The 121,896-nt window shown below is 42.7% G+C and overlaps 3 protein-coding genes and 1 non-coding gene across 7 annotated transcripts; 3 read left to right on the top strand and 1 right to left on the bottom strand.

Annotated features, from left to right (window-relative positions):
• Positions 1 to 16,378: 16,378 nt before the first annotated feature.
• On the top strand, positions 16,379 to 46,066 carry LOC124034362 (angiopoietin-related protein 2-like). Of its 4 annotated transcripts, none has more exons than XM_046347466.1 (6): positions 16,379 to 16,690; positions 16,919 to 16,991; positions 27,450 to 28,376; positions 43,025 to 43,218; positions 44,276 to 44,546; positions 44,719 to 46,066. In XM_046347466.1, the coding sequence occupies exons 3-6, from the start codon at positions 27,482 to 27,484 to the stop codon at positions 44,916 to 44,918; spliced, it is 1,560 nt and encodes a 519-aa protein (XP_046203422.1). In that variant the 5' UTR covers positions 16,379 to 16,690; positions 16,919 to 16,991; positions 27,450 to 27,481; the 3' UTR covers positions 44,919 to 46,066. The 4 variants fall into 4 exon arrangements, with proteins under 4 accessions (XP_046203422.1, XP_046203420.1, XP_046203419.1 ...); XM_046347464.1 differs by having other exon boundaries at positions 16,838 to 16,991; XM_046347463.1 differs by having other exon boundaries at positions 16,827 to 16,991.
• On the top strand, positions 30,046 to 30,099 carry LOC124034757. Its single transcript, XR_006838643.1, has one exon. It is a non-coding gene; the product is annotated as a U7 small nuclear RNA (small nuclear RNA).
• Positions 46,067 to 67,105: 21,039 nt separating the features above from the next.
• si:dkey-191c17.2 (uncharacterized protein LOC100005628 homolog) lies at positions 67,106 to 68,959 on the top strand. Its single transcript, XM_046345331.1, has 2 exons — positions 67,106 to 67,300; positions 67,514 to 68,959. The coding sequence occupies exon 2, from the start codon at positions 67,514 to 67,516 to the stop codon at positions 68,300 to 68,302; it is 789 nt and encodes a 262-aa protein (XP_046201287.1). The 5' UTR covers positions 67,106 to 67,300; the 3' UTR covers positions 68,303 to 68,959.
• Positions 68,960 to 72,794: 3,835 nt separating this feature from the next.
• Positions 72,795 to 88,455, bottom strand: LOC124034361 (zinc finger and BTB domain-containing protein 34-like). Its single transcript, XM_046347462.1, has 2 exons — positions 88,116 to 88,455; positions 72,795 to 78,727 (listed from the first exon to the last, which is right to left on the bottom strand). Exon 2 carries the CDS (start codon positions 78,692 to 78,694, stop codon positions 77,174 to 77,176), a length of 1,521 nt encoding a protein of 506 aa, XP_046203418.1. The 5' UTR covers positions 78,695 to 78,727; positions 88,116 to 88,455; the 3' UTR covers positions 72,795 to 77,173.
• Between the last annotated feature and the right edge of the window lie 33,441 nt (positions 88,456 to 121,896).

Below are 121,896 nucleotides of genomic sequence, written 5' to 3'. Positions count from 1 at the left end.
AGGAGGGGAGGGCTACATAGATTATATCTAAAAATGGTTATATAGAGCAATATAACACTGTCCAGCTGAGAGGATTGGACCTGGTCAGGTTAAAGGTCACCAGTGTTTCTGGTTGTCAAGGTCTCTCAATAGGAGATGTTGAAATCAGTCATCAGCGTCTCTGCTCTTTGGATGCATCTCTGCACAAGGCGACTGGGCTTCTGTGACCACAGAAAGTTGTGTGTTTCTTGGCAGGAACACACAAATACAGATGCTATTCTCAAACATTGGGGAGGAAAACACCACACTTTAGTGACTTTGGCCAAATAAACTGGACAGAGTGTACGCCCAGGTGTTTAGGGTCACTGTCTGTGGCTTGGAAATATACTCATTAAGCAGTAATTGATCTGAATAAAATGATGGATGGCTAGCAGACTAATGTGAAATGGAGAACAGTGAGTGAAGACACATCAGACATACAGTACATCATTAAAGAAAGTCTCCTGGCTTCAAGTTCTGTCAGATATTTGGCGGCTAAGCATAACCACAGTCGTTTCAACTTCTTCCACTTTCATTCCAATCAAGAAGAAAAAGGAATCCCCTCACTAAGTGCTGTATGAGTACTGACTTTTAGATTACTGTACATGCATTAACCAATTTTGTATATCATTGATCGTGACAGAAGGTAGAACATAGCTTAAATAGGAGACATGGCTAACAGGACAGTGCATAAATAAAGCAATAGCCCAGCTAGCACAGTGGATCTGGGCTGAATCCCGCTGAGAGTCCGGGCACTCAGCGGGATTATTATTCGGCAGTATTACTTATGGCTAGGATGCGAGGATTGAGCTCGGGCCGATTCCGGTGTGAGTTATCTGGCCCAAATATATTACTTGTGGCTCGGTCCAATTTGGGCTACTCTCTGGCAGACGAATGCATGGGCTGTCTTATAGAATTAACATTTAATTATTTATTTATCCATATTTTCTCATTGTTTCTGTGATAAAACAAATACAATTAACATTGAAATTAAATGTATATAAGAGTCCTGTTTAAGTAGTATTTGAGTATTTTGATACTTTGTGCAAGGCAATTGATAAGCATAAAAAACTTTCTGGATAGAATCTCCCGAGTGGTGCAGTGGTCTAAGACACTGAATTGCAGTGCAAACTGCTTTGTTACAGATGCTGGTTCGAGACCCATGACTTTTGCAGCCGGGAAACCTGTGGTGACACACAATTGGCCCAGCGCCGTCTGAGTTTGGCCAGCCGGAATGTCCTTGTCCCATCGCGCTGTAGTGACTCCTGTGGTCGCGCCAGGCGTGTGCACGCTGACACGGTCACCAGTTGTATGGTGTTTCCTCCAACACAAAATGTTTTTGTATGTATAACGATAATATTTAAAATGACTATATCGGGTACTTTTGTGTTCTTTCATTTAAATTTGCATTAGGCCGCTTCTGGGCCGATTCCTCATTGCTCGCTGGGAGAGCTGCTTAGGTATGTGGTCTCAGTCCTTAGAGTATGGTAGATCTATCAGAATCTCCTAATAATCACCCAGTTTAGTTTGCTCCAGAATCTCTGGGCTCTATCAGGTAACTGAAAACTACTTCAGACTGCTTACAGATTTAGCGTTGCTGCTGGGGTTTATTAGATCTACATCAAACTTTTTGACTACAACATGCAAAATAAAACACTTTGGCGACATTGTTATTACTGATATTCTGCCTAACCCTGCTACCTGTAACTCTTCAGCTGGAACTCTTTGGCTATTTTTAAGCAGTGAAGCCTACTGGAGAGTTAAAGTTTTGGCTCAGAATGGTACCACACTTCAGTAGGGATTGGAGCTCTGCTCACCAAGGTACATAAACACGGTGGAAATTGGGTATGGATGGATCAGGACAGGAGTCCCCACTGATCACTAGGCTGTCCCCACTGATCACTAGGCTGTCCCCACTGATCACTAGGCTGTCCCCCCTGTCCCCACTGATCACTAGGCTGTCCCCACTGATCACTAGGCTGTCCCCACCGCTGTCCCCACTGATCACTAGGCTGTCCCCACTGATCACTAGGCTGTCCCCACTGATCACTAGGCTGTCCCCACTGATCACTAGGCTGTCCCCACTGATCACTAGGCTGTCCCCACTGATCACTAGGCTGTCCCCACTGATCACTAGGCTGTCCCCAGGATATCAGCCATTAAAGTCAGCAGACCTGAACCTAAATACACACCAGCAGAGCACATCTTGTCCTCCACAGTCAAGCAGTCGAGGCAGCACTGAACATGGGATTCATGTTAACACCACTACAAGCAACACTTGGCATGAAGACCAGCTTGTTCAAAACCGCTTTCAAAATGATGTTGTTCTCCTCATAAAGGTTGCGTAACATTACCGACTACAGGAATTTGAGGTGTAAAACATAATTATTCAAGAGGCTGTAAAACGGAGCTGTCACATGGGCGTGTTGTTTTAAGATTTGAGAAGCGGGGTACTGTTTTGCCTTACTAAGTGTAACTAATAAACTGGAGGTAGTATTATTCTTCACTCCTCTACAAACTAAGACAGAACAGTCCACTGGAATGATCTAAGTAAAGGCATTTACCATTTATCGTGTTTATTAACTGTTAACTATATACATGTCATTTTATCATTAGAGAAAAGTTAAGATTTTCTACATCCACTTCAATCAAGCTGGTATTTCAACAACTAAAGAAAATATGGGGGGGTCAAATATTCTGATACTATTCAATGAAGTAATTGACAGCATAATTTTGTGGTGTGAGATGAAGACCTGACAGCTAAGCTGGAAGCTGTAGTGTTTATCATGACCACTCCTGTTGAAAGAAACTCTCCCGCATTACCAGGCCTTCCTCACGAGGTCCCATGCCATCAGGTATGTGATAGGGGAATCCCTTCACTTTAATATTTATTTGGTCCAGCTGCCATTGCCTTTTCATCTCCTCGTTTAGTTTATCCATCATTATCGGTTTAGGTGAGGCAGTCAAGAGATATGGCACGTCCTTCTATTTGTTGTTATTATGTTCTGAAACGGTGTCAATGTTTCCTGACATGGAGCACCTGCTAACATCTTTACCGAACTCTGTTTTCTTGGATTTCCTTCCCAGTAATGTACAGAAGTCAGTCATAAAATACATGACTCGAAACCATAAGGTATGGCTTTAGAAGCCTTTAAGGCCTACCGATATAGGATTTTAATTTGAGACAGTTTGCTACAGAAGGAAAATAATCCTGCAGCAACATGAAATGTTATTCCTGTAGGGGTTGATATGTTTTTCTTGAGGGAAAATCAAATCTGAAAGTGGACATTACAAACTTTTTTAAACCTGAAATATACTACAGGTTTTACATTTGCTCCAGCAACAGGGTGATCAAATTAAGATCCTACATCTGTACAAATGTAACCTTGAACTTGAAATGGCATGGCTTTTAGATTTGGAATACATCGTATGTTGTCAAATGTAATACATTTAGAGGACAGATGTACTGAGTTAGATGAGCTTGCTCCTCTGTAATCCTGGAGGATTGCAGAAGGGTGACTATTCTCCCTATATCTAGTCAAGATTTCTGTCAAGCTGAATGGCTGTTAAAATCTGCTGTAATTGAATAACAGCACAGGGTTAGGATGTAGTTCAGGGAAACCAGGTTGCTAGATCCCTGAAATGTGACATTTGCAGCTTCAATACTTGTGGTGATGAATCAATAAATCATACAAGCTGGGATTTATGGGCAGGTAATGTGAAGACTAGGCCACACAGGCCTACATTCCTATAGCCACTCACACTTTCAACTTCAGACTCATAAAGTTGAAATTAAATCCCATTCCTCTGAATTCTCACACGTTCCACATTTGGTGGTTTCATTCTGAGGCTTTTAACAGTCAGTGTGATTCTGACAGAATCCTGAGCCAGACACATTTTTTCCACATCAGACCAGGTTCCAGCTTAACAATCACATCCGGCACAGCATTTAGTCCTTCCCAACTGACATGCAATGGCTGGAACCATACTATGTAAAGATAGGCAGGTCAGTTTTCCCCTGCATCACTGAGAAAGTCCAAAGTGGGATTACTCATATGATTAATGTTAAATGACCTGATAACAAAAAACACATAAAACAACAGCATGTGAACATCTAAATGTATCATGAAAGAATAGTCGTATGCCGTGTGATGGTGTACAAACAGTGAGATCATTGACCTCCCCGCCCTCTTCTTCAAAAAGCAAATCCTGTGACTCACTTAGAGATGTGACCTGCGTCCGAGTCAGTCTTAACCCAGAACACTCCATCTTCCCAGCAACTCCAGCTGTCTTTACAGCTCCACAACAGCAGACATCCTCAGGCACATCACCAGATGCACAGCCAATAGATCCATCCATTTCATAAAAATAAAAAAAACATCACAAAGTTGAAAAGTACATGAGAGGATGGAAAATGACTCAAGTGTTACACGGAAAAGGCCCCAGTCTTGGTGAGCAACTAGGGGGAGGATACAAGAGACTGTAGTTACAGAGTGCCTGTTCTGCGTCTCAGAACAGGTGAAACAGATATCAATAATTCTATCAGACTGTAATTCTCTTCATGATGCATGATAGTTGAAACTGAGTGATGATGAGGTGTTCATCTGACTGTTTACTTTAGCTCTGGGGCTTGTGTGTGAGGAGTGGAACAGTCTGTACAGTAAGTGCACTGTACTGTAAATTGTAAGTAAACAAGTCACCCAGAAATAAATATAATTTCCAGACAGAAATTCACCCACCCAATACTTCATCCAGAGGGAATAAGCATGCTCTGATGCTAAGATTCCACACAAAAAGAAACCTATATTTCTCTTCTGGTCCGAGAGCTGTCAGTCAACGTGGGCTTCCAAACAGTGAGTAACAGTTGAGAGCAGCCCAGGGGTGACTAGGTCGCTAGGGTTACCATGGAACAATCCATCATGGCCAGGGAGACGGGGGCACACTCTGGCCTTGTGGTGCAGCAGAACCATGTTTATCCTGCAGGGGCTGAGCAGCATGCATACCACACTATGTGTGTGTGTGTGGTGATCTGACACAGTAGGGCACACATCAGGCACACACTGTTCAGCTAAATCACAGAGATGTCTGCCTCATCTCTATTCCATCTCTTTGATTTGTGTAAGATTATGTTTTCTCTCTTTCCTAAATATATTGTACCTATTGTCCTATGAATACACCAGGTGACTCTGACGTTATATCTATGCTACAGTACTGCATGTCATGACTCTGCAGTTGGAATAAGGTCACTGCTGCTCATTGACAGTACATACAGCCACATCGACAGTAACTGGGAGCTTATACTCATGAACACCGGAAAGCCAGTTAATCCATCTGTATTAGCCACGATTAACTGATCACAGTGATATGAATAAAAACAATGTTGTGTGTCACAGTGTCTCTGTAAAATGGAAGCTTGGATTTCTGCTGTTTTCTTATTTCTGTTTACTCTTGTTTATCTTCCCATGGCCTATTGCTTACTGCTTGATGCTACAGTACATCCCTCAACTAAGAGAGGGATAAAGACAGATAGGAACTTCAAGTTGTTGAACTTCAGCCCTGGGCATCAGACAGAATTCAGAACTTCATGTCACAGTTACCAGGATGCAGTGCCGATTAGCACAACATACAGTACATTTTCTCAAATTCACTCCCCGTATTGATCAAAGAAAAGGCTGCAACTTGATTCTTGCCATAGTAAAAATCCATACCAAAATCCTTCGGGATTCTTTTGGGCAGTTCTGATACTTATACAGACATGATTTAGGATGAAGCTTTACTTATGATAAAGGGCCTGAGGCATTTAGAGTAACAGCAAGACAACACAAAGTTGATATGGGCATAGGCTATGTCGCCTAAAACCAAGAGGCAACACATCAAATCATCTGCTTATCCATTACCATTGCCTGTATTCAGACATAGATTCCTTCACTTTCCACCACAAACTCTCTTAAGTTTAATGTGGAACACAATAACTTTGCACAATGTGTTCTGTATGAGATGCTCTTCCATCCCTAAATAGATACTGCTACATTTTAGCAAGGGAGTCTTTGATGGGCTGTGACAAGTCACTGAGCCTGTCTCCCATCATGTGGCGATGATGTGAGCTGTATGTGAATGATCTGCAGTGCAGACCTCTTTTTCTTTGTATAGGCCTCTCATTACCATGATTTTCTGTGGATAGGGAAGGCGGCTCATTGCATTGTCCCCTCTTAACGACCATCCTTTCACCTTTTAACGTTTAGCCTAAACCCTAAATCTCATAATATGTGCATTTGCTTTCATACTGTATGTGACAAAACACATTTGAGAAAAAAAGAACAATGCATGCTTAGCACATAATTAGATGAGTGGGAGAAAAAAGGTTTAGTGTATACCTAGTTTACATCAACACAGCATGCATAACAACCATTATGGCATTGAATCAATCAGTCCAATGTTGTCACAAAGTGCTTTAAAAAAAGGGCTGACACAGAAGCCCAGGCTAAAACCCCAACTAGCAAGCAAGATGTAGAAGCACGGTGGCTAGGAAAAGCTCCATAGAAAGCCAGGAACCTAGGCAGAAGCCTAAAGAGGAACCAGGCTCTGAGGGGTGATCAGTCCTCTTCTGACTGTGCCGGGTGGAGAATATACGACTACATGGCCATTAAGACCAGTTCTTAAAGATTAGAGAGGGAAAGAGATGGTTGAAACAGCAGGTCTGGGACAAGGTAGCATGTTTGGTGAACAGGTCAGGGTTCCACAGCTGCAGGCAGAACAGCAGAAACTGGATCAGCAGCACAACAAGGTGGACTGAGGACGAGGACAGACAGAAGTCATCAGGCCAGGTAGTCCTGATGCATGGTTCTAGGGCTCAGGTCCTCTGGGAGGGGAGAGATAGAGATTGGAGAATTAGAGGGAGCATACCTAATATCACACAGAACCCCAAATAAGACTGGAGAATTATACCAGACTGACCCGAACACCCCAGCACATAGACAATTGCAGCATAGAGTGCGTTCAGAAAGTATTCTGAACCCTTGACTTTTTCCTCACTTTGTTATGTTACAGCCTTATTCTAAAATGGATGAAATTGTTTTTTCCCTCATCAGTCTACACACAATAGCCCATGACAGAGCAAAAACAGGTCTTTAGAAATTTTTGCAAATGTATAAAAATAAAAAAAATGAAATATTACATTTACATAGGTTATTCAGACCCTTAACTCAGCACTTTGTTGAAGCACCTGCCATGATCGCCGTTGGAAGCATACTCGGACCAATGTGCAGCGTGATCTGGGTTCCACAACAAAACAATAAAGAAACGAAACGTGACTACGTGGTGCACATGCACAAAACACAAAATAAGATCCCACAAACACAGGTGGGAAAAATGCTGCCTAAATATGATCCCCAATTAGAGACAACGATTACCAACTGCCTCTAATTGGGAATCATACAAATCACCAACATAGAAAAATTAAACTAGAACTCCACATAGAAATATTAAACTAGACTACCCCCTAGTCACGCCCTGACCTACTCCACCATAGAGAAACAAGGGCTCTCTATGGTCAGGACGTGACAGTATCCCCCCCCCCCCAAAAGTTACCTGAAACAAAATGGGAGGGCTAGGGGGGGTGACTAGTGTCGGTGGCGGCTCCGGTGCGGGTCATAGCCCCCACCCAGACCTCGGATCTGGCCATCGCGCCTGGCTGAACGCATTGCCTGGACTGGGCATCGGTGCAGAGGAGGGCTCCTGCCATGGACTGGCACTGAACACTGTGCCTGGACTGGGCATCGGCGCAGGGGAAGGCTCCGGCCATGGAGTTGGACTGGATGCCGTGCCTGAACTGTGCATCGGTGCAGGAGAATGCTCTGGCCATGGAGCTGGACTAGTCACCGTGCCTGGACTGGGCACCGGCGCAGAGGAAGGCTCCAGCCTCGGAGCTGGACTGGACACCATGCCTGGACTGGCCACCGGCGCAGAGGAAAGCACCTGCCCTGGAGCTGGTCTGGACGCCTTGCCTGGAAGCTCCTGACCGTTGACCCTCGCTGGAGGTTCCGGACCGTGGACTGTAGCAGGTTCCAGACTGGGGACCGTCGCAGGAGGTTCTGGACTGGGGACCATCGCCGGAAGCTCTGGACTGTGAATACGCACTGGAGGCCTAGTGCATGGAGCCGGTACAGGTGGCACCGGACTGGTGACACACACTTCAGGGCGAGTGCGTGGAGCTGGCACAGGACGTACCTGACTGTGGAGGCGCACTGGAGACCTGATGCCTGGAGTCGGCACAGGTGGTACCGGACTGGTGACACGCACATCAGGGTGAGTGCGGGGAGCAGGCGCAGGACGTACTGGGCTGCGGATGCGTACTGGAGACCTGGTGCGTGGAGCTGGCACAGGACGTACTGGGCTGTGGAGGCGCACTGGAGACCTGGTGCATAGAACTGTCAGAAATTGTACCGGAACGATGACACACCTCGCACGGCGAGTGCGGGGAGCTGGCACAGGAAGTACTGGACTGTGGAGGTGCACTGGAGATCTGGTGCGTAAAGTCTGACACGCTCCTCAAGGCGAGTGTGGAGAGCTGGCACAGGACTTACTGGGCTGTGGATGCGTACTGGATACCTGGTGCGTGGAGCCGGCACAGATTTCACCAGACTAATAGCACGCTCCTCAGGACGAGTACGGGGAGCTGATTCAGGAGGCATTAAACTGATAACATGCTCCTTAGGGCAAATGTCGTGCATCTTCCAAAAACTCAACAACTCTCTCCGTTCTTTCTCCTCCAATATCTCCATCCACTCACTGACAGTTTCTGACTCTCTCCGTTCACTCTCCTCCAGTTTCTCCCTCTTCTCCCAGACTGGCTCTGGTTCACTCCTCGGCTCCGCCGACCACCCCTTGTTCCCCCTCCCAAAACATTTGGGCTGTTTCTTGGGCTTTCCATGTGGCCGCGAACCCCGGCGTCGTCACCTCCCTTCTCTACAGACCATTCGACCTCACGGCTTGATTTTTGCTCTGACATGCACTGTCAACTGTGGGACCTTATATATTTCCAAATCAAGTCCAATCAATAGAATTTACCACAGGTGGTAAATCAAGTTGTAGAAACATCTCAAGGATGATGGAAACAGGATGCACCTGGGCTCAATTTCAAGTCTCATAGCAAAGGGTCTGAATACTTATGTAAATAAGGTATTTCTGTTTTTTATTTTTAAGACATTTGCAAAAAAAATGTTTTCGCATTGTCATTATGGGTTATTATGTTTCGATTGCTGAGAAAATAAAATATATTTAATCTATTTTAGAATACGGCTGTAATGTAACATCATGTGGAAAAAGTCAAAAGGTCTGAATACTTTCCATAGGCACTGTAAGTACAGTACACACCATTCTCACAAAGGAAATATTTTGGGGATGACAAATTCTGGAACGATGAAGAGCATGCATTGGCAATCATGAGTTAAGTTACTGTATGGGCACAAAATAACATTCACCAGGACTTGCATATTAATCACATTAATCCTTTGACCTCATGGCTTGGTTTTTGCTCTGACATGCACTTTCAACTGTGGGACCTTATATAGACAGGTGTCAGCCTTTCCAAATCAAGTCCAATCAATTGAATTTACCATAGGTCAATTACAATCAAGTTGTAGAAACATCTCAGTGAAGATCCATGGAAACAGGATGCACCTGAGCTCAATTTCAAGTCTCATATTAAAGGGTCTGAAATACTTATTTAAATAAGGGTTTTCTGTATTTAAAAAAATATATAACTGTTTTCACTTTGTCATTATGGGGTATTGTATGTAGTCTGATGAGGAATACGTTTGTAACACACTTTTTTTTTTAAAGGCAAGGGGTCTGAATACTTACCGAATGCACTGTAGATACAGGAGGGTGGGGAGGAGGGCGACGACACTGTAGCCCCATCCAAAATGACCTCCCGATAGGGCCAACCAGGCAGGATATAAACCCACCCACTTTTACCAAAGCACATCTCCCACTCCACCAAAGGGATATCATCGTAGCACCCTGAGAAAAGGCAGAGTATAGCCCATTCACATTTGGCGGACAGAGAAGAGTCATTCATGGAAGGGACATTCATGGAAGTGATCAATAATGATGAACACACAGTCCGTCCAGTAAAAGCACCTGCTCTGGCTCAGTGAAGGATGGCTCTTGGAGCTATAAAGACAATTCATTGGGTAGAGGGATCTCATGCAGTCTTCAAGTGAGTGAGAAGAAACCCTCTCAAAGTAGTCGCTAGTTGCAAGCTCCACCAAATACCTAACTGCTACTTTATATTAACGGCTTCGAGATATTGTCGTTCAGTGGGTTTGTTTTCAATACCTTTGAATCCACAATATGCATTTACTTTTATAAAGTCAACAATTTTCCAGGAATTGCTCAGCTCAGTAAAGCTCATGCCAAGAAGAACACCTGAGCACTCTCTTCACCTTTTCCAAACTACGGTATTTTTTTCATATTTAACCTTTATTTAACAACAATATATTGTTTTGAATGTTTGTTTTAGGACTGGTGCCCAACTGAGCGTTCTACTCAAAACAGTCTTTTTAATTTTTTTAACCTCTAGGCAAGTCAGTTAAGAACAAATTCTTATATAAAATGACGGCCTACTCCGGACAAACCCAGACAACACTGGGCCAATTGTGCACCGACCTATGGGACTCTAAATCAGGACTGGTTGTGATAGAGCCTAGATTCAAACCAGGGTGTCTGTAGTGATGCCTCTAGCACTGAGATGCAGTGCCTTATACCGCTGAACCAATCGAGAGCCCTTTTCTGTATAGAAATGAGAACTCAAGGTTTCATTTGCAAATAATACAAACGTGTTTCTGGTTAGAAATGCATAAATGCAAACTGTCTTTCATTCATAAATGCTCATTGATGTCGGCCTACTGCATTTTAACAGTTAAGTAGCAAATCAGTAGAATCTCAATAAAGGCAGGCTGCTAAATTATGAACTTCAGTGTTTTAAGAGTTGGTGTCATGATGTGAAAGCAAAATGCCTACTCTAAATAGAAAAATGTGGTCAGCTATGGCAATAAACATTATGTTTTAGCTATTTTCATCTATATTTCAGGTTGCAGTTAAGTTAAAGCCTGGCATTTCAGTGTTGTAAGTATCACATTCCCTCTGACTCATAACAATGTTTTATGTGTTTAAACATTGGAGGATTATAAACGTAAATCTTATATTTGACTATTTGGCCGACAAGAGGTTAGGGCTTGCCTGATGGACGGGAGGCTAAATAGCCTATAGGTCTCATGTTTATACCTATAGCAGTGAGAGGCAACATCTGAATCACATTAGAATGTATGTAGCTCAAGGGAAAAGCCAGACATCCTGTACATTGTAAAAACCCACAGTTTCACTTAATGATTCTATTTTACACCAAGCTCCAATAAAAGCAGAGAAATAACATGCTTACATAACAGTGTAGCATTTATAATACGGTAACATGTAACATGCTGTTTCAGCCGACCAATATTTCTCTTCAGTCAGCTTTGATCAAGTATCACAAACCAACAGTCTGAGCAAGAATGATGGCAACTGCTAATATTTTGTTATTATTACATACTCACTATTGGAAAACAAGTAACTATATTTATATTTAACTGTCTTAGTACCCTTACAAAATGTTATTTGTTGCTGCAAATTTCCTGTACATTTGTGGCAAATTTGCTGCAAACTAAATAGAGTGCCACAAAATGTTGCCAGAAGTATGCAAATGTTTGCCACTAGTGATGAATTTGCAGGAAAACTTTCAACAATTATATTTATTGGCCGCTAATGGAGGCATAATCACTCATCAAGGCAAACAATTATCTCTAAATTCTATTTCAATCTGTGGCAAAACCTTTGGCAATGTGTTGCCAGTGGCAATCAGTTTACTAGAAGTTGTTTCTGGTGAACACATGTTCATAACCAAGTGGGAAGGTGGTATTTACCGAATAAAACTGGGAAATATCCACTTGAACGCCCCTGCAACTGGTAATTAGTAGTGGGAAGCTAGTCTATCATCCTTGTGCTCTGACTTCTCCCACATGCTGACTTCAATAACAGCATTTCCGGCAACTAAATAGGAAGACAAAACATTATTTATAAAAAGCAATCTATAAATATGCTTTTGGAACACCATCATTTGTTTGCGAGCATTATAGTTGTACTTTTAGTTTATTATTTGTCATTAGACAATCAGTGTTTCTCAAGGAGTTCTAAGCACATTAATGCATCCAACTCGTTTTTACTACTTCACAAGTGGAAATGACCACATTCCCACTTGGTTATAAACACAGCATGTGTCCCAGTTTATAATATAGCGTTTATATAAGGCAGATTGTTTCCTTGCTGAACAAATACAGTGCCTTGCGAAAGTATTCGGCCCCCTTGAACTTTGCGACCTTTTGCCACATTTCAGGCTTCAAACATAAGGATATAAAACTGTATTTTTTTGTGAAGAATCAACAACAATGGGACACAATCATGAAGTGGAACGACATTTATTGGATATTTCAAACTTTTTTAACAAATCAAAAACTGAAAAATTTGGCATGCAAAATTATTCAGCCCCCTTAAGTTAATACTTTGTAGCGCCACCTTTTGCTGCGATTACAGCTGTAAGTCGCTTGGGGTATGTCTCTATCAGTTTTGCACATCGAGAGACTGACATTTTTTCCCATTCCTCCTTGCAAAACAGCTCGAGCTCAGTGAGGTTGGATGGAGAGCATTTGTGAACAGCAGTTTTCAGTTGTTTCCACAGATTCTCAATTGGATTCAGGTCTGGACTTTAACTTGGCCATTCTAACACCTGGATATGTTTAGTTTTGAACCATTCCATTGTAGATTTTGCTTTATGTTTTGGATCATTGTCTTGTTGGAAGACAAATCTCCGTCCCAGTCTCAGGTCTTTTGCAGACTCCATCAGGTTTTCTTCCAGAATGGTCCTGTATCTGACTCCATCCATCTTCCCATCAATTTTAACCATCTTCACTGTCCCTGCTGAAGAAAAGCAGGCCCAAACCATGATGCTGCCACCACCATGTTTGACAGTGGGGATGGTGTGTTCAGGGTGATGGGCTGTGTTGCTTTTACGCCAAACATAACGTTTTGCATTGTTGCCAAAAAGTTCAATTTTGGTTTCATCTGACCAGAGCACCTTCTTCCACATGTTTGGTGTGTCTCCCAGGTGGCTTGTGGCAAACTTTAAACAACACTTTTTATGGATATCTTTAAGAAATGGCTTTCTTCTTGCCACTCTTCCATAAAGGCCAGATTTGTGCAATATACAACTGATTGTTGTCCTATGGACAGAGTCTCCCACCTCAGCTGTAGATCTCTGCAGTTCATCCAGAGTGATCATGGGCCTCTTGGCTGCATCTCTGATCAGTCTTCTCCTTGTATGAGCTGAAAGTTTAGAGGGACGGCCAGGTCTTGGTAGATTTGCAGTGGTCTGATACTCCTTCTATTTCAATATTATCGCTTGCACAGTGCTCCTTGGGATGTTTAAAGCTTGGGAAATCTTTTTGTGTCCAAATCCGGCTTTAAACTTCTTTACAACAGTATCTCGGACCTGCCTGGTGTGTTCCTTGTTCTTCATGATGCTCTCTGCGCTTTTAACGGACCTCTGAGACTATCACAGTGCAGGTGCATTTATACGGAGACTTGATTACACACAGGTGGATTGTATTTATCATCATTAGTCATTTAGGTCAACATTGGATCATTCAGAGATCCTCACTAAACTTCTGGAGAGAGTTTGCTGCACTGAAAGTAAAGGGCCTGAATAATTTTGCACGCCCAATTTTTCAGTTTTTGTTTGTTAAAAAAGTTTGAAATATCCAATAAATGTCATTCCACTTCATGATTGTGTCCCACTTGTTGTTGATTCTTCACAAAAAAATACAGTTTTATATCTTTATGTTTGAAGCCTGAAATGTGGCAAAAGGTCGCAAAGTTCAAGGGGGCCGAATACTTTCGCAAGGCACTGTATATAGAATGCCAGTATCAGTGAGAAGCATAGCAACATCAAGGCAACTTTGTAACAGAAACCCGCTTTTCTAATGCCAAACCTGCACATTAGCTGCTGAGTCAAAATGTTAAGATGCCAAAATATAAAATGTGTTCAGTTATTGTTTTTAGTAGGTCTATCTTAATGTTGTTTTTGATTGTTTTAGTGTATGTATTCAACAAGCTTTGGTCAAAGGACTTCTAGAGGGCTGCCATCTCCAAAGTTCACTCAAAAAAGTAAATAGTTCTGAACTGGGTATGATTTTGTATTTCTTGTGGATTTAATTATTTCATTTTGTTCATACTCCTTAAAAATTCCAATGGTTGAAAGCTCATTGCTCATTTATCACTTAGCTAATGTACATTCTGACATTGTCTCTTTAAACATCCTAAGGTTAACATCCCCATAGTGTTCACATTTTCTCATGTAAATGTTGTGGCTACCCAAAAATAATACATTTAAAAAAAGATAAAATGAACAGTTTAAAGAGGAAATATTCAGTCTGCTTCTTTCTTTATTCACATTCACATTCAAGGTTAATATTGTAGCACTCTGCATAATGTTGTTTTCATTGTGAGATAGATAAGAAAGTTATATTGGATACATTTTGCAAGACACTTAATACATGCTGTTTAGTATTTTTAGTACATTTAGTATGTTTAGTTTAGTTTCCTCTGTGAGTAGCAAATTCATTTAAAGTTATATGTGATTTGTTTTTTTAAATAAGACATTTCAACACTGTTTGCTAGGACAGCATATTAGCTAGCTCTCAGTCTAATTAACCACCAAACATTGCTAATGCTAGCTAGCTCCTTAATATAACTTGTTTTCTCAAAATGTATGCTAGCTAAGGTAGCAGTTTAATGAATACAACTCCCATCTGCTGTTGACATCAGAATATAATTTGAGAGCACTAATTTGCTTCAAATGTTGTTATTGGTTTGACTGTATGCTGACTGTGAATTCAGAGCCATTCAGCTACACTTAAAAATATAACTTGACAAGGGTGCCATGAAGCAATTGTAATCATAGTCCATCACAAAAAAAACAAGAGTTTCCTGATTTGTTTAGTTTTATTGTGTATTCAAATTTGAGATCATTATGAAGGGGTTTCGCAAGTGGTTGAATGGGGAATTGGGCTTCCCGGGAAAATGTTGCAACAGTAACCAAGTGGGGCGGGGTTTAGTGAAGGGTGAATTGTTTGCAACATTTTCCCGGGAAGCCCAAATTTGCAGCAAATTTGCAGAAAGTTTGCCACAACTGTTTGCCAGAAACCTGTTTTTTTTGGTAAGGGTAAGGTTAATTTAAATGTCTACATATAATTATCATCCTAGGTTGCTAATCATCCTGGTTCAGACAGTATTCTAAATAAACACGTCATGTAAATAAAGAATTAAAGTGGAATCCGGAAACCTAGTAACAAGACTATTACCTTAAGAAATAAACAATTCAGTCCTTATGCAAAATGAGAGAACAACACAACCTATTTGAGTATAGCCAGTTGAAGACTGTCACAGCCAATTCTCTGCATGACTGCTTTTCTCAGCTTTGGCAAGCTTGTCTACACACTAACACATCATGAACACGCCTTGGCTCTGTCCATACTGAGCAAATTGTTCCCAATCACTCTAACAAATTCCAGGCATCTTCTTCAAACAACAAGAACAAAACAAACACACAAACTCAATAATGCAAAGAACCCCAACAATAACAAAAACAACACTGGGTAGAGAAGGATGAGGAGATAATAAATAAATGAACCGTTTAAATCATCCTCATCACCCCCTCCAGCCCAATCTGGTGCCCTCTGTAGAGCGGCTTTTCACAACCAAGAGAGCCTGCCCATTAGCTCTGGTCTAGGGACAACTTTCTCTCATCCAAAGATGAACTACTATTAGCTCAAACCAAAACTGCCATTGGACTAATGCTGGGTTTATTTTCTCCATATCTCTATAAGCTGCTTCCTTCCTCCTACAGTGGCTCATATACATGCCCAATAAGGCTCTGATTACTGTGTCATCACCACTCCTTGCTCTTACAACCAACAACCAATGCCAGAAATAGTGGTGGTGGACCAAGAGGGGGATGGGAAACTGGAGTGAACTGTGTATGTGTGTGGGAATGAGAGAGGGGAGGTGTGTGTAGCCAGAGCTTGTATCTCATGCTTGTGGGTGTCTTTGTGCCAAGGGGAGGAGAAAGGAGAAAAGGGGAGGGCCTGTGCTAAATTTGTCAGCTTACTGAAACGTTGTGTCAGAGCATTTTTCATCATGTAAATGCACTGAGAGAGGAAGAGAGAGAGAGAGAGAGAGAGAGAGAGAGAGAGAGAGAGAGAGAGAGAGAGAGAGAGAGAGAGAGAGAGAGAGAGAGAGAGAGCGCAAAAGAGAGACAAGGAAAGTGAGAGACATGGGAGAGAGAGAGAAAGGAGAGAAAGAAAAGGGGAGTTATTAAGGGGGGCAGCAGAAAAATATTGTCTCAGAGTCGTCAGCAGAAGTGATGGACTCAGCACATAGAAAGTGATAGTCTTCTCCTACCGGGCTACAGAGAGCACACTGACCAGACAATGCTGGCCTCTCACTGCCTGCTGCTCTCTCACTGCCTCTGAGGAAACTACCCATTACATCTAACACATTTGGATGTATTCTCTTTTAATTGGTAAGTGTCTAAAATCTTATGAGGTTAATTGTTTTATCCTTGCCCAGTGCCTACAGTACAAAGGACTTATTCCCAGCAAGTGCAGCTCCTGGTTGTAATAACATGATTCAAACCACAGTCAACTATTGAGTGACAGGGTTTACTCAGGTGCCAAAGAGCAAGTGATCCAGAGAGAGAGGGACAGCCCCAAGCAGCTTTTACACAGACTGGTGATGACTTTCTTCAAAGGGACACGTCAATCAGTGTTGCCGGGAGGGCAAGGGAACTGAAGGGAAAACCAGCTACAGTCTACAATTATCTGGTAAGGATTCAGTGGCATTTGACTTTCCCTGTATATTTCACTGTCTTTATTGAATGTGTACATGCAAACATCTAGCATGGCTTGCTCATAGTTCTTTAAGTGTGGCTAGTCTTATCTGTTGATAATCTAGTACATTTGTAGAAATTGATCGCTAAGCTGCACAGTGACAGAAAGGCTTTGGCCACCCCGTGTTGAGTTAGCCAGAGATTCCTGCTGAGCAGTTTGAAGATTAGCCCTTCAGTGGTATCTCTATGGAGATACATGGAGAGGTTTGTTGCCCGGGGCAATTCCCCTGTCTGATTCCTTTAAGTTGTTTAACAAGGCAGCTGGCTCTGATATAGACACAGCATAGAGGGATTGACACAAAAGCAGAGATAATGAAGTAGTGAGCTTTCCAGAACAAGGGCTTGATAACCACGGATAAACACTCAGCTTGTCATCCTTCCAGAGACATACTCGAACAACAAAGATAGGCTGCCAGTGAAAAGTGTCAATAGTAGGAGCTTGGTCTGTTTACCAGGAGCATCTCTGGGGCATTCATGATTGTAAGCAGTGCCATAAAAAGCTATGCCCTCATCTTGTGATGTGGTTCACACTAGTAGGAGTTCCTTATTTGAGGTTGTTTTATTATTCAGAAAAATAACAGAAATTCACATCACAAAATGCCAAATTTCAGATACATTTTAGTCTAAATGAGTTTGCTGTCATTTGTACATGAATGGATAAAGCTTATGAATATTTACAGTTTTTAAAAAATAAAATCCTGCACAAAGTACTGGGTACAACTTTCTGCTGCCTCATGATATACCTCCATGCTGAAGTGGACACGAACAAAAAGGGCTGTTCTGTTGAATCTCTGCTTTGTCTCTGCTGCCAGGGCTGTGGATAAGAGTGCTTCGATGGTGCAATTAGGAACGTATCAAAACGATTTCTGAAACCCCCTGCCTGACAGCAGGTCCAAAACACACCACAACACACAATCCTGAAAGAGTAAAAGAAAGAAACCTTATTAAATGTGCTAAACTATCATCAGAACTATTATCTGCCGTGGAAAGCCATAACAATGGCTGCTTTCCATCAGTGTCAGACTCAGAGCAGACTGAGCAGGTAGCGGAGGTTGGGGCTGAGGCTGGGCTGAGGTTAATTATGTCTACAGTGTCATGTTATGGGCAAACCAGGATTACATGCGTAAGGAAAGAATGGTGTCACCTTAGATAATGAATTACTCAGATTACCATTTCAAACGGAACTTAATTCTGATCCAAGACATACTGAATGTTTTACAACCAGCACTGTCAATTGGTCCTAATTTGAGCATATAACTCATTTTGCACAGTCCTCCAGTGCTGTAAATTGGGAGGTGTTGAATTCATATGTTATGACTAGTAATTAACTGTGAAGAATTATGTGCATTTGTATTAGTTTGTGGTAGTTGAGATAACAGAGCTGCTGGTGTATGTATGACAGCTGTGGTGTGGTAGAACAGAAGGCAGAACTGACTTGTAGGTACAGCAGAGCTGGAGCAGAGAGGAGGCGTCTCTCTCTGTCGTTCTCTCTCTTCACAACTACCAGCGTGTCTGTCTGTCTGTCTGTCTGTCTGTCTGTCTGTCTGTCTGTCTGTCTGTCTGTCTGTCTGTCTGTCTGTCTGTCTGTCTGTCTGTCTGTCTGTCTGTCTGTCTGTCTGTCTGTCTGTCTGTCTGTCTGTCTGTCTGTCTGTCTGTCTGTCTGTCTGTCTGTCTGTCTGTCTGTCTGTCTGTCTGTCTGTCTGTCTGTCTGTCTGTCTGTGGCAGCTCACTCTAAAGAGTGGCTAAGAATGTGAGGAATGCCACACTCACTCTGAAATGAGAGGGGCTAGGGCGAGAGACATCAGCCAGGCCCGCCAGGCCGCTCTGCTCACCTACTAATTATTATGGGCTGCGCATGAACAAAAACACTGGAGCACGCTGCTGCTCACAGCCACACTGACCCACACAAAGCACTGCCTGTCACACACTATTAGATACGGAAAAAACAGGGAGATGATTTGATAAAGTCATTACCAAGCTGTGAATTTGACAGACAATCTAATGAGCAAAACAGCCCTAATTAGACAATCCTAATAAGGAACACTGTTTACCTCAAGTGCACTGTCATCCATAAAGCTACTGTAGTTATTTGTCTATAGTAACACCGTCCTCTTTTTATGTCACGACAATAACAAGGCCAGTTAGTCAGCTGTCTTTGTATAACTACGGAGGAGAAGAGGGCATGGGGCCTGCTGTTGTTGCCTCAGGTGCTAGGTAACGGAGGGGTTAATAATAGATTGACTGTCTTGGGGCAAATAGAACTAACTCTGGTCCCTGGGAGCCCTGGGAGCCCTGGGAGCCCTGGGAGCCCTGGGAGCCCTGGGAGCCTGCGTCTGGCATGTTGTGTTATCTGAACACACACACCCCCACTGCCAGCTCAGGCATTTTCCTCCAGCTTTGAGGTGGTGGGAAGCCTGGCTGGGAGACTAATTGGAGACTCCTGGCTGACCGCGTAGTACTATGGGGCTTTTCTGTGGCATGGAGTGACATGGAGTGGCCGGAGCATAGCTTCTCCCAGACACAGAGCTAATGTTCCAGAGAGGGAAACCACATCAATCCCAGGCCATTAACATAAGGGAGACAGTGACTGTTCCATTAGACCAGATCATTATCATGTGTTGTTGTCCTCTTTGTCCCACTGAGGAATTCATTTTTTCCCCCTGTTGTACATCCCACAACGTGGTCTTATATTACTGAAGGCCATCACTGTCTCTTTCGTTCAGAACCTTAATAAGGTCTTCTATGTATGTTTGGATAATGTAGCTTGATCCAACCTTTACTATCGTCTCTTAGTCAATCAGCATCTACTTTGATGACGCCACACCGCATCATACAACAGGGCTTTGTGGGAATTGATTAATTCCATAAAAACTAAAAGACTAAAACTGAAACCAAAACTTAACCACGGCTTCTTCTGAGCTTTTACTCGTGGGCAGATGCTTTGTGAGAATAACATATGGGCATTCAGTAACAATATATATTTAAATGTGTTAAAGACATGTTTTCACAATTAATGGGAGACAAAAATGTAGGCTAGGCTTATAGTAATATATATACTGTATATATATATATATATAAATATATATATATATACATATAATAGTATAATAATATAGTAAAGATATCAAAACTATGAAATAACACATGGAATCATGTAGTAATCCAAAAAGTGTTAAATCAGAATAGATTTGAGATTCTTCAAAATTGCCTTGTTGACAGCTTTGCACACTCTAGGCATTCTCTCAGCCAGCTTCATGAGGAATGCTTTTTCAACAGTCTTGAAGGAGTTCCCACATATTCTGTGCACTTGTTGGCTGCTTTTCCTTCACTCTGCGGTCCAACTCATCCCAAACCATCTCAATTGGGTTGAGGTTGGGTTATTGTGGAGGCCAGGTCATCTGATGCAGCACTCCATCACTCTCCTTCTTAGTCAAATAGCCCTTACACAGCCTGGAGGTGTGTTGGGTCATTGTTCTGTTGAAAAACAAATGTTAGACCCATTAAGCGCAAACCAGATGGGATGGTGAATCGCTACAGAATGCTGTGGTAGCCAATGCTGGTTAAGTATGCCTTGAATTCCAAATAAATCACACACAGTGTCACCGGCAAAGCATCCCCACACCATCACACCTCCTCCATGCTTCGCAGTGGGAACCACACATGTGGAGATTATCCGTTCACCTACTCTGCGGCGCACAAAGACACAGTGGTTGGAGAAAAAAAAAATCACACACTTGGACTCATCAGACCAAAGGACAAATTTCCACCGGTCTAATGTCCGTTGCTCGTGTTTCTTGGCCCAAGCAAGTCTCTTCTTCTTATTGGTGTTCTTTGGTAGTGGTTTCCTTGCAACAAGTTGACCATGAAGGCCTGATTCACGTAGTCTCCTCTGAACAGTTGATGTTGAGATGTGTTTTATACTTGGGCTGCAATTTTTGGGCTGCAATTTCTTAGTCTGGTAACTCTAATGAACTTATCCTCTGCAGCACAGGTAACTCTGGGTCTTCCTTTCCTGTGGCGGTCCTCATGAGAGCCAGATTCATCATATTGTTTAATGGTTTTTGTAACTGCACTTGAAGAAACATTCAAAGTTCTTGAAATGTTCCTCATTAACTGACCTTAATGTCTTAAAGTAATGATGGACTGTCTTTTCTCTTTGCTTACTTGAGTTGTTCTTGCCATACTATGGACTTGGTCTTTTACCAAATAGGGCTATCTTCTGTGTACCACCCCTACCTTGTCACAACACAACTGATTGGCTCAAATGCATGAAGAAGGAAAGAAATTCCACTAACAAACTATTAACAAGGCAGACCTGTTGATTGAAATGCATTCCAGGTGACTACCTCATGGAGCTGGTTGAGAGAATGCCAAGTGTGCAAAGCTGTCATCAAGGCAAAGGGTGGCTACTTTGAAGAATCAAAAATATATTTTGATTTGTTTAACCCTTTTTTTGGTTACTACATGATTCCATATGTGTTATTTCATAATTTTGATATCTTTACTATTTTAAAAACCCTGGAATGTGTAGGTGTATCCAAACCTTTGACTGATATTGTATATATATTTTTTTACCTTTATTTAACTAGTTAAGAACACATTTTTATTTACAATGATGGCCTACCAAAAGGCAAAAGGTCTCCTGCGGGGATGGGTTCTGTGATAAAAAATAAATACAACGGGGCAAAAAAGTATTTAGTCAGCCACCAATTGTGCAAGTTCTCCCACTTAAAAACATGAGAGAGGCCTGTAATTTTCATCATAGGTACACTTCAACTATGACAGACAAAATGAGAAAAAAAATCAAGAAAATCACATTGTGGGATTGTTAATGAATTTATTTGCAAATTATGGTAGAAAATAAGTATTTGGTCAATAACAAAAGTTTATCTCAATACTTTGTTATATACCCTTTGTTGGCAATGACAGAGGTCAAACGTTTTCTGTATGTCTTCACAAGGTTTTCACAATGTTGCTGGTATTTTGGCCCATTCCTCCATGCAGATCTCCTCTAGAGCAGTGATGTTTTGTGGGCTGTTGCTGGGCAACACAGACTTTCAACTCCCTCCAAGGATTTTCTATGGGGTTGAGATCTGGGGACTGGCTAGGCCACTCCAGAACCTTGAAATGCTTCTTACGAAGCCACTACTTCGTTGCCCGGGCGGTGTGTTTGGGATCATTGTCATGCTGAAAGACCCAGCTACGTTTCATATTCAATGCCCTTGCTGATGGAAGGAGGTTTTCACTCAAAATCACAGTCTTCCCAGCCTGGTGCAGGTCTACAATTTTGTTTCTGGTGTCCTTTGACAGCTCTTTGGTCTTGGCCATAGTGGAGTTTGGAGTGTGACTGTTTGAGGTTGTGGACAGGTGTCTTTTATACCGATAACAAGTTCAAACAGATGCCATTAATACAGGTAACTGGGTGGAGGACAGAGGAGCCTCTTAAAGAAGAAGTTACAGGTCTGTGAGAGCCAGAAATCTTGCTTGTTTGTAGGTGACCAAATATTTATTTTCCACCATAATCTGCAAATAAATTCATAAAAAAATCCTACAATGAGATTTTCTGGATTTTCTTTCTCATTTTGTCTGTCATAGTTGAAGTGTACCTATGATGAAAATTACAGGCCTCTCTCATCTTTTTAAGTGGGAGAACTTGCACAATTTGTGGCTGACTAAATACTTTTTTGCCCCACTGTATATAGGACAAAACACACATCAATACAAGAGAGACACCACAACACAACATAAAGTGAGACCTAAGACAACAGCATAGCATGGCAGCAACACATGACAACACAGCATGGTAGCAACACCACATGACAACAATATGGTAGCAACAAAACATGGCAGCAGCACAAAATGTTAAGTGAGTTAATATCTGGCTGTCTCTCCCATTCCATGCCTTTATATCTTTCATATCTTCAACTATAATTTCCCTCATACCAGCCAGAGATCTCCAAAGGCCTTGTTCTTGGACAGTTTTGCTCTCCATCTCTTTAACCTAATGTGCTGGCCCCATGCCCAGAATAGCAAGGCAAAAACAAGTGTTCTCCCCTCTCATTCTGAAGGCAGACTGAACATCATGCACGTGGTTCTCCTTTGGGTCAGACATCTAGCAGTAACTGCTGAACAGTTCATATAGTTGCCCTCATACTGAACAGACTCAACAGAACTAGGCTGCCATGAGCCTGCCCTGCACCAAGCCTCCCACTTTGAGATAAGAAAGGATTGTCCTGACTCTAGGGAGGTGTTGCACAGGCTCCTCTATAATCCAATATGCAGCAGCTTTCAATTAAGGAGCCCCAGGGGTACAGGCCCTTGTTATCACATTCTCCTCTGCACTCTGGGGCATCCCCTCCGCTTCCAATAACACCACAGCCCCTCCAACTGCTGCCCGGCTATTTTTCTAATATAAATGCCTTCACTTTGAAATATGGAACAAACAGTCAAAGTGCCTCTTTTTCATGCACTCCTGCAAAAAGCTAAGGGTATCTTAAAATGTAGTTGTTGTGCATTAATCACACTGTCACTGCAGAGACAGACTGCCAGGGAAGATTGATATTACACAACATTCTCTCAACACTGATAAACAAAGTAATGTAATGATCCAGAGCACATTGAGAAGGTTCAAGAGTTCTACATTCTTTTCAGGTTAAATTTAGATTGAAATTCCAATATTCCAAATACATATAGGAAATGATATATACACTATGATGTGTTCTTTAACTTGTGAATGCACCCCAGTGTCCTTCTCTTGGTAAACAGTTCAGGTCTGATACAATCTGATCAATATATTAAAACAGGCGCAAGAACAACATCAGTTGCTATGCATGTCAAACTTTCCATAAGAAGTGATGCCCAGGCCTGCACAGCACTGAGGAGCAGATAGGGGATAGACATGTGAAAACACTCCTCCTAACAGTGGCCGTCACCCAAGAGAGGCAGAGTCAGGACAGCTAGCTAAACACAACTCCCTGACATCATTAAAAAAAACTTACCAACTAGAGAGATCAGTACCTTATTAGCTAAAAGAAACAACACTTGCCTTAGCCGAGGTGGAAAGGGTTAGACTATTGACACTCCAACAGCTTCCATTTAACACATCTAATTCCAGTCCACTGAATAACAGTTCACAAACCCAAGCTACTGTATCGCAGATGACTTTACTGTTAAGTAAAAATACAATCCAGATCAAATCGTATGTGCCTGTCTATGTGTCTGGCTATGTTTTTCATACTCAAACATACATTTTAAGGTTATTCCTCTACTTTTATTATGCAACACAGTTACAGTTGATGTTATATAATACAAAGTCACAGCATCCTAAGCAGGAAATGCTTCCTTTTATGGTGGCCAATGTTTATTTAGCCCCAAGGACCCCCAGAGTTGCCCTAGATGCTGGGCTGGGCTCTGGAATTAATAGGGGCTCCCAGGGCAGGACAGGACTGCTCCCTGAGGTGTGTGCCTGCCTGGCCCTCACAGGTAATAGAGACTGGGAGAAGGCCATTCTAAGGGACATGGGGCCTCTGGTCTCAATCAGTGGAGCTGTGAAGGCTCCCATTAATGTCCTGTCAGTGTAAGAGTAGATCCCAGCCTTGTGGGTCAACAGCAGGGGCCTAATGGACTAAACAGGCAGGCCACGAAAAAGGTTTCTTAATGCCCAGAGCCAGCCATGCTCTCATAACCATAGCCAACACCACCAGCCTGGTGCCTGTTTAGAAACATGATGGAGCTTGGCATCTTGGTGAAATCAAATCTGTCTCGGAGTTGAGATTTCCACTGTTTGATAACATTCAATGATATCACAAGCATAGAATATGTGGTGCCAGATCTTGTGTTGGAATCAGTGTCTTGTTTCTTTCAGCCTGTACAGACAGGACCCATGGAAAACACACCATTTACAAAGGTTTTTTATTTATTTATTTATTTATTTATTTATTTATTTCACCTTTATTTAACCAGGTAGGCAAGTTGAGAACAAGTTCTCATTTACAATTGCGACCTGGCCAAGATAAAGAAAAGCAGTTCGACAGATACAACGACACAGAGTTACACATGGGGTAAAACAAACATACAGTCAACAATACAGTATAAACAAGTCTATATACGATGTGAGCAAATGAGGTGAGAAGGGAGGTAAAGGCAAAAAAGGCCATGGTGGCACAGTAAATACAATATAGCAAGTAAAACACTGGAATGGTAGATTTGCAATGGAAGAAAGTGCAAAGTAGAAATGAAAATAATGGGGTGCAAAGGAGCAAAATAAATAAATTAATTAAATACAGTAGGGAAAGAGGTAGTTGTTTGGGCTAAATTATAGGTGGGCTATGTACAGGTGCAGTAATCTGTGATCTGCTCTGACAGTTGGTGCTTAAAGCTAGTGAGGGAGATAAGTGTTTCCAGTTTCAGAGATTTTTGTAGTTCCTTCCAGTCATTGGCAGCAGAGAACTGGAAGGAGAGGCGGCCAAAGAAATAATTGGTTTTGGGGGTGACTAGAGAGATATACCTGCTGGAGCGTGTGCTACAGGTGGGAGATGCTATGGTGACCAGCGAGCTGAGATAAGGGGGGACTTTACCTAGCAGGGTCTTGTAGATGACATGGAGCCAGTGGGTTTGGCGACGAGTATGAAGCGAGGGCCAGCCAACGAGAGCGTACAGGTCGCAATGGTGGGTAGTATATGGGTCTTTGGTGACAAAACGGATTGCACTGTGATAGACTGCATCCAATTTGTTGAGTAGAGTATTGGAGGCTATTTTGTTAATGACATCGCCAAAGTCGAGGATTGGTAGGATGGTCAGTTTTACAAGGGTATGTTTGGCAGCATGAGTGAAGGATGCTTTGTTGCGAAATAGGAAGCCAATTCTAGATTTAACTTTGGATTGGAGATGTTTGATATGGGTCTGGAAGGAGAGTTTACAGTCTAACCAGACACCTAAGTATTTGTAGTTGTCCACGTATTCTAAGTCAGAGCCGTCCAGAGTAGTGATGTTGGACAGGCGGGTAGGTGCAGGTAGCGATTGGTTGAAGAGCATGCATTTAGTTGTACTTGTATTTAAGAGCAATTGGAGGCCACGGAAGGAGAGTTGTATGGCATTGAAGCTTGCCTGGAGGGTTGTTAACACAGTGTCCAAAGAAGGGCCAGAAGTATACAGAATGGTGTCATCTGCGTAGAGGTGGATCAGAGACTCACCAGCAGCAAGAGCGACCTCATTGATGTATACAGAGAAGAAAGTCGGTCCAAGAATTGAACCCCGTGGCACCCCCATACAGACGGCCAGAGGTCCGGACAGCAGACCCTCCGATTTGACACACTGAACTCTATCAGAGAAGTAGTTGGTGAACCAGACGAGGCAATCATTTGAGAAACCAATTCTGTCGAGTCTGCCGATGAGGATGTGGTGATTGACAGAGTCGAAAGCCTTGGCCAGATCAATGAATACAGCTGCACAGTAATGTTTCTTATCGATGGCGGTTAAGATATCGTTTAGGACCTTGAGCGTGGCTGAGGTGCACCCATGACCAGCTCTGAAACCAGATTGCATAGCAGAGAAGGTATGGTGAGATTTGAAATGGTCGGTAATCTGTTTGTTGACTTGGCTTTCGAAGACCTTAGAAAGGCATGGTAGGATAGATATAGGTCTGTAGCAGTTTGGGTCAAGAGTGTCCCCCCCCTTTGAAGAGGGGGATGACCGCAATACCTGACAAAATAATACCCTTTCACTTGAGACATGCTAACCCCAAGAAGTGAATATGAGTATGAGTTTAAAGGAAAAACTACTAATTCCTTTAATTTTCAGTGTTAAATAACAGTAATAACAATATTTTTTGTGAACAAATGTTTCATTTTGGCGTTATACAAGCTAAACACACAGTAGCTAAACACAATAATACCAAAGACAATATCAGAATGTAACATAGCTAGTTAGCTGTAAAATCGCTTATACAAACTGCACAAATACATTTCTACAAGGGCAGATATACTTTTGAGGAGATGGGAAACATTGCTCATGCTACGTCAATGGGCCGCGAGGTGTATTCTGGGAAAAAGAGTGCTCTCCTTCAAGGAGTCAATGGGAGTCTATTGGGCTCTAGCTCGAAAACATGAAAACATGACATCACTCAGAGATGCACAAAAACAATATAACATAAAAAATGGTTGAACCTTTCCTTTGAATTATACAAATGAGTTTGTTTAGGTTTTATAACACATTCATCCATTTATCAAAACGGTAGGCCTATACTGTGCGATTAGAGATCATTTCAATGAGATAGCTGAACACAGCGTGGAATGTCACAGTATTTTGAAAACAATTCATTATTTGTGCCAAACCAATGACCTCCCTTTCTCTTTCCCCATCCATTCCTGTTGTTCTAAATCCCTATGCCTCCTAGGGTGTGTGTGAGTGAGAGCCCTTCCCAGACTGATGGAGCTGCCCGTGGTGCTGCTGTTCCTAGTGTATGGTCTTGTCTCTGGAGCCAAGCAGCCCCAGGGTCTGAGGAACCCTCAGGAGAGCAACCCCCAGGTCAGGAGCAAGGAAAGGGAGAGCAGTGAGGATGGCCTGGAGAGAGCGTTCCTGTATGCTGGGCAGAGGAGCAGGCGAGCCGCCGCCGAACCCCAGCAGCCCGACAAGTGTTCCTACACCTTCATCGTTCCGCAGCAGAAGGTGACAGGGGCCATCTGTGTGAACCGCAAGGAGCCGGATGCAGCACTGGAGAACCGCGTCAGCAAGCAGGAACTGGAGCTGCTGAACGTGGAGCTGCAGAAGCAGAAGAATCAGATCGAGACGCTGCAGCAGCTGGTTGAGGTGGACGGAGGTATCGTCAACGAGGTGAAGCTGCTGAGGAAGGAGAGCAGGAACATGAACTCCAGGGTGACCCAGCTCTACATGCAGCTGCTACACGAGATCATCAGGAAGAGGGACAACTCCCTGGAGCTGTCCCAGATGGAGAACCGTATCCTCAACCAGACCTCGGAGATGCAGCAGCTCACTAACCGCTACAAGGACCTGGAACACAAGTACCAGCACCTGGCCACTCTGGCCAACAACCAGTCGGTCCTCATCGCCCTGCTGGAGGAGCAGTGCCAGGGTCGGCCCGTCAGCCCCCCTCGCCCTGTTCCCATCCCCCAGCCAAGGCCACAGCCCCCACCCCCACCTGCACCATCACCACCCATCAACAAGCCCTACCAACCTCCCACCTACCCACGCCTCACCAACCAGATCACCAATGAGATTCAGAGTGACCAGAAGTCTGTACTGCCTGTCATTCCTACCATGCTCAGCGGCACAGGCAGCCCCTCTATCACTACCAAACCCTCTGGTGAGTCTCTCTGTTTCATTGAGCAGCCTGGCTGTTTTATGTTACCAATTGAAATGAATATTCCTTGATACAGACCTGGTCTGAAGTTACATTTATATGAGGGGTCAAGCGGAAATAGAGAAGCTGGCATGTTCTATGAACACTCATCAGACTAATGTCTACGCCAGTCTGAAACAGAGGGTTGTGTGTGAGAGCAGTTTGGTATTTCTTAATCATCAGCCAACAGCAGCTCTCCATTCTTTATCCATTCTTCTCACTATTGTCTATGGGAATAATAAGCTCCACACATTTCCTGAGAAAAGGCCTCTAAGGGAGAACAGAGCTGTTGTTGTCTCAAACCCTTTGAGATGCATATCATCTAATGGGCTTGATACTACAGTCAGCTGATTACAATCCACACAAGAATCTTAAAACACATATTTATGTGTGCCCATGGATGGTTGGACTAGAGCCCTCTGGTTTTGAGGCCAGTGAAAGTGGAGCTGTCTGAACCTATCCTCCTTGATTTGGTACACTTAATGAAGCTTAAGTAAGTGGATGATGAATTGATAGATTTAGTTAACTGTATAGTTGACGAAATACAACAGGGATCACAACTGGATAAGGCTGTCTGTCATGTACTCTAGCTGTGTGTGTGTTTGGCGAGTTAACTTGGTCTTTATCTGATAAGAGAAGTAAAACAATCTGACTGGTCTTCAACAAAACATGACTAATTCCTACAGTATATCATTGTCTTTAAAGTTTTATTCCTTTATTCCTCATATTTAACTGTTAACAGTGAAATGTTAGCTCGTATGTCTGTGCGAGTGACTATTGCTGTTGGATATGAATATCCCGACATGAAAACCAACACGACAGTTAACTATAGCATACTACAGTACTTACTACAGAATTCTGTAGTAAACTGTAGTATACTATAGAACAGTGGTTCCCAAACTATAGGTGAGGTCAGCAAGGGGGGCGAGGAGTTCCCCTCCCCCTCAATTGTCTTTTTTTTAAGGAAGTCAGTCAGGCTTTCAACTTACTGATGTTCACCAATGGTGGAAGGGGGGCCCCCCGAGTGAAAAAGTCTGGGAACCACTGCTGTAGAATACTATACTACACGCTGTATTATCCCTCGATCATCTTTAGTACTTACTATAGATTATTGTAGTGTACTGTAGAATACTATACTACACACTGTATTATCCCTCGATCATCTGTAGTACTTACTATAGATTATTGTAGTGTACTGTAGAATACTATACTACACGCTGTATTATCCCTCGATCATCTGTAGTACTTACTATAGATTATTGTAGTGTACTGTAGAATACTATAATATTATCCTCAAAAAAACACTGTAGTAAATACAACAGTATTGTCCGCAAAAACACTACAGTTCGAAAAGAAAACACCTCTTTTTTTAAACTACAGTAATATTATAGCAGTTCATTTGCATATACCCTGCCTATTCCCCTCCTCCATATCCCAATTTGTGCCACTGATGAGTGAGAAACCTACATGCCAAGTATAGACCATATATTGTGTTCCCTATAGGTTACAGAAAAGAGCAGACGTTCTGAACTATCCGTTCATGCCCCAGCCTACCTACCTACCTACCTACCTACCTACCTACCTACCTACCTACCTACCTACCTACCTACCTACCGACAGTACAGGTTATGGAAAATGTGCTCTTTTAGTATTTGTCCAGTAGGTTTCCTCAAGGAGAAAGACCCCACTTCTATGTCAAAGATAATTAAACAAAAACAAAAACACTACACTACAGTAATGTCCGCTATAAAACACTACAGTAAACACTACAGTAATGTCCACTATAAAACACTACAGTAAACACTACAGTAATGTCTGCTATAAAACACTACAGTAAATACTACAGTAATGTCTGCTATAAAACACTACAGTAAACACTACAGCAATGTCCACTATAAAACACTACAGTAAACACTACAGTAATGTCCACTATAAAACACTACAGTAAACACTACAGTAATGTCTGCTATAAAACACTACAGTAAACACTACAGTAATGTCTGCTATAAAACACTACAGTAAATACTACAGTAATGTCCACTATAAAACACTACAGTAAACACTAAAACACTACAGTAAACACTACAGTAATGTCTGCTATAAAACACTACAGTAAACACTACAGTAATGTCCACTATAAAACACTACAGTAAACACTACAGTAATGTCCACTATAAAACACTACAGTAAACACTACAGTAATGTCTGCTATAAAACACTACAGTAAACACTACAGTAATGTCTGCTATAAAACACTACAGTAAACACTACAGTAATGTCTGCTATAAAACACTACAGTAAACACTACAGTAATGTCCACTATAAAACACTACAGTAAACACTACAGTAATGTCTGCTATAAAACACTACAGTAAACACTACAGTAATGTCTGCTAAAAACACTACAGTAAACACTACAGTAATAAAACACTACAGTAAACACTACAGTAATGTCTGCTATAAAACACTACAGTAAACACTACAGTAATGACTGCTATAAAACACTACAGTAAACACTACAGTAATGTCTGCTATAAAACACTACGGTAAATACTACAGTAATGACTGCTATAAAACACTACAGTAAATACTACAGTAATGTCCACTATAAAACACTACAGTAAATACTACAGTAATGTCTGCTATAAAACACTACAGTAAACACTACAGTAATGTCTGCTATAAAACACTACAGTAAACACTACAGTAATGTCTGCTATAAAACACTACAGTAAACACTACAGCAATGTCTGCACACTATAAAACACTACAGTAAACACTACAGTAATGAATGTCTATAAAACACTACAGTAAACACTACAGTAATGTCTGCTATAAAACACTACAGTAAACACTACAGCAAAAACACTGTCCACTATAAAACACTACAGTAAACACTACAGTAATGTCCACTATAAAACACTACAGTAAACACTACAGTAATATCTGCTATAAAACACTACAGTAAACACTACAGTAATGTCTGCTATAAAACACTACATTAAACACTACAGTAATGTCCGATATAAAACACTACAGTAAATACTAAAGTATACTACAGTACGCAAAAACACTACAGTAAATACGACAGTCCACAAAAACACTACAGTAAATACTACAGTATACTACAGTCAACAAAAAAACTACAGTAATTACTATTGTATATACAGTTCTCAAAAACAGTACAGTAATTACTAGTTTATACTACAGTTTTTTTTACAACAGTGTTAGTCAATTCTAAATACTACAGTAATGGCTGCAAAAACCCTACAGTGAATACTATAGTATTTATACCATAGTATACGATAGTATTTTTGAGGGAAAAGCAAATGTGTCTCAGCGGACAGACACCAGATGAAGGGAAGTTTAGAGACAGGGTTTGTGTGGTCTCAACTCACCATGGGCTAACAAGCCGACTGCTGAGGGGGCGAAGCCAGCTTACACTGCATTTCATGGTCAATCTATCCCTGACAATGGTAGCATGGTAAATATAGCATTTCAGTTATGAGGGAAACCCCGCCACAGGCTAGCAGCCACGGATTGTCCAGAGGATGTATAAGACTCGGTGAGGCTTCCATAAGGAATTCGCCAAATCAACTGAAAATGATTTGATAAGTATTTTCTTGTTAACAGATACAGTACATCCACTAGATACCATGTCATTTGAATGTAGTAGGAAACACTGGCTTATGCTGTACAGCTCTTTCCATAGAAATGTTTGTGTTCCACAGTGTGCTTTCCTGACTGTGTTTGAAGGGGGGCAAGCAATTTCCTGTCAGGGCCGACTGCAACTCACCCCTCAAAGGTTATACAAACTCCTCACACAAAAACTGAGTCCTATTACAATGCAGAAAGGAATGGAGAGAGAGAGGTGTGGTGGTAGAGAGAGAAAGAAAGAAAGAAAAGAAAGAAAGAGTAAGGAATAGAGGGTATGAAAAGACAGAGGAAAGATAATGAGTACGTATCTGTGTGATGTCATTTATTCCATCCCCACTAGGCTTGTATCAGTCAAATGTTCTGCCACAGTGGCAGGCTCAGCCCTCTGGTTTATGTCTAAACAACACAGCTCTTCCACAAAGCCCACTGGAGAGAAGGAGGCTGGCTGATGGATTACTTCCCACATGCAATCCAAGCACAACCTAACCTGTTTTAGCCTGGTCATTTACAATGTGAACCTTTGTTCCTCTGTCTCTGTCTGTGACAGTCCTGCTTGTCGTTTACATACAGTCCTACTTGGAATTAGCTCCTTGATTTCCCTCCTTTTTACTCTGACACAGCCAGGCTGTCAGTGTGACCTCTTTATGAAAGCCTGACATCCCCCTGTCTGGTCTTCCTCTCTTTCTATCACCCCTCTCTCTCTCACACACACACACACACACACACACACACACACACACACACACACACACACACACACACACACACACACACACACACACACACACACACACACACACACACACACACACACACACACACACACACACACACACACACACACACACACACACACACACACACACACACACACACACACACACACACACACACAGCCTTTTCCTAGTAATTTAAACCAGGGCTCGCTTCCATTCCCTGGTTGGACACAGACTAGCTGCTTCAGTCTCTGTGTGTATACCTCTCTTCCTCCTGTCTCTGTACAAATGTCCATCTTGTCCTAAACAGGTCAGTTGGCTAATCACATCAGTGTAAGTTCATGTTTTTATTCAGCATTGTCAACACTGTTTTTATTCAACACTATTACAAAACATAAAGAGCGCTTCTCCGTACTTCCACTCTCGCTGCAGCTGTAATGAATGAGTAGCCAAGTGTACCGACACAACAAGAGGTTGGTGGGGAGGACCTTCATTGGGGAGGACGGGCTTGTAGTAATGGCTGGAGCAGTATCAACAGAATGGTATCAAATATATCAAACACATGGGTATCTTTCTAGAGCTCCAACTTTCCGACCTGAAGATCACTGACATCACGATTTGACCTAGTTTTTTTCTGAGTTCCCGGTTGTTTTGAAAGCACCATGACCATCAGATGCAAGTAACATCAGTCCAGTAAAATAAAGAAGCTAATTATTTAAATTTATGCTCAGCTGTGCCTTGCACATCAACTTATCTATTATGTTATGAAAGCTTGAGTTTTCAAATATAATTTGGTCTGAGAAGAATAATATTGGCAGGCCAGGCATATAGCCAATATGCTGTGATAATATATTAGGCCTAGTACCCAAACCTCATTCCTTCAGAACAGTTTTTATTAGGTTAATGTAAATAAAAAATAAATGTTTTTAAAATTCTGAGCGGTAGAGCTCGGCTTGCTTTTTGACCGTGATAGTGATTTTGAGCAGAAAAGGTTGGTGACTACTAGTGTAAACTCTTGAATAGGAAAATACTTTCACATCCATTTAGAGAGTTGGAGCCAGTGTAACTGATGTGCAATGGCTACCTAGTTAGCGGGGTGCGCGCTAATAGCGTTTCAATCAGTGACATCACTCGTTCTGAGACCTTGAAGTAGTTGTTCCCCTTGCTCTGCAAGGGCCGTGGCTTTTGTGGAGCGATGGGTAACGATGCTTCGTGGGAGGCAGTTGTAGATGTGTGCAGAGGAGGGCGAGGAGAGGGACGGAAGCTATACTGTTACACCAGCGGCCCAATAGAAGCCGGTTTCCAACTATGATGACTAGAGCTCTTCTAGGTGGAGAGTAACGGCTAACAGGCAATAAGCCAATTCATGTTATTACAGATATGAACCTGTTTTTACAGATATTAACCAGTTTCAAAGAGAACAAACACCAAGAGAGACTAATAAACCAAACACGTGCGGCATTTAACATGAACTTCATTCCTCGTTAAATGATATACTGCAGAACAATAGAAAACACATCCTGCTCAGAATTTGGTATCTGTCAGAGAATCCATTTAGCATACTTTAGCATAACATTCTGTTACTTCTATGCAGTGAATCATATTACATATGCTGCTAAATGCATTAGAACATCTATGTTTCAGAGATAAGGAAACATACTTTAACCTACAGAAAGACACAACAATGCTTTAATGGTCAGTTTTCACATTTGTCTTCAAAACATAGCCATATTAAATACCTCATCACAGAACTTCTGTTAAACGACCAACTGCCAAGTTGGGAATTATGTCAGATAAATGAAACGTGAAGTGAAAGTTTGAACATTTTGGAATTTGGGATAAGTTCCAGCGGTCTCCCTGGCAGAGTTACTGAGGTAAAATAAGGATTTTAATGTAGTAGGATTATCTTAAATTAGTCCAATTCAGTATAATGAATTTGAATAAACAACCAGATTAATAGTGTACACTTGAAGAGGTTCAGGAAAATCTGAGTTGAGGTAATGTTTTGCAAAAAGTGTCATTGTAGTACTGCAAAACCCACGCAGTCTGATGCTGGAACACCCCACATACTTACACTAGCAACGCACATGACTCGTCTGTCATTTTCAGCCATATATTGGTGATTTTTTTTATCCGAGGGTATCCTGCTATTGACACTCTTATGCAACAGAACATGACAACAACAGTAATTAATGAGGCTGTCTAGACAGCGCAGGTAAGTGTAGGTAGGGTAGACAGAACAGGTAAGTGTAGGTAGGGTAGACAGAACAGGTAAGTGCAGGTAGGGCAGACAGAACAGGTAAGTGCAGGTAGGGCAGACAGAACAGGTAAGTGTAGGTAGGGTAGACAGAACAGGTAAGTGCAGGTAGGGCAGACAGAACAGGTAAGTGCAGGTAGGGCAGACAGAACAGGTAAGTGTAGGTAGGGTAGACAGAACAGGTAAGAGCAGGTAGGGTAGACAGAACAGGTAAGTGCAGGTAGGGCAGACAGAACAGGTAAGTGCAGGTAGGGCAGACAGAACAGGTAAGAGCAGGTAGGGCAGACAGAACAGGTAAGAGCAGGTAGGGCAGACAGAACAGGTAAGAGCAGGTAGGGCAGACAGAACAGGTAAGTGCAGGTAGGGCAGACAGAACAGGTAAGTGCAGGTAGGGCAGACAGAACAGGTAAGAGCAGGTAGGGCAGACAGAACAGGTAAGAGCAGGTAGGGTAGACAGAGCAGGTAGGGCAGACAGAACAGGTAAGAGCAGGTAGGGCAGACAGAACAGATAAGAGCAGGTAGGGCAGACAGAACAGGTAAGAGCAGGTAGGGCAGACAGAACAGGTAAGAACAGGTAGGGCAGACAGAACGGGTAAGTGCAGGTAGGGCAGACAGAACAGGTAAGTGCAGGTAGGGTAGACAGAACAGGTAAAAACAGGTAGGGTAGACAGAGCAGGTAGGGCAGACAGAACAGGTAAGAGCAGGTGGGGCAGACAGAACAGGTAAGAGCAGGTGGGGCAGACAGAACAGGTAAGAGCAGGTAGGGCAGACAGAACAGGTAAGAGCAGGTAGGGCAGACAGAACATGTAAGAGCAGGTGGGGCAGACAGAACAGGTAAGAGCAGGTGGGGCAGACAGAACAGGTAAGAGCAGGTGGGGCAGACAGAACAGGTAAGAGCAGGTAGGGCAGACAGAACAGGTAAGAGCAGGTGGGGCAGACAGAACAGGTAAGAGCAGGTGGGGCAGACAGAACAGGTAAGAGCAGGTGGGGCAGACAGAACATGTAAGAGCAGGTAGGGTAGACAGAGCAGGTAGGGCAGACAGAACAGGTAAGAGCAGGTAGGGCAGACAGAACAGATAAGAGCAGGTAGGGCAGACAGAACAGGTAAGAGCAGGTAGGGCAGACAGAACAGGTAAGAACAGGTAGGGCAGACAGAACGGGTAAGTGCAGGTAGGGCAGACAGAACGGGTAAGTGCAGGTAGGGTAGACAGAACAGGTAAAAACAGGTAGGGTAGACAGAGCAGGTAGGGCAGACAGAACAGGTAAGAGCAGGTGGGGCAGACAGAACAGGTAAGAGCAGGTGGGGCAGACAGAACAGGTAAGAGCAGGTAGGGCAGACAGAACAGGTAAGAGCAGGTAGGGCAGACAGAACATGTAAGAGCAGGTGGGGCAGACAGAACAGGTAAGAGCAGGTGGGGCAGACAGAACAGGTAAGAGCAGGTAGGGCAGACAGAACAGGTAAGAGCAGGTGGGGCAGACAGAACAGGTAAGAGCAGGTGGGGCAGACAGAACAGGTAAGAGCAGGTGGGGCAGACAGAACATGTAAGAGCAGGTATGGTAGACAGAACAGGTAAGAGCAGGTGGGGCAGACAGAACAGGTAAGAGCAGGTGGGGCAGACAGAACATGTAAGAGCAGGTGGGGCAGACAGAACAGGTAAGAGCAGGTGGGGCAGACAGAACAGGTAAGAGCAGGTGGGGCAGACAGAACATGTAAGAGCAGGTATAGTAGACCAAAGTGTTTGGTGGTTGCAGCCATGTTCAGCCCTGTTCCATCCCTTTGTGTACATTTATTAATGCAAATACGCCCAATAGTTATCTATTTTAACACAAAATATCTGATACAATAAGAAAATGTATATACTGTATGATTGCATTATAAGAAAAAATTAAATTCAACAATAAATTCAATGCCTGAATTCCCATCAAAATCACTGAACTCCATACATTATTTGTCAATGTCAGTAAAATGTTTTATGTGAATCAGTCAAAATCTGATGGATTATAAAAAATAAAAAAACATTTGCAGTATTTTCATCTATTGCCCAACTTGCATTTATTAGAATTGTTATGATGATTTCTACCTGACGGAGGTGCAGTCATAAGACAGAGCATAGCCTGTATTTGTACTTCTCCAAGTTGCGTATTCATGGGTTGCACCTCCGTCACTAGGTTGCATCGTTGCCATTGCTATCAACGTACTACAGATGCTGCCACATAATGATGTCTGGCTGATGGTTGATGCCAGGTCTTTCTGATTGGGGGCTAATGACTGTTTCATCAAATGTACACTATAATGTCTTGGAAACATTGCTGCTTGGACATTGCTGAAGTAGATTTTTAAAAATCCATTGTAGAAAACAACTTTGTCATCATTATGATGTGGTCAAGTTAACTTTAAAGAGATGGCAAGGTTGCCATGAGCTAGCAAAGTTAATCAGAAACACAGTTGAAGTCAGACGTTTACATACACTTAGGTTGGAGTCATTCAAACTTGTTTTTCAACCACTCCACAAATTTCTTGTTAAATAACTATAGTTTCGGCAAGTCAATTGTTTACAGACAGATTATTTCACTTATAATTCACTGTTTCACAATTCCAGTGGGTCAGACGTTTACATACACTAAGTTGACTTTGCCTTTAAACAGCTTGGAAAATTCCAGAAAATGATGTCATGGCGTTTAGAAGCTTCTGATAGGCTTATTGACATCATTTGAGTCAATTGGACGTGCACTTGTGGATGTATTTCAAGGACTATCTTCAAACTTTGCTTGACATCATGGGAATATCAAAAGAAATCAGCCCAAAAAATTGTAGACCTCCACAAGTCTGCTTCATCCTTGGGAGCAATTTCCAAACGCCTGAAGGTACCACGTTCATGTGTACAAACAATAGTACACAAGTATAAACACCATGGGACTACACAGCCTTCATACCGCTCAGGGAGGAGACACGTTCTGTCTCCTAGAGATTAACGTACTTTGGTGTGAAAAGTGCTCCAAAACTGCCATAAAAAAATCCAGAATACGGTTTGCAACTGCACATGGGGACAAAGATCGTACATTTTGGAGAAATGCCCTCTGGTCTGATAAAACAAAAATATAACTGTTTGGCAATAATGTACATTGTTATGTTTAGAGGAAAAAGAAAGAGCAGGTAGGGCAGCTTCCAAGCCGAAGAACACCATCCCAACTGTGAAGCATGGGGGTGGCAGCATCATGTTGTAGGGGTGCTTTGCTGCAGGAAGGACTGGTGCACTTCACAAAATAGATGGCATCATGAGGACAGAACTTTATGTGGATATATTGAAGCAACATCTCAAGACATCAGTCAGGAAGTTAAAGCTTGGTCGCAAATGGGTCTTCCAAATGGACAATGACCCCAAGCATACTTCCAAAGTTGTGGCAAAATGGCTTAAGGATAACAAAGTCAAGGTATTGGGAGTGGCCATCACAAAGCCCTGACCTCAATCCAGTAGAAAATTTGTAGTCAGAACTGAATAAGGCCTACAAACCTGACTCAGTTACACCAGCCCTGTCAGGAGGAATTGGCCAAAATTCACCCAACTTATATTGGGAAGCTTGTGGAAGGCTACCTGAAACGTTTGACCAAAGTTAAACAATTTAAAGGCAATGCTACCAAATACTAATTGAGCGTATGTAAACTTCTGACCCACTGGGAATGTGATGAAAGAAATTAAAGCTGAAATAAATCACTCTCTATTATTCTGAAATGTCCCATTCTTAAAATAAAGTGGTGATCCTAACTGACCTTAGATAGGGGATTTTTACTAAGATTAAATGTCAGGAATCGTGAAAAACTGAGTTTAAATGTATTTGGCTAAGGTGTATGTAAACTTCAGACTTCAACTGTAGATAGCAATGCTAACGTTAGCTAAAATGTCAGTGCTCTCCCCCCAATCTTAGCTAGCTAGTCAATTTGGAGACATCACAATGACAACAAAAGCTTGTCCTACTAATTATATTTCCCTCCTTTTGAAATGTCATCGCGTTTCCAAGTCACAGTAATGCACTTTAGACAAAATCTTCATCAGCACCCATTAAGACACCCATTAAAACTCACTAGGGCTCTGAGTGGTGCAGCGGTCTAAGGCACTGCATCTCAATGCAAGAGGTGTCATTACAGTCCCTGGTTCGAATCCAGGCTGTATCACATCCGGCCGTGATTGGGAGTCCCATAGGGCGGAGCACAATTGGCCCAGCGTCATCCGGGTTTGGCCGGGGTAGGCCGTCATTCTAAATAAGAATTTGTTCTTAACTGACTTGCCTAGCTAAATAAAGGTTAAAAAAAGACTGCATTGAGTAGAACGCTCAGTTGGGCATCAGTCCTAATACAAATGTTCAAAACAATATTGTGATGAAATGTGGACAGACAGCTGTATGGCACATTGTGTGTCCACAAATACACAGGCCTTTCCAGATGAAGGAGGGCATTGTCTCAGTAGAGTTTTAATGGCTGATATCTGAGATTAGATTACCAGAGAATGGCCAAGCTAAAGCCCACTGCTGAGAGAACACGCTTTATGAAAACACTATCAATCACATGGAAAGTCTCCGATCTGCATGACAGCACAACTGCTCTCTGAGTCAGTATTGTAGAGGATGTGGTTTTACCTCCACTGGGGTAGGTCAAAAACACCCATTGACAATAACAACATAAGAAACATCCAAGGGTTTAATATGGGTTTAGAAAGACAGTGATTAAATATTAAGAGACTTTCCAACTCTACTTCAACAAAATAGTGTTTTCTACAGCCCAATGCCCATGATATCATTCATCAACAAGGGACCTTTAGAGTGCCTGCTGATCTACAGTATCTGCTAATGTTGCATCATTCAGCGATCAGGCCTCCCTATAGCCATATGCCAATGTTGCTCTTGGCTGCACAGCCTGTAGTAATTTCACTTGTGAGAGCAGCAACCAAAGTCAATCCTGGCCTTAAATCTGAAAGCTACTGTAAAATGGGAGTAGCAGCAGTAACATGATGCTGTGGTCTTTTCAATTAGGCTGTATAGCATCTATCTCCAGTACTGTGATGGTCACACAATAAGAAAGTTGCATTTACCCTTGTGTGGTATTCAGGTCTGTGGGACCCATTTTCAATGTTTACTAAAGAGAAATTATCAAATGAATAATTTTTTCAACCTGAGACTCATTGACCTTGGCTCATGTTCTGTGAAGAACATGTAAAATAACACATGTTCATTGAGTGCACACTGTGCACCCCCTACACATGTATATTACATACAGTATGTGGTGTTTGGGTCCACTGGACCCGAGGTTAATTAAAAAGTATAGAAAGGTGTGTGTGTAGGTGAAAACAAGTACAAATTTAACAAAAAGTTTTGCTGTGTGCCTTCACTCTGTCTTCCTCCTCCCTGGGCCTGCTGTTTCAACACAGCACCAAGAACCTGTCTGTCTCCCTGCCTGTCTCCTGCTTTTCTCACACTCTTTACCCTTTGTAGTGTGTGAAACTACACAATGTCTTGTGGGAACCTACGCAATGTTATTACAATACATTATTTCGATATATTGTAAAAAATAAAAAATAAAAATCTATATTTTCCCCCACACTCTACCCCAGCCAGGTGCAAATTGGGGGAGGGACTCAACAAATAAATAGCTTTGCTTGTGTGGCTCCTTACCACAATCAATCAGTATGGAAAAAATAATCTCTGATCAGAGGAACTTAGAAATATTTTTGTAGAGAGAGAAGCTAGTGTGGAAATAGCATCTTCCACTTTGGAAGGTGAAGAATTTTCAGAATATGAGGATCATGTCTCTGTCAGCAACCAGCCTGTCAGCAACCAGCTCATCAGAAGCCTGCAGGAGGAGAAATATGCCCAAGGAATGAGCCACCCCGCATAGCTGTCAATGTGATAAGGATGCACCCAGGGCCGATGGCGGTTACTCATGTGCAGGACATAAAGTCTTCTTTTAAACTGTTCATCCCAGACACCATCCAAGAACTCATTCTGGACTGCACTAATTTGGCGGGGAGGCGTGTTTTTGGAGAGCGATGAAAGGAGATGGACCAAACTCATTTACATGCATACTTTGGGGTTCTTATCCTTGCTGGTGTTTTCAGATCCAATGGGGAATCCACAGAATCCCTGTGGTATGCAGAAACTGGCAGAGAACTCTTCCGTGCAACAACGTCTCTGAAAAACTTCAACATTATTTCCATGATTATTCGCTTCGATAACCGAGACACCAGACCAGCTCGGCAGCAGAGAGACCAGCTAGCTGCAATCAGGTCCGTGTGGGACAAGTGGGTGGACCGCCTTCTCCTGTTTCACAACCCTGGGCCCAACGTTACTGTTGATAAGCAGCTTATACCATTTAGGGGACACTGCCCCTTCAGGCAGTACATACCGTCTAAACATACAAAATATGGAATCAAGATCTGGGCCCCCTGTGATGCTGCTTCATCCTATGCGTGGAACTTGCAAGTGTATATGGGGAAGCCAGATGGAGGAGCCCCTGATAAGAACCAAGGGATGTGGGTTGTCCTGGACATGACACAGGGACTCCGTGGCCACAACATCATAGGAAAAACTGTTTTACTTTGCACAAGTTGGGACAGGAGCTCCCCAAGATGAAGCTGACAATGGTAGGAACAGTACGAAAAAACAAGCCAGAGCTCCCAACTCAGCTGTTGAATACACAGAACAGGCCTATTAATTCCTCTACATTTGTGTTCACGGCCTACACGTCCCTAGTGTCCTATGTGCCAAAGAAAGACAAACATTTGGAGCTCATGAGTACGCTGCATTGGGATGGCAGAATCTGTGGCCAGGAACATCAGAAAACAGAAATCATAATGCATTACAATGCCACAAAATGAGGGGAGGACAATTTAGACAAGCTGGTGACTGGTTACAGCTGAAAAGAAGAACCTTAAGATATTCTTCAACATCTTGGACATCTCGGTGTACAACCCGTTTGTCATCTTGATGGCCTTGAACCCAGATTGGAACAGAGGGAAGCTCCAGAGGAGATGACACTTTCTCGAGTAGCTGGGCAAGGCATTGGTAAGACCTCAAATCCAGAATAGGCAACATGTCCCAAGGACCCCAGCTTCTGCAGCCATCATGAGGAGGATGCTGGTGCACCATCCGTCTGACCCACAGAACCAACAACTCCAATACCGGAGGTAAGTGTTAGTGATGTCATTGCATGTGTGTGTGTCTGACTCTCCTACCTTGGCCTGCTGTAACTATATATGCGAGTAAATGTTTTTATCATTCTAGATTGCAACCGGTAGCAACAAGAAGAAACGTTGTGATGTGTGTGGACCCAAGAAGGACAGGAAGACACAGTACACATGCATCAAATGCAATAAATACATTAGCAACACACACACAGTAAAACTCTGTCCCTCATGTGGTGTGTAGACCAGCCTTAATTTGTGTTCAATGGGGCTCATTTATAATTTCCATAAAATACTGTATGTAAAATGAGTCCTTCCAATTAGTTCAGTTCAAAGCAATAAACATCAATAGTGATGAAAACCTTGTTTAATTTATATTTGTTCAAGATAAACATTATTTTTTTTGCACCCATGTCTTGATTATAACTGATTTTTGTTTACATAAATCACTTTTTATTTAAAAAAACGAATAGCCCTTTTATTGGTCAATGTGATCTAGCAGAGGTAAATGGCTAATATTAATCATGTATGCTGTCTATATTCCTTGTAATTTATATCAGTCAACATATAACTATGAAGTGTTCAGTATTTTTACAAAAATTGGTATGGCTGTATTGTTTTAAAAACCCAATAATGTTGTGGGTCCAGATCCGCAAACATTGGGTGAATAACAAAAACATGAACACCACACAAGGGTTAATTATGAATATGAAAATGACTCATATTATTTGACAACCTCCACTGACTCCACTGACTCCACCAGGCTTTCTGTCTAACCACTGTGTCTGTCTCATTTCCTGTACCATGCAGGGCCATGGAAGGACTGCCTTCAGGCCCTTGAGGATGGCCACACGGCCAGTGGCATGTACCTGGTGAAGCCAGAGAACGCCAACAAACTAATGCAGGTGTGGTGTGACCAGAGACACGACCCTGGTGGCTGGACCGTCATCCAGAGGAGGCTGGACGGATCAGTCAACTTCTTCAGGAACTGGGAGACTTACAAGGTATGTAAACAGCCCCACACTAAGGCAAACTCTTTTAGTATAAAGGGGAGGCAGGTTCTATGTAGAACTGTGTCTGTATGCTGAACATTGGCAGTAGTTCGAAGTGAAACAGGTGACTTATGTCTGGTGTGTCTGACGTTAAAAAGATCTGAACTAATAAATAAACTAAGTCATTGTTGAGGTTTGAGGAGAATGGTCCCTTGCACTGCCTGTACCTACAGGGTTCTGCACCTGTCAGTCACACCACTGGCCGATGACTCATACCATCCGTCAACAGGAGTTGGGTCTTTGTGAAATTAGTCCACACAGGACGCATACAGGCTTAATGAGAAACGTGTGGATGAATAGCTGCCATACTGGAAATCAATGCCACAATAAAAATATTGCCCACTGAAAAATGATTCATGGTCCGTGAAAATTATTAATATTTACATCATAGCAATGGTTTGAGGAAAAATACATTTCTGAATTCAGGTAGTTACACAACATTACACAGGCAGTCATGAGGACAGCATGAAATACTAAGGGATGAATATTGCCAGTGGGGAATGAGGTGAAAAGGGTCTGGTTAGTGTAAGGATCTAAAGCACTGCAACAAGGCAAAACTATTTGAGTGCAAACATCATAGGGCAGACAGACAATTTGCAAGAATCTTGTTTAAATCCTTGCCAGAGAACTTTCCAAGACCTTTACGATACACATTAAAACACATGGGAATTAAATGTGTACAATAGCCAGATCTTCCCATGATTCAAAGCATGTGCAATGTAATGTAAAACACATCATATCCAGTGACCTGTCCTGGCACGGAACTGAGGCAGAACAGTCCAGACCTGCACACATCTTGTAGATCCTACAGGCCATTAAATCATTTTTTATAATTGCAAGACAGTGAAGTTCTGACCACTTACTGTCAGAGCATCTAGAGGGACTGTTTATCTCAGTACTTTCCAGGCACCGACTAGAGAAAAGGCTCTGAATTACCCCCCAGACCTTTACTTGTGTAAAGCCCATCATGTTGACTGTGTTGTATGTATTCTCCCTTTGCCCCTCATAGCAAGGCTTTGGGAACATTGATGGAGAGTATTGGCTGGGCCTGGAGAACATCTACTGGCTGACCAACCAGAGGAACTACAAGCTGCTGGTGACTCTGGAAGACTGGTCTGGGAGGAAGGTGTTTGCAGAGTACGCCAGCTTCAGGCTGGAGCCTGAGGCAGACTTCTACAAGCTTAGGGTGGGCCGGTACCATGGCAACGCCGGAGACTCCCTCACCTGGCACAATGGCAAACAGTTCACTACGCTGGACAGAGACCATGATGCATATACAGGTAGCACATGCTCACTCAGTCACGTTGAAACAGAAACACGAGATAACTTTTCTAGTGTTGAGTTCTGACTCAGTTAATTAGCCTAGTCCATACTGTAAGCCCACAAATGTAAGCCCACTCATTTTTGTTGAGATTTTACAATGTTGTCCAACTAATATTTGCTTCAACCCAGGTAACTGTGCCCACTACCAGAAGGGAGGCTGGTGGTACAATGCATGTGCCCATTCTAACCTCAACGGAGTATGGTACAGAGGAGGACACTACCGCAGTCGCTACCAAGATGGAGTCTACTGGGCTGAATTCAGAGGAGGTGCCTACTCCCTGAAGAAAGTATCTATGATGATACGACCGAACCCAAACACCTTTCATTAAATATCCATAAACAAGACCAAGTAGCCCCTTTTCAAAACGACTTCCTCTCCACAAAAACCTCAATTCAAACAGCTCTTGAACTCTGAAATAAAGGCATCTCACACAGCCAGATCAAGACGATGATGACATAGAAAGTGCAATATCTAAGCCTCAGGCAGGACTCTTGGTGGAGCAATAAAGGAGAAGCAGGGTGCATCCTGTTTCTCCACAGACAAACACATGTAACGGTGTGGCTGTATGCTTGCTTCTCTTCCTTTAAATTTAGTTCAAATGTGTCTGTTTACCTAACTTTTGAGCGAAGTGTACTACTGCCTTAGAACTGATGGTATGGTGTGATTCATATGGGGTGCCAGGGTAGCCTAGTGGTTAGAGCGTTGGACTAGTAACCGGAAGGTTGAAAGTTCAAATCCCCGAGCTGACAAGGTACAAATCTGTCATTCTCCCCCTGAACAGGCAGTTAACCCACTGTTCCTAGGTCGTCATTGAAAATAAGAATTTGTTCTTAACTGACTTGCCTAGTAAAATAAAAAGGTTTTAAAAAATGGGAGAAAACAGGAGCGTATGTCAGTTCACAGTGCTCACACTAAGTAGCTTGGAATAGCAATCTTATATTGTAGTCCGTATGTTTTATAGTACAGAACATAATTTTATGAGAATGAAGATGACGCAGGACATTATATCCAGTGACTAACCTTATGGTGTTTAAATCAAGCTCTTCAGGTGAGTAATTTATAGGAAACAATAATCACATTTCTTAAACCATGGTATAGATAGGTACTCTTAATATGTTAGCCATAATCTTAGTCAACGTACACAATCTAATGTCTATCACTTATGTAAAAGGCGGAATAGATACAAGAGTCTGCTCTACAGCACTAGTACTGTCAACAGTTATGACCTGATATCTGGCTTACAAACTCAAAGTAACTATGATTTAGATCATTCCAATGAACATACAGCTGGTGTGGTAGAGTGCAAGGTACAGGGAATCATGACAACTAACTTAAACATACAGTGCACTGGGAAAATATTCAAACCCCTTGACTTTTTCCACATTTTGTTACCTTACAGACTTATTCTAAAAGTAATTAAATAGTCCCCCCCCCCTCAGCAATCTACACACAAAGCCCCATAATGACAAAACAAAAACAGGTTTTTAAGAAAGTTTTGCACATTTATTTTAAAAAATGTAAAAAATGAAATATCACATTTACAAAAGTATTCAGACCCTTTACTCAGTACTTTGTTGAAGCCCCTTTGGCAGCGATTACAGCCTTTTGTCTTCTTTGGTATGATGCTACAAGCTTGGAACACCTGTATTTGGGGAGTTTCTCCCATTCTTCTCTGCAGATCCTCTCAAGCTCTGTCATGGTTGGATGGGGAGCGTCACTGCACAGCTATTTTCAGGTCTCTCCAGAAATGTTCGATCAGGTTCAAGTCCAGGCTCTGGCTGGGCCACTCAAGGACATACAGAGACTTGTCCCGAAGCCACTCCTGCCTTGTCTTAGCTGTGTGCTTAGGGTCATTGTCCTGTTGGAAGGTGAACCTTCGCCCCAGTCTGAGGTCTTGAGCGCTCTGGAGCAGGTTTTCATCAAAGATCTCTCTGTACTTTGCTCCATTCATCTTTCCCTCGATCCTGACTAGTCTCCCAGTCCCTTCCGCTGAAAAACATCCCCACAGCATGCCACCACCATGCTTTACTGTAGGGGTGGTGTCAGGTTTCCTCCAGACATGACGCTTGGCATTGAGGCCAAAGAGTTCAATCTTGGTTTCATCAGACCAGAGAATCTTGTTTCTTATGAGCGAAGTCCTTTAGGTGCTTTTTGGCAAACTCCAAGCAGCGCTCGTGCCTTTTACTGAGGAGTGGCTTCCGTCTGGCCACTCTACCATAAAAGCCTGATTGGTGGAGTGCTGCAGAGATGGTTGTCCTTCTGGAAGGTTCTCCCATCTTCACAGAGGAACTCTGGAACTCTGTCAGAATGACCATCGGTTTGTTGGTCACCTCCCTGACCAAGGCCCTTGTCCCCTGATTGCTCAGTTTGGGCAGACCTGTGCCTCGACACAATCCTGTCTCAGAGCTCTACGGACAATTCCTTCGACCTCATTGCTTGGTTTTTGCTCTGACATGCATTGTCAACTGTGGGAACTTATATAGACAGATGTGTGCCTTTCCAAATCATGTCCAATCAATTGAATTTACTACAGGTGGACTCCAATCAAGTTGTAGAAACATCTCTTTGTTTGATCAATGGGAACAGGATGTACCTGAGCTCAATTTCGAGTCTCATAGCAAAGGTTTTGAATACTTACGTAAATAAGGTATTTCTGTTTGTTTTTTAAATACATTTGCAAAAATTCAAATAAACTGTTTTTGCTTTGTCATTATGGGGTATTGTGTGTAGATTGATGAGGAACACAAAACATTTAAACTATTTAGAATAAGGCTGTAACTTAACAAAATGTGGAAAAAGTCAAGGGGTATGAAATCACTGTAAGTCTAGATGGTAGAGTGATATTCTATAAAATATAATGGTTCCCTGCAGCAGTCATTTTTCAATATTACTTTATGACATGAAACCTCAAATGTAAGGCCAGGTATTCATTTGCTTTCAACAAAGCAACCAAGCAATGTATGTACTGTATAAATTAATTGTTGGTGTAAATTGAGCTGACACATTTTGTCTGTACATAAAATATATTTGTAATATAACGTAACAAAGCTAACATGTATCACTATACAGTTGCAATAAACAATGTGCAGCTTCTTTGAGAGTTTTTCTGTATGTACAGACACAACTGTAAATGTATATTCTGTTGTATTACCTTGTATATGTTCACGTGTCTTGGATCTAGTATTATAGGCCATACATATACATACAGAGAGAGAGAGAGAGAGAGAGAGAGAGAGAGAGAGAGAGAGAGAGAGAGAGAGAGAGAGAGAGAGAGAGAGAGAGAGAGAGAGAGAGAGAGAGAGAGAGAGAGAGAGAGAGAGAGAGAGAGATTGTAAGTCTGAGAGCCCAAGCCATGGGTCCACAGGAGCCATGGAGATTAGGATAATTACAGGCAGTCTGCGATGAAGATGTCACGAGCAGCTCTGCTCTCCTGTGTACAACGTGTGATTGGGGAGATAGAGACAATGTCTTTGATATAGCATTTATCACCCACACGGCCAGTGGACCATGGGATGATGAATGAAACATGACAGCCTGTAAAACCTCTGGCATGCCATTGTCCCTTCCCCTCACAGCACTATTGCAGTCTGAAATTATTCCCCATTAATGGTGTAATGTGCAAAACATGCACCGCCATTTCCTGGTTGCTAAAATTCTAATAGTTCAGCTAATTTTATGTAATAAAACAAGCATAGAGAATCATTGTATTTTCAGCTGTTTGATGCTGGTGTACAAAACTGAATGGAAAAGATGTTAAAACTAAACTTAAGAATGGAAAGCATAGAAGTAGTGCACATGCAACATATGTACTGCTTCTTAGATTTGCTTCCCATGGGAATGACAGATCTATACCTCTCATTTTCATGAACATTTGGTCAGGTTTCCCAAAAAGTGACATATTGCAGCTTTAAGACGGTATGACAGAGGACATTTAATGCATTAAGAAATTGAAATGCTATAACAAACTTTGTAGATGGATATTTCCTGTCTGTAGAGAAAGGAAAAGCATGTCAACACTGCAATGAATCTGGTTCCATCAGATGTTTTTCATCTGAACGTCCTTTTGCAACCACTGGATTAAATGTATCAAAAAAAGAACCATTCGTTAACCAATGAGACCTGTCTGAAACAAAAGCTTGTTGAGCGTGTTTATTTGGAACAGCTCTTTAAAGATCAAGTCCGCATTTGTTTTTCTGATGAAACGGAGAGGAGCGTCCTGCATCACCGTAACAAAAAAATAAAAACTATTTTCACTGCTTGTAATAGGGCGGCAGGTAGCCTAACGTTTAAGCGCGTTGGGCCAGTAAGCGAAAGGTCGCTGGATCAAATCCCCGAGCCCACTAGATGAAACATCTGTTGACATGAGCAAAGCACCCCTAATTGCTCTGGATAAAGGTGTCTGCTAAAATGTAAAAATGTAATATCGTAAACGGACATGACAGTGTCACCAAATAAGGATTCTAGTTTTAAAGTTAAGAATCCTTATCGGTGAAACTGCCACGCCAGTTTGCAATATAATGATAACAAATAAGTTACTGCAAAGCTAATGTTAGTCATGTTTGTAACAATGTTTTCCCCCCTCAGATATCATTGCATGCGCAATAGAATAGCACTTTTCCCCCCACGATGTGCAACGCTCCTCATCTCTGCTTCGTCAACAAAACAAAAACAATAACAACAGCCGTGGGGCAGACAGTGGCCCTGTTTCCCCTATTGTAGATTCCATTTTGAATCATAAAATAATCTAAAAGGCTTTAGCACTGCCAGATAGCATGCTAATGGATGCTACAGAAAGAGGGAGCAACTGTGCTTTTTTTTCCTGGTTAGAAGACCATGAAAAAAGATTAGGATTCAGGAGTTAGTGTCACTGAACTGGCTCTCAAATTTGCAGATTTGATACCTTATTCCAATAGAAAATTGGTTTTGGATCAGCTGCGTGCTCACAGGAAATGAATGAGACAGTAAACCATGCATGCTGCACCAGATTCTCCTCATGTTGTTATGAGAGGAGCCAAACACATAAAGCAATGTAAGTCACATACATTTTTCCGCCACTTTTGAGTCTCCATTTCTGTCGAATTCAAATACACATTTAGATTATAGGCATTTAGGAAAAGTGGAAAAGCCATTCCCCTGTGCTGTATTCACTGTCTAAATGGTCACTCCCTCTGCTGGAGTTGAATAAACCTGGGAAAAAGAAAGACAGTCTGCTCAAACTGAGCCATATCTATAACCATACACTTAAAAAATAACTGAAGTAAAGTCTCAAGTAAGCTCTAGAGCCATACAGAATAAAGTAGGCAAAGACATATCATTTGGTTTTATAGGCAAATAATCCATCTGAAACTTATGAAAGATGACTCACTTGTGAAGCTTTATGAATTCCTGGCCTTCTCCCCTCAGTGTCCTCCAGACAATCATTAAGGAATTTTAGGGAATTCTCTTTTGATCATTTCTCACAGACATGACTAACATTAGCTTCAGGAATGCTAACACATTATATTAATTATGAAAGAAAAATAAGTTAAGCACATCTCACGATGACTCAAATTCAGACACACATTTCAGTAGTAATTTATCAACAGAGATGGGTCATTCCACGAAAAGAGTGCCTTATGGCATCCCTTTGATATTTGAACTAACCTGTGCACCAACATTGAATTTTAAAAGCCTGTTGTAATGAATGAAGTGCCCGTTAATTCAATAAAACAAGCATCAATTCCCCCTGTCACAGGGGGATTTATGGCTGATTTAAGAAGAAATCGTCAACGCTGTTAGGGTCAACCCTTTTACTTTACATGCACTTACTATAGTCATTTCTTTATTTAACCTCTTTAGATGGGAACACGTGTTATTTTATTAAGTTGAACATGTGCTCTTTATGAGCACATGAAATATGAAATACATGAAATACATTTTTCTTTTTACCAGGTAAAACTTCTCAAAGGGCACCTAATTGGTAGAATGACCCAGATTCCATTCGGGTTTCCTTGATTGCAGCCACTGAGAATAAACTGTGTGATCCTCCTGTGTGGCTTTTCTTTGTGAGAAGTTCCTGTATGGTTTAGCAGTCATCAACTAAAATGTTTTCCCTTTGGAATTTTCATTCCTCCTCATCATTTCAAATCCATCAGAACAGAATTTCCACAAAGGGAAGTTGGATGTTCAGAATGAAAGGGATCTGTGCTTCGTCCAAGGTGGAGTGGAAAGCTTCTCTGACAGTGGGCTGGCTCTCAATCAGCTGCTCATTCACACAGAGTTGAACAGCCACAGTCAGTCCTAGCCAGCCTGGTGAAGAACCAACCAACATACTCAGCCAAGAATCTACCAGAGTGGCTCTCAGAACTAAATACTGTACATTAACTTTCCTCAACCGTTAGCACAAGCTCATATGCTCAGGTCACTGCAGGTCTGTTCATCCTCACATCCTTGTGTCTCGTGGAGAGAAATCATATGTAACAAAGTTCCATTTATGGATCTGTAAATCTAAGGAGCAAGGTACATGTAGATGTATCAATCATGAACATGAGTGTGAGTGTAGCCTGACTGCCAGTGAGCTGTCCCTGCCGTGTATGTCTAATGAACCACCACAATGGAAAAGCCCAGTCAATGTGGCTGACAGAGCCCCGAACCCCACCTCCTCCTCCTCCCCACCAGACAAAGCAGTGTTGAATCCGCACGCATACATATTCTGAGCAGAGAAACGCTGAGAGAATCAGTTCAAATGCCTCCTCTGACGGCTGGGCTGATCGACTCGTATTGCTGTGCAGACTCATTGAGGGCAGTCAAGGTTCCAACACATCTTAATACCTCATACATCAAAGGCTGTGGCAGGGAATTAATAAGATGGATCCCTGCAGTTAGTCTTTGTGGCTTCGGGCCTAACGGCTATGTAGCAGGTGTGTGTCAGTGCATGATTCTCTGTAGGGCAGTGTGCATGTAGTAAAGATAAGGAGTGGAACCACAGGACAATGTAATATAGTTCTAAAGGCATTTGACTCTATGCACTGCTCAAATCTGCCAGCAGTAGTATATCATCTAACTTTGTTATAGCACCCTCCTCTCTCTCTTTCACTCGCTCCATCTTTAAAGTGGGGCAAAAAAGTATTTAGTCAGCCACCAATTGTGCAAGTTCTCCCACTTAAAAAGATGAGAGAGGCCTGTAATTTTCATCATAGGTACACTTCATCTATGACAGACAAAATGAGAAAAAAAATCCAGAAAATCACATTGTAGGATTTTTAATGAATTTATATGCAAATTATGGTGGAAAATAAGTATTTGGTCACCTACAAACAAGCAAGATTTCTGGCTCTCACAGACCGGTAACTTCTTCTTTAAGAGGCTCCTCTGTCCTCCACTCGATACCTGTACTAATGGCACCTGTTTGAACTTGTTATCAGTATAAAAGACACCTGTCCACAACCTCAAACAGTCACACTCCAAACTCCACTATGGCCAAGATCAAAGAGCTGTCAAAGGACACCAGAAACAAAATTGTAGACCTGCACCAGGCTGGGAAGACTGAATCTGCAATAGGTAAGCAGCTTGGTTTGAAGAAATCAACAGTGGGAGCAATTATTAGGAAATGGAAGACATACAAGACCACTGATAATCTCCCTCGATCTGGGGCTCCACGCAAGATCTCACCCTGTGGGGTCAAAATGATCACAAGAACGGTGAGCAAAAATCCCAGAGCCACACAGGGGGACCTAGTGAATGACCTGCAGAGAGCTGGGACCAAAGTAAAAAAGCCTACCATCAGTAACACACTACGCCGCCAGGGACTCAAATCCTGCAGTGCCAGACGTGTCCCCCTGCTTAAGCCAGTACATGTCCAGGCCCGTCTGAAGTTTGCTAGAGAGCATTTGGATGATCCAGAAGAAGATTGGGAGAATGTCATATGGTCAGATGAAACCAAAATATAACTTTTTGGTAAAAACTCAACTCGTCGTGTTTGGAGGACAAAGAATGCTGAGTTGCATCCAAAGAACACCATACTTACTGTGAAGCATGGGGGTGGAAACATCATGCTTTGGGGCTGTTTTTCTGCAAAGGGACCAGGACGACTGATCCGTCTAAAGGAAAGAATGAATGGGGCCATGTATCGTGAGATTTTTGAGTGAAAACCTCCTTCCATCAGCAAGGGCATTGAAGTTGAAATGTGGCTGGGTCTTTCAGCATGACAATGATCCCAAACACACCGCCCAGGCAACGAAGGAGTGGCTTCGTAAGAAGCATTTCAAGGTCCTGGAGTGGCCTAGCCAGTCTCCAGATCTCATCCCCATAGAAAATCCCGTGTTGCCCAGCAGCAGCCCCAAAACATCACTGCTCTAGAGGAGATCTGCATGGAGGAATGGGCCAAAATACCAGCAACAGTTTGTGAAAACCTTGTGAAGACTTACAGAAAACGTTTGACCTCTGTCATTGCCAACAAAGGGTATATAACAAAGTATTGAGATAAACTTTTGTTGTTGACCAAATACTTATTTTCCACCATAATTTGCAAAAAGATTCATTAAAAATCCTACAATGTGATTTTCTGGATTTTCTTTCTCATTTTGTCTGTCATAGTTGAAGTGTACCTATGATGAAAATTACAGGCCTCTCTCATCTTTTTAATTGTGGAGAACTTGCACAATTGGTGGCTGACTAAATACTGTCATGCAGGTGAATGAGGACCCAAAAGCGACTTGGCGAAAACAGAGTATTTAATCCAGAATAAACTTTACAAAACAAAAAGCATAATACTACACGTAAAGACAAGAACAGACTGGAGACTTGATCGAGAACTGCAGGTTGCCTCGGGAAGGCACTTGAACCTAGCAGACTCAGACACCTGCTCACCACGCAGCATCTGAGGGAAACACGACACGACAGGGCAAAACATTGACACAGCACGGTGAATTATAAATGAGGATCCGACAGGGCAGGTACGGGAAACAAGGAGTGAAATAGGGACTCTAATCAGGGAAAAGGATCGGGAACAGGTGTGGGAAGACTAAATGATGATTAGGGGAATAGGAACAGCTGGGAGCAGGAACGGAACGATAGAGAGAAGAGAGAGCGAGAGAGTGAGAGAGGGAGGGGGAGAGAGGGATAGAAAGAGGGAAAGAACCTAATAAGACCAGCAGAGGGAAACGAATAGAATGGGAAGCACAGGGACAAGACATGATAATAAATGACAAAACATGACAGTACCCCCACTCACCGAGCGCCTCCTGGCGCACTCGAGGAGGAATCCTGGCGGCAACGGAGGAAATCATCAATGAGTGAACGGTCCAGCACGTCCCGAGACGGAACCCAACTCCTCTCCTCAGGACCGTAACCCTCCCAATCCACTAAGTATTGGTGACCCCGTCCCCGAGAACGCATGTCCATGATCTTATGTACCTTGTAAATAGGTGAGCTCTCGACAAGGACGGGAGGGGGGAGGGAAGACGAACGGGGTGCGAAGAAAGGGCTTAACACAGGAGACATGGAAGACAGGATGGACGCGACGAAGATGTCGCGGAAGAAGCAGTCGCACAGCGACAGGATTGACGACCTGGGAGACACGGAACGGACCAATGAACCGCGGAGTCAACTTACGAGAAGCTGTCGTAAGAGGAAGGTTGCGAGTGGAAAGCCACACTCTCTGGCCGCAACAATACCTAGGACTCTTAATCCTGCGTTTATTGGCGGCTCTCACAGTCTGTGCCCTGTAGCGGCAAAGTGCAGACCTCACCCTCCTCCAGGTGCGCTCACAACGTTGGACAAACGCTTGAGCGGAGGGAACGCTGGACTCGGCAAGCTGGGAAGAGAATAGAGGAGGCTGGTAACCCAGACTACTCTGAAACGGAGATAACCCGGTAGCAGACGAAGGAAGCAAGTTGTGAGCGTATTCTGCCCAGGGGAGCTGTTCTGCCCAAGACGCAGGGTTTCTGAAAGAAAGGCTGCGTAGTATGCGACCAATCGTCTGATTGGCCCTCTCTGCTTGACCGTTAGACTGGGGATGAAACCCGGAAGAGAGACTGACGGACGCACCAATCAAACGACAGAACTCCCTCCAAAATTGTGACGTGAATTGCGGGCCTCTGTCTGAAACGGCGTCTAACGGGAGGCCATGAATTCTGAACACATTCTCGATAATGATTTGTGCCGTCTCCTTAGCGGAAGGAAGTTTAGCGAGGGGAATGAAATGTGCCGCCTTAGAGAACCTATCGACAACCGTAAGAATCACAGTCTTCCCCGCAGACAAAGGCAGACCGGTAATGAAGTCTAGGGCGATGTGAGACCATGGTCGAGAAGGAATGGGAGCGGTCTGAGACGACCGGCAGAAGGAGAGTTACCCGACTTAGTCTGCGCGCAGTCCGAACAAGCAGCCACGAAACGGCGCGTGTCACGCTCCTGAGTCGGCCACCAAAATCGCTGGCGAATAGACGCAAGAGTGCCTCGAACACCGGGATGACCAGCTAACTTGGCAGAGTGAGCCCACTGAAGAACAGCCAGACGAGTGGAAACAGGAACGAAAAGGAGGTTACTAGGACAAGCGCGCGGCGACGCAGTGTGCGTGAGTGCTTGCTTAACCTGTCTTTCAATTCCCCAGACTGTCAACCCGACAACACGCCCATAAGGAAGAATCCCCTCGGGATCAGTAGAAGCCACAGAAGAACTAAACAGACGGGATAAGGCATCAGGCTTGGTGTTCTTGCTACCCGGACGGTAAGAAATCACAAACTCGAAACGAGCGAAAAACAACGCCCAACGAGCTTGACGGGCATTAAGTCGTTTGGCAGAACGGATGTACTCAAGGTTCTTATGGTCTGTCCAAACGACAAAAGGAACGGTCGCCCCCTCCAACCACTGTCGCCATTCGCCTAGGGCTAAGCGGATGGCGAGCAGTTCACGGTTACCCACATCATAGTTGCGCTCAGATGGCGACAGGCGATGAGAAAAATAAGCGCAAGGATGAACCTTATCGTCAGACTGGAAGCGCTGGGATAGAATGGCTCCCACGCCTACCTCTGAAGCGTCAACCTCGACAATGAATTGTCTAGTGACGTCAGGAGTAACGAGGATAGGAGCGGACGTAAAACGTTCTTTTAGAAGATCAAAAGCTCCCTGGGCGGAACCGGACCACTTAAAACACGTCTTGACAGAAGTAAGAGCTGTGAGAGGGGCAGCAACTTGACCGAAATTACGAATGAAACGCCGATAGAAATTAGCGAAACCTAAAAAGCGCTGCAACTCGACACGTGACCTTGGAACGGGCCAATCACTGACAGCTTGGACCTTAGCGGAATCCATCTGAATGCCTTCAGCGGAAATAACGGAACCGAGAAAAGTAACGGAGGAGACATGAAAAGAACACTTCTCAGCCTTTACGTAGAGACAATTCTCTAAAAGGCGCTGTAGAACACGTCGAACGTGCTGAACATGAATCTCGAGTGACGGTGAAAAAATCAGGATATCGTCAAGATAGACAAAAACAAAGATGTTCAGCATGTCTCTCAGAACATCATTAACTAATGCCTGAAAAACAGCTGGCGCATTGGCGAGACCAAACGGCAGAACCCGGTACTCAAAATGCCCTAACGGAGTGTTAAACGCCGTTTTCCACTCGTCCCCCTCTCTGATGCGCACGAGATGGTAAGCGTTACGAAGGTCCAACTTAGTAAAGCACCTGGCTCCCTGCAGAATCTCGAAGGCTGATGACATAAGGGGAAGCGGATAACGATTCTTAACCGTTATGTCATTCAGCCCTCGATAATCCACGCAGGGGCGCAGAGTACCGTCCTTCTTCTTAACAAAAAGAACGCCGCCCCGGCCGGAGAGGAAGAAGGCACTATGGTACCGGCGTCAAGAGACACAGATAAATAATCCTCGAGAGCCTTACGTTCGGGAGCCGACAGAGAGTATAGTCTACCCCGAGGAGGAGTGGTCCCCGGAAGGAGATCAATACTACAATCATACGACCGGTGAGGAGGAAGGGAGTTGGCTCGGGACCGACTGAAGACCGTGCGCAGATCATGATATTCCTCCGGCACTCCTGTCAAATCGCCAAATTCCTCCTGAGAAGTGGGGACAGAAGAAATGGGAGGGATGGCAGACATTAAGCACTTCACATGACAAGATACGTTCCAGGATAGGATAGAATTACAAGACCAATTAATAGAAGGATTATGACATACTAGCCAGGGATGACCCAAAACAACAGGTGTGAAAGGTGAATGAAAAATCAAAAAGAAATAGTCTCACTGTGGTTACCAGATACTGTGAGAGTTAAAGGTAGTGTCTCAAATTTGATACTGGGAAGATGACTACCATCTAAGGCAAACATGGGCGTAGGCTTGTCTAACTGTCTGAAAGGAATGTTATGTTTCGAACCCATGCTTCGTCCATGAAACAACCCTCAGCCCCAGAGTCAATCAAGGCACTGCATGTAGCACCCGAACCGGTCCAGCGTAGATGGATCGACATAGTAGTACAAGATCTAGATGAAGAGACCTGAGTAGTAGCGCTCACCAGTAGCCCTCCGCTTACTGATGGGCTCTGGCCTCTTACTGGACATGAATTAACAAAATGTCCATCAAATCCGCAATAGAGGCACAGGCGGTTGGTGATCCTCCGTTCCCTCTCCTTAGTCGAGATGCGAATCCCTCCCAGCTGCATGGGCTCAGTCTCAGAGCCAGAGGAGGGAGATGGTTGCGATGCGGAGCAGGGAAACACCGTTGATGCGAGCTCTCTTCCACGAGCCTGGTGACGAAGATCTACCCGTCGTTCTATGCGGATGGCGAGAGCAATCAAAGAGTCCACACAGGAAGGAACCTCCCGAGAGAGAATCTCATCTTTGACCACTGTGTGGAGTCCCTCCAGAAAACGAGCGAGCAGCGCCGGCTCGTTCCAGTCACTAGAGGCAGCAAGAGTACGAAACTCTATAGAGTAATCCGTTATGGATCGATCACCTTGGCATAGGGAAGCCAGGACCCTAGAAGCCTCCCCACCAAAAACTGAACGGTCAAAAACCCGAATCATCTCCTCTTTAAAGTTCTGGTAATTGTTAGAACAATCAGCCCTTGCCTCCCAGATAGCTGTGCCCCACTCTCGGGCCCGGCCAGTAAGGAGTGAAATGACGTAAGCAACCCGAGCTCTCTCTCTAGAGTATGTGTGGGGTTGGAGAGAGAACACAATCTCACACTGGGTGAGAAAGGAGCGGCACTCAGTGGGCTGCCCGGAGTAGCAAGGTGGGTTATTAACCCTAGGTTCTGGAGGCTCGGCAGGCCAGGAAGTAACAGGTGGCACGAGACGAAGACTCTGGAACTGTCCAGAGAGGTCGGAAACCTGAGCGGCCAGGTTCTCCACGGCATGGCGAGCAGCAGACAATTCCTGCTCGTGTCTGCCGAGCATGGCTCCTTGGATCTCGACGGCAGTGTAACGAGCGTCTGTAGTCGCTGGGTCCATTCCTCGGTCGGATCCTTCTGTCATGCAGGTGAATGAGGACCCAAAAGCGACTTGGCGAAAACAGAGTATTTAATCCAGAATAAACTTTACAAAACAAAAAGCATAATACTACACGTAAAGACAAGAACAGACTGGAGACTTGATCGAGAACTGCAGGTTGCCTCGGGAAGGCACTTGAACCTAGCAGACTCAGACACCTGCTCACCACGCAGCATCTGAGGGAAACACGACACGACAGGGCAAAACATTGACACAGCACGGTGAATTATAAATGAGGATCCGACAGGGCAGGTACGGGAAACAAGGAGTGAAATAGGGACTCTAATCAGGGAAAAGGATCGGGAACAGGTGTGGGAAGACTAAATGATGATTAGGGGAATAGGAACAGCTGGGAGCAGGAACGGAACGATAGAGAGAAGAGAGAGCGAGAGAGTGAGAGAGGGAGGGGGAGAGAGAGGGATAGAAAGAGGGAAAGAACCTAATAAGACCAGCAGAGGGAAACGAATAGAATGGGAAGCACAGGGACAAGACATGATAATAAATGACAAAACATGACAAATACTTTTTGCCCCACTATATCTATATTGTTCTCTCCATCTCCCTCTTGCTCCCTCTCCCCTCCACCTGATGAGCATCACTCCACAATGAGCTTGCCATCCTTCTTCATTTACACAAAATCCACAGGTAGTCAGACACACCTTGATTAAAGGGTCATGTTTTTCTATTGGTGTCTGGATTAACCCTCACCTCTACTTCTCCTATCTTTCCATCTATTTCATGCCTCTGTCCTGCAGCTTTCACAAAGGTACTGTATCATGAGAAAGACAGCGTCTCTGCCCTGCAGTCCAGTAGAGTCTTAGCTGAGCACGCTAGTGAAGTCAGAATCAAGCTGACGAGGGGCCTGTTTTTTTGACACAACAATCATGGTATGATACAGCATTTGCAGACAGGTTCTGATCTGAGGCAATGTTTCAGCGAAACAGAGGAGCAATTGATCTACCAGCACAGGTATGTTCTGTTGGTGTTTCACTGGTGTAGAACATAGTTGGGCTTATGTGTAAATGTTTTCCCAAAAATGCAACAAAGAAATGCCCATATGAAATCTAAAAGTATTAATGGAGCACAATGTCAAATAAATATGTCAAAGATGGCATGGCAGACAGTTATGGGGCATTTAGAGAGACCACAGATTGAGACATGCATGGTCAATGTGATAATAATATAATATATATATATATATATATATATATATATAATATATATGCCATTTAGCGGACGCTTTTATCCAAAGCGACTTACAGTCATGTGTGCATACATTCTACGTATGGGTGGTCCCGGCAATCGAACCCACTACCCTGGCGTTACAAGTGCCATGCTCTACCAACTGAGCTACAGAAGGACCACTGATCTCATAGGCATATTGTTGAGAGGCATCAGGCATCAGTAGTTGTTGAAGGAGGCCTCTGTCAAGAAAGTCTATAGGCCTCCACAACTTTACCAAGATCATTTACTGCAAAGTACTCTGATGTTATGTGCCTATTTTCATATAGAAATGTGAAATGAAGTCAAAGGGCACCATATTCCACTCTTCACTGAACCATGTGAAGAACATTCCTCAGCCATCGTCTGGTAATATTAGAGACTGTCTATTTCTTTGACCTTTATTTTCATATATAGCCAAATAAACCTATAATGTACATCCGCCTGGGAAAAGGAGACTGGCTTTGACATGGATCAGAGCTTTTCCCATAGAGGTGGCATACAGCGTGTCGCTGAATAGTGAGCAGAATGGTACACTTCACTGACTTATTGCAAGTCAGCAAAAACACAATTTAAAACAACATGGATGGAATAATTATAATAATACATTGTGATTGCAATAAAAACCTAACCAATATATTGTTCCATATGTATACCCAAACCAAACCAAATTATTGTCCCATAAGTATTATCATCAATGTGGTAGTCATTGGAAACATTTAGAAACAGAGTCACACATAGTATATAGGCTAATACAGTATAGCTGGTTGAAGATTAAATATTCTTAGTTGTTTATTGCATTCATTGGTATCAAATGTGGAATAATTCAGCTTTCCCTAAGACCAAAACCATGGAACTGAGCTTCAAATTGTGGTGATGTGTAGATCTACTAATAGCTTTTAAGCCTGGGGTAAAAACTGATGCCATGACCACTGTTTCAAGTTCTTCCAACCCACTTCTGTGCACTTTTCTGTGTGGAAACTCTGTCCCGGGTTTAATTCAATCGTATACTTCTTCTAAAAGTTAAAGCAGGGTGTGATGCAGAAAGCAACCTCTTACAGTCCTACCATGTCTTGCGATCCAAGTCTATCTGGAGATCTAAATGACAGAGATTAAAGAGAGCATAGGTCATTCAGTTCCAGGAAAAGTATCAACCTTTCAGAACGAGACAGCTATTAATGCATTATATGGCTTCGTATAAGCATTCACAATAAAATATGACAAGTTTAAAGTGCATTTAATTATAATACTGAGACTCTGCTTTCATCCCACTTCCTTACATCCTCAATAAACTCAATGATTTATTGTCCTCTGTGCAGCTCCTGTCTTCAGTTGTTTGTTCCCTTCCAGATTTTGGGGGTGTATGATGTCAGTATTTTTCCACGTTTTTAACTTCCACAGGGTGACCTGTCTGTAGCACTGTGCTGGCTTTCCCTGTATTAGAAAAGTCAGAAGGAACTCTTTGTTTTTGTCATCAGTGTGCCTGCTTTAACTATTACCTTTAGCCCAATCATGCTTACTGACGCCTGATGACCAAAAGGAGAAGGGAGGTTAGGACATAGATATAGTGTACGCTGTTGTTGTACCCTTTAGAGGTGACTTTTCAATGGTATACCGTCATGTTACAGATAAAACAAATATATTTGTCACAAGAATTTGCAATCACCTCTTAGTCTGTTGCTAACATTGAGCACATTGTTGTACTAAATCCCGTTTTCACAAGTGTTCCCATGACAGTTGCAAGTCCAATAAAACGCATGAACCACATCTCCCTCGAAATGGAAATAACACTTGTAAAATGATCACATGAATTCCAAGAATGTGGAAGAAGAGAGGATACAAGATCTACAGTGTAAGACCATGTATGGAACCCTTTTCTTGACCTATTTCAATGTCCAAAGTATCCGTTTTAGAGCAGAAAGTGCTGCTGTGTTCTGTCACACTGTAACCCGGCAGGTTGCATGCAGCTAATAGGGACTGAAACAACATGAATGTGCTATGGGTCTTGACAGCAGTGCCACACAGCTGAAGGTCTGCGGGTTTACTGGAAGTGTTGGAAACGTACGCGCAGCCCATGGTTCTCTCCCTCCCAGCCTGTACAGAGCCAGGAGGGCTGTAGCTTTTACTACACCCAGTCACTGAGGTAATGCAGACAGTGTTTGAGCAACTAATAAACTTCAGACTGAATCAGATTTATGGACTACATTTATAATTTGACACGGGCAAATGCTCTGACCTGGACAGGTCCAGTGAAGACTAATACTGTAGGGTTGTACTGTTAGGGGACTGTGGGTCGTACTGTCTGAAACATTTGGGAACATCTAAGCACACCATTACAAACCTAGCACAAATATAGCAGGAGGTAACTCATCTGGATGGTTTTAAGAGATTACTCCTTATTTATTTAGCATTTTGTTGTAAATATGTCTCTCATCAGCCAAAAACTGACTTGCAGGAAATGGAATAGCCTATGCATGAAATTAAGACAACAAATCACCTAGTCACACATTCATTGATTCACCAGCCATCATCACTATAAGCATCTACAGGAAGAGATGCTGTAGAAGCCAAACAGTCAGTCCTTTGGTCAAAGTGTTTCTATTCCAGTATAATACAGTTGTAAATTAGGCCTACCTGATGGAATGTGAGGGAGAGATGGAGGCGTCTCCAACTTACCCTCTTATTCTGTCATGTAAAAATGATAAGTAGTCTGAAATGCACTCTTACGAAAGCAAGTGAGGTCATCCACCCCTACACAAGGGTATTGTGCAAATGGTTGGCGTGATGTGGGCTACATGATTCTGGGGCACAGCTGACATTTGGTTATGATGACATGGGATTCAACATTTCCAAATCGTTTAATAGCCTACATCAGTATCTATTCCCAATGGGGTTGGAATTTGTGTAATTGTGGAAATGGTCTGAGACCAGTTCAACATATGCCACAATAAATAACAATAACTTGTTAACTAAAAAAATGGACAATAACATTTCACTCCATCTTTGGGTTTGCGTGACATCCCAACATAAGGCAAACATATATTTGCGGTTGTGAGGGTTTGGGCAATTCAGGCAAAACGTGAAAGATGACACAGAGTGGTTAAACAATGGTTTTAATTCAACAGCTAATTTAAACTGTACAGCCTAACATCCAATCAAAGTGATGTTTTAATGTGCCAGTGGTGAATGAGCTCATATCTTTAGATGTGAATTCACATCAGTGAACCATTCATGATTTTTTTTGCACATGGCTGCAATAACTCTGTCTGTCAAAGTCGAAGAAATACTGTTAGTACTGTCCCTTGTTCCTTGTTCATACCTAACATTTACAGCTTTCATTCACGCAATATCAATGACTGATTGTCTCAAAATATTAACTCCATGAATTTATGACATGGTAGATCACTATTAGGGTGATGCTTTCTATCTACTTTACTATGGTACTAACACAAACCTTCACAGCCACTTCAATGTTATCATGCATGTACTGATGATACATATACATCTTAAGAGAGTACTAAAGACAGGACTGGGGTGAACCAATAGAGCCACATTGAATAGAGGTCTAATAAGGATGTAACGGGCAAAATTGGAGGGTGGCATCATGCCTATCATTTCAGCACAACCAGTCCTCCTGTTAAGAAGGCCATAAGTAATGCCTGTTCCACTGAACAACAACAGGTACACACCTGAAAATGACAAATAAAACGTGGTTTACATAAAAATATGGAAAATGTGACTGGAAAAAGTGGTAACATCAGGTTTATGAAATCAAGACACCTTTGTAATGTCACCAACTATCAAAGTGGAATAACCAGAGAAATGAACCCCTTCATTAAGTGCCATCATAAATATTGCACCAGCAGGACCCATAAACATACTGTACTGGAAAAGGCCAACCGTAATTTAACATCTAGGCCCAATGGCTATTTCTTATACTCCTTAGGCTTGGGCAGAGCTCGAACACTGATAAGCAGAGCATGGATTCATGCATGGATACTACTTAGCCTTTCATGTCTTCCATATTTGGCCACATTCTCCAATGAAAGACTGGAGGCCCAAAAGCTATGCTGTGCTCTAACAGTGAGAGTTCGTCAGTATGGGCCACAGGAGATATGCAATAACATTGTTATAAAACTGCACAGTCAGAGTCCAGAGATAGTTTTTTTAAAAACAGACCAAGATGAGGTATTCAATACGAAGGGACGTGTAGGCCTATTCCCCTGTTATGGGGTTATCAAGGATTTTTATCATAAAGCTACATCTGAATCCAAAATATATATATATAATGTACTTAATTAGCATATGATTGTTTTACTTTTAACAGTGGAAGTCCCACTTTCCATCCCGTCGAATCCAGATGACCAGATGATGAGTTTTGAATTAAGATGTCTCAAATTACCCAGAGAAAATACATACATTTTAGTCAATATGAATCTCCTAGTCTCCTGGTATAGTGTTTTACCATGTCATAAAGAACTGCTAGAACACTATTTACTGTTCCTCTGAGGTCTTGAAATAAATATTTTAAAATGTCAGCCAAACATAAATCCAACTCCCTAATACACTGGCTACATACCCTGCCAGTTGTTCCATGATTAAGCTACTATAACAATACATACAGTAGGTCTATAATGCCTACTCATCTTTGAGCTGAAAGCTGGAATAATAATGCAATAAAAAAAGACTTGTATACTGATCTCATAAATAAAATTGGACAAAATAAATCTAATGAAAAACACGATGGAATCGTAAGTGACTAATAGGGAGACCCAACCACAACTGCCATTCACTGTAACCCAGGCCTTGATAGATAGCTTGAGCAGGTCTGTTAGATCCAAACATAATGTTTACAGTACGTAATGTTTAGGCCAACCATGGCCAGTACATCACACTCAGAGTGTGTGCTTAGGTTATTTAAATCACAGCTGTTAGCTAAATAACACACCACTACAGGGTTTCCTGGACATTCATTGCGTGATGCGTTTTAATCTTATATTTCACTGCACAGAGCGATTTAAAGTGTTATTTCAGGATAAACTTTTACTGCCAAGACACTATCCATTTTATTATCTATTAACTGACTTAGTATGCAACCTCAACTATGACTAAAAAACACATTTACATCTATACTGAACAAAAATATAAACGCAACATTCAACAATGTCATTGATTTTAGTTACAGTTCATATAAGGATATCAGACAATTGAAATAAATGTATTAGGCACTAATCTATGGATTTCACATGACTGAGCAGGGGCGCAGCCAGGGGTGGGCCTGGGAGGACATTGGCCCATCCACTTGGGAGCCAGGCCCAGCCAATCAGAATTAGTTTTTCCCCACAAAAGGGCTTTATTACAGACATAAATACTCCTCAGTTCCATCAGCTGTCTGGGGGGCTGTTCTCAGACGATCCCGCAGGTGAATAAGCCGGATGTGGAGGTAATGGGCTTGCGTGGTATCATGTGGTCTGTGGTTGTGAGACCGGTTGGACATACTGCCAAATTTTCTAAAACAATGTCGGAGGCGACTTATGGTAGAGAAATTAACATAAAATTATCTGGCAACAGCTCTGGTTGACATTCCTGCAGTCAGCATGCCAATTGCTCCCTCAAAACTTGAAAACATCTGTGGCATTGTGTTGTGTGACAAAACTGTACATTTTAGTGGCCTTCCATTGCCCCCCAGCACAAGGTGCACCTGTGTAATAATCATGCTGTTTACTCAGCTTCTTGATATGCAACACCTGTCAGGTGGAGGGATTATCTTGGCAAGTGCTCACTTACAGGGATGTAAACAAATTTCTGATCATAATTTGAGAGAAATACGCTTTTTTGTGCATATGGAATATTTCTGGGATCTTTTATTTCAGCTCATGAAACATGGGATCAACACTTTACATGTTGTGATTATATTTTTGTTCAATATACTTTGTCAAATGGACTGGTGCTGACATGTAACTAAACAGTGATGATATTTCATAATATAATGCCAAACAAAGCATAAACAAATTTAAAAAACATAATTTTACTGTACACATTTTCAAGGTTGCCAAACCCTTATATGGTAAAGAAAGTTACAACGGAGTCAGCACTCTCAGATGAGAATAGGCCTCAATTTTCAAACCATATAATTCAGATTGAATACATTTACATAATATGTAGTATGTGGTATGGCATAAGTAAAGCATCACTAATAAAATAAGCTAGAACAGTAGATGTAAATTAAGATACAAATCTTTATCCACTTCAAAACGATGAACTCCCAAGACTACTAGGCTTAGTAGAAACACATTTTTTAGCAATTAAACACTGGAAAACTATTGAATACAAACTGTGGGATATCCACTGCTGACAACTGTGAAACCCACTGCTGTAAAAATGATAGAGAACCATTTAAACCTAGATGATAGATGTGGGGAGGCCTCCCTGCCATTTACTCCATTTTAGTCCAATTCATTCCCAGATGAACAATTTGGACCCAAGCTCACAAAACACTAACACTGTCTGCATTGGCCTCTAGCTGTAGCACAGCTGTATATCTCCCCCTGCAGATGCATATTTTAACACTATGGGGCCAGCAGCAATAACACTGCAGAACATTAAACAGAACATTCAACTGGGTCTGAGAAGGAAAAGGGGCTGCTGGTAGTAAATGTACTTTGTGTTACTTAGAGTCAGAGTAATGTGGGACAGCTCAATGCCAGCATGGCTCCTTAACCAAAAGCTCAGTGAATGAGATTCCACAAACTCAGGTTTTTAGCTGCTTCTGGTTATGTTATCCTGCTATTTAGGAAACAAATTGATACTGCATTTCACCATCAGCATCCATATATTTTAAAAGCTAAACAAAGGAAATCGAAGTACAAAACTAACAGGACTATCTGTTTAATAAGTATTGTACCGAGGGAATAGTAAATTATGTCATCTTCCTAGTCTCTGATCTTGAATACTTAATTCAGTGGCATCGCCTCCTCCTCTGGACTCAAACATAAAAGAGAGCAGTAAGTCTATCCACATGCAACCACTTTAAAATCAAAGATCATTTCTAGTGTAACCTCATATCCTCCTCTAAATAGGCTACTCAATGACATCAATATAGAAATGAAGAGCATCAACATTCAGGCTATGTCTTTCACCTTGTCACACTGCCTTTGAAGTGTAATATATATAACTAGGCTTAATAAAACCACAAGAGGAAGAGTAGCCTATAGGGCCAGGAGTTTTTCCTGGCCGATCCTCTCATGATCATGGTCCTGTGCACCTTCACAAACAACAAGCGGATAATAGCATGAAATCTCTCCTGTTGCTCTCCTCAATCAATACATAGTAAGTAAAGTTGCATACACTACTGACATACAGGTATGCTGCAATTCTACATCAACAGGGCACTGCCATTCATGTTAATTCTCTAGCACCCTCTGGTGGCATTGTCAACACATCAGCTAAAAAGGAGGGGCATAGTCAGACAAACACTACCATGGTTACTGATCACTGTTCTATTTAATTTAACTAGGCAGTTAAGAACAAATTCTTATTTTCAATGACGGCCTAGGAACAGTGGGTTAACTGCCTTGTTCAGGTGCAGAACAACAGATTTTTATTGATCTTGCAACCTTCTGGTTACTAGTCCAATGATCTAACCACTGGGCTACCTGCCACACCGATAGAATGAGAGGAGCACTAGAGACACACAGGGGAGGAGACATGCATATATAGCTATGTAAATAAGGATTATATCATGGTGATGGATAATGCAGGGAAGATAAGCTGACCTCCATGACAACCAAAGCAGTATCCATAAACACTAAACACCAGAAGGCAGTGGCTTGGACTCACTATAAACTCTAATAACGCCATGACTGCCATTAGCTCATTCGTCATAGGTTCTAGTCACCCAGCAGCAGAGGCTCAAACGGTTAAAAACAACAAACCTTCATTCTGTGTGTGAGCTGAGGACGGCAGACAGGTTCTCCTTCGTGCTTCAAGCTGAGGATCTCGGTAGAGGTAAGACAACTGCTGTAACCATATCAACCCAGAATAAAATTCAGTATACCTTAAAATTATAATTCCACCATCACAAGATATACAGTATATTTGCCCATTTGTAACATACACTGAATCTGCTTAAAACTGGCATGTAATCTGTGCTGTACTATGAGATGTTGCACCACTGATTCCTCTTATCAGAACCTCTTGGTGTGGCTCTTGCTTTGATAGATGTTGAACAGACCACTAGCAGGAACAGGTGAAGAGGTGGGACCCCAGGGGTCCATCAGGGTGAACGTGGAGCTGCAGTACAAGCTGGGAGAGAAGACCAAGGCACGGCTGCAGGAGAAGGGGGCACGGTGTATCGAAGAGGTCACCATTAGAGAGCATTACTACGACACAGACAGCTTCCACCTGGCTTCTCAGCAGACCTGGCTAAGCAAACAGGGCAGTCAGTGGAGAATGATCATAGGTAACAATCCATACTCTTCCAACAATATGCCACCAGAGAGTCAGGCTGCTGGCTCTGGATGTCCCTCTACAGTCTGGGGAGAGAAGCTATGTGTGGATAGAGATGAAACAGAAGGGACAAAGGGCTGTGAGGACAACCCCCTTTCTATTCCAGAGATAGGACAGATCCAGGGTCAGTCCTGTCCTCCTGCACCCCAGTACAGGGAGCTGACTAGCCACACTCCCATCATCCAGCACCTGGCTCACCTCTTAGGGGTCCCAGTGAGAGATCAGGAGAGCTACAGCAGCACTGAGGCCATGAAGGCCTTCCTGGAGCTGGCAGGGATCCAGAGTTATGGCAGCTGGACAAGGGCCAGGAGGATGGAGTACAAGCTGCCTGGTGATGACTGCACACTGGTGGTGCAGAAGAACCACAGCGTGGGAGGATCTGCAAACAATGAAACTGCACTGGTGTCCATGAGGGCAGACATTTTACATATTGGCCATGAACTGGAGAAGATGGAAAAAGTGGCTGCAGAGCTTGACCTAAGGCCCTTATCTCCCAACTGACCATGTTACAAGCTACTGTGTATCGGTTATCTAAGCGTTTCAAACAGAAGTTCATGGCAAGAGGACAATTGACCCAAATTATTAAATGTTTATCTAGGTTGGTGTCTAATCCATTTTACAGTTCAGGTTGTTATTTTCACCGTATGCGTATGTGGATGTTGTTAGTAGGCCCACCTACGAATGATAACAGCATGCACAAGATGATCAACGTGTTGCATGATGCACTTGCTATTGTGTTGCGCGAGAAATCATTATCGCAATGCCTGTGGATAAACAAAAAGTCAGTAGCTAGGTTTACATCCATTTGCAACAGATTTTCATGCGAATATTCTAAAATCTACATAAAATAAAATATTTTCCCAATAGAGATGTTTCCATCAAACTGACTTATCGTGGAAAAAACGTCTGTGCATGATGACATAGGGCACATAAAAATACCTTTTGAGGTTACATTTCCTATGTAGTAATGAAAACTATAAGTTAAATGGGTTCCGATCGCATTTTCAACACAACTGATGGGTTTTGTCACAAACTGTCGTTATATAGCAAACGTGCCCACTCTGGCCTTGGCACGTGCGCTCTCGCCAACACCTTACAGATACAGTACGGGTAGGTTACCTACATTTAAAGGAGCATCAAACATATCAAGTGCACTTTCACCACCCTGTGAGTTTGTTATGTTCTGTTAATTACTGATGTCCCCTTTAAGAGTGGAGCGCCCTTGGTCATACGCAGTCTTTTGCTCTGTTATTCTTGTACTAACTAGTTTTAGTAATTTTGAAGCTACAGTTCATGTTCTTGTATTCGGAGTCTTTCTTGTTATATAAATGAGTAATAAAATATAAGACACTACAACGTTAATAACATTTCATGTGTAGCCTAATAAACTGCTTGGCTTCCCGAGTCGTATTGGGAGGACCACAACATTGAGTGACTCCAAGTTTATTTCGATATGGTTATTCTATAAATATGAACATAAAGTTGTTTCCACTGTAATTTCTCGCATAATTCATTTTACCGACACAAAAAGATCCCACCATGTCGAACGAACAAATTGTGTCACTACCATCAGCCAGGTAATGACTTTTCATGCATCAGGTAATTAATTCATCCTCATGAAATGTTTGGATGGAAACCTTGGCTAGTGAGAGACTGCTTGAATTCAGTAAAAAAAATGTTCTAGTTGTCATAAAAATTTAAAAAAGCTTTGGTAATGTAGCTAGTGTGCAACATCTACAATTTTTTAAATAAAATGTTATGTCACATATGCCAAATACAACTGGTGTAGAAAATTAATTGTAAGAAGAATAAAATACACAAGAATGGGAGTTATATTCAGGGAGTACCAGTACCATATCAATCTGCAGAGGTACGAGGTAGTTGAGGTAGATATGTACTCGAAGGCAGGGTAAAGTGACTATACATCAGGATAGATAAGAGTAAAATAAACAGAGTAGCTACAGCAAATGAGTGTGTGATGTCCCTCTGCTGGCCAGGTCATTTCTGCAGTTTCTGCACCCAACAATGTCTCACCTACAACGTGCTCGCCTCCACCTTTAATACAATAAAATCACTGGACAAGGTTGCCAAATGAGCATCTTTATTTTACAAATAAAAACACATTCTGTTGACATTTCATAGTATCAAAAAAATTTTTTTTTTACAAGCTTATGAACCAAAATAAAGCAGCACAGAATGATTATGAGTAAAGTATAATTTGAATAAATATATTTTTCATGCTATAAAATAAATTCAGAAATGGCAAGTTAAAAGTTAAAGCATCAGCTCTAGCTAGCTTCATTTACTTCATCATTGTACAAAACAGTAGAGTTGAGGTTCACAGTTGGGTTGTATGTAGAACGGACTAGAGGCAGGTGGACGGACAATGGGCCAAACTAAAAAGGTCTCCCCTGTTCCTCAGCATTGAAGCTCGTCACATACATGCAGAGTGGGAATGGAAAACATGGGTTCAGTGAGACCCTTGAGGCAGAATGTTTGGGAACCACTGACTGAGGATTTGTTTCCCCACCTGAATAGAAGTGCACGTTGAATTCTACACACCAGCTGTATGCCCAGAGTGACCACTTTATAACACTAGTATAAGCCCTGAGTTCTACTTAGTTTTTTGCTATATGATCACATACTTAACCAGATACCACAGAATGTGAGAGACAAAGGAGTTTCACATCAAAGAGAATGAAACAGGTCAGTCTAAACATTTAGTTAAAGCAGTACTGACCACTTCCACTCTGACCCGCTAAAACTATAGTCTCAGTACTCGAGGGGAAAGGGAAGACCTTGAAATTTTAGCATGAAAACAGATTGCAACTCCTACTATGTGGCTGTGCAGCCCAAAATCCCTTTCAGTATTTGACACAGATGGAGGTGCAACTTTAAAACCAGTGGGGTTTGACGGAATCACATGTTCAGCTTTGCGTTTCAGTTCACTGATCGTTTTAGGCTTTGGATGCCTACTTAAAAGACCAGAAATACCAGTCTCACCTAATGAGCATTTTCACCTAACCGGTCCAAAGATTCACAAAATATATAAAAATAAATCTATATCAAATTGTCCTCGACCTACTTTAGTTCTACAGCTCCCTCACATTCAGCTTTTGTTTGAGAAGTGAAAGCCCGAGAACTAGATTAGTCTCATTGATACCAATATATCCCCTTTAAAAAAAGATTATTGCTTTTGTATATTACACAGTGGAGAAAGGCTGAGAAGCTATGGAAATCTATATCAGTGTTCATAAACTACCTGAAGTTAATCAGTTAAAAAAAAGTAATTGAACGATCTGCAAATTCAAAAAGTAGTCCAACAGCCTTCCCTGTAAACACTTCCTTTTGATTACTTCTGGCCCACAAATATCGCTCCCCCCACCTTTAATATGAATAGTTTTGAACAAACAGAGTGAATGCAAACAAGTGTCAGGTTCAGTTGGTTGGTGAGTGTTGGGGCATTAGTCATTTAAGTTTATAAAAGCATTTAAACAAAATTACCCCTCCATCCCCCTATAATTAATATATATGCATGTATATATATGTGGTCGTTTGTATATAAAAATCAATAAATAACCTGACCAGACTAAAAGCACCATTTATGGGGGGCGGGAAGGTCCCTAAAGATAAAGTAATCCCTTAAAAAGGGGAGACTAGAATGATATATCCCTCTGGAATATGAATGTATCAAAGACAGGTTATGCTATTTCTAAGTACATGCCAGATGAGACAAAAACAAGAACTAATGTTAAGTTCCAAAAACTGCCATCAGCATTTCTAAACAATTTTGTGGGTGAGTGATGTGCAATACAGCTATAAACGAGCACGTTTGCACTTTTTTAAAACACATTTCTTAATTTATTTTTATTTTTAAACCTGCTCATTCTCAACAAGCTGTTCCCCTGGCCAGATGTAACAAAATTAATCTTGAGAGGGAAGAGTCTAGCTGTACTCTCCCTTCTCTGAGACTGAAGGAGATCTTAGATTGTCCTCAGTGCTAACAGAAAGGATACAGTATACATACAAAACAGCCTCTGGAGAGAGGAACAGAAGAGCTCATGACTGTGATTAGATGCCACGAAAGTCCCGATATAATAAAAACACAATCCATCACATTATCAAATGAATACAAGTATCAAAAAGGGTCTGATGACAAGGAAATGGTATGGCTGACTAAAAACGAGGTTCCCATTACCCTGCTAACTTAAGGGCGCAACATGGGCATGTATCTCAGACATGATTCTCCGTGCCTATTCCCTTGTAGACATTTAATTTTTGCATAAACTATTACAATTTTTGATTTATTTTTAAAATCCAAATTAAAAGTGAAGAAAATCAACAGTACTTTATCAATCCTTTGTCCTCCATCCTTTTATTCTTTCCATTGGAAGGCAGGCACAAAACAAATGTCTAGTGTAAGTGTCAGATGCTTTATATCCACAGGGATATACAGCTAGTGATCGTTTGTATGGCAAGGCACAGATCAAGATTCAAAAGCTTCTTTTTCTTTAAAATATTTCTAGGATTTGTATGGTTGGCATCTTAAAATGACAATGAAAGAAACAAATTTCAATTTTAGTACTTATGGCTTCATACATTTCTTTCATGATATGACTATCATATCTGGCAACATCCTATGTGGGATTCAACTGCATTGTGTTGTAACAAGACAATCTGTTGGAAATAGCAAGGAATTGGAAAAAAAAGTATTATCTAGAAAACTCATCATGCCTCTTGTCGGGCCAAATGTATAGACATACCTTTGGAGAATTATCTACTGGGAGATCTTTGATTTGACTCCTGGCTCAATAACCTATTAAAGGACCATATTTTTACATGGTAAAGTATACTGAACAAAAATATAAATGCAACATGTAAAGTGTTGGTCCCATGTTCCATGAGCTGAAATAAAAGACCCCAGAAATTTCCCATAAGCACAAAAAGCTTTTTTCAAAAACCAAAATGTGCACAAATTTGTTTACATCCCTGTTGGTAAGCATTTCTCCTTGGCCAAGATAATCCATCCCCCTGACAGGTGTGGCATATCAAAAAAGCTGATTAAACAGCATGATCATTACACAGGTGCACCTTGTGCTGTGAACAATAAAAAGCCACTAAAATGTAGAGCTGTGTCACAACAATGCCACGTCTCAAGTTGATGGACCGTGCAACTGGCATACTGACTGCAGGAATGTCCATTAGAGCCGTTGTCAGAGAATTCAATGTTAATTCTCTATCATAAGCCGCCTCTGTCCTTTTAGAGAATTTGGTAGTGCATCCAACCGGCCTCACAACCGCAGACCACATGTAACCACGCCAGCCCAGGAAATCTACAGCCGACATCTTCACCTGCGGGATCGCCTGAGACCAGCCACCAGGATAGCTGATGAAACTGTGGGTGTGCAAAAGCAAAACATTTCTGCAGAAATTGTCCCAGGGAAGCTCATGTGCGTGCTTGTGATCCTCACCAGGGTCTTGACCTGACTGCAGTTCAGCGTCATAACCGACTTCAGTGGGCAAATGCTTAACTTCGATGACCATTGGCACGCTGGAGTAGTGTGCTCTTCGCGGATGAATCCCGGTTTCAACTGTACCGGGCAGATTGCAGACCGCGTGCATGGTGTCGTGCGGGCCAGCGGTTTGCTGATATCAACGTTGTGAACAGTGTACCACGGTGGGGGTGGGGTATTGGCAGACAAGCTAAGGACAACAAACACAATTGCATTTTATCAATGGCAATTTGAATGCACAGAGATAACATGCTTAAATACTGAGGCCCATTGTGGTGCTGTACATAATTCTTAGAAGCTGAAAATGTCCCAGTTCTTCCATTACCTCACCAGACATGTCAACCATTGAGCATGTTTGGGATACTCTGGATCGACGTGTACGACAGCGTGTTCCAGTTCCCAACAATTACCAGCAACTTCGCACAGCCACTGAAGAAGAGTGGGAAAAAATTCCACATGCCACAATCAACAGCCTGATCAACTCTATGCTAAGGAGATTTGTCACACTACACAAGGCAAAACGGTGGTCACACCAGACACGGATTGGTTCTGATCCACGTTCCTACCACCCCCCCCTTTTTTAAAAGGTATCTGTGACCAACAGATGCATATCTGTATTACCAGTCATGTGAAATCCATAGATTAAGGCCTAATGAATTTATTTAAATTGACTGAATTCCTTATATGAACAGTAACTCAGTAAAATAAAAAATGGTTGCATTTATAACTTTGTTCAGTATCGATTCCCCATTCTAAAATCAGTAGGGGGACAGAGGGACAGAATCAATAAGAGCAGGGTTAAGACTTTACAGATATGGTTCTGCAAATGTGCAGAGTGCATTACCACATAGAGCGTAACATAAATATCCCAGACTTATCCAAGACAGAGGAAAATAGACTGTGGCTGACTTTGGACAACACTGTCAAGCATATGTTCTGTTGATGGAGAAATACACAAATAAATCAAAAAGGGAAGGGCCTGTCACTGATCAGCAAGCAATAAGACATGGAGACAGTGAATCAGATAACTCACTGAATCACAGAAGGGTCCTTTTGGTTGTAAACGGAACAGTTTACAACAGTATCTGGTGAAACAATGAGCTAACCACATGTGTAGTGAGCAGTCAGTGGAGAAAAGACTGCATTGGTGACCTAACATTACACAATATGGAAATACATGCAAAACTGCACAATACCAATATGAAAAGAAAATCACAGAACCAAGTTCTGCCAAAGGCAAGGGGATGGTAATGTGATAAAAAAAAAAGATGCAGCAAACAACCGAAAAATAACAAACAGGCATAGTAAATGGTGGTGCTACATTAAATGAAGAGGAAATTCTCTTGTCCACACCCACCTGGACCTCTGGGCTTTTTGGGACATTTCTCTCTAAACAGTGAGCCTGCTAGCTCCTTGCAATACTGTAATTATAGTTTTGTGTGTTCATGTGTAAAAACTAAAAGATAACAGGATACAAGGACGGCAACTCACTGCTGAAATAGCAAGTCAGCAAGCAGAGGGGTGATGGAGCAAAATGACTGTTGACAAAAAGTGCTTTTTAAGGATCAGCTTTCCACCTGATCTTAACCGCACCTACCAAATAAAGAGCTTGATCTGGGCTAGGACGTTAGAGCAATAATTATCAGAATTTAGGCCCATATTATTAAAAACTTATCACACAATAAGAATATTGAAATCCCATTCGCCACCTAAACTATGCCATGGCATTGTGCATTGCAATGCTTAGCCATGTAATGCAATATACATCTGACAAACACAGCCTACCTCCCACCCCAACCATAGTGTGCATTAGTGACTTATGACGATATGAAAAATGGAATCTTTAACAAAAGTTGTGACATTCATCCAACCGCTGAGCCCTGAAAGCCCAGCTAATCTCTAAACAAGCAGAGCACCATCCCCGATGCCAGCAGTGCCCTATGATTATTATTTACCAATTAACACTGAAAAAGCTAGCTACCAATCTGTTCTCAAATGGACTTACACTGACTGATGCAGTAATAATTTGATCATTGACTTTTAAAAAGCCTATTTCTGTCACAATAAACTGATGGTCACCAGTCACCACTGCTCTTAACTTTAACTGCCACTATTTTACTCACAAAAAGTGCACCATTACTTTGGTTCACAACCTCATCTCACAACCCTCTACCCTTTGTCCATCAAACTCTTAATTTCTAATGAAGCATCAATGAGACTACACGCTTTCCCATTTTATCCCCTCATCTCAACAGTTGTGTCTGATCAGGAAAAGGCAGAAACAGTCAATTAAAACAAAAGAGCAGAACAAGAGTTCTCATGAAATGGAGTGAACAAAAACTGCCATGACAAGATGGCGGATATTCCCTTCTCCCTGTTTGCATACTGTGAGCATATTGATTCCATGCACAGATCCAGGGCAGCGCTGCGCCTGCTGTGCCAAGCTAATGAGGAGAACTCTGCACTGAGCATCATCTCCACACAGATAAAAAACAGTTTCACATAAACAGGTTGAGAATAATTAACTAAACACCATCAGAATGGAAGACACTCCAATGATTTTACTGTGTCGGGCTCAATCATTGATCCCATGTCGATTAATAGATAGAATCACATCTGTAAAACACACCATGGCCAACTGCATGTGAACTTCACTGGGTAAAAAAAGAGACAGATAAGTGGAATCTGCTCCTGTGTGTTCTGAAAAGCAAACTAGATCTTGGCTATAGAGATAGTGGAAATCATGTAATGTATTGTGTTCTACTATTGTACTCTATCCACTGTCCTTGAGCTTGCTCAATGAAAACATACAACATACTTAATATTTCTTATGCACCATTATAAAGTGGGTGGTTTGAGCCCTGAATGCTGATTTGCTGAAAGCTATGGTACATCAGACCATATACCATGGGTATGATCCCTTAAATATTTTGTAAATGTTCTAATGACATTGGTAAGCAGTTTATCACAGCAACAAGGCACCTCAAGGGTTTGTGGTATTTGGCCAATATACTCCGCGTCGCATTGTGCGTAAGAGCACTTAACCGTGGTATATGGACCTTATACCACACCTCCCCGGGTCTTATTGCTTAAATATAGCAAATCCTTTCTTCGACCACATTACATCCTTGTTGACCATGAACTGATGGACAAGGTCCAGAGTTCATACAACCAGCAAGGAACATTAGTCTACAGTATCAAGGCGTTGTGTTGAGACTGAGGATTGATCTTCTTAGAGTTTGGCAAATATAACACATAGACCATAAAACAAAACTGTTTGTTTTTTTAAACGGAAAACACTTCTGATCCTGTTAGGTTCTTAGCTATGAGGTAGAACCTGGTGGAGTTTCATAAAATACTGTCTGTTATGAGTATGTAGTTGTATCATGAGGTATTGAACAGATATGTCACATGAAGCTTTGCACTTGCAGAAAAATAATTCCTTGTGAGTAAAGTGACCACCTTTGGCCACATGTGCAAAAACAGGTCAGGTAAAAACTTGTGACAAGCAGCAGAGCTTTCATATTATCAATTATTGCAACATGCCTATATTACTCTGTAAATATGTTTTAAAAACATGGAAAGATTAAAGAGAAAACAAAAACAACAAGGAGGCCTTGATTATTGAGGCCACCTTATCAATCGCAAGTTGATTCTCCTTCCTTTTGAAATAATCTATTTTTAAAAAGCACCCTTTTCTTTTTCTATGTTTCTACTTTCACTAAAAATGGACAGGCAGAAAACCTGGAAGTACAAGGTAGATGCAACATTTGAAGGAGCCGCTTCCAAAAGAAATTCTAAACATAAAAAAACAACAAAAAACAAAACATGTTAAAGCTTCCTCAACCAGAACAGGGGCCTAAAAATCACACCTGGATGCCTGGGCTTCCTCAGGGCTACACTTTGAGCTCTCCTCCATGTCAGTGGCCGGAGCCTCCTCAACATACTGCGTCTCAAAGGCCATCCCCTCAGAGGCATCCTCTGGGTCTTTCTGACCAGAGCTCCCCTCCGTTCTCTCTGGAGAGTCCATGTGATTGGTGCCCTCTGTGGCCCCCAAGTGCTTCTTCCTCAAGTGCTGGTTGAGAGTTCCCTGGAAAGGGAAGCACTTGCCACAGATCTGACAGTGGAAGGGCTTGTTGTCCGTGTGGCCGCGGATGTGGTACTCCAGCTGGTCCTTACGAGTGTACTTCTTGCCGCAGAACTTGCAGACAAAGGGTGTGATTCCCATGTGCAGGCGCATGTGGCGGTCCAGGCTGCCCTTCTGATTGAAGGACTTGCCGCAGTAGATGCAGAGGAGCCTCTCGTTGTAGGGGTACCACTGGCTGCGCAGGCTCCGTTCCTGGACGTCATTCTCAAAGCCTGCTTGACCCAACACTGCTTCGCTGCTGTCCTCTGCGTTTCCTGGTTTGATCTGACTCAGGACCTCTGCTGGGAAGGCTACAGGGGGGCGCTTGGCTCTGGCCCGGCCGCCCCTGAAGCCACTGAGCATGGAGCGGGAGGGGCTGGAGCTGCTGAGGCTCACGAAGCAGGGAGATGACAGGCCTGAGTAAGTGTAGCCAGCTGCCTGGATGACAGGACCATAGGAGCCCACACTGACAGCCAGCACCTGCTCTCCATCCACCAGCTCTGTGTGGTAGCCATCGTCGCCTGCCGAGGAGCTGTCGGAGTAGCTGGGCCGGTCCGTCTTTTCCAGCTTCACATGCACGTCTGTCACCTGGCCGTCCTTCCCAATCAGCTCCACCTGCTCAGTCTCTCCCTCCGTGGCTGCCTCCTGCTCTGACACACTGTCACTGCTGCCGCGGTCTGACTGGCCCTCCTCCTGGTGCCGCGCCCTGCCATGGCCTTTCCCTGCTGCTAGCTCAGAGCGGGCCTCTATGCTGTGTCTGGAGTAGTAAGGGGGGGAGATCTGTGTGGGGTTGATGAAGAGGCTGCTGTCTTTAACACCGTTGCGGCTGGCCTGGGAGCCCTCGTCTGGGCTGGTGGCGCTGCTGATCTTGGAGTGGATTCCCTCCAGGATCTGGGTGCACTTGTCAATGACGGCCTGCATCTGCAAGAAGCTGGCTGCTGTGAGGAAGCTGATGACATCTTTGAGCTGCAGGGACATGCGGCCAGTGTAGCAGAAGGCCAGCAGCTGCTCAAACACATCAGGGTTCTTGATGACGGAGATGGACAGGCCGCTCATGGTTCCCAGGGCTGAGTGGTCGCGGAAGTACGGTGAGCTGGCCGCCAGCACGGCCTTGTGGGCCCGGAACGGTTGGCCCTGGATGTGAACGATAATGTCACATAGCTTCCCCTGCAGACGCAAGTCGTTGAGCTGGTTGAGGACGGTGTTGCTGAACTCTGGCACGTCAAACTCTATGTAGGCGCTGCCGTCATCCATCTCTTGGATATGGCTTACCAGTTTGTAGACAACCTGGCAGAAACAGAAAATAAAACAATCATTAGGACTAAGAATCAGGATATATCTGAGAACACCTGCATGCAGTCACAGTTTAGTTACTAGTGCATTTCAAGTTTCATTTTCACATACAAAATATCCGAAAGAACATTGACAGTTAACATTGAGGTTCATTTAACATATTTTACAAATAAAGTCAGTGTGCCACAATAGCCAAATAGCAACAAGCATGTTTTATAAGCAAACTTTGGCTGTCTGTGCCAGAAATATGCCAACACTAAGAAACCTGGCTACAGCCAATAGAATTTCACATTCACACTGGCCTGAGAAAATACTGTATGCTTTCAAAATGGCCAGTACAAGTTAGACTAACCTCTCATTCTTTGCCAGAAAAAGGCATATTTATTTTATATATATATAGCATTTATTCAGATAAGAATCGCCTGGGCAAAAACGTAGTGCATTTGACATATTGCAGTAATAGGCATTGAGAGTCAAAGCCTAGTTCAGCATTGACCCGACTGACTCTCATAAGAGAACAATTTGGAAATCTCGATTTGAAATAAGATCCATTCAGCAGCTGGCCAATTTCACAGTAATTTGCCAAAGGAAAGACTGTAGGGATAACTGCAGCCTCATCCAAGTTTGGAGATAGCCTGCAAAAGCATATTCATTCCACCCATTCCAACTTGTGTTGGGAGTGCACAAGTTAAACACACAAACGCACTCAGAAAACAAGTAATATGCACCACAGAAAAACAACTAACGACAACAAAAAATACAAGCAGATGTTTAATCTGGAGTGAAAATCCAGCACGAACAAAGCAGGCCCTTAAACCTTGGAGGTCAGAAGAGATAGTACTGCAGCATGGTAGTCTGACACAATTTGAAATGAATCCATTAGAAGGAATATGACACGAACTGTAGTCCTCCATGTGGAATAGAATGCACTCTAAAAGCATTTCTGCATTTTAATTACACTAGCATGTCATTTTATGCATTTTGGCAAAGAAAGACGAAAATCTGGTTATTTGGCAAGAAAGTGTTAGCCAGCCCAGCCTAGCTGTAAATGTCAGAAAGTCACTTTGTTACAACCAGAGCAGGACTGAACACTGCTTTGTAAAGGAGATCAAAAGAAAAATGCTGTAGCCTACAACATAGATGGAACTACCTTAACCATTCTCTGAGGGTTGAAAATGCAGGCCAGGGCACTGTAATTACCAATGGGAAATTACAGTGTTATGGATGTGACATTTCCACACAGAATGAGAAACAAAATGTCTCACAAAATGGACTTATCATTTCTGTGAGACATTTGTAAAACCCTATAGGGGAAGAGTAGACACAAAACTCCAAAATTATAAGTAATGCCACTTTGAAAGTAACGGAACAAAACTTACATTATGTATGTGATGGAAATGGACAGCCATTTTGGGGAGAATGGAGACACCAGCTAAAGTCAAACTCAAAGTCTTAGGGTAAAATATTAATAGCCACTTTGAAAGTATGGCTTGGATAGACACAAAAACAACAAAAAATTGTCACATACTTTAGAGAGGAAAATGTACCGTTATGCATGGGAAATTCTCTGTTATGGATGTGACACTGTGCGAAATAATTGTTTATATTTAAATAAATAACAAGTATCTTGAATAGTTATTGCATAGGATATCAAAGTGCACTCATGTGTCCCATATTAATTAAGCAAACATAAAAATGCATTCAGAATTCTTTATTTGGAAAAACTCTACTTTCATTACGAATTAGAGTGCTGCATACCTCAACAATTATAGAAATATTTGTACTTTCACAATAACACTAGAGGAAAATGTTATGGATGTGACAGAGTCCCAAAAGACAAAATGAAACTGCAATCCATTTCAAATGTACAAAGTTTTAGTAATTTCATTCCAGATCATGAATGTTTTATTCAAAATATTAAAATGTTGTCAAATCACCTATTGAGTAACAGAATATACATACAAAAACTCAAACTCAAAAGTTGCTTTTATAAACTCATGCGTTGCGTTAATCTCACATCCTTTAATATGCCAGCATAGGCTCTATGATACCCCCTCCACGTTGTCCACAAAAGGACACAGGGACTGGACAACTTGACCTGCAGCCACCCAAGAACTGTATTTCAACAGCATCAGAGTCGGTCTTTATCTGTTACCAATTCCACAAACTGCCTATATATACACTGTGTATACCAAACATTAGGAAACCCTAAAGGCTTAAAAATATTTAACTAGGGATGCACAATATATCGGTGAGAATATCACAATCCGTCGATATTAGCCAAAAATCGGCCCTATTGTCTAGTTTAACGCCGATGTGCAAAAACCGATGTCAAAGCTGACGTGTACACCTGGATAACGTAGGTAGGTAACGTAATCAAGCCACAAAAAAATACAGGGCTACATGTGCAACACAGCATTCCTAACCTAGCCCACAATGTCTGCTGTGTGGACCTATTTTGAAGTTTCAAAGGAAGATAACAAAAAGGTCATATGCAACGTTTGTGCTGCTATTATTTCCAGAGGTGAGAAAGTGAAATCTTTCAATACCACAAACCTAATTACTCATTTGAAAGTGCATCATCCCCCAGACGTTCAGCAACTACCTAGAACAAAAGCAGAAAAAAAACTAAGCGCACACTTCCAACAACTAAACAAGTTCAAGTCGAGCAGTCATTTGAAAGAGCAAGAACATTTCAGCGAGACAACTCAAAGGCAAAATCCATTAACGCCAAGATAATGGAATTCATTGCCCTTGACAATCAACCGTTCTCTGCACCAGTACACACTACCAAGTAGGCGCTATTTTTCAGATGTTTCCTTACCGGAGTTACACAGTATTGTTGAATCGCACATCAGCGAGCTACTTGCTGTGGGCGACACTGCTACTAGCTTCACGACTGACATTTGGACCAGCGATGTCAGTCCCATGAGCATGCTGAGTCTGACAGCACAATGGGTCGATGAGGATTTCGTACTGAGGAAGCCATATTGCATGTTCAAGAATGTGCTGGTTCTCTTATCGCTGCTGCCATTTCAATGGCATTTGAGAACATGTTTGAAATCCCCAAGAACAAAGTACACAATGTGCTATGTGATAATGCACGTAACATGACAAAGGCTTTTGAAGAATGCGGAGTTGCCAGTTTTCCATGCATGGCACACATGCTGTGGACGAAGGTGTTTTGGCCCAACACAGCATATCTGACACAGTGGCAACAGGTAGGATGATAATAGGTCATTTTAAACACTCACAGCTAGCATACAGCCACCTGCAAGCAATACAGGAGCAGCTTGGAGTGCAAACGAAAAGGCTTAAGCAAGAAGTTTTCACCAGAAGGAACAGTACTCTTTACATGATGGAGAGCCTGCTGGAACACAAATGAGTGTTTGGCGTGTACGCAGCTGACTGAGTTACCTGCAACAAATCAGTACAAACCAGTGGACTCATTGAAAACATGAACACACTCCTAGCTCCAGTCAAACAACTGACTGGAGAAATAAGCTCTTCAACTGCGTCTGCAGCAGACGTGATACCCTCTGTCATGGCATTAAAACGCCAGCTCAACAAAACTTCCAACACAGACCGTGGGGTTAGAACTTGCCAAAGTACTCTACCAGACGCTGTGAACATGTGATTCGGTGGTATTCTCTCTGAGCCTCTTTACTGTGTCGTCACCATGCTCGATGCTAGGTACAAGGACCACTACTTTGATGCAGACAAGAAACAGGGTTTACGTGAAATGTTACAGAGACAGCTGGACAAGATGGAAACACAAGTATCTTGGTGCTCTATGTACTAGTGTGGACAGTGAGCGCCTTTTTTAGTGCAGCTTCACACACTATAGACGAAAAAAGAAACAGACTTTCGTGACAAAGCCGAGCAGGTCTTCTTTGTGAAGAAAAACTTCCCCCAAATGTTAAACTTGTAAATGGGCAGTCATATTGTAACCCAGACATCTAGAGTCACTGGAAACAATTGTACTAAGACGAATGGCTTTTCTATTGTTCATTCATGGCAGGTATAGGTCAAGATTTTCAATTAATTTAAAAACAAAGCAATTGTTTGTTTATTTTATTTTTTAAATTCCTAAATGAAAGATGAGCTGGTGTTGTAAATTTTCTCTCAATTTACGAGTCAAGTCAGTTGAGCACATTTGTGCCATTTATTGAAGGTTATGATAGCCTAGAGACAGTCATGTTTTCAAGTAGTCAAAGCAAAAATGATTAACTGCATTTGAGTTTAAACCAATACTTATTTCAAAGCATGTTTAGGTTTCTCCATATAGTCAAGAATGGATAGTAAGAAGAACCACCAACACCTTAACCATCTTTGTAATGCGGTGCAGCTAAAATATTTGTGTCATGAATACCTGTTGTGCGATAAAATACATTCACGGATGTGTAATTTTTCCCATTAACTGAACATATGACACTTTGTTTAAACTATTTAACTGTACTAGAATGCTTAAAAGGTTGCTAAAATGTTAAATATCGGTATCGTTTTCTTTGGCAAGGAAAATATCAGAATCGGCCAAAATTGAATATCAGTGTTTAACACGTCTCATCCCCTTTATCTACACTGATTTGAAGTGAATTTAAGAAGTGACATCAATAAGCGATCATGGCTTACACCTGACCAGTGTAAGACATGGAAAAAACAGGTGTTCTTAATGTTTTGTAGACTCAGTGTATACCTCTAACCCTAGACTCAAGGAATGATACACCCATTTCATTCCCTTGTTTATTTGAGCTAGCTGGACTCATTCCTCACTCATCCCTACTATATCGTCTTTCCTATGAAGGGTTAACTTCTTCATTTTCCTTACTGAAATGGTAATAAAAATACAATTTTTAATTGAATTATAATCTACCAGTGGCACAGGGTTTGCACTTTTGTAGAGATTCTGAGACTTGACAGCTACAGTTCACAAGCATGTGCATTGCAGACTACACAGATACAGATCAATATTGTCACTGGGGGGTACCTGTAGTTACTCAAGGGAGTAAACAACCTCAGCATGACCGGTGAAACTTTGTGATGGATTTTTCAGACCTTAATTATGTTTTTGAATTTAAGATCTTTATTATGCCATGTGATCACATGCAATGGGGACGGCAGGGTAGCCTAGTGGTTAGAGCATTGAACTAGTAACCGAAAGGTTGCAAGTTCAAATCCCTGAGCTGACAAGGTACAAAATCTGATGTTCTGCCTTTGAACAGGCAGTTAACCCACTGTTCCTAGGCCGTCATTGAAAATAAGAATTTGTTCTTAACTGACTTGCCTAGTAAAATAAAGGAGAACGCATGATTGCAGTTCATATGAGAACGTGAGTACATGTGAAACAGATCACACACACACAGATAAAGGTTGTCTGCTAGCTTGTTTGCAAACATAAACACACTTTGGAAGCAGTAGGAAGGGCATGAACATTCTATCATGATTGTGTTATGCAGTGTTGCTGACTGGTGAGTCATTGATGTGGGTCCATATGCTTAGAACGAGTACTGAAAATACTTATTTTGAGAGTTTGTATCCTACTTTGTAGTAACAATAACATTCAAATTGGCAAATATAAAAAGGTCAAATGTCGTCTTTAATTCAAAATAAACACATTCAAGGTAAATATGAAAGTAGTTTAATTAGGAAATAAGCTATTTCACTTTTTCATGCTCAGGTTGACCTTAATATGGAATTGCTCAAATGTATTCTGTTTTAGCCACTTGGCCTGAGCAATTTGATAAAAACTGGTTTGTCTGAGTCGGTTCTCCAGCTCTGCCCTCTTCTGCACATTGACTCGGTACTAGTACCCCATATATATGGCCAAGTTATCATTATTCATTGTGTATTTATAATTACGTGTTATTACTTTTCTATTTTCTTTCTCTCTGGATTGTTGGGAAGGGCCATAAGTAAGCATTTCACTGTTAGTCCACACCTGTCGTTTACGAAGCATGTGACAAATACAATTTTATTTCTCCCCCCCAATCCATCGGCCCCTCTCCCAGCTCTCCCCCTTCCTCTCTCTGGCAATTCAGCATGATCTTCTGTCAGCAGTTTGAGAATGAAAACACTTTCTCCAATTGCCAAGGCTTGCCAAGACACCTGTCACACTACCCATATGTTCTCATCCTGGCACAGGAGACTGAGGGGGAAAGAAGCAAGATGGAGAGAAAAGGAAAATGGAGGTGCAGGCTTACATTATTTTCACTCTGCCATCATGAGGCTTGCAAATATTGTGTGCATATTAAACCTATCAGTGGCCTATGCCAACACCATGCATTGCAAGCTGAACTGAGAGCCAAGTTGAAGGGCAGCCAAAGAATGTATGCTCTGTGGCTGAGCTGAACCCAAAGGGGTGCCGGTCACATAAGCAATGTTAAAATGGACTGGATGGGAAACACAAACATTCACTTTAATTTAGTAGGTCTGATTAAGTCCAAAATGAAAGATCCAATTTATTGTGGGTCTGTGACTTATGGCTGAACAAAAGACTACACTTCAAAGACAACCTCCAAAACCTGCCCATCAGCACTGGCAAACAAGCAAAGAATGCTTACTTCAAGATAACCAGTATTTTGCAAAACAGTATGCAGTCCGACTCAAGCAAGACATGATACAGCAATATGAGATGGGCAACAAATAGTCTGCAGAGTGGGAGACTTCTGAGAAAAATTTATTTTGTGAATTTGGAGGGGGATAATGTGTGGGGATTAGTTTATCTGCCCTGGTGTAAGCAGCATAACATGCAAGCACATTGATGTATTTTAAATTTGAGCATTGGAAATAACAAGGAATTAATTAATAAATGTAGAACTGACCCACATGAAATTGGGTTTCTGGGTTGATTAAGACATGAGAAAGAGTTCCATTATCCATTAGCCTATAATCTCCTATCATCTGTGTAGCAGGCTTATTAGAATTCCCCATGCATTGGAGAAAAAGCACCAGAAGACAACGCAATACTTTAGCTACTAGCCTAATCAAAATGCGACCAACACCACGAAAATAACACCCCACTTGGGATGTCACTACCTGCCTCATTCTAATGGCAGGTCATCACTAACCTCTGCTTATTTCAATTACTGACATGGACTACTAGTCACGCCATTCAGCAATTACATTTAAATGTTTCCACATTTACGTTTAGCAGATGCTCTTAGCCAGAGTGACTGACAGTACTGAGTATTTTAATACAGGTCCCCCTTGGAAATCAAACCCACAGCCTTGGCGTTGCTAGTGCCATGCTCTACCAACTGAGCTACACAGGAGTACCATCTTTGTTCAGTAATCTCTGTTCAGGCCAGTCCCTTTGGGTAAATAACATTTCAATGACCAGAAACTGATAACCAAGCTGCCGTGGAATAACTGCAGCACAATTACAAGTAGCAAAGGCCTAATTAAAAAATGGCTATTACAAAATTAGCAAGGGAAATCAGGATTTGCATAGGCCTATTTGCTGGTCATAGTCTAATCAGTACCAAAAAAAAAAAAGACTTCCCTGTAAGTCGTTGCGCAGAGAAGTCAAATCCTTCTCTTTTATACTCACCCAAACGGAGCGCTGAGCTGAGCAAATCCAACACTATGCTAACTAACCTACTGGTAATAACTATAACTTCCTTAACCTGTTCTCAAAGACAGATGACCCAATACAACATCAAGCATATATTTATCCCAAATAACTACCCACCATTGAGATGTCAAAACAGACAATGTTAATACATATGTTTTGATAAAGGAATTAAAATGAGAACCTCACATCAAGGCTATTACTGCTTTATTCAGAGCCAGACCTCCTTCGTCTGGCTATTCCTAGCAGTTTGCCCTTGTACTGCTCAATCAACACTGATGGCAGAGGCAGACTAAAACCTTTTAAAGCTTATCTTAATGAGAACCATGACTGTAAATGCAGGGTTTAATGTGTGCAAAGTCAATGTTACTCACGCACAAGGCTTAATTTGGTTTGTCTCTGTATATTCTGACAAGCCATGCAGTGAAAATATTCAGTGGTTGAGTAACTCCTATAATACTGCAGCACAATAGAAAACCCTAGAAGGTTGTATGGGCTTCAAGGGTGTTGTCTTTCTGTCTTCCCTTTCATGTGAAAAAAATAAACTATTACAATGCACTACCCTTTGAGTTTGTGGTATGGCTCGACCAAGTCCAAGTTATTGACAAAGTACTGTATGTGCATTAGCTAGGGAAAGGGACACACACAATTGTACTGTCTAACAAGTTAATATAACTACACTTGAATTCAAGGAGAATGCAGGTGAACTGGATGACCAGGTGACAATGCACTTCGTACTGCTGTGTCCTTACATCATGTCTATAACTAGTTTACAACATACAACCAGACTAACAGTGGTTTTATCTGGCATTTTATCAAGGTCAGATGCTCCACGTAAAGTTGACAACCCGAAAAAAAACAGACCAATCATGTGTTTTTTAAGCCAATAGCCTACATTTTATATTTCTGTATTACTGTTACAATGTTTGTTTACTATCAGTGTAGCTAATTTGCATGCTATTCAGCTAAATGCCTAGCTAACTATCACCTGACAATGCAGGAACTAGGCAACTTTACTTGCAACACAGTAATTTAGTTAGATACTAGCTAGATAGTTAGTTTATTAGTTACATGTTCCACAGTATTTCCCCACAAATGTCACCTACCTACCTAAAGGCAAGTCACCTTTCCATTTCCACAAAAACGTTAATAATGTAATAGCCATTGCTTTGGATCCATGCGTAACGTCATCTAACGTTAACGCCCAGTTCATGTAGCTATCTTGATACACTGACAAGATAATCCTGTCGAGAAAAAGTGTGATTTGAACAAACGTTAACTCCCACTATATTTAGAAAATTAGCTAACGAGACAGACATTAGCTTCGAAAAGTTGCAACGGCATTATTCCGTGTCTGTCTAGAGTCGAGCAAAGTTTGTTGCCGCCCGAACGGACGTTAACGTCAGCCTGCAACAAATTCTGACAGGCTAGCTAGCTTCTAGGTGGCTACATCCTACGGCATAAAAACACAAGACTGGCACACTTGGGGCTAGCCAAAATAAGTTAATGTTGGTTAGCCAGCTAACTAGGTCTAATTGACGTCATGTGGCTAAAGTTAGCTAGAAAGCTATGTAATGCAAAACTAACCTGTGCGGGCTGAGACCATGGCTCTTAACAGATATCGAAGAGAACAGGCAAATTCCCCAAAAATGTGCTAGGCGTATGCGCCTAGTGTTACCCACGTTGAACAGTTAGCGCGCGCTAGAGTAGAACCGTTTTCACCAAATGACACAAGCAGCAGCAACATCGTTTTGACGATGAGGTTAAATTCGATTAGTGTCCAAATCAATGTTTTTACTCTGTCGAACTCACCTTTTCTCGATCAAACGTCACCCATTCCCCCCAGTAGCTCGCTTTCACTAGAGGAAGGCCTCCCCCACTCCAGCTGTGTCGGTAGCTGCAATTTTTTTATGCAACCGGAAGTGTATTATGTTTCGAGCCCGACCTGACAATGATTCTGTCTGGGCAGAGATTTGGATATAATGACGAGATACCAAATAGTGTGGATATAATGACAAGATGCATGTCCCTCCGCCCTAGCAATTGGAATCGTTGTCCACAAAGCGGCACCGCGGGCTGTCAAGCTCCAGCCTATCCTTTCTTTGCATTATTGTAATTATTTTTGAATATTCGATGAGGGTTGTTGACGTCAACCGCTTGTATTCAATAGTGAGAGATGCTATGTGCTGCTACGTAGTTGGTGGTGTCCGGTGCGAGTCGCAGGGTTCATGTAGGAAACACAGATGCTGATGAACGCATGGTGATGGTCGACGTGTTTTGTGAGATGAGAGAGAAGGCGGTAGGTGAGGTGTCTCCTCAGCTGTTTACCATCGCCACTCTGACAGGACATGCCATGGGACCCAACTACTCTATCATCATGGACAACGGAGCTGCCCATCTCTCTGGCAATGCCCATCAGTGGCAGAAAGCGGGGAGGTTCTGTGTTCGAATCCAGGCTGCATCACATCCGGCCGTGATTGGCAGTCCCATAGAGCTGGCGCACAATTGGCCCAGCGTCGTCCGGGTTTGGCCTTAAGTGTAAATAATAATTTGTACTTAACTGATTTTCCTAGTTGAATAAAGGTAGTAAAAAACAAATCTGGCGTGAGGACTATGACTTCTATAAGGGGATGTCTGAGTATGAGGATATTCTGCAAAGCAACAACCTGACATCTTCTGCTATACACCCCGCGGACATCAGACCCCCGCTGCCTTCCTCATCATGGCCTCTGGGCTGAACAAGTACGGTGTGGACTCTGGCACTCATCTGCCTTACATTGACATCGCAGGTTCTAGTGGCTCTTTCCTTGGCTGGTGTCCCCACCGGAGCTCAAATCCTCGCCATGGCTACCAACTACATCCTGCCCAGTGCCTATCAACCCAACGACGCCCTGCCCAGAGCCTAGCAATTCGATGATATAAATAGAATGTGTCGAATGGACCCTATTTTTCCGTCTCATGTTTGTCACATAGAACCGTCCTGATAGTGCCAGTTCAATTGATATGTTGCACAAAGTATTCAAGAACAAATATCCAGCAATGCTGTGATATCGGCAGTTCATTTCAATACCTCTCCAAGATTATATTTATACAATTATGATACTGTTTTTCCGTCCAACCTCAAATGTAAAATGTTTGACCAACATTTCTAACATGAGTCACTGTATTGTTGTTTCTTCTCCCGAGTGGCGCAGCGCCAGAGGCGTCACTACAGACCCTGGTTCGATCCCGGGCTGTAATCACAATCGGCCGTGAACTGGGGTCCCAAAGGGCACTTTGGCCCAGCATCGTCCGTCGTGTGTTAGGGGAGGGGAGGGTTGGGCCGGGGAAGGCGTAATTGTAAATAGGAAATTTGGTCTTAAGTGACTTGCCTGGTTAAATAAAGGTTACAAATAAACAAATACACTCAATTATTCTAGCCTCATACTATGAATATGCATAACCATCGCGAGACAACTCCGATATAGTGTTTTTTCCTCAACATTGCCGGGATGTCACGTGTCCTACTTAGATCAGTACTTTCGTAACAACTTAAGTTTTACGAAACTTCTATTCGATCAAAAAGATCTCACGTAGCAAATAAGCCATTCGTTTTTATGTTGACCAATTTAAACATTCTCATTAACCAGGTTTGCGTTGAAACCTTTTATGCGAGTAAAGTACATGTCAGATACAAAAATATAATTACGTTTTCCGGTAAACTTTCCAAATGTCGACAAAATAAAGTAAACTAGACAGGGTGAAATATTTTTGTGTCTGTTCAAGGAATTATTCGAGAAATGTCGGTGGAAACGTTTTTATGTGCAAATGTTGATATAATATCCATCATATTGAAGAATACTTGGAGTCAACGATGATATGTTGTGTGGTCCTTCCACTACGACTCGGAAAACCATGCAGTTTATTACACTAGTACAGTTTAAATAAATTATGACGACCTTCACATGGTGGTGAAATTGCAGTTGATGAGCATGTTGCTCCTTTAAATATAGAGGGTCATATTCTGGTGACATGATGATTGATGCTTGGCTGCCGTTTGACAAATAAAAATAATATCGCTCGCTCTTATTCATAATCTCATAGTGTAGGTAGCCTACCCGTACTATATCAGCGACCTGTTAGCTAGAGCGCACGTTGGCTATATAACGCAAACGTTTTTGTGAGAAGACCAGCAGTACCGTTGAAAATGCAATGCAAACCCATTTAACTTGCTTGTTTAATTATTACATTGGAATTTAACAGCAAATGTTATTTGTATGTGCACTACCTCATCACGCACATACTTGTTTCCACAATAAGTCAGTTTGATGGAAACACATCTCTGGTGGGAAAATGCGCATATTGTTTTGTGCAGATTTTAGAACATTCTCATGAAAACCTTTCGCCAATTGGATGGATACCTAGCTATTGACCTCCATACAAAAACTCCTCGCTTGGTGAGCGAAAGAAGCAAAACACCGCCACCTGCTGGCCCAGTTGTCCCTGTTGCTTCGCCTCTTCTTCTCTGGTCTGAATCTGCTAGTATCGATAGCTAGATTAATAACCAAAATATAACAAAGATGCCTATAAAACTCACGGGGTTCTGTCGTCATTATTATTATCGCGTACCCACTGCATCAAATATCTGCTAGGTACTATTTTTTTATGGTGACAAATTTGTAGCATATCCTATTCTTATTGCCACACCATTTTTTAAACCAGCGATACTTTTTTATGTTACCTTTATTTAACCTATCAAATTCTTACTGACTGCCTGCCTTTTTCAGGGGCAGAACAACAGATTTCTACCTTGTCAGCTCGAGGGATTCGATATAGCAACCTTTCAGTTACTGGCCCAACGCTCTAACCAGCTACCTGCCGCCCCAATCACATTAAGGTACAACAAATAACTATCTGTTTGAGTTAGGTTCAAAGTTGTTAATCACAGTAATTAAGAAGTTTATGTGTGGGTTGTGGGATCACAAAATGCATTTCTATACAGCTGTTTAGATTCCATCTCCATGAGCAAGCACATGGCCTATGGGGCCTTCTCTACAAAATCTATGCTTCATACACTCTTTAAATTATATTAATAAGGCTTGCCTACAGCATATCACAACATAAAACTCAGAGAAAAAAATAACATTTGGGATTTGTAAAGAGAATCCTCTCACAGTTTAATATTTTCAGAGAAATGCACATTGGGCCAAGGGTGCCAAACTGTTTGAAAATAGGGGTCAGAGGCTGCATTAGGACAAGAGGTCAAGGCCAATGCCCCTATACTGGGAACACATGGGCTGTGTTTAGACAGGCAGGCCAATTCTGATATTTTTTCAGTAATTGGTCTTTTGACCAGTCATATCAGCTCTGAAAAGATCTGATGTGATTGGAAAAAGTTATCAGAATTGGCCTGCCTGTCTAAAGCAGCTCTCCTTTATCATACCACATATGTGGTGATCTATTTCTGCCCAGAAGAGTTAACCCTCATTTCAAAACACAATGTCTCTCATATGTCCTAACTGAAATGATATGTGATAGGCTATATTCTACTGTCTGGAGATTTGTTTTACGTAATGTAAAATTGAAAACAGGTTCAGCCCCTGGTTCGACCGTGATCTTGCAGAGTTACTCCACCTCAAGAATTGCATTTGGCGAAAGGCTCGGCACACGCATACTCAGGCTGACTGGCTATCGTTCAGGTAAATGACAAATGAGTGCACTCAGGCTGTCTGGAAGGCCAAAGTTAGTTACTTTAAGGAGCAGTTATCTCTCTGTGGGTCTAACCCCAAGAAGTTCTGGAAAACTGTTGAAGACCTGGAGAATAAACCCTCCTCACAGCTGCCCATGTCCCTTAATGTTGATGTTACTGACAAGAAGCACATGGCTGAGCTCTTTACTCACCTCTTCTTTAAGTTAGGATTCCAATTTGACTCAGCCATGCCTCCTTGCCCATCCAACATTCCTTCATCTCCCACTCCTTCTAATCCCAGATGCTTCTCCCTCTTTTTTCCCTGTCCCGCTACAAAGTTTCTCCCTGCAGGCAGTCACTGAGTCCGAGGTGTTAACGACCCCCAAAAAACATCTGGGTCAGATGGTTTAGACCCTTTCTTCTTTAAGGTTGCTTTCCCTATCATCGCCAAGCCTATCTCCAACCTTTTTAACCTGTCTCTCCTTTCTGGGGAAGTTCCCATTGCTTGGAAGGCAGCCAAGGCTCATCCTTTATTTAAAGGAGGAGCTCATGCTGATCCTAACTGTTCTAGGCCTATTTCTATTTTGCCCTGTTCATCAAAAGTGTTGGAAAAACTTGGCAATAATCAACTGACTGGCTTTCTTGATGTCTATAGTATTCTCTCGTGTATGCAATCTGGTTTCTGCTCAGGTTATGGATCTGTCACTGCAACCTTAAAGATTCTCAATGATGTCACCATTGCTTTGATTCTAAGCAATATTGTGCTGCTAATTTTATTTACTTGGCCAAAACGTTTGATATGGTAGACCATTCCATTCTTGTGGGCCGGCTAAGGATTATTGGTGTCTCTGAGGAGTCTTTGGCCTGGTTTGCTAACTACCTCTCTCAAAGAGTGTAGTGTATAAAGTCAGAAAATCTGCTGTCTCAGCCACTGCCTGTCACCAATGGAGTACCCCAAGGCTCAATCCTAGGCCCCACGCTCTTCTCAATTTACATCAACAACATAGCTCAGGCAGTAGGAAGCTCTCTCACCCATTTATATGCAGGTGATACAGTCTTACACTCAGCTAGCCCCTCCCTGGATTTTGTGTTAAATGCTCTACAACAAAGCTTGCTTAGTGTTCAACAAGTTTTCTCTACCCTTAACCTTGTTCTGAACACATACAAAACAAAGGTCATGTGGTTTGGTAAGAAGAATGTCTCTTTTCCCACAGGTGTTATAACTACCTCTGAGTGTTTAGAGCTTGAGGTAGTCGCCTCATACAAGTACTTGGGAGTATGGCTAGACGGTACACTGTGCTTCTCTCAGCACATATCAAAACTGCAGGCTAAAGTTAAATCTAGACTTGGTTTCCTCTATCGTAATTTCTCCTCTTTCTCCCCAGCAGCCAAACTAACCCTGATTCAGATGACCATCCTACCCATGCTAGATTACAGAGACATCATTTTTAGATTGGCAGGTAAGAGTGCTCTCAAGCGACTAGATGTTCTTTACTATTCAGCCATCAGATTTGTCACCAATGCTCTTTACAGGACACATCACTCTACTCTATACTCCTCTGTAAACTGGTAATCTCTGTATACCCATCGCAAGACCCACTGGTTGATGCTTATTTATAAAACCCTCTTAGGCCTCACTCCCCCTTATCTGAGATATCTACTGCAGCCCTCATCCTCCACATACAACACCGGTTCTGCCAGTCACATTCTGTTAAAGGTCCCCAAAGCACACACATCCATGGATCGCTCCTCTTTTCAGTTCGCTGCAGCTAGCAACTGGAACGAGCTGCAACAAACACTCAACCTGGACAGCTTTATCTCAATCTCTTCATTTCTCTTCATTCAAAGACTCAATCATGGACACTCTTATTGATAGTTGTGGCTGCTTTGTGTGATGTATTGTTGTCTCTACCTTCTTGCCCTTTGTGCTGTTGTCTGTGCCCAATAATGTTTGTACCATGTTTTGTGCTGCTACCATGTTGTGTTGCTACCATGTTGTTGTTATGCTGTGTTGCTTTCATGCTGTGTTGTCATGTGTTGCTGCCTTGCTATATTGTTGTCTTAGGTCTCTATGTAGTGTTGTGCTTTCTCTCTTGTTGTGATGTGTTTTGTCCTATATTTATATTCTATTTATGTTTTATTTTATATCCCAGGCGCAGGTCCCCACAGGAGGCCTTTTGCCTTTTGGTAGGCCATCATTGTAAATAATAATTTGTTCTTAACTGACTTGCCTAGCTAAATAAAGGTTAAATAAATAAATAAGTCAATGATCCACCCTTTATAAACCAGTCATAAAGGTACTGCATGTAGTTCTGTAGTCTCTCCAGCATGGGGTGCCACTAACTAAAGAGAGGGCTGTGGAATAACAATCTATATGGAACAACAGGGAGCAAAGAAAATATTAAGGATAAATAGAGATATAGTTATTTGAAAGCAAAACAGAGGAAAGGAAAGGTCACAATAATTATATTGTGTCATTACTTTGATATGTTTCTCTTTAAAAATACATGCTTATCTGAAAATTCGATGGAATTGTAGTTGCTGATATTTTATGTGTAGCCTAATGCTACAGTCTGTCTGCGATACGGTAACTTCACCACAATCTGATTTACAGTAGGACACTGCATCGCAGAGCTATGCAATAGTATGACAAGGAGTCCCTCCCTCCTGATTTAGAGTGTTGAAATGCAAAAGTGATTTGCAGTTTTAATTTCCAATAAATCAGTCTAGCTTCTCAATTATTTGTATTTTCTATTTAACCTTTATTGAACTAGGCGAGTCAGTTAAGAACAAATGATTATTTACAATGACGGCCTACCCCGGCCGAACGATGCTGGGCCAATTGTGCACCGCCCTATGGAACTTCCGATCATGGCCGGTTGTGATATAGCCTGGAATCAAACCAGGATCTGTGTGACGCCTCTAGCACTGAGATGCAGTGTTTAGACCGCTGCACCACTTGGTAGCCACTTATAATTACAATTATAATTACAGTTAATGCAGTACATAGTGTTGTACATATGATCTAATGTAGCAATTGCAGATAACAGAGTTGTGTCAAATTAACTGTCACCTCAACCAAATCTATTTTTTCATAAAAACCATAATACAAAATAAACATTCATCCAAAAAACAGAAGCTACATTTAGTTTCTCTCTATTTCGATATTGACCAATATATGCAAAGAGGCGAGTTTGAAATTGTGCATATGTATGGAGCTATGTACTGTATATAACATGTTTGTCAAAAGTAAATATTTCTGTAAAAGACAGACATCAATACATCAATTTGGAGTCAATTTGAAAATGTTATAACACAACATAATGAACATCTTTCAAAACAGAAATACTCGTTGTGTGCTATACACTACACAGTAGACTGGAGTGTATCAAATGGACAACCTTGTTGTTATTGGCAAGTTAGTGCATGGCTGCAACGTTTTCTTTTTGATGATGTACAAACTAAAGCATACAAACCTGAATTTGTAAGCTTTATATAAACGGCTTTATATCCTTCCTATAAAACAAGAATGGAATATCTCTTTTCTTTTAGACTATGGCAGTCTATGTCCTTCCTAACCTACAGTATTTATGGACAAGAGGGCTGAATGTGATCCTGTGTGTATTTCTTCTCATTCTGTGTGAGTGACAGCTTGGCAGCTCTAGTGAATATCTTACCTAATCTGGGTGCAGGTGGATGATCCACATAAGGAACAGAATCGCTTTGTCATTGCACATGCTCCTTGTTAAACAAGTTGCTCCTCTATTCTCAACAGTAATTTGCTTTTTTCAAGAGATCGACACAGAACTGAAGGTGCAGCCAAGGTATGGTGATTAGAAATGGTTTTGTTGACCTGCAGGGGTGATCATGGTATTGATAACATTTCAAGCAGCCTCCTAATCAAAGGGTTTCCTGTTGAAGTTGTAATCTTTCTTGAAAAAGGGCTTTGTTTGTTTCAGTGCCATTTAGGCTACTTGACCAATAACTTTTTGGCGGTAAACTAATGGGACTGGGTTTGAGTGGTGTTGTGGCAGGGATCAGGCTCCAGGTGAGGTGGCTTGAGGCTCTGAGATGCCTCACTTCTTTTTTTATTATTCCAGATGACTTAGCAAATTCCGCAATGACCCCCTCCTTAAATCTTTGGGGAGCAAAGGCTGCTAGGATCTGTTCAAAGTCATGATCTCAGGTAGTAGTGTGAAGGAATAAGGGGATCTACTGTTTTGTTTTGACTATAGAACATTCACCCCCCCCCCCAAAAAAAAGAACATATGCTTTGTTTCAGAATAAAAACAGAATAACCTGAGCAGTTATCATACAACTGTCACTTTAATTTTCAATATCAAACATAATTGAACTACAACATCTTGACATGCAAGGAAATGGTTTACACTTTAATAACATTTAATAGCAATGGAGAACATTCCATTTGTTTCCTTGTAAATATAACATGAATAACACATTGTTCTCCATGTGCAGCAAGAGTCCAGAAATAACTTGGCTGTCAGTACTCAGGAGGAACAATGGCCTCCCAGTCCTCTAGTCCAGAGAGAAGCTATAGTTCACTGATGGAGAACATATTTCCCAATAGCAGGTGTTTGAGTCTGTCAGTGCCTGGTCCTCACCATGACTGTCAATGAAAGGGCCAGCTCGGCCAGGTGTGGGAGCACCTCTCAGCCCTCTCAGGTTACTCCTTGAAGACGTTGAGGGTTTGGGGGAGGTTGTAGCTGATATCAGCAAAGAAAATGTTGCCATTATTTATAAAGAGAGAGAAAGCATACCGCATATTTCCCCTGTCATTGTTCAAGACTAGAGCAAATTATTCTAATGATTCTAAAACGAAAAACCAGGCATTTGCATCTTTTGTTTAGCGCTTTATCTGTCCCTTTAAATATTTAGGCGCCTCGATGAAAATGAATAGCTTAGATATCTTAATTTGATCTGAAAATCTGAACCACCAAAGATGAACAACAGTACGGCACACTACTCTCAGAAAAATCATAATTAGAGGTGCGTGGATACAAATGATAATGAAGCTCTAAATGCTTCGTCTTCAAATGTATCATATTGCATTTGCCTAAGAAATTAAGGCAAATTGTGGAAATTATGGCCTGGGCTTTCAGCAAACACAGAGAGGCCTGTGGGGATGAGTGATATCTGGCACACCATGAAGAGAAGGAGAGGTGTGCTGCCCGGTGCTTAGCCCAAATGAAAGCCCTGCTTAGTGGAGCAGAGATCAAGATGACGGACTGGTGGACGGTTCAGCTGGGCCTTTGTTATTGATAAGTCTGTCATCCCTGCTGATATTGGAGCAGTAATGGCAGCTGATGATTAGGCCAATCCTGAGCTATTAACTACATTTCTTATCCCTTTACTCGAGCCCAGGAGAGTAGGCTAAAGAGACAAAGGCCGCCTTTATGAAGCCGAGGACTTAAACGGCATCCACCTGACCTGAAAGACACAACTGTAACGTATTTCTGCCAGGCCAAAGAAGTCAGGGATGAGGTACGTGTCAAAGGTTGCTATTTTAAATGAAGGGGTTCTGAGTGACTGGGCTGTTGAAAGAAGGCTGCGATGAAATTAGAGAAAATTGGCTGTTTTGTCAACATTTCATCGGCAAATTTACAGAAAGCTGACCTCAACCCTCTCTCTCCTCTTTTTCGTTAGGCTAAGGGGATTGGGTCACTCAGAATTGACTGGCAAATCTCCTCTTTATTTCTCTCTCGCTTTCCCTCTCCCTCTCAAGAAGTGGTATTTAATATGATCTCTTTTTAATGATCCATAGCTGGCTGAAATTACATCTCTTCCAAAACATGTAAAAAGACAGGCTTTAGCTTTATTTACCAAAATCTTAAGGAATTGTGCCTCTTAAAAATGTTTACAACATATAACCTAGTTTGATTACAATTAAAACTAAACAATAATACAAAGTAATATTTTGCCTACAAATATAGACATTAGATATTATAGTGAAACTGGCAAACAATGTTGTCAATCTTACAAGTGAACCAACCTGGAAATTAAATATTACAGAGCTGAAATGAAAATATAGCTACTGGATTGGTTGCCTATGAACACATCACTTTACAAATTTTGCAACACAGCATTTCCATCTCAAATCCCTATCCTTGTCCCTGACCCCATACCTGCCGTATGTCTTTCTCTGCTATTGCCTGACAAAGACCAGCAGAAGTCCTGGTCTAGTTGGTTTAGCCACCTGCAGCCAGATGCAAAGCATCTTTCATTAAAGTCTAAAACTTCAGGAATATGATACTGGCCCTGTGATAAGATCTGGTAATGCAGTAACATGGAATTATGAAGAAAATTGCCATTTTGTAAATAAGCACCTGTGATCTCTTATGAAAGCCCCTGTTTATGGGCCGGGTCAGTACAGGGAGAGAGGTGGCCCTGGAACCCAATCCGTCCCCATGTGCAGACTCAGATGGGGGATTTACAGACCAGGGGCCATGCAGGGGGCTGGGGGCAGTAATATTGGAGCTGTGGAAGGTCAGCCCAGGGAGGACTAGACAGTGCCCCCCCTTACAGGGGAGAATGGCCTCCTGTAGATGGTCCCTTTCATAACCACCAGTCAGCGGCCCGTGTTAAAGTCATGTTGAGAGTCGTGTTGTGGTGGTCAATGCTAACAGGGAGGGAGGCTCTACAGGGCAGCATTCCATCCACTGTCTGTAGTGTGTGAACCAGGCTGACCACATCCCTTTATTGCATTGATCTCTGACTTCAGTGTGGAGGTGTTGTCATGTTATCATAGACGGAAGAGGAAGCGAGACACCCCACTCACAGTTTGTTTTCCTGTTTTTTTTTGTTGTTCAATGAAAGTCAGTGAACTAAGTAGATCAGACCCAGCTGTTTTTGTGGGAGGGTAATCTCTCACTCGCCACCTGAACAGGTTCTGAGACAGCGAACAGCTTAACAATGTCAGACAGAAAATGAAAGGGACAGTTCCAACAGAAAGAAAGAAAAAAGGCCTAATGTTTATCAGCAGATTTTTTTACAGTTCTTTTTTTGATATCGTACCTAGAGACCCGGGCCGTGAAGCAGTTATAACATTGCCGTTATTCTCTTATCCTCATTGATTATCCACATACACAGCACTTGTGGAGCTTTTAGAATATAGCCACCCGAGTGGCACAGCGGTCTAAGGCACTGCATCGAGGTGCTTGAGGAGTCACTACAGACCCGGGTTTGATCCCAGGCTGTGTCACAACCAGCCACGACCGGAAGTCCCATAGGGCGGCGCACAATTGACCCAGCATAGTCCGGATTAAGGGAGGGTTTGGCCGTTGGGGCTTTACATGACTCATCGCTCTCTAGCAACTCCTTGTGGCGGTCCGGGCACCTGCAGGCTGACTTCAATTGTCAGTTGAGAGGTGTTTCCTCTGACACATTGGTGCAGCTGGCTTCTGGGTTAAACGGGTGGGTGTTAAGAAGAGTGGTTTGGCGGGTCATGTTTCGGAGGATGCATGACTCGACCTTCGCCTCTCCCGAGCCCTTTGGGGAGTTGCAATGATGAGACAAGTTTGAAAAGGGGGGTAAAATAAAGAAATAAAGAATATAGGCTACCCAACACTATAAGGCTGTCCATTGTTTTGTTTCCTCTGTCACTTGTCAGTTCTTTTTAAAGGGTTGTAATGATCTAGTGATTGATCCCACAGGGGCATGTCTGTTCTCCCCCCCCCCCCCTCCATCCCTGAAAGTGCATGTCAGGTGCGATAGAGTTATGTGACATTCTGACAGATTTGACGAAGGAAATACAGTGTTGTACTTACACTCACCCCAAGTTCAGAACCATCAAAAGAGCCCACCAAGAAAATGATGCTACCCTCCCCCACCCCTTTGGCTTTCTTTTTTCTCTCTCCGATCAGCCACAAGCAGAGCTATGCTTAATGCTCACATAGCAAACCTTCTGAACATACTGATATCCATGATCAGGGCTGGCTGTAGCGTTTTGGGGTCCCAAAGTTTGGTTGGGGGCCTTCCCTACCTCACGGCAAATCATTTTTGTGGCTCCCTTCTTTGTGAATTTTCTGCAATTAAAAAAACTTTTATGGGGTGGAGAGAAAACGTTGCAGTTTTATAGCAAATTTCCTGAAATTCTACACATTTTTCCATCTGAGTGTAAAGTGACTAACATAATCAGGGACCCTGGGCACCTGCCTTGCGTACCCTATCAGTAATTACGCCATGATTACTACAAGGTTTAGATAGCTGTCTTGACTAACTTACCTAGCAATATATAAAATGTTAGCTGACATGGGCTAATTGAGTGATTATCTATTATTCTAAACCTAAACAGTAAGTTGAAACCACGACTGACTTGTTTTCGTTTATGGTCGGGGGCCAACTAGTGGCCGCGGGGCCCTAAGCGGCCGCTCATGTTGCTTAGTGCCATCACTGTCCATGATACAGTTTCCAACAAGGTGTCATTCTCATATACTGTGGTTGAAATCTTCAGCCAAGAACAGTCAGCTGGTCGTTCACACCTCATAGAAGCACAGGACTATCCATGACTGCCACCTCTAAGGATTTGTTCTGTTTCACCTCATTATACGCAGCTTGCTTTGACAAATTCTTGAATTTCGTTCGTAAGTGGAGGCTTTGGTGAAATTTAAGTCAGAATGCCCAGTTCTCAGTGCAATCAATTTACCCAGGCTTTCCTTAAACATAATCCCCACTGTTAGTTAAGTCTCCACTGACTCATGACGACATAAGTCCCCCAACACAAGAACAGGTTAAAGTGGCTGGAAATGAGTGCTCAGGAGGTTTGCTAAAAGGGAGAGGTTAGATGGAAGAAAGAGAGAAGTCTTATTGTGCTAGAACTGATGTGTTTCGTGTCTCCTCTGGGTAGTTTCCTCATCACCTCTTTAAATTTGAAAGCGATTGGCACACAGCCCACAGCAGGTTCTCTTGAGGAAGCCAGCAAAGCAATGAGGGTCAATGGTGGCCATACATGTTAAACTCTGCAGATTGGAATCAGCCACGGACACATTTAGCTTGTTCATATTATTGTCATACTACCCTCTACAAGGATAACATCAATTCAGATGCTCTACCATGAAAGGTGATTGAGATATTTTGAATGCAATAATCCAAGTATCCGAATGTCTGTCCAGGACATTTTGAGGTGTCAGTTTTAATATAGGTGGCTCTGTGCAGTAAGCGCGAAACCAACAGTTACTTTTAATTCCTTCCCCAAAGATGTCTTGTGAATGAACATGAAAGACTGGAAATGTAATTTAAGCTCTCAAATTACTTGGCAAAGGCTAATCAAGGAAAAATAAATAATTTAATATATCCATTTTGAAGAAATTGGTCTTTCATGGAAATTCATTTGGAATAGTATCTTAAATCACAAATAAGTGAAATTAAATAATCTTGTCAAGAGATTTGGGGACCAGAAATGTAAAGCCAGTGTGACTACAAAACAGATTTAGAAAAAATACCAATCTTGAATAGCCATAAACTGCTTTTGATCTGCAGAGTACAATGTGTAACATGCTCAAACTCCCCATAACTCTCGCCCTCGGTGGAAGGGCTGGAGAGGGAGTGGGGTTGGCAGACATTTTTTCGCAGCTCATTCCAGAACGATGTAATAAGTGACATGACTGTGGCCTTAACTAACACTCACAGACAAGTGTTTTTTCCACCAAGCGTCTGTCCTTCCTCACCTAAATCATGCCCCTAGATTACTCTGTAAAATGTACTGTATGACCTCATGTGGTCATCATAATTGGATACATATTCTTAGGCCTTCCAACATAGAATATATCAGGGGCCCAAACACAGCAACTGTTTTGTACTGTAGACCCGAGCAAGCCTGTACTGTGCCACATGTTCAGACATACAGTACTGTGACTTACAGTCTGTGTTATATTTTTGTATACCATCAGGGGGTGATGTGAGAAAGCTAAAACAAAATATCTAATCATTCGTCCATTAGTCCAATAAACAAGCAACCAATGAAATGGTTAATTATAGTAAATTAAGAAGTTATTTAAACCTAATCTCTCTTGGATAGATTTTGCGCGTCTGTTTGGGTTTCTCGTCACTGGTTATTTGTATTTCACAGGGGTTAGCATCTTTCAAATGTCTGAAGGGGAGGGGACATTCAGCCCATAGACTTGCAGGTAACTTGTGAAAAAAGAGGGTGGAGCTCCTTGTTCCGGTTCTGTTCCTCACTCTAGCATCTCTTAATCCCTTCTCTTAACATGTATGGTCCCAGAACTTAATTGAGCAGCTGACCAATTATGCAATACTTTAGTTCTGAGTTAACTAAGATTGTTTTAAACTTAATCAGGTGAAATACCATTATAGGGCTTATATCATCAAATAAAAACTATTTGACCATTTACTGTTCTTATTTTGCTAATTCAAAGTTGAGGTAAAATCATGTGTAATGTGTGTAATAGTCTCTGAACTGAAGACACTGAGGGGGAGAAGTTCAGAACAATATTTACAAGCTGGGAGTGTGATTAAGACAGTAATTCAATTAGACAAGTATCCTCGCCCACTCTGTCTGTGGGTCAAAGTTAACCTCCATCTTCATCATGGGAGACCGGAGATGCCTGAGCTCCACTGGTTTCCTTTTTGGGTTAGTCAGATTGGACGAACAATGGCAATTACATATATTGACTATCACTGCTAGAAATATCAAGAACATATGCTACCGATGTACACATACAAACCCCAGTGAGGATTATAGGCTACAGGAGGAGGGAACAAAATATTCACTTCAGTTTTTGCAAACATTTTCAAGCCGAGCAGTTTCACCAGAAACAAACCACAGCTGCTTTGCCCTGCAGGAGAACATGAAAACAAGTTATATGCAAAAGATAATTCATTGCATAGGGTAAAGAGGCATGACAGTGCACTGAGGGACATGCATTTATCAATAGATTGTAACCACCACTGTTCAGTGTAGCTCTTCCCTTGTTGGAAAGCACATGTACACCATGTTCATCTGCTATTAATCCAACCCAGAGAGAGACACTGTGTCATACCTTGAGTCTGATAAAACACTCATAACAAAGCAATACAATCTACAGGACTGAATATACTGTGCATACAGCACATTCAGAAAGTATTCAAACCCCTTCACTTTTCCCACATTTTGTTACGTTACAGCCTTATTCTAAAATTGATGAAGTTCATTATTTTCCTCATCAATCGAAACACAATAACGCATAATGACAAAGCGAAAAAAAGGTTAGAATTTGTTTTGCAAATGTATTACAAAAATAAAACAGTATTCAGACACTTTGCTATGAAACTCGAAACTGGGCTCAGGTGTATCCTGTTTCGAATGATCATCCTTGAGATATTGTCAGAGCAAAAGCCAAGCCATGAAGTCGAAGGAATTGTCGTAAACATCGTAAACAATATTGTGTCGAGGCACAGATCTGGGGAAGGGTACCAAAGAATTCTGCAGCATTGAAGGTCCCAAGAACACAGTGGCCTCCATCATTCTTAAATGGAAGAAGTTTGGAACCACCAAGACTCTTACTAGAGTTGGCCGCCTGCCCAAACTGAGCAATTAGGGGACAAGGGCCTTGGTCAGGGAGGTGACCAAGAAGCCAATGGTCACTCTGACAGAGCTCCAGAGTTCCTCTCTGGAGATGGGAGAAACTTCCAGAAGGACAACCTTCTCTGCAGCACTCCACCAATCAAGCCTTTATGGTAGAGTGGCTAGACGGAAGCCCCTTCTCAGTAAAAATGCACATGACAGCCTACTAGGAGTTTGCCAAAAGGCACCTAAAGGACTCAGAGCATGAGAAACAAGATTCTCTGGTCTGATGATGCCAAAATTGAATTATTTGACCTGAATGCCGTCACTGGCACCATCCCTACAATACGGTGAATCATGGTGGTGGCAGCATAATGCTGTGGGGATGATTTTCAGCGGCAGGGAAAGATGAACGGACCAAAGTACAGAGAGATCTTTGATGAAAACCTGCTCCAGCGTGCTCAGGACCTTAGACCTGGGGCGAAGGTTCACATGTCATGCAGGTGAAAGAGGACCCAAAAGCGACTTGGCGAAAACAGAGTCTTTAATCCAGTAAAGTAAATACAAACAAAAAACACAACTTTCACTCGAAATGACGAGGACAAACTGGAGACTCGATCTTGAACAGCAGGTGAACAGCAGGTTGCCTCGGGAAGGCACTTGAACCAGACAGACTCAGACACCTGCTCACCACGCAGCATCTGAGGAAAACACGACACGACAGGGCGATACACAAACACAGCACGGTGAATTCTAGACAAGGAACCGACAGGACAGGAACGGAACACAAAGGAAGAAATAGGGACTCTAATCAGGGGAAAGGATCGGGAACAGGTGTGGGAAGACTAAATGATTGATTAGGGGAATAGGAACAGCTGGGAGCAGGAACGGAACGATAGAGAGAAGAGAGAGCGAGAGAGTGAGAGAGGGAGGGGGAGAGAGAGGGATAGAAAGAGGGAAAGAACCTAATAAGACCAGCAGAGGGAAACGAATAGAATGGGAAGCACAGGGACAAGACAAGATAATAAATGACAAAACATGACATCACATTCCAACAGGACAACAACCCTAAGCACACAGTCAAGACAATGCAGGAGTGGCTTCGGGACAAGTCTCTGAATGTCCTTGAGTGGCCCAGCCAGAGCCCAGAACTGAACCCGATCGAACATCTCTGGAGAGACCTGAAAATAACTGTGCAGCGACGCACCCCATCCAACCTGACATTGAGACGATCTGCGGAGAAGAATGGGAGAAACTCATTGTTGTAGCGTCATATCAAGAAGACTCGAGGCAGTAATCGCTGCCAAAGGTGCTTCAACAAGGTACTGAGTAAAGGGTCTGAATACATATGTAAATGTAATTTTAGTTTTTAATTTTAGTTTTTTTTTTTTAAATATACATTTGCAAAAATTTCTAAAGACCTGTTTTGGCTTTGTCATTATGGGGTATTGTGTGTAAATTAATGAGGAGGGGGGGGGGGGGCAATTTAATGCATTTAGAATAAGGCTGTAACTTAACAAATGATGGAAAAAGTGAAGGGGTCTGAATACTTTTTGAATGTACTGCACCTTGTTCTCCAAACTGTTTGTGGGCTTATGAGACTTGATGCACCTGCACTGTAATTTACTGACAACCAGCAAAATAAGATAAATTCCATAAAGAAACTTTGTTTTAACAGTACATTACTGTAACGTTTTGTATTTACGGTAACATACTTTGCCTTTCTTTATAATAACTTACAGGTAACTGGATGTCATTTCTTTTACAGTGTGGTGTTAATTGATATAAAATTAATGAACAACTTATTGGGCCTGTTGTATTTATTTCAAGGCTACCATATACAATGCATCTTTAGCGAGACAAAAAAAATCACAAGTTAGTTAGCACTTTGCCCCAAGCCATCCCCACACTAAACCCTTTCTGTTTTGACAGATGGCAGTCTGTCCTCTCTCCTGGCTTGTTATTTCTATTCCCAACTTAACAACTTCCCATTGAAGCCTTTAAAACATCCAAAGGCAACTTTAATAAGAGCTGGGTCTTCATTGGATGCCCAAACTGGATTCCCGAACCTTCCGTTACTGTCTGAGACCTGTCTGAGACCTGTCTGAGACCTGTCTGAGACCTGTCTGAGACCTGTCTCTGCACCATGCATCTTCCTGTATGTGATTTCATACCGCCTTATCTTTTCAATGACTAAGTACAAACAGTCCCTTCCCCTCAGTCTGAACCATTGCCATCAGATTGAACCTATGCTGCAGTACTTTGCAATATCATATCTCTGAGCTACATTACAGACAATGACACAATAATGTATATACTTATACAATTTGACTTGGACTTGTTGGACTTTATTACCAGCTTATATAGGCCTATATATATTCTAGTATGGCAATACATATGCAGGTCATGTGACAATAACAACAACAAAAAACGTGAGTGAACATGGATGCCAATAGTACTACCATATAAATTATTAAAAACAATTCAACAAAGGGGGAAAATCAATGGGAACAATATTCCAAAATCAATAGGGATATCTATCAGTAATGGCTGTATGTAGCTCTAATCTAAGGTGGTGAAGTGACAAGACTGGTATTGGCAGTCTTTGTGAACACTGCAAGGCCATATGCATTATTAAACATCTTGTGTGTTGATCTCTCCAGTGACCTCTACAACCCTGTAGTCCTCTCCCTCCATAGGGCTCTATTGAAAATCACCAAGCTGTCCTTATAATGTGGATTCGGTATGACGACACAGCCAGCATCAAGTACAAGCAGTGGAATGTTGAAATTATGGTGTATTTGTGAACATATAATTCCACAAACTGTAGAACTCTGTGATGTGTGGGATCTCTGTGTTTGTGACAGCCTCGTGACAGCCTATCACATTTTTTAAAATCCTTTAAGTCTTGTTTCATTTTATTTTAATAACTCAAAAAAGACAGTTGGATATCTCTGATTCAAACAAATTTGCTGTCATTCATTTCATGTCATGTGGGCAACTCAGGTGACCAATTTGTCCATGGACTGACAGTGCCTGGGTGCAGGGGAGAGAGAGGGTGGGGGACAGCAGAGTAGACAGATAGAGGGGGAGGAGAAGGACCATGCAGGCCTGTCATCCTGACTCTGAGATGAAGTGGGGAATTAGTGTGGAGGTGAAAGCCTGCTGAGGACCATGGAGACAGCAGATGGAGAGAGATAGGATAAAATCTCCTGAAATTCACAAATGGTGTCGGCATGAGGAGACAGAGTGAGGGAGAAAGAGAGAGGTAGAGAAAGAGAAGACAGGGAGAGATTTTGTGTTGTTCTAACCTCTTGAAACCAGAATAGTCAGATATTACTTTCTTCACACAAAAACACAGGATTCTGGCCTCCAGGTCATTATAATATGACACCAGTACATACTATAGACCTGGTACAGATCACTGTTGACCTTTCTGTGTGATAACCTGAGAAATCACATCTTATGATATACAATAATGAAAGCTGTCGGGAAGAGTGGATGATGTGTTTGTGTATCCTGTGGCTGTGTGTGTGTGTGTGTGTGTGTGTGTGTGTGTGTGTGTGTGTGTGTGTGTGTGTGTGTGTGTGTGTGTGTGTGTGTGTGTGTGTGTGCGTGCGTGTGTGTGTGTGTGTGTGCGTGTGTGTGTGCGTGCGTGTGTGTGCGTGCGTGTGTGTGTGTGTGTGTGCGTGTTGTGGTACAGCAACACCAGGCATTCCTCCTCCAGTAGACACACTGACTCGGCGAGAGTGGGCTCAGGTATCTCTAGTAACCTCCCTTTTGTCCTGCGCTATAATAGAGCCTTTTGTCTGCTGGTTTCTGCAGGTCATTGTGAGGAGCACTTCTTAGTGTCAGCTTTAATTTACACTGTAATTCTAACCATGATGCTCTGGGGAGCACTGCGGCAGCATTACCTGATAACTGCACCCAAGGGGGAGCTTGTAATGTTTGTTGCTTAAATATTTAAATATTGGTTGAATTGACATCCGCCAGACCTCACCCAGAGTAACGGCAGGGTCCACAGGGTGGATGGTTGTCTGGAAACTTCCTAAGATCCCAGCCAGGATGATGGCCCTCGGGCTCTGTCTGCCTCAATGTCCTCAAAAAAGAAAAGAAAGAAAAGAAGATCCTCACTTTAAAACAGCAAACATTATAACCTAATACAGATACTCGGCTTGAGTCAGACAGTGACTGGGACATAACACTGTCTGTACAGTGCTTCTCTTCAGAATTACATGATCCAGCAGGAAGTGTTTCTTCAAACTTTAGACATCTTGGCTGAAAATATATGTTGAACTTTCAAAGCTTATTATGATAACATTTACTGTTGAGAAATGGTTAGCAAAATGTTTGTCTTACTTCGCCATTCAATTATTATGTACTGTAAATGCAGTATGAATGGGCTGGACTACGTATAACCAACCAATCAACCAGTCAATATAATCATTGATTATTAATAAGTCTGGCTGTTTCTAATATCTTCTCTAAAATACTTTTTGTAAATAACACAAAAACTGACGATTTCAGGAAAGATATTTGAGTGTAATGTATACTTATAGTAGCCATACCAGAACCCAGTTTTCCAGGGACAAGCAAGTAAAAACATAGGGAGGTTCAAACGGGCCTGTTGACATGTGGAGTGGAGGGTTGTGGGAGCCAGTCTCAGCCCTGTTCCCCGGCACAGCTCACGTTCTCTGGGTGAACCCGTGTCCCGGGGCCCTGGGCCAGCTGGGCGACTCTGTCTCATGTCTCAGGTCCTCACAGTTCACTGAGCCCTTTAAAGTGAACACACCCACCAGGGTCACTCAGGCCCACAAACACAGACAGGGCAGTCTTGGCTCCCATCTGACACACACACACACACACACACACACACACACACACACACACACACACACACACACACACACACACACACACACACACACACACACACACACACACACACACACACACACACACACACACACACACACACACACACACACACACACACCAGACAGGCATCCTTTTATCTAACTCACTTTCCTTTGATTTAATTAAGACACACATTTTTGTATTTCTTGTTGTTGTTTTTTTCGTCTGCAAGAGATGGATTCTGAGATGGTTACTGGAGGGAAATGTCCAGAGTGGATCCGTTTTCTGACATGGCACACTCCAGTGAACATATGCATGGAGATCAAAGTGACCCCTGTACCTACCACAGTGCATCCCCGACAGATCTGACAGTGCCCCCATTGTGCAACCCTGACCTGTTACTGATAATGGATAGCCGCCACAGCCGCCCCCCTTTGAGAACCGGTCACACACAGAGAGCCATGTAGAGCTATGGCTGCAGTAGCTATCCCCCTGAATCATCACATATGACAACAGGTCAACTCTCATGTAGTATGACAGACAGGACTATGGACTAATACACACAGTGCTGAGTCCTTGTATCTTCATGCAAGTGAATGTGATTCATTACCATTCACTAGATTCATAGCTTCCTCCCTGTTGCAGCCATTTTGGTCTGTAAATCTCTCCTCCGCATTACTGTTTATTCATCGTAGTGCAGAAACTCTTGGACCATCAAAGAAAGGGAACAACTGAGTGTGAGTTCCGCACATAAAAATTATTATCTGCAGTTGTTTGATATTTCTGCTTTAACAGCAATGCACAGGATTTGGTTTCCATCAGGTCAGAACAGAATTCTCCCCCCACATCTGACTCTAGTCTGTGTTTTCAATTCTAATATGTTTTAGTATCTTGATGGAACTTTAGATGAGTCTAGAACAGACTCTCCTTCAGGCTGGTGATAATTACTTTGTTTGGGTACTTGCATGGATCTGCAAACCTGTTCAGAAAGGTTGTATCCCTGAAAGTGCTTTCAGCATTCAGACAGTCTCAGAAAGTCTCCCTACCAGCCTTGTCTTTGCCCTAGGCTGATGATCTCTACGTCATGCCCCTCACAAAACAAGTTTGGATGATCAAGGCCAGAGCAGTAGTAAAGTACACCAACTTTGACCTTCTCATGAACTCTGTCTTCACTGTACCTTGGAGGTTGACACACATTATTGGTTCTGTGTATATTAGAGACCAATCCATGACAGGTTTGTGAATTATCACTGGCATGAATGTCTAAGATATACTGAAGGGCTACTGGTGGCTCCATCTAACCCAGACTGACTCCCCTCTAGCAGAGACAGTTAGACCATGAGGGGGTCAAAAATGCACAAGTTATCAAATTATCCCCAAAAGCTCCTCCATACCCCCCGCCTGGGCTTACAGAAGCAGGCCAGACTCGCACAACACACCCTGCCAGCTTACCAGTCCTGAGGGCTCCTTCAGACAGCTCGGGAATTTAGGATGGGGATCCGACAAGGCCTATAGCTGGGATGGGAATTTCTCTCCTCCTCTGTTTCAGCTTCTTATTGTCTGGGACAGGGATCCTGGTGTGCTCCTTCTGCCTTTATCTTCCTCTGAATCACATGTTTGGATGACCTGTTTGTTGGGGCTCTGGGGTCATAATCCTAAAACATCACTGTCTGTCTTTCAGAGGAAAACTAGAATGTCACCAGAACAAAGGTGCACCAAACTGAAACATTACAGGAACATGGAGGGGCACAAAACAGAGCTAATATTTCACCTCTCAGGGTGAACCTGGATGGAATTCAAATCTATTGATGTTGAAAACAATTGTAAATGTTACACCAGTTTGTAAAGTTGATGCAGCAAAGGATGTGTCTGTACTGATTAAGTTCCATAAGAGACAGTAGTTTCATTTTTTATGAAATAAACATTTGTCAAATGCGTCTTGCAGTGTGAAGGTAAATATAGGTATGCTAATTATTTATTTATTACATAAACACATGTTGGAACTTTCTATTTATGGTCTGGATATTACCAACAACAACAATATCTAAAATAGTAATTATTTACATAATTACATTTGGAAATATTACTTGGAATAAATACCCTCAATAGGCAAAGGGATGTTTTAGCATTCAGGGTTTTATCACCATTCTCAGTTCAAAATCATTATAGATGATCCATCATCATACTGAACCATGCATGTTGGTATGGTATGATATGAGGATGAAACATAGTTTATTAAAAACTGCAGTAATCATTTCGGATAATGAAGTTATCAACACATGAAAACCATCACCAACACAGACAAAGTTATGAGTCTGGTGCTTAGCGTTTATTATGACAGTAAGAGGTTACCACACTTCATTTTTACATGTGCGCTTACTTCTAGAATGATTTCAGAGATATGGTTTTAACTTGATATTGATTAAATACTAAAGGATGACAAAATATTGACACTTACATTTTGTTATCTAACTGCTTTTAATTGATTCACAATTCCATTTTGAACATGATTGCAATACAGTGAATGGGTTCCAGGGGGCAGTATTAACCTGGCAGAGATCAATTTGGCCCCACCGCAGGTTGACCACAGAACAAATCAAATCAAATTTTATTGGTCACTTACACATATTTTGCAGATGTGATCACGGGTGTAGCAAAATGCAGACAAGACAGTAAATAATCAAACTCTTATCTATAGCTTAGACAATAACACCACAAATATTTCCCCACAAATTGACTGTTTCTTGAAAACGGTATTAGTAACACCCATACAGAATCCTAATAGATAATTATGTTCTCATGCTTTACTATATTACCAACTTTGGAGTGTAGCATTGACATTTGATTGGTCATAATTTTCACCTTCCCTGTGGCAGGTAAATTAAGTCAACTAATCATGGAAGATACAATGTGACAAGAATGTGTCACAGTGCCAATAATGTATTTAAATATATATATATATTCTTCACTTTCATCTTTAATTAAGACTCGATCTCAAAAACTATCATGAAAGTAGTTCTAATAAATATTTTCTTTGTTATTTCTCATTTCAGGTGAAGCTATTGTACTTTTAAGAAGGTAGGCCTAGTTGGATTTAAGAAGGAATGAGGGGTGTGAGTCAGTATGTTGAGCATAGCATATTTGAAAATATATTTAAATTGCTTTTCTCTCAATTAACTGGAGAGGGAGAGCAGCAGTGGAGTTTGATCATATGATTTCAACACATTGTTTATGAAATTCATCGCACAGCTTCTACAATCAAATATCAAAGCAACCCTTATTTTTTGACTGCCTTGGCACAGCTAAGAACATTCCTCTGTTCCACTCGCTGCTCATTATATTATCAAAATATGATTTAGCATTTCTAAGATTTTAATAAAACATTCACATCACATAATGTCACGTGCACAAGTACAGTGAAATGCCTTCCTTGCACGTTCTAAACCCAACAATACAGCTGTCAATAACAATGTACTACTAAAAACAACAAGGTAGAACAAAAACACATGAGAAATAAAAATACACTGTATTTTCAGTCAGACTACCCCCCCTGTAGTCCACAATCAGCTCCTCGGTCTTACTGACATTGAGGGAGAGGTTGTTCTTCCGGCACCACCTCCCTGTAGGCTGTCTCATCCTCACCGGTGATCAGGCCTACCACTGTCGTCTGCAAACTTAGTGGTGGTGTTGGAGTCATGCATCGCCACGCAGGCTTGGGTGAACAGGGAGTACAGGAGGGGACATAATGATTGTCGGAGGAAAAGTAAAATGTACAAGATAGTTCTATGACAGATTCAGTAACTTTCTCTTGTTTTGTAGCAAACCTTATATAATTTCATTGAAGACAATGGCAATCAACACAATTCACACCAATGCATTAACAAAAACAAGCAATATTTTTGTGTCCTATGAAATTAAATTGTATGAATATTAGATAAGCCTAAAGTGAAAAAGATCAAAAGGCCATAAGACAACAAACAAGTTGCACAGTCAAACAAACAGCAAACAACAAAATGCCCAGCTAATCCTTGTCCTGGCTAGCCTCATTGTTGATCACACCATATCGTGAAAGCTGAAAAGAAGCCAGATCACAGCTGAGGCCATGACACTCGTCACATACAAACTCAGCCGACGAGATGGACAGATGAGATGGAATGAGAAGATATTAGAGTAGGAGAGAACAGGATATGGCTGGGCTGTAGATGAGGCCTGGCAGAGACTCTGGCAGCTCCAGGGAGAATAGGCCAGCAGTACCATGCAGGTGGCTGGCTGTTGGCCCTCAGATGGGCCTGCCGCCAGTCTGGCCACAGGCCCCATCCCAACCTCCTGCTCTCTATTCAGCCCTTTGTGTTGCTGTGGGGCAGGCCAGACAAATTCATGTCTCATCATCACACACTGTGATAGCAGTGACTCAGCGAGCGTCAATATCCCCTTGTCACCAAAATCAATAGTGATGACTGTATTACACAACGCGTATGCCCGTGGGCACACACACACACACACACACACACACACACACACACACACACACACACACACACACACACACACACACACACACACACACACACACACACACACACACACACACACACACACACACACACACACACACACACACACACACACACACACACACACAGAAGAGTGATAAATACACAACTAAACAAAGTCTAAATATTGTCCTTGCATTAATATATTCTTCTCATTTACATGAAGCCTTAAACCCTAATAGGAAGTAATATACCCATACAAAGCCTCAAGTGTCAAGCAATAATGCAGTTTGAAATGTCATAAGAACGTAATATCTTTGGACTGGCTCTCACAGCTGATATCTGCAGATATCAGAGGAAGTGTCTCACCCTCTGTTTGATTTCTCTCTATGCATACTCTACACAAACACTCACTCACACCCACACACTGTCACACCCTTGTCGTGTCTTTGGCTATGCTGGATTAAGTGATATGACATGCTAGTCTATAAATAATTTCTCCCTAATTAATATTACCTGATTGAGCTAATCTTGTAAATGTAATTAACTAGAGAGTCGGGGCACCACAAAATTATATTTATAGAGCTGTTATCTTCCGAATAAACTCTTAAAGACCTAGTAATATTTTACATCAAGAGCAGTCAATATTAATCATCATCTTAATTCAGTCTCATCTGAAAGTTGTAAATTATTGGTTCTCTGCACGAACCCTGGCTAACAAGTTGAATCAGCAATACAAAATTGGGTTTAATTATTTATTTACTAAATACCTAACTAATCACACAGAATTACACATACACATAATTAAATCTTAACTTGATTACAAATGACGTCATAAAGGAAAACGTCCCTAGCGGGCGGAAAAGATATGACAGCTGGTTACACCAAAGAAAGGGCTGGGTTTGAGTGAAAAAGCGGGAAAACTGAGGAACAAAGGGCGAAGCTGTGCTATCGTAAATACAGAATCTTATGCATTCTAAATTACCGCCCATTTGGAAAAGAAAAATGAAATAAATATTTACTCTGAACTGCGCTTCGGTAGGTTGGTGGTAGATGGAAGGCCGTGTTGCCCAACCGAGTCCTTTGTCCTTTGAAGAATGTCTATGCGGGTAAATTGGATATGTTGTAGTAACGTCATTGTGTGGTAGATGGGATACTCTGTCTGTTCCTTCCTAACCTGCGTTTGCAGCTGCTGTTGCTTACTCAACGGCTAGGAGGTATCACTTCTGTAGTGAATAAGAGTTCAATGTTCATACCATTCGCAACCAAAGCTCATGCTGATGTTGGCTTCGTTCTGTAGTTATTATCTGAACCATTCTGACAACGGACCGTCATCCTCACAACAGGAGGTTATATTGTCGTCAAGCCTTTATATTGGAAGGGACGGGCCACTGATTGAGCAGAGCCCTTACCTTATGAAAACTCAAATCTCACATTTTAGATGCTAAAATCACATTTCATCCCATCACGAATAAATTCATATTCAAACATTTAAATTGAACCACAATTCCATGTTAATCCGATAACTCTGATGAGTAGACTTTGCACTGTAGAGTTTATGTCATCTTATCATTGATGAGAATGTCTCAGATGACATCATATTCATTAAGTACCACGGCATATGTTCAATTGATCGGATTACCAGAATATAGTTAATTTCCCCCCACCTTCTGATGTTCCCAGAATCTCTATGTTAACCAAGGGTTTTGCAAATGTAACATCAGTAGGGTAGAGAGAGGGAAAAAAGGGGGAAGAGGTATTTATGACTGTCATAAACCTACCTCCAGGCCAACGTCATGACACCCTCATCTGTTTCACCTGTCTTGTGCCTGTCACCCATTTCCCCATTATCCCCTGTGCATTTATACCTGTGTTTTCTATTTGTCTGTTCCTAGTTTGTCTTGTCTCGTCAAACCCATGTTCTGTTTTATCCCTGTTTTCTAGTTCTTCCGGGTTTGACCATTCTGCCTGCCCTGACCCGACCCTGAGCCTGCCTGCCGTTCTGTACCTTACGGACTCTGCCCTGGATTACCGACCTCTGCCTGCCCTTGACCTGTCATTTGCCTGGCCCCTGTTTTGTAAATAAACTTCTGTGACTTGAGCTGTCTGCATCTGGGTCTTATCATGAGGTCTCCTGCTGTGTTCCAGGCCCTGGTTAACAACGTACTCCGCGACATGTTGAAACGGTTCGTGTTTGTCTATCTTGACGACATCCTCATCTTGTCACACTCAAGAACATGTTCTCCACATCTGACAAGTCCTCCATCGTCTGCTGGAAAACCAGCTTTTGTGAAAGCAGAAAAATCAGAATTCCATCTCTCCTTCCTTGGATACATCATTGCTACTTGTAATGTGCAGATGGATCCCGGAAAGATGAGAACGGTGGTGGATTGGCCGCAACCCACGTCCAGAGTGCAGCTGCAACGCTTCCTGGGATTTTCCAATTTCTATTTCCATTTTATCTGGGGTTACAGCACCATGGCTTCCCCCCTTTCTGCGATCACCTCTCCCAAGGTGTCATTCACATGGTCACCAGCGGCAGACCAGGCATTCCTGGACCTTAAGCACTGCTTCACCACGGCTCCTATATTAATACATCTAGACCCGTGTCATCATTTCGTGATGGAGGATTATGCTTCGGACGTTCGAGTCATGGCTGTCCTGTCTCAGCATTCTGCTCTGGACCTTAAAGCTGCATCCCTGTGCCTTCTTCTCCCATCGTCTTAATGCCACAGAGAGGAATTAAGATGTGGAAAATATGAAACTACTCGCGGTGAAGAGGGTGTTGGAGGAGTGGAGGCACTGGTTAGAGGGGGCAGAACATCCATTCATTAGGGGAACAGATCACAAGATCCTGGAATATCTCCGCACCGCCCAGGCTACAAGAATGTGAAGCCAGATGCTTTCATGCTGATATAGCCCCGCCGTTACACCCTTGGACCCTGAGACCATCCTTCCCACCTCGTGTCTGCTGGCTGCACTCATCTGGGGAATAGAGAACCTGGTCCGTGAGGTACTGCGTTCCCAGCCGGAACCCGGGGGGGGCAGCTAACTGGATGTTTGTCCCAGACGCTGCCCGCTCCCTGGCCCTGGACTGGGCTCATTCCTCCATGCTTACCTGTTACCATGGCTCTCGTCGTACCCTGGCCTTTGTTCAACAACGCTTTTGGTGGCCGACCATGGTCCCTAATGTCTCCGCGTTCGTCGCCTCCTGCACTGTCTGTGCTCAGAATAAGAGTCCTTGGCAAGCTCCGGCTGGCCTCCTTCAACCACTTCCAGTCCCTCACCATCCCTGGTCACACATATCTCTGGACTTCACCACGATCCTTACGGTGGTGGTCATTCCCCTCCCCAAGCTCCCCAAGCTCCCCTCAGCCAAGGAGACGGCCTAGCTCATGGTACAGCACATCTTCCGGATCCAAGGACTTCCGGTGGGCATGGTCTCTGACCATGATCCTCAGTTCTCGTTCCAGTTCTGGAAGGTGTTCTGCACACTCATTGGATCATCGGCCAGCCGTCCTCCGGGTTTCATCCCCAGTCAACAGCCAGTCGGAGTGAGCCAATCAGGATCTGGAGATGACTCTTCACTCCCTTGTCTCCGCCAACCCCACTACCTCGACTCAGCAACTCGTGTGGGTGGAATATACCGACAACATCCTTCCCTGCTCAGCCACTGGTCTCTCGCCTTTCAAGTGGTTGATGGGTTATCAGCCCCCGCTCTTCCCTGAGAAAGAGGAAGAGGTCAGCGTACCCTTGGCCCAGATGTTCATCCGCCGCTGTCGCCGTACCTGGAAGACGCCCGGTCTGCTTTTCTCAAGACTACCTCTAGGGGCTAGGGGTCGATGATAGGCAGACCGCCACCGGACCCTGGCTCCCCGCTATCGTCTCAGGCCGAGGGTATGGCTGTCCATTCATGGTCTGCCCCTCCGGGCAAACTTTTGCGCTGTTTTATTGGCATTTTCCCAATCTATAAGATTCATAGCTCCTCTGCTGTTCATCTTCTGTTGCCAGTTCGTCTTGTCTCGTCAAGCCTACCAGCGTGTTTTTCCATACCCCTGTTCTCTTTAGTCCCTGTTTTCTAGTTCTTCTGGTTTTCTAGTTCTTCTGACCATTCTGCATGCCCTGACCCTGAGCCTGCCTGCAGTTCCGTACCTTACGGACTCTGCCCTGGATTACTGACCTCTGCCTGCCCTTTGACCTGTCGTTTGCCTACCCCCTGTTTCGCAAATAAACGTATGTGATCTGAACTGTCTGCATCTGGGTCTTATCCTGAGGTTTAATACACACTGACACTGACACTTCAACACACACATGCACACGCACACACACACTTCATTTGCTCACACGTACAGTTGAAGTCGGAAGTTTACATACACTTAGGTTGGAGTCATTAAAACTTGTTTTTCAACCAATCCACACATTTCTTGTTAATTAACAAACAATTGTTTTGGCAAGTCGGTTAGGACATCTACAAGTAATTTTTCCAACAATTGTTTACAGACAGATTATTTCTGTCACGCCTTGGTCGTAGTGTTTTGTGTTTCGTTATATATTTGGTCAGGCCAGGGTGTGACATGGGTTTATTTTGTGGTATTTCGTATTGGGGTTTTTGTAGTCAGGTGTCAGGTGATTCTCGTTGTCTCTGATTGGGAACCGTAGTTAGGTAGCCTGGGTTTCACTTTGTATTTCGTGGGTGATTATTCCTGTCTCTGTGTAGTGTTCACCAGATAGGCTGTAATTAGATTTCACGTTCCGTTTTGTTGTTTTGTATTTGTATCAGTTATTTCATGTACCGCGATTCATTCATTAATGACATGAGTAACCACCACGCCGCATTTCGGTCCGACTCTCTTTCGACAAACGAAGAACGCCGTTACAGAATCACCCACCACACACGGACCAAGTGGCGTGTTAACAGGGAGGATGTTATGGACAGCAGAGGTATGGAGTATACTACGTGGGAAGAAATAGACAGGTGGGCGGTCGATCCCAGAGAGAGTGCCGGAGCCCGCCTGGGATTCGCTGGAGCAGTGCGAAGAGGGCTATAGAGAATGGAGTCGAAGAGAAAGACACGGCAGCGACAGCATGAGCAGCGAAAGGAGGATGATTTATTCGGAGAATGGACATGGGAAGACGTGTTGGAAGGCAAAGGTTGTTACACTTGGGAGGAGATACTGGCCGGAAGAGATCGCCTCCCATGGGAACAGGTGGAGGCACTAAGGAGAGCAGAGGCAGCCGGAGATAGGAGCCGACGATACGAGGGAACACGGTTAGCAAGGAAGCCCGAAAAGCAGCCCAAAAAATGTATTGGGGGTGGGCTTACAGGGAGTATGGCTATGCCAGGTAGGAGACCTGCGCAAACTCCCTGTGCTTACTGGGGGGCTAGAGAGACCAGGCAGGCACTGTGTTATGCTATGGAGCACACAGTGTTTCCAGTGCGGGTGCATAGCCCGGTGCGGTTCATACCAGCCCTTCGTATTGGCCGGGATAGAGTGGGCATCGAGCCAGGTAAGGTTGGGCAGGCTCGGTGCTCAAGAGCTCCAGTGCGCCTGCACGGTCCGGTCTATACAGATCCAACTATCCTTGTTTATCATGAGGAGCCAAGGAGGAGACCAGAACCAGAGCCGGTGTTAGAGGTGAGCGAAGCAGAGACTGTGAAGGAGTTAATGGGGAAAGTGGAGGAGAGAGTAATGAGGGAGTTGCTAGTATGGTGCTATAGGTACGATATTCGTCCGACGGAGCGTGTCGGGGATTTAATGGCACCTGGGTCAGCGCTCCATACTCGTCCTGAGGTGCGTGTTAGTCGGCTGGTGAAAAATGTGCCAGCCTCACGCACCAGGCCTCCTGTGTACCTACCTAGCCTTGCACGGCATGTGCCAGTCCTGCTCTCAGGCTCTCCAGTACACCTTCACGGTCCAGTCCATCCCGTGCCACCTTCACACACCAGTCCTCCGGTAGCAGCTCCCCGCACCAGGCTTCCTGTGCGTGTCCTCGATCCTGTAGCACCAGTTCCAGCACCACGCACCAGGCCGTCAGTGTGCCTCGCCTGTTCAGCACAGCCAGAACCTTCATTCCCTCCTGCGCTGCTGGAGTCTCCTGTCTGTTCAGCGCTATCAGAGCCTTCCTTCCCTCCTGCGCTGTCGGAGTCTCCCGCCTGTTCAGCGCTATCAGAGCCTTCCTCCTTTACAGCGCTGCCGGAGCCTCCTGCCTGTTCGGAGCAGCCTGAGCTGTCAGTCTGCATGAAGCAGCCAGAGCTGCCAGTCTGCAAGGAGCTGCTAGTCTGCAAGGCGCTGCCAGTCTGCAAGGTGCTGCCAGCCTGCATGGAGCAGTCAGAGCTGTCAGCCTGCATGGAGCAGTCAGAGCTGTCAGCCTGCATGGAGCAGTCAGAGCTGTCAGTCTGTATGAAGCAGCCAGAGCTGTCAGTCTGCATGAAGCAGCCAGAGCTGCCAGTCTGCAAGGAGCTGCTAGTCTGCAAGGAGCTGCCAGTCTGCAAGGTGCTGCCAACCTGCATGGAGCAGTCAGAGCTGTCAGCCTGCATGGAGCAGTCAGAGCTGTCAGCCTGCATGGAGCAGTCAGAGCTGTCAGCCTGCATGGAGCAGTCAGAGCTGTCAGTCTGCATAGAGCAGCTAGATCCGCCAGTCAGCCATGATCTTCTAGATCTGCCAGTCAACCAGATTCTTCCAGATCTGCCAGTCAACCAGTCTCTTCCAGATCTGCCAGTCAACCAGAATCTTCCAGATCTGCTAGTCAACCAGAATCTTCCGGATCCGCCAGCCAGCCAGGATCTACCGGAGCCGGCTACCTACCTGAGCTTCATCTCAGTACTGGGCTTCCTCTCAGTACTGGGCTTTCTCTCAGTCCCGGGCTGCCCCTCAGTCCCGAGCTGCCCCTTAGTCCCGAGCTGCCCCCCAGTCCCGAGCTGCCCCTCAGTCCCGAGCTTCCCCTCAGTCACGAGCTGCTCCTCAGTTCAGTGGGGTTCTGGATGAGGACTATTAGGCCATGGTCGGCGGCGAGGGTGGATTATCCCAGGACGCGAAGGGGAGGAACTAGGACATTAATGGAGTGGGGTCCACGTCCCGAGCCGGAACCGCCACCATGGACAGACGCCCACCCGGACCCTCCCTATGGTTTTGAGGTGCGTCCGGGAGTCCGCACCTTAGTGGGGGGGGGGGGGGGTTCTGTCACGCCTTGGTCGTAGTGTTTTGTGTTTCGTTATATATTTGGTCAGGCCAGGGTGTGACATGGGTTTATTTTGTGGTATTTCGTATTGGGGTTTTTGTAGTTATTGGGATTGCGGCTGAGTAGGGGTGTTGCATAGGCTTGGCTGCCTGAGGCGGTTCTCAATCAGAGTCAGGTGATTGTCGTTGTCTCTGATTGGGAACCGTATTTAGTATTTATGCTGCAGTAGTTTTATGTGTCGGGGGGCTAGGGTCAGTTTGTTTATCTGGAGTACTTCTCCTGTCCTATTCAGGTGTCCTGTGTGAATCTAAGTGTGCGTTCTCTAATTCTCTCCTTCTCTCTTTCTTTCTCTCTCTCGGAGGACCTGAGCCCTAGGACCATGCCCCAGGACTACCTGACATGATGACTCCTTGCTGTCCCCAGTCCACCTGGCCATGCTGCTGCTCCAGTTTCAACTGGCCTGGGCCCTAGGACCATGTCCCAGGACTACCTGACATGAGGACTCCTTGCTGTCCCCAGTCCACCTGGCCATGCTCCTGCTCCAGTTTCAACTGACCTGAGCCCTAGGACCGTGCCCCAGGACTACCTGACATGATGGCTCCTTGCTGTCCCCAGTCCACCTGACTGTGCTGCTGCTCCAGTTTCAACTGTTCTGCCTTATTATTATTTGACCATGCTGGTCATTTATGAACATTTTAACATCTTGGTCATGTTCTGTTATAATCTCTACCCGGCACAGCCAGAAGAGGACTGGCCACCCCACATAGCCCGGTTCCTCTCTAGGTTTCTTCCTAGGTTTTGGCCTTTCTAGGGAGTTTTTCCTAGCCACCGTGCTTTTACACCTGCATTGTTTGCTGTTTGGGGTTTTAGGCTGGGTTTCTGTACAGCACTTTGAGATATCAGCTGATGTACGAAGGGCTATATAAATAAATTTGATTTGATTTGATTTAGGTAGCCTGGGTTTCACTTTGTATTTCGTGGGTGATTGTTCCTGTCTCTGTGTAGTGTTCACCAGATAGGCTGAAATTAGATTTCACGTTCCGTTTTGTTGTTTTGTATTTGTATCAGTTATTTCATGTACTGCAATTCATTCATTTAATGACATGAGTAACCACCACGCCGCATTTCGGTCCGACTCTCTTTCGACAAACGAAGAACGCCGTTACAATTTCACTTATAATTCACTGCATCACAATTCAAGTAGGTCAGAAGTTTACATACACTTAGTTGACTGTGCCTTTAAACAGCTTGGAAAATTCCAGAAAATGATGTCATGGCTTTAGAAGCTTCTGATAGGCTAATTGACATCATTTGAGTCAATTGGAGGTGTACCTGTGGATGTATTTCAAGGCCTACCTTCAAACTCGGTGTATCTTTGCTTGACATAATGGAAAAATCTAAATACATCAGCCAAGACTTCAGAAAAACAGGTGTAGACTTCCACAAGTCTGGTTCATCATTGGGAGCAATTTCAAAAAGCCTGAAGGTACCACCTTCATCTGTACAAAAAATTGTATGCAAGTATAAACACCATGGGACCACTCAGCCGTCATACCGCTCAGGAAGGTGATGCGTTCTGGGCAAATCAAAATCAATCCCAGAACAACAGCAAAAGACCCTGTGAAGATGCTGGAGGAGACAGGTACAAAAGTATCTATATCCACAGTAAAACGAGTCCTATATCGACATAACCTGAAAGGCCACTCAGCAAGGAAGAAGCCACTGCTCCAAAACCGCAATAAAAAAGCCAGACTGCGGTTTGTAACTGCACATGGTGTCAAAGATCTCACTTTTTGGAGAAATGTTCTCTGGTCTGATGAAACAAAAATAGAACTGTTTGGCCATAATGACCATCGTTATGTTTGGAGGGAAAAGGGG

The sequence above is a fragment of the Oncorhynchus gorbuscha genome, linkage group LG04 (assembly GCF_021184085.1).
Source record: "Oncorhynchus gorbuscha isolate QuinsamMale2020 ecotype Even-year linkage group LG04, OgorEven_v1.0, whole genome shotgun sequence".
Classification (NCBI taxonomy): Eukaryota; Metazoa; Chordata; class Actinopteri; order Salmoniformes; family Salmonidae; genus Oncorhynchus; species Oncorhynchus gorbuscha.
This window is presented reverse-complemented; position numbering and strand designations above follow the sequence as displayed.

Coding starts and splice junctions, on each gene's coding strand:
- LOC124034361 (XM_046347462.1), bottom strand. CDS start 78,694: ATGGATGACGGCAGCGCCTACATAGAGTTTGACGTGCCAGAGTTCAGC.
- LOC124034362 (XM_046347466.1), top strand. CDS start 27,482: ATGGAGCTGCCCGTGGTGCTGCTGTTCCTAGTGTATGGTCTTGTCTCT. Junction 43,219..44,275: donor GGAACTGGGAGACTTACAAG/GTATGTAAACAG, acceptor TGCCCCTCATAG/CAAGGCTTTGGGAACATTGA. Junction 44,547..44,718: donor AGACCATGATGCATATACAG/GTAGCACATGCT, acceptor GCTTCAACCCAG/GTAACTGTGCCCACTACCAG.
- si:dkey-191c17.2 (XM_046345331.1), top strand. CDS start 67,514: ATGTTGAACAGACCACTAGCAGGAACAGGTGAAGAGGTGGGACCCCAG.